At 40.8% G+C, this 144,179-nt stretch overlaps 7 protein-coding genes across 14 annotated transcripts in view; 2 read left to right on the plus strand and 5 right to left on the minus strand.

Moving 5' to 3' along the window:
• The first annotated feature begins 31,644 nt into the window (after positions 1-31,644).
• On the plus strand, positions 31,645-38,025 carry trib1 (tribbles pseudokinase 1). The gene is made up of 3 exons (XM_069696426.1): positions 31,645-32,312; positions 33,103-33,395; positions 36,635-38,025. Exons 1-3 carry the CDS (start codon positions 31,989-31,991, stop codon positions 37,107-37,109), a joined length of 1,092 nt encoding a protein of 363 aa, XP_069552527.1. The 5' UTR covers positions 31,645-31,988; the 3' UTR covers positions 37,110-38,025.
• Positions 38,026-65,635: 27,610 nt separating this feature from the next.
• lratd2a (LRAT domain containing 2a) lies at positions 65,636-67,572 on the minus strand. The gene has a single exon (XM_069696441.1). It carries the CDS (start codon positions 67,077-67,079, stop codon positions 66,255-66,257), a length of 825 nt encoding a protein of 274 aa, XP_069552542.1. The 5' UTR covers positions 67,080-67,572; the 3' UTR covers positions 65,636-66,254.
• Positions 67,573-70,178: 2,606 nt separating this feature from the next.
• Positions 70,179-99,319, minus strand: fam91a1 (family with sequence similarity 91 member A1). Of its 2 annotated transcripts, none has more exons than XM_069696464.1 (24): positions 99,142-99,319; positions 97,889-97,973; positions 97,272-97,423; positions 95,436-95,493; positions 93,008-93,075; positions 92,525-92,638; positions 91,174-91,264; positions 90,571-90,633; positions 88,420-88,526; positions 88,242-88,280; positions 85,832-85,944; positions 85,359-85,468; positions 84,730-84,842; positions 84,513-84,599; positions 84,203-84,332; positions 79,958-80,106; positions 79,179-79,313; positions 78,192-78,305; positions 77,348-77,420; positions 75,855-76,001; positions 75,204-75,305; positions 74,847-74,970; positions 74,654-74,723; positions 70,179-72,645 (listed from the first exon to the last, which is right to left on the minus strand). In XM_069696464.1, the coding sequence occupies exons 1-24, from the start codon at positions 99,211-99,213 to the stop codon at positions 72,460-72,462; spliced, it is 2,502 nt and encodes an 833-aa protein (XP_069552565.1). In that variant the 5' UTR covers positions 99,214-99,319; the 3' UTR covers positions 70,179-72,459. The 2 variants fall into 2 exon arrangements, with proteins under 2 accessions (XP_069552565.1, XP_069552556.1); XM_069696455.1 differs by having other exon boundaries at positions 75,849-76,001.
• Positions 99,320-102,429: 3,110 nt separating this feature from the next.
• klhl38a (kelch-like family member 38a) lies at positions 102,430-107,494 on the plus strand. The gene is made up of 4 exons (XM_069700201.1): positions 102,430-102,575; positions 103,904-105,260; positions 105,452-105,557; positions 105,777-107,494. The coding sequence occupies exons 2-4, from the start codon at positions 103,905-103,907 to the stop codon at positions 106,064-106,066; spliced, it is 1,752 nt and encodes a 583-aa protein (XP_069556302.1). The 5' UTR covers positions 102,430-102,575; position 103,904; the 3' UTR covers positions 106,067-107,494.
• Positions 107,495-109,803: 2,309 nt separating this feature from the next.
• On the minus strand, positions 109,804-138,490 carry spire1a (spire-type actin nucleation factor 1a). Of its 7 annotated transcripts, XM_069696478.1 has the most exons (20): positions 137,871-138,489; positions 133,731-133,756; positions 124,881-125,141; positions 122,716-122,841; positions 120,173-120,247; positions 119,887-120,051; positions 119,602-119,688; positions 118,442-118,571; positions 117,516-117,557; positions 116,582-116,629; positions 116,118-116,272; positions 115,704-115,785; positions 115,402-115,544; positions 114,214-114,237; positions 113,553-113,582; positions 112,592-112,729; positions 112,435-112,505; positions 112,116-112,143; positions 111,795-111,958; positions 109,804-111,705 (listed from the first exon to the last, which is right to left on the minus strand). In XM_069696478.1, exons 1-20 carry the CDS (start codon positions 138,208-138,210, stop codon positions 111,435-111,437), a joined length of 2,406 nt encoding a protein of 801 aa, XP_069552579.1. In that variant the 5' UTR covers positions 138,211-138,489; the 3' UTR covers positions 109,804-111,434. The 7 variants fall into 7 exon arrangements, with proteins under 7 accessions (XP_069552579.1, XP_069552588.1, XP_069552597.1 ...); XM_069696487.1 differs by lacking the exon at positions 113,553-113,582 and having other exon boundaries at positions 137,871-138,490; XM_069696496.1 differs by lacking the exon at positions 117,516-117,557 and having other exon boundaries at positions 137,871-138,488.
• Positions 138,491-139,171: 681 nt separating this feature from the next.
• Positions 139,172-142,194, minus strand: LOC138619805 (brain and acute leukemia cytoplasmic protein). The gene is made up of 3 exons (XM_069696583.1): positions 141,865-142,194; positions 141,519-141,643; positions 139,172-140,653 (listed from the first exon to the last, which is right to left on the minus strand). Exons 1-3 carry the CDS (start codon positions 142,001-142,003, stop codon positions 140,531-140,533), a joined length of 387 nt encoding a protein of 128 aa, XP_069552684.1. The 5' UTR covers positions 142,004-142,194; the 3' UTR covers positions 139,172-140,530.
• Positions 142,195-143,228: 1,034 nt separating this feature from the next.
• atp6v1c1b (ATPase H+ transporting V1 subunit C1b) overlaps positions 143,229-144,179 on the minus strand; it is a 9,373-nt gene continuing 8,422 nt past the window's right edge. Inside the window, exon 13 of the mRNA XM_069696596.1 lies at positions 143,229-144,137. Coding sequence (XP_069552697.1) covers positions 144,039-144,137 — 99 coding nt within the window. The 3' untranslated portion in view covers positions 143,229-144,038. The remainder of the gene's footprint in view (positions 144,138-144,179) is intronic.

The raw sequence follows: 144,179 nt of genomic DNA on the forward strand, positions 1-144,179 counted from the left end.
CATAGCTCAAGGTCCTTATCATTGACTCTGACTCATTGCCCCTCGGCGTCATGCCACTCCTATCAAATCCAACACCCACAGCACACATCAACCACTGCACAGCTTCATACAGCTACTTCAATATGCAGGATCTTTCCCCTTGAGCTTCATGCTGCCGATCTTACTTTGCCAGCAGCTTCCTCATGTGCCTCTTTGAACATCAAACTAAATTGATGCAGTTTCTTCGAGCACAGTTCTGCAAATGTTTTCTATATTATATCATTATGATCATTATATGGCACCTAGAGTCCCGACAATTAATGATCAGGCAAATGAATAATGCTGTCTTTTGAAATGGTGTGACACGGTGACTGAGGTTCTTCACCTCCCCTAAACACCACCAGAGGGGGATGTTTAAAGGCTTTCTTACCTGCACTGTTCGATTTGGGAAACTATGATATGGAGACATTGTGTTCTTTTCAGCCTGTGGTTAACTCCAGTGTATGTTTCACCTCAAGTAGGCTGATTGCAATTTGAAAGCTGCAGAACTGTGGCACAAAAATCTTCCAGTTATGTCAAGTATGTTTTTTTTAGCTTCAAAACCTCAATTTAGGACTGAATCCTTTTGGCTCCACCTTCATAAGAGTGCACTTTTTGACAAAGGTAAACTGACTGATCCTGGGTCTACCGGTGCATTTGCAAAGGGGTTTAGTCCTTTTGATCCAGACCTGGCATCCACCATAACAGTCGGAGCCAATGTTTTATCCACTTTGCCAGTTTAGCACTGTGAAACAGGTGGTGATTCAACTCTCCATCTCAGAGGCTGACACAGATTGACATTTTTGGTGCAGTCCTTCCCATATCTTCCTCCTCCTGAGTGCTTTCACACATTCTCCTGCAGGAATAATATATAGGAGAATAATTCATAGGTCAAATCTAATGGAGTCAGTATCTATGAAGCCTAATATTGCCTCTCCTATAGATCCGGCACATGAAGAGCTAAGGATTCCCTCCTCTCGCCTTCTGACTCATCTGCAGTTATCCCCAATGACGAGTGTGCACCGCTCGGTTTGCGTGTGTGTATTTGAATGAAGGAGGAAAAAGGCAGGGTAGCGTGTGTGTTATTTCTATATGTGCCGATATAACTCCTCAGTCTTAATTTTGCAGAAATATGTGGCCAGAGTAAATAATGTGTGTGCGTGTGTGAATGTCTATGGAAGTTCAGTATCCATCTATGAACACATGTGCATGTGTGCCACAGACTCCTTCAGTACAGTTGTTTGGAATATTAAATACAGTGCCGTGCTGGCGGCTGTTATAAAATCGAGAGGCAGCATAGCCGGAGTGTGACTCACACACTGACTCACTGGCAGCACTGCCATGGCGTGTGTATGTTTCCGTGTGTGTGTGTGTGTGTGTGTGTGTGTGTGTCTGACACTATGGTTTCTCTGGTAGACCTGCTGCGTGTTGCTGGTGTTCTAAGAACTCTGAACCTTGCCACATTCCCTGGATTTCACACCAGCAAAACAAGGTTATGTGTGCATGAGTGAAAGTGTGTCTCTTCCTTCCTATAACGGCTTATGTGTTATGCATGTGGAATGGGCTGCCAAATATCCAGACCCTACTTATAACTCACAGAAAATTCAATTTTAAGAGAGAAAAACTTTAGTCTGCGTCTGGCGTTTCCAAATAATCATCGAGCAGAATAACTCATATAAAGATACAAACACACTGCTCGCTCAGATGTTTTAGATCTGCACGGTTTATAGTCCTTCTGTCCATCTATTCTCAGACTGGACCAATCGGAGCTCAGCTGGACAACACTGTCTAATACTACCATTCAGAACATGCACATATTAAATCTAATCATTGAGTCATGAAGAGTCAGTGAAATGTAACACATGAATCAGGTAAATGATCCAATAATCACTGAAATGACGACATGGAAAAATAGCAAAGTAGAAAATAAAGAGCACATGTTACTTGCCAAAAGGGTTTAAATGAAAACTGCACATACAAACATTGTAATGATACTTCAACAGGTAAATGCATCATCAGATATGAACTCCTAATGTTTGCTCCTATGATAAGCATTTACAAAATGGGTTTAAAATCAAAATACATGTTTAAAGCTTTCAATGAAAGGGTGCTAAGTTAAAATACTGCATATTTACAATTGAAATGTCCTTAAGCATGTTATAAGCCTATTAAATGTTTACATTCTGCTTATGAATGCTAGATAGGGCAACTTAACGCAACGTATTACCTGGAATTGCACAATGTTCCTTCCCCTCCTGGTTTTTTTTTTTTTTTTTTTTTTTCCATGTGTAGCACCCATGCGTGTGTTTGAGAGCAAGATTACAAGTTTTCATGTAACAGAAGCCCTGTGTATGCTTCCAGTCACGTGTTTGCTATTACCAAGAGACGAGACCTCAAGCTGCTCCTGGATATCTCCCTAACGTAAAGTACACACAGCAGGACCTCATCCTCCTATTTCCTTTCTGATTTATGCGCCGACATGAAAGGCAGTGTACTGTACCTGTTTTCAAGGGCAGTAAGTCATAATAGTTATTGTACAGTATCCGCCTCACATTCCACGATCACGGCTACAGAGGTAAATCAAGGGATGTCTGCGCTTTAAACAAGGGCACACTATTGTAAATCTGTATTGGAATGTGTCAATGCCTTGCGCTGTGCACTGCTGCACTACATCAAGTAATGGTGATAAAGTAAAAAGTGACTTATTTACTTTCTTATGTCTGATAGCAGCGTCATTTGGCTAACCCCACTCAGCATAAATCACTGTTTGCAAAGAATAAGAGGGAAGTGAGAAACCTGATACAGTATATATCAGTATGAGAGTGTGTGTGTGTGTGTGTGTGGGGGGGGGGTGTATGATTGTGTGGGTGTGTTTGATGTGGGTATATATCCTTAGAAACATAAAACGCATGTAAAGGGACAGCCATGCATGTAAAAAGGAGGATTGTGTTTGTCTTAAACTGTGATTGGAAGGTTTAAGGTCACATTCATTGTTGAAATTAGACATGGAATAATAACTCTGATAATAAATGTCCGTTGATATCAACTGAAATAGGTGAATGAGCTGATGTAGATTACTGTAAGTGTCTCGATAACAAGTGCATTACACGTTGATAAGTCATGTTTACTGTATGTGCTTGATATTTGTGTGTGTGTGTGTGTGTGTGTGTGGTGTGTGTCTGTTGGAGTTGATATCCAGGTTTGGCCTCATACTCTGCCTGCCAATCTATCCCGCCCCATAGCTGTTGTTAATAATGTCGAAATCACCCACTTTCAAAGGAATGGAAAAGAGAGAGAGAGAACGTGTGTGTGTGTGTGTGTGTGTGTGTGTGTGTGTGTGTGTGTGTGTGTGTGTGTGTGTGTGTGTGTGTGTGTGTGTTTGAGTGCGCTTGCATCTACACTATAAAAATTGCCAGCCACTCTTTACCATAAATAACAATTACAGTCTCTGAAACCTAAATTATCAGCATTTGAGGTCAAAAAAATGAATTGTGCCAACAAATCAAGGTAGTGTGTTGCTTTAGTCGAAGTGAGTCAGCCCTAATAACGATGACTGTTTATTTATAATTTATAATTCACTGCAAATCAAGACAGTAGCTGGTAATTTTAGTTGGGACGTGCAGGAAAACCAATTTTTGCATTGTGATGACTTTGTCCTTTACACTGTAAAATGGCACAATAATTTGTGATGGTCATCCCAGTATCCCCGCAAATTGTGTCCACAGGATACCGCACCAGTGTCGTGTTTTGCCTCACCTAGGTGAGAAAAGGAGGGTGCATTAAGGTTTAGCCAACAAAAACCACGTGGCTAGGTTTAGGAATAAACTATTTGTTCAGGAAAAGATTTATATTTGTCCATATTGCTGTCTCACAGACTAAAACCCTGGTGTAAGTGTTATGGGTTTGATTCCTTCAACCGACCTCAACCGGTCTCCCTTGGATTTGATTACTTTTGCACTTTGCCACATGACACACGTGTATGTGCTTTTCATGCCTAGGCAGGCAAAACATTGACACTGACACTGTATCTTCTAGTAGACTGACAGGTGCATTACGCTTTGGTTTGATATTGAGCTGTTATGTTACATTAAATATAATGTTTGTATTATATAGGAACTCTGTAATTAGATATGTTTGCCCATTTCATGTTCAAATTGTTTAATTATCACTTTCTCAATTTAAAGTCATAAGTTCAGTGGACTAAATGTCCAACGAATTGTTTACTAGACTCATCAATTGAAGCTGTTTGGAAACCTTATTAGTTTCTTTGCATTAAATAATGATACAAAGCATTATAACCACTCACCCATTAAGTGAGTGTGGATTATTTTCTAACGATAGCACAGCTCATGGTCTGGGATATATCAGCTGGTAAGTGGTAAATCTCGTAGTCTAAAGGGTTGAAGCGGGAAACAATGTGAAGGCGTAAAGACATAAGCGACTTTGACAAGGGCCAAACCTTCATGGCCAGTGGTCTTAAGGGGGACAAACCACGTATCATGACAGGGTGTTGGAGGATGTTCTGGAACAAGTCCTACTGCAGCGCTTCCAAATCACAACTGACAGGACTTAAAGGAACTGCTGCTAACGTCTTGGTGCCAGATACCACAGGGCGCCTTCGGAGGTCTCCTAGAGTTGGTGCCTTGGAGGGTCAGAGCTGTTTTTGTGGCAGCCGAGGATCTGCGGCATCTTAGGCAGATGTGACCATTGTTTTTTTAGCCTCTCATTGTGCATTCAGGTTATATTGGCCAGATATTTGTTTTCTCATATCATAATTGTTACATGACGGTGGCCCTTCTGTGGCTTTTGTTATATACGTCTCAGTGGAGATGGATGATTGTCTCTCTGATCAGAGTTTAAAAAATACAAGCCCTGATGACACTTCCTGCATCCTTCGTAAGGCAAGAACAATTTTCTCAGGCTCATTGTATCACTTGGAGATACTACTGTCAGGATGGATAAAGTTCGACATGAATAGATGAAAAGAATTCAAGCTCATTTGTAAACTACACATTTTTGAGGTGAATACATAACACGGACTTCAGCTACTTTAAGTAGATTAACAGGTGTAACAATTCACAGTTGTGATGATGTAAAATAAAATGATACTCTAACTTGGGAGACATTAAATGAAGTAAAAAATAAATAATAATTGAATCTATGACCTTAAAAAATGAATTAAATCAATTCAACATATTGCTGAAGTTTGTTTCCTTGAAGTTTTGAACTCTTATAACCTTTTTTCTTTTTTTTACAGTGTATGAGTTGCACAAGGTGCTTATCAGACAGTGCTGTGATCAGTGAGGGAGGCATTGGCATGGGCCTGTACAGGAGCTTCAGCCTTGATGTTGAACTCTGTGTGTGTGTGTGTGTGTGTGTGTGTGTGTGTGTGTGTGTGTGTGTGTGTGTGTGTGTGTGTGTGTGTGTGTGTGTGTGTGTGTGTGTGTGTGTGTGTGTGTGTGTGTGTGTGTGTGTGTGTGTTTGAGATTCTCAGATATTGAGCAGCATATCGATATAGAGGGGTGTATTTATTTAAAGCAGGTTTGATTGTAGCCACCAGGTACTTGTTGCCCAAACAGGAACAGATCGTCATGTGAGTCAGGGACAGAAGACATGAGGCAAGAAGACAAACTGATAGGCAGAGCACATGGTGATTCTTCTGTTTTACTGTTCATCTTACATTTTATCCAGAGCCAAGACTGAGGTAAGAGGGAAATGAAATACATAAACAGTACTAGACAGATAATATTTAAAACAGAAAGACTAGAGATCTAATTCCAAGAGGCCTCAGCCCTCATGGCACATGTTACGATATCAGTGTCTCAAACAGAAGCAGAAGCAGCTGCAATCTCTGGCTCTCAGGTAAGTTATAATTCATAAGAATGTGTGAATTGGCCGTGTGTGCACACGGGGTCATGAGGAGTGGAAAAAAACATTTGTCTGCCCTCTTGCACAAGAAAGGCAGCATTTTCCTTCCACATTTTGAAAAATCTGAACAGAGCATTTCCCCTTGATGCTGCACCACCTCCACTCACCCTCCTCCTCACTCTCCCCGGGCTGAAAAATAAAGTGAAACCAAAGACAGAATGTGACACGAGAAGCTGTCAGGTCCAGCTCAGGTCAACAGCTCAGGTCAAAGCTATGTCTGGAACCACAGAGTCCCTGAGTGGTGTGTTAAGTGTCTCTCAGGGACACTTTATTACATGGCAGCGTGGTAAAAAAAAAAAAAGAGGGGACGGAGTGTGCGCGCATTTGTGGGTACAGAGGAGTCCATCTAGGCGAGCTCGTCCCTTTGGTACTTCTCATGCACTTGTAGACTTTACTAACCTCGCAGTGCTCCCTTACTGATTATCACACAACATGTCAAAACACAGACAGGAAGCCAGCGAGAAGTGTCTTTTGAAACTCAAACACAAAATATAATTGGAGCTTCACACAATGAGAAAGAGGCAGCAGACTCTCACAAACAGCCACAAGAGGACATTTACTGAAAAATAAATGTGTGAACACATAAACAAAGTATTTCACCTACACCTACACACACACCTACACAGACACACACACACACACACACACACACACACACACACACACACACACACACACACACACACACACACACACACACACACACACACACACACACACACACACACACACACACACACACACACACTGTAGCAGTGGCTACGAGACAGCCTGGGAACAGCTAGTCCACTAATGAGGTCTATCCCATGAGGATTTAGTACTGCACAGAGGAATGCAGGCCCTCCGCTCTCATGACTGACCTGCCTGTCACACAAAGACGCATGTAACACACACACATGGAGCTACTTTACTGTCCGACAGCTACCCTCTTACACATGGATGAGAAGTGATAGAAGGCATCCAAGAATAGGGCACTCGTAATTTGGTAGGTTACTGCATTAGAAACAAACATTACAAGCACACTGGGGAATTTGACACAAATTTGAGACGAGAGCGAGTAGAGGCAGGGAGACGGGGGGGAATGGGCTGAGAAAACAGAATGAGGAGAGGGAATAAATAAACAAGGGCACGGAGGGGTCAGAGAGAGACAGAGGAAGAGGGAGACGGAGTTATGAGGATATGAATCTCCGACTTTTATTTGCACTTAACATTTGTTCTCAGGGCTGGATCGTGATCGAGATGTGAAAGCCATCTCGAGTGACTTTACTAGAACAGATCTGGTGTCTGAGGCGGACAGACCCCAGCACTGGTGGCCTGGTGACGATGCCTGCTGCTATCTGATAGACTGACAGCATGGGTGTCCGTCTCTGTACTCTCGCAGGGAACACACGAATCAGTGAAAGTTTGAGATTAATAACTTCATAGAACAAGTCTGTTTTGAACTGGTATCAATATATGACTCAGAAGTACACTACCGTGTTCAACTCTTAATATAAACAGCACTAAAATGTAGCAGAGATAAAGAGATTTGAATATGTTATTCATGAGAAACAACGATGGACTTTTGTGGTTTTACAAGTTAAAGGTTGAATTCCACATGTTTCTATCACTGCCTTGTAAGATGTTTGAACTATTTACTCAGTCAGTGTAAGTGTATGTGAACCACCAGTCAGTTTCAGCTAGTCTCGGAGTCTACAGTCACAGCAGCTCTGTTAGGTTGTATTGTGGCACATGGTGCTAATGCCACCATGCTAATATGTTAAAATTACAATGGTAACTTCCTAAAAACATATTTAGAAAGGATATTTTATACCACGGTCACTGTCTTAAGTAAAATGTTAGCATGCTAACATTTGCTAGTTAGCCCAAAATTAAAGGACAGTTGCGGCTGATAGGAACAACCTCAATTTCAGAGATATTTGGAAAACTTTTGACCTAAAAACGGTGTTAAGATGAAGTGATCATGAACTTCACAATAACTGTGATAATGTGATGAAAATCCTTTTAATAGTTTTTAAGACGTTTCACTTAAAACCAAAAATGTCAACCTTGTGGTGGTGCATTGGTATGTGCACTATCAATGGTACCATATACTGTAAAAAAAAAGAAAAAAAAGAACATAGTCTCCGGGTCTGAAAACTGAAGCCATTGCAGAACTGCCTTAAAGTGCAATACCACTGATGACCACTGGGGACTGGCAAAAGAAAAGAAAAAAAACTATGACTCCAATAGACTCCCTTTTAAAAAGCACCAATTTCTCGAATGAAATACAAAGTCAATACATTTTTAAACAAGTCATTATTCTGTCATTCACTAAATGCAGTCCTTCACTCCTTTGTGGTGGTCATTCTGAAAAAAAAATTCAATAATTAATTAGATATTAGGCCTCAGAAAGGTATGTTTGGAGGTGTGCATGGTGTCATTGGGAGAGCTGCAATCTGCAAATTGCTGTTTTTCACACTTTCTCGCTGATTTTGAGTGTTTGTTTGGAGGACCGATTATTAAATGTATTCTTTGATTTTGAAACAGCTTTGTTGTTATTCAGCTTTTCTGAGGCTTTTAATGGTTAAATCAGTGAATTTTGTTTTATGCTTTGGTTGTACGGGCACAAGGTCCAAAAAGTTTGGGAAACTCTGCCCTAGAGAAAAGGTCAAAGGGATGGCCAGACTCAGATTTATCGTGGACTATCTGTACAACACTTAAAGGCCATGTGGAGATGTTTTACTGGAGAAGGGATAACTTTTACCAGGTGATGGTGCTTAAATGAAAAGTCAGGTGACCTCTGAATAGATGTAGATACATCCTCTGAGCTAATTTCTTGGCAATCAATCTGATAATTGTTGAGATATTTTGCTAAACACAACCTAATGATGGCATTGGAGGAAATGTCAGGAGATCATCGGACTGTACATGGACTCATTCTCTTTTATCCTCTCACAAAATGTCTTTCAAATCTATCCAAGTATTGTTGGGAAATTTTAGTCAAGTCCAAGGAGGTGGCCCAGTCGACCAATAGTCCAACAATGTTATAGAGTCGCATTGGTATTGTAGCTTTAGAAATGAAAGGTAAGTCTTGAAGTCTCTCTGCTCGGTACAGTGTTCTGGTTATTGTTAATTATTACAGGTTTCATTAATGGTATATAACATGTTCTGTGTGCTGATGACTAGTCTAAAAATGACCGTGTAACCACTCCGCAGTCATCCCTTGAAATAAACACTGGGCCACTGCTAATCGTCCCTGTGTCAGCCGTGCACAACACCATGTCACATCCGCCGTGCATGCTGAATGCCTTCCAGGTCTTTGTTTTGGAAAATGTGGCAGGGGTTGCCGTGGAGAATGTGTTTGATCTTTTGTAATTAAGCGAGCCCATTGATTGCACAATGTTTCGTCCTGGCTCATCTCCGTCAGCGGGCAGCCCTGGACATCCCATCAAACACCACATTAACCACCATTTATGCAGTCGCCTCCCCACAATCATTTGTCCCTACATGGCCTAACAGAGATGAAAGGAGCACAGGAAGTGGAGGGGAGGCAGGGCATTAATCTTTTTAGGATTTAACAAAGCTGAGGTTTACTGTTTGAAATGCCATTTTGATTCTGAGCTCAAGAGATTTATTTAACAAGTGTTAACCGTTTACTGTTGATTATCCTGTTGATTACTGTTGATTACTGTACATTTGGTTACAAACCAAATATGTGGGGCAAAATCAAGCAACACATTTGTAATTGTATTTTGCAGATGAAAATAAATTTGCTTTCTAAAAAAAACTTGTTTTCATTTTTCTTTGATTGATCTGCTGCTACTTGACCTATTTTCTTTAACCACATTTGAAGCAGGGGAAATGGCTAACATTGTTTCTGTTTAGAAGGAAAGACAAATTCGCCTCAAAGCACCTTTAAAAATAATACACATGGAAATAAAACACGTTATTCATCTGTGTTTGTACAATTTAAACAAATGAGATGTGTCAATTAGAGAGCTTTATAATGCTGTGTACCTTTGGACAGCGCCAGGCTAGATGTTTCTCACTGCTTCCAGCTACTTTCTCCTGGCTGTAACTATATGAGTCTCTATTTTTTTTTTTTTTTTTTTTTTTTTTTTTTTTTTTTTTTTTATACACTTTATTAATCCCCGAGGGGAAATTTCTTGATTTGTAACTCTTAGCAAGAAAACAAAAAAGCACATTTTTCAAAATTTCAAACGATTCTTTCAGTTGCATATTCAATTACTGGGATTTCCTGACGATTAAATGTTATATTTCTGTCCTCTTCCAGATGTCTCATTTTACTGAAAGCCACACTTTCTATCCACTTTCATACAAGTTTTACTAGGTGACCACATCCCTCTGTAAATGTGTCCTTTGTCCCTCTGTAATCCAGTCACTGTGTCCTGATGCATGTCACGCAGCCAGCTTTAAAGTCAATTAGCCCTGCCTCCCAACCCCAGAGGTGACAATCTGGGGCTCACATGGCCCGTCAGGGCCGACCTTCACACAAGGGATCGAGCCACAACTCACATATGGCCAAGCCCTGGGGTGGGAAACTGGGTGGCCAAGGACAGGGCTGCATGAAGGGTGGAGGGATGGGTATGAGGGGTGAGTTTGTAATCTCCAGAGAACACACAATTATGGTAGCTTTGTCTTTTCTGTTTTGGCATTGCACAGACAGTATTTTGAAAGAATTCCTGTTTCTGTTTGACTATAAAAATTTGTGAAATTAAAGGTGGGAGGGAAATATAAACGTGTTAAGGGAGTGTTGTGGTACACACATTGTGGTTTTTACTTTATTTGACTGAATTGAAAATGTGGGAGCCTTCTTTTTTTCCTGAACACAAAGAACTATATGACCTGAATCGGATAATTATCTTCAGGGGATTTCCAGTAAGATGAATTTCTAATATTTCTGGGCTTGTTCTTTGAAACCTGCAATAACCATAACCCCCCCATCACCACCCATAACCACCCATCATTAAGCCACAGTGCTGATATGAGGAGAACTAAGTTTTCATAAATGCATATATCAACAAGAGCTGCAGTTTACATGCTGGAAGAGATTTTTAGGACACAAAACCCAAGCAAAGTTAAGATCATAAGCCATTATACAATTTCACAAGCTTTAGGGTTCAGTAAGCACGGGCGTCTCATGAAACTGAGGTCTCCTTGTGTTACAGTTCAATAAAAGCATCGGAATAGGTGTGTGAGATGGCTTGCTGCAGTAAAACAAGGTGTTTCTAATTTGAGGGGCTGTTAAATTGAACTGAATGGAAAAACAATCCTGTAATGCAGCAGATTGCCTCAGCGAGTTTTTCCAAGCAGTGTTTACTGTTGTGTGTGTGTGTGTGTGTGTGTGTGTGTGTGTGTGTGTGTGTGTGTGTGTGTGTGTGTGTGTGTGTGTGTGTGTGTGTGTGTGTGTGTGTGTGTGTGTGTGTGTGTGTGTGTGTGTGTCGTCCCCAAGCGTGAGTGTGTGAAGTTTTGCACCGCTGGTTGCTGCACAGTTGTGCAACTGCGGCCCATTTGCCCAAAGCAAATAGCAACATTCTAAGAAAGAGGAAAAGGGAGGGTGTTTTGCTTTGCGAAGGTTTTTCGCATGTTTTTCATTTTATTTTCTACCAGTGTCATTTGCGTTTAATCTGCAGGGTTTGCACAATTTTCTGTTTCATTTGGTGTTGAGCAACGCATTGATAAAGATCACACAAACAATTGTGGTACTCCGTTCAAAAACACCACCCTGATACACTCTTAAGTGCGGATATGAATCATGTGCAGTGCCATTTTTAATAGTGTCTTAATCATAGTCTACGATGACAGGCTACCAGTGGTTCTTGGGATATTTGAAAAGGTCATCTTGTTTCCACAAATGCCTTGCTAAATAGGTGTTGGCCCAACTTGTAAGAGCCTGCATGTCTGCATGCATTCCTGCATAACCATAACCTCTGGAAGCTACAGGTTGCTGGTGGAAGCCTCAAGCAGCCCACACACAAAATGCAAACTACAGAACAAAAACACATTTAAAAAAAAGTCAGGTCATGACTTTTTTTTTTTAAATGTTTGTACATTTTGTTTGTTTAGTACATTTAAACAAATTTACATTTGTTTAAATGTACTAAATAAAGGGTAATGCAGACATAAAAACCATGAACTTGCTCAAATTAAAAGTTTTACCGACACTCGATTAAATTCAAAAAGATTATGGCAGTTCTAAATAAGCAGGGAAAATTTTTAAAGCAATTCGATGTATCTTAACCTGCAGTAAAACCCTGACTCAAGCACAGCAAACAGGAAAGCAGAACACCTGTGTCGAAAGACAAATATGAAGGATGATGAAACAGATGTTTCAGTAACAAGGTAACCCTGTCAACAATGAACTATGCAATAACACTTGTGCATATATGTGTGTTTGTGTGTGCTTATGGAGGAGTAATATCCTATCTGCCTTCCTGTAAATCTGTGTTCACTGAAAAGGGCCACAGCCAGAGGGATTTTACCAGAAGGCTAGCACCAGAGGATGTGGGTGTGTATATGTGTGTGTGTGTGGGGGGGGGGGGTGTTGGGGAACACCAACCAAGGCTCTGATTTCAGATCACTTTTTCAATTTCCTCTCCTGTTATTAAAAAAACTGAGCAAGCTAACTTTAGATCTTAGATCTTTTCTTTTTTTTGCTCCGAGCTACTGTAAGTAACTGTTTAACAATGGGAATCCTGTGTTTACTGACCACACAATCACCAGTCAATGCCTGGTACAAAGACTGCTTACAGTCACTAAGCATACATATGTCAGCCTTTTAGTCAGTGCACTTCCTCAATGCGGTGACATACGGATGTCTGCTCCTCCCATAATCAGGATGTAAGTCCGTCATCTGTTCAGCGGTTCTCCTCTGTCCAGTCTAATGCTGTTGGAAAGTCATCCTGTTTAATCGTCACGTGTTCATGATTACTGTCCTGTGGCAACAAACACGGGTGGCTTGAAGAGAGAACGAGTGCAGAAACGAGCAATGGTGGTTTTGCAATGTAATTATAGAATCTGAAATGCTGCTGCTTGGTCTGCCTGTTTTGCACGACATCGTCTTTTATCTCCACAGCTGTGACACTTGTAACCGGAGGAATCACATTTTTCTGATTTGTAAACATCACTTGGCCTCAAAGTCAGTCATCAGAGTGAAAAAAAAAAAATGCTAAAGCTGCTCCACAGTATCATTCTCCAGCCACATATGTTTCCTAACGGTGGGTGGTAGCGGATGTTTGCATGTTTACATGTGTGTTTAAAATTGTTTACTTTGTGCCCTCTTCTTGACTTTAATCAACTGCCTCCACTTTCATGATATGCTAATTGCAAGTAGCTCATATGAGCTCTGGGGTCGCACGCCACATTTTCAACATATGATGCAAAATGCCTCGTATGTAACCCATTCCTACACTGAAACCCAAGGTCACATTTTAATTAGCTCTAGTGTCGCTCTGATACTCTCATATTCTCAATAATGATGGGTTTCTGAGCTGAGCAAATTCCTAACCACCCGTTTGTTACTTGAGTCATCGCGCCCTGTGCAATCCTTTGTCTGCCAGCCCTGTGCAAGGCATAACCCACAGACAGACGATCTTTTGAAATGCAGCAAATTTGAAATGTAAAAATGTTCCTTTTTTTGTTGTTTGATTAATGCCCCAGACCACACACTGTGTAGGGGAGCGGTGGAATTTCTTTCGCCATAATAAGCATGTTTCAGGTCAAAACAGGGTGTTTTCCTTTCATACATATTCATGTTCCAGTGTCTGTGAAAACAGGCATGTCTGAATCATCACAAGGCAACTGTGTGTGGATGGTTACTTCAAAGTGAATGTCATCTACTTCCCAACATCGAAAATCACAGAAAATGATATTAATTATCTGACTGTAAGAAGGACTTGGTTTTCCGATGCTTCATTGCACTGCCATGTGAAATCGTTCTTTTGACTTTTTACATACAAGTTTGAACAAATCTGCAGCTCAAAACTTTTCAGAGGAACATTAAAACAAGGTCACATTGCTGTCCACGTAGATAAATTGACACTTCCAAATTCATAATACAAAGGTTCAGTCCTTATCAGTCCTTTCTTAGCTCAAACACAAACATTTCTGCCATGACTCTTGGACAATAAATACACAATCTGTAGAAACAAATATTAACACGGGAATGTATTCTCATCCTCTGAATTATAGATTTCACCTTCACTTTAAGATATCTTATCTTGACGCATGGGTCAGTACAGACATTTTAGTGTCAACTCAAACCTATATTAGGGAAGGAATGCTGCCCTGTTTACAACACATGAGATGGACAGAGACACTGATCTGAAGAGCTGGTATGCCACATTAAACAATAGATTATTTCAGCTCACCAACTCATCTGACTCCACCGAATCCTACGGGGTCCACACTGGCAGGAGAGAGGCTTTCCTTCCAGCAACATTTGTCTCTCCCTTACCATAATCCCTGCTGTACTTGTGTAAACTGTATTTGTCACTTTATTAATAACAGACTTTCTCTTGTTAAAACCTTTTCCTCTGTTTTATTTGTGGGGGGACTGGAGAGGCACATGCAGCACTAAATATAAAACGTCTTCAGTTTGTGTTGATATTCTATCATTGAAAAACTTCGGTTGGAGCTGTTGTTAGGAAATAGGATCCATAGGTAGATCTGGACTAAACACGCTGCCGGGAAAGAAACAGACTACCTGTTGGAATATTTTAATACAGGCCAGAATTACTGAGAAGTAGCAAAATACATAAAAGTGTAGTAATTAATCTTTCAACTATTTGACCAAAACAAATCAGGAAATGTATTGTCTTTCACCTGAGATCAAGAGATTTCACTTTTAGTTTTCGCTTTTTTTTTTTTTCAATTCTTCTTCCACTGACACCTCATATTACAACATACAAACAGAATAGGCACTATCAGCCCAGAGGTACATGAAGATATTACATTCAAGTGGAGGTCTGAAAATTGCACCAACATATTATTGAAACAATATTTTAACAACAATTTTTGTTTCTAACTGGCTTTGGCGAGAAAACGATTTTGAAGGTGAGAACAATGATACACCAAAAGTGGCATAGTCACAGCCATTATAATTGTGTCTAATGTTTGTAATGTACAGTTATAAGTACAGTAGATAGAGCAAAGTATTTTTTAGATTTAAGTTTAATTTTGGATCACTAACTTCAAATTGACTCTCAAGAAAACTGAATTTTAAAATAGTAAATCACCAGGGTCCCCAAAAGAAATTACAGAAAAGTATAATTATTCAATCAATGTAAGAAAATCTGCAGTAAAATATTAGTCACTGCAGTAATAGATCTCCAAACTTTTCCTAGTCCGAGTATTAGACCAGATATTCTTCTTCTTTTAAAGGATAACACAACATTTTTGTTGGTACAGTGTTAAATCGAAATATACCACCTGTAGCTGAATCACCATTCACAGCCACATTTTATTTCATAGTTTACATTCATACATAGCCTATATAAATACATATGTTCAAAGATCTTCACTGTTGTTGTAAAGTTTCTAACCTTGATGTTATTTTAAACAATTTCGGTTAAAGATTTCTGTATATTTTGCTGGTGATGTCTTTGTACGATTGACATGATACTTTCCCTGGGATGAGTTCAGCCATTACGTCATTCTTGCCTGTATTGTCTTCTTAATAATGTAACACTATACTGTGTCGCCAGCTCTAAAGGCAGATGTGTGCGTCTGATCTATGGTTGCTCGGGACATGTTCAGTCTACTCATGGTTAGATTGTTTCATTACTAACCATCAATCATTCAGTGATGTAAACATCCCCTGAGCATAACACGTTTCCAAATGCCCTTCATGGAGCGAGCTAACGGAAGGAGGAGATGAGAGAATACACGCAAGAGGACGAGAGACGACAGATGATAACCAGAGAAAGGTAGAGAGACAGATGAAGTGAGGAAGAGAGATAGAATGAAATATCCTGACTGAGGAGTATGCGGGGATTTGCCGAGTATCCTGAACTCCCTGTGAGAGGATTTGTTTGGGCTGGACAGGATACAGGGGGTAACATCTGGACAGATTCAGCTAAAATGCAGATCTCTCTCTACCCGTGCAGTGCAGGACGGGAAGTCCTTTCCTCCGGGGACGGTTTCTAGAACTTCACCATGAGTTTCTGTATGTGTTTATAAATCTTTGCATTTTGAACTTTCAGTCGTCTTTATTAAATTTTGGCCATCCTTCCTATCATGAATAATAAGATGACGGTGATCTGTCCAACCTGGCATGAGCAGTTGGACGATCATACAGGTTTTACAGTCATACATATGATTATATTTGATCAATACCTGTTGGAGTTGCAGCACACCTCCAGTTTTCTGTGCAATAATGGATAATTACCAACATTTCAGGCAGAATGAGCATCTAAATTTACTGATTAGGACTTTTAAAATCCTTTTTAAATAAGGAATGTGTGAATAAGTAAGCACAGTTTTTGTTATTTCGGGACTTACAATAAAATTAATCAATTCATCATCTATTGGGAAGCAAACTGGCCTCGACAGTATGAACACACTAACTCATCAAAAGCAGCATTTTCCATCTGAAGCCACAACTGCAATGTGCTGTGTATCAAACTGAATTATGACAAACTGACACCAGCCAGACACTTCTATGAAATTCACTGTAAAGTTATACACAAGCTGACGTTTATTGATCGACATAAATCATTAAGCTTGCCAGTCGGATACGTAAAAAAACATAAACACACAGTAAGTCTGTGATTTCTCTTTATCACTGCACGAAAACATATTCCAATTTGTTTAAGTCCGAGAGTTATTCTTTCATTAGTTTGTAAAACTTACAGGGTCAAGCAGTGACAATTGGATGCCATTGTTGTAACTGTCAGAAATAAAACGAGATGCACATTGTATGTATCTCAAATTGTAGCTTAAAACATGCAATATTGTAGTTCTTTATTTGAATGTGTTCAATAAACACTAACAGCCATAATGTTGCTATAAGAACTTCATGATGAAAAATGTGTGCGAGGCTGAACTCACTTGCACAGGACTGGACGTGTCAAAATGCTTGTAAAATTGAGTGTTACATGAGTGAAGACTGTGGAGGTAAGACGAGCGATCCCGGTGGTCTCACTTTACTATCAGCCTCATTCTTTTATCATGAGCAAGCAAATTTATGTACAAAGCACCTGAAATTTACCAGGAGAATGTCGTTTCTCAACTGGTGTTTCGTTCCTTCTTCTCAATCCGGCTGTTTCCAGTTACCTTTCAACCGGTGAATAATATTTACCTCTGGAAATAAAGAGGATAACTTTCCATCTCCGACAATGTTCCAGGAGCATCTGGCTTGTGTTAGAGGAGCTTCAGTGTGTGTGTGTGTGTGTGTGTGTGTGTGTGTGTGTGTGTGTGTGTGTGTGTGTGTGTGTGTGTGTGTGTGTGTGTGTGTGTGTGTGTGTGTGTGTGTGTGTGTGTGTGTGTGTGTGTGTGTGTGTGTGTGTGTGTGTGTGTGTGTGTGTGTGTGTATTACTCATGTTGTGGGGACATAGATCTGTTTACACAGTCACATCCCTTTTGGGGACAAAAGCAAATTCCTCCCGATGGAAATCAATACATTTAAGGTTGTTTAAGGTGAAGTTAGATTTAAGTCAAGGTTAGGCTAAGGGTGAGGATTAGGCGAGGAGTAGTTGTGGTGTGGTTGTGTTAGGGTTACAGTAAATCTCAGGGAAAATAATATAAGTCAATGCAAAGTCCTCTGAGGTGATGGAAACATGAAAGTCAGTGTGTGCGTGTGGTGCAGAATGGTAATCATAAGAGAAGTGCATTGTTTCACTGTCTGTGTGTCTCCCGGAGGGGAAGTAAATCACACACAAGTCACAAAATATCCCAACAAATAACAGAAACACACTCACTTACACGCACACGCGCGCACACACACACACACACACACACACACACACACACACACACACACACACACACACACACACACACACACACACACACGCACAAAAAATGGACCTCACAGTAGTGTGTGTGTGGAGGAGGAGATTTTTGCTATACTTCCCCCTCTCTGTTGTCAGGTAGGTGAGCCTTTTGTTTCACCAAACCCAACCTTCGAACCATGAGCCACCTTTTAGTATCAGCCACATGGTGGAATAACTCATATTGTTGACAGCAATCAAATAAACAGAAAGGTCAGTGCTGTCAGTGATCTGATCATCTTCTCCAAGGATTCACATCATGTGTTTATAATTGTCCTCTGACACAGATGTAGTCTGTTCACTGGTGTTTAAATAGAAGAAATACTAATTGCAAAAAAATGTGGACCTCTATTTAAAGATCACATAATGTATAAATTCAGATATCTCTTAATAAAGATTAAAAAAAAAAATGAAGATAAAACTGTTTATTTTCTCAAACACCGGCTGGACTTTCTTGGAATATATGAATTGTCGGTCAGACTGGGTTGTAGTTCTTCACTATTTCAGCAGTTATTGGTGAAGTGAAAAAGAGAGCCATTGCCTCCTCCTTTTCTCCCTCTATTTCCGGGCAAACCTCCACACAGGTTTTAGCTGTTCTCTCAGATACACAGCCAGGTGCGGTAAAGAATAATAACATGTCAACGGAGCTCACAACACCGCAGACCACAGAAAATGGAACACGCCCCAGGGTGGAAAAACACTTCAAGATTTCTTACAGTCCTTTTGAATTTATGAAGTGCCAAAACCAGAGCCTGCTGCTTAGGATCAGAGGACAACAAGAAGGGGGGGAAAAAAAACCAACACAGGCAGATTTTCATGTTGACCTTGCAATGCTACAAGTTCAATGGAAAGAGTTATATTATCGTAGAATTATTGGATCGCTATTTATTTAAGATTTTTGCACAAAACATTTTTCATTGCTGTCTTAGAGTTGAGTAAAAGCCTAAATGCCATTTATAGTTGTTTTTTTTTATTCTCACACATGAACACTACAAAGACAGGTTTGTACAGAGGGAAAGTTATAGATGATGTATTTGCTACAGGCAATAGCTACATTGCTGAGATTCATTGTAAAATCTAAATTTGACAGTTACAGCCCTGCAAAACTAATACAAATGTTTTTAATTCATGATATTCTTTACTGTACAGTTAATACGTTCCTGCAAGGCCAAGTGCAGACTTTAATCTTGCAGTAATGTGCATGTCACCTTGTAAATGCAACATATGAATGAGCAAAACTTTTATCATCCGTCAGGATAATAAATGTAGATTTAACAGTTTTTGAAGTTGGTACAGTAGATGAAAAGCACTTTTTCTTTTAATTAAATAAAAATTTTAAGATGATTCTTTTAGCATTTTTTTTCTGTGGATTGTGGCTCACTTTCTGATCTGTGAAAACAACTTTCTCAAAGCCTTCACAAGTCTCTTGTTCCATTAGTTCTACCACCGCTCAACCTGGATTTAAAAAGACCGGATCAACCTAACCCCTTTAGAATTTACCCTGAGGGAAAATGACATAACACTAAACACTGAGGGAAAATCAACACTAAACAGTGAGTCACGGCCTGGTAACTTGCCTAACACCTAAGCCCTGTCTCCACACTGTAGCACAAACAAGCATTGCTCCTCTCTAGCTCGCTGAGCCACAAATAGAGGGTTTCTGGCCTAATTCGCGTGATGGCCTTGTCACGACTCCACTCCATGGAGTGTCCCATACAGCCTGTTTGTGTTTGATGCTTTAATGGCAAAAATGAACTAGTGAAGAAAAAGCAGTATCAGAAATGGGACACTTACTGTTCAAAGCACTGCTGAAATAGGTCATACATGTATTTGGTTTTTTTCCTTCTCAGTGAAAGACAACACAAATCAGTACATAAAAAGAAGTACTCTCACAGTGCATGGTGTATTCCTGTGCTTATTTTTGTCAGAGGAACCAGCTTCCATAAAAAAAACACACTAAAACACACTAAAACACACACACACACACACACACACACACACACACACACACACACACACACACACCCCAAGGCTGTTAAAGCGTCCGGGCATGACAGATCACGCTGCCTCTCCATTATTACGTCGTGTTACAATTAATAATGCATGTTTCCTGACACCTTAATTACCTCCGCCCACACCCTATACACACACAAACACATACATACAAACCCTCAGTCAGCACCAGTTCACATCAACACACACACATACACACACACTCTCTTCCTGCGGAGGGATCACATCAGCAGCACCCATAACATTGGATGAGGTATATGAAATAACTGCAGCTGTCTGTCTCTGAACACACACTCCAGGACATGCTGTTCACTCGGCTGTCACGCATCCATAGTGATCCTGTCACACTGAGTCAGCGCTCGCTGAAATGTGCCGCGCTGAAGACAAAACCTGTTTCCTGCAGGTCTGACTGACTTAGTTAAATTTGGTGCAATGAATCACCATTCAACAGAATTCTGCATGAATATAATCTCAACGGAGACTTTTGACCTGAAGGCTGAGATCTGTGGAGAAACTACATGTACTGATGATGTGTATTATGTCTGCCCTGCTTGATACTCATCAGCTTGTACAGTGGTGAGAAAAAAAATCCATAAACCCTCTGGGATTACCTGGATTTATAATAATGACGATAGCTTTGTTCATATTGCACTTTGCTACATGAATGGTGCGTCACAAATTAAGGTAATGAAAGCAATCTGGAAAACAGTCAAGTAAAAACTCACTGTCAAGTAAAATGACACATACTACATTTAAAAGTAGAGATAAGATAATGCATAAATGTAAACACAAAAGAACTAATAAAATAAGTAAGAATAAAAGAATAAGTATAGAAAATTATAAAAAGGCCACACTGTAAAAGTAAGAAGTTTCTCTGATAAGCTGTTTCAGAGAGTTGGAGGCCTACCGACAAAGTCCTTGACACCCTTGGTTGTCAAATTTGATGTGGGAATAGCGAACCTTATCTGAAGATTGAGCTGGGGAGTAAAGATTTAGGAGCTCAGTCAGGTTGCTCGGTGCCACACCATGCATGGTCTTAAGAGTAGAATTTAAAATTCTAAAAACAGACAGACAGTGAAAGGAAGCTGAAACAGGAGAAATATGATCAGACTTTCTGCATTTTTCTGCATTAATTGGTCATAAAATGGGATCTGTTCTTCATCTAAGTCACAAGAAACGCAAAATACAATGTGTTTAAACTAGTAACACACAAAAATTTGAAATCTTTTATGACTTTACTGAAGACACCCATTAAACATTCACAATGCTGGTGAACTCTTGGATTTAATAAGTGGTGGTCAAAGCCCCTTTGGCAGCAATAACATCAAACAAGTGTTTCCAGTGGTTACAGATTCGACCTGAACAACATTAAGGAGGAACTTTGGCTTCACCTCAGCCATATTCTTTCGGTCACATCTCTTTTGTATTTAAGTCTGGACTCAGACTATACACACTATACAAGGTGGATTGTCTTTGTTAGAAGTCATTCTGTGGTAGATTTCCTTTGATGTTTGGGGTCATGGTCCTACTGCAGCACTCATCATCTACAGAGCTTCAGCTGCACAGCCGTTCAGAAATGATCTTATTAAATACCTTGACAAACATGGAAATTGTTGTCTCTCTTGATGATAATGATTTAACGAAACATTTTCCTGGCAGCACTGTGTGTGTGTGTGTGTGTGTGTGTGTGTGTGTGTGTGTGTGTGTGTGTGTGTGTGTGTGTGTGTGTGTGTGTGTGTGTGTGTGTGTGTGTGTGTGTGTGTGTGTGTGTGTGTGTGTGTGTGTGTGTGTGTGTGTGTGTGTGTGTGTGTGAAGGTGCTATTTCTCAAATCTTAGGCATGTTTTTTTCTTCAAGAACAGCAGCTTCTTTCGGTTGCTCCTCAACCACGGATTATGATTAGCAATGTGGCACACTCGCACATGATTTAACCAGCGCCAATGTTTCTACTGTGGGCCTCTTTTTTACCTTGTGTTTTTGAAGTCATCTTAACAGGTTCATTTTTTAGGGGAGAATAACTACAGTACTAAATCATCTACATTTTGTAGACAGTTTGTTTCACTCCAAACTGGTGAATACTTTTTAAAAACTCTTTGAGATGAGTTTGTAACGTTTTTAGTTGTATGTTAATCAAACGATCTGGCTCATGACGCAAGTTTTTTGTGAGGCATGTTTCACATCAACAGTTGCTTCTTGTGAATGACAAACTCAAAAGGTCTGAGTGCTTTTTATGAGTCAATGTACCAACTTACACACACTTCCAATCTTGTTTCATTGACTGGACAATTAGGTTTTGTTGATGTCAATAGCTGAGGGGTTCACATACTATTTAGAACTTACTCTGTGAAAGTTTGAGTGATGTGGACCAGCACAATAAAATGTGTTATTAGTTCAAATAGATAAAAATTTTGCCTGTTTGTATTTAAGACAAAGATCTTACCATTACGGCAAATTTATGCATTAATTCTCATAAATCCAAATGGTTAATTTACTGGAGTAGCTGCTGTATCTAGAGGTCCAGGAATCACCAGGGAACCTAAAGAATCCAGGCTGACGCATACAATGCAGTCCTCATGTACCTTGTCCACCTTATCTGATGTTTAACTGATAGTGCTGCCAAGCAAAAACAGGAAGCACACACTGATTGCCACCGTTGCTGACTACTGTTCAACGGTCACTTCCCATTTTTTCCGCGAAGCCCATATTGGGTATCCTGGTGGTACCAGACTATCGCTCACAACTTCAGTTTTCCTCACATCACTCATTATAGTCTGGAAACCTTGATCAGATGAACGTTCGCTCAGCCACTCACGGTGGTGGAGTTTCGGCACATATGGTGGTCAATGCCTATCGGATAAAGGCTGCTCCGAAAGTTTCAAAATTAACCTGACGTCGACACCCAGTAGGATGTAACGACTGGAAACAAATCTATACAAAGACTGTCCAGACCCATATATCCACACATTGAAACAACAGGCTACTACTTGATATCAATTCATAGTAAATGGATATGAATAGAATTTGGTCCCAAAAATACACGCGAAAACCTGAGCCACATACATACTATGCTCCCTAATATTAGAACTTCCTGTCTGCATCTTTCCTGCCACCTATTAAATAAAGGCAAGAAAGATAGAAGAAAAACAAACAACATTACAACAATGTCTTTCCAGTAGTGCCCTCCTTACGTTTGAGCCCTTTTTTTTTTTTTTTATCAATTTGCCACATGCTCATTCTACCAATCAAAACAAATGTCATACTTACAATCCGTGCATGAACATGAGAGAGCCCTGGAAGACTTGCAATTTTATGCAATTTACAAGTGACAATTGTTTGAGAAAGGTTATGTTGCCACCATTTGTGATCTGCATGTAAGCAGCGCTGATAAATTGCTTTTGTGAAAAGGACCTCAGACTTTACTGTCAACAGTTTTCATTCAAAACGTTCTCTTTGTTTATGTTAGTTTTCACAGTTTTGAACACCACAATTATGTCCCGTCTATATCAACTGTACTGGGGGTATGGGTCTCAGCAACATTATGGCGATGGAGATCTGAAATCCTCAGCAAAAAAAACACTGTGCATGGCTCGATACCATTAGGGGTAACACTAACTGTCTGACTGAGCTGATCCAAGATATCAGGTCTACAGAGCAGCACACAAATACAGGAGGCACTGTGAGGAGTTTTCCAGCCAAAGAATGTGTCTCGTAAAATGTCTTCACATACTGGATCAACAGTTTTTTGCACAGTTGTGGATGTTTTTAGAGATTTAATTTGCCACAGTCTGGTCTACAATCTCCTCTTAATTAGGATGTCGATTCACCAGGGACAAATGCCAATGGATTCATTCCTTTGAAAGATTTTTGTGCCTGTTTCAATAACATCATGTGTACTCCTTTATGATGACATTCTGCTGTTGAAACTCAAACACAAACTTCATGAATGTTAACCCACATTTTCAACATCCTTCAAAACTGATGAAACGCCAAGAAACACGGGGCCTAATTTTCAGCAGCCACACAGTCTGCCGTTAATGGAGCGATGCTCTGCTTTCATCTTTCTCCCGTGAGTTGCGGTGCAATCATATCATTAAAGGCTGTGTGTTAGGTAATTTGTGGAGTGACAGGTTGTTGTTGCTGGCTGAGTAGTGTGTACACACATTTTTTTTTTATTATTTTTTTTTTTTTTATACCTCCTGCTCCTCACTTCCTCTTTCTCCCGTTGGCCTAGCCCTGGTTCAGGCAGTGTGTTCCAATGCATGGGAAATAATTGGCCATCCCTTTCATCACAGGATTATGAGAATAAATCTCCTTTTGGAGCAGAGCAGCGCTAACAGTCATTGAAATCCTGTTACATGGGGTATTATCCTGCAATTAATTGCTTTTTCCAAACGCTAAGCTCCTCTCTCCCTCTCGCATTCTCATACTTTGATAAATTCACTGCTGGTTGACTCACTCTGGAAGGGGGTTGGGGGTTATGGGACTTGTAGAGGGGATTGGAAACAAATAAGATTTTTTTTTTCTGTAAATCTCTCTCAGTCTCTCACTAGAAGTGTCATTAATGATGATCCAGCCTCTTATATTTTGGCTGGAGGATGTACTTTGCGTCCTCAGTGATTGAAATGAAAAGGGACCTGCTCACCTATGAATATAATTCGTTACAGGTATGTTAATAGCAGACAGCCCTTTTGAACAGCAGCCGTGGTTTATCTTTCATCAAGCAGCACAGAGGAGATTAATGTCAGATGACACTTTCATGTGCCATCCTCTAAGGCGTTTGTAAAAGAATATTTCTTAACACCGACGATAAAATAAATCAAAGCAAGTGACACCGGGGGTAAGTGTGTGAGACATTTTTTTTAAAAGAGAACGGACAAGTGAGAAACAAGCAAGAAGTTATGTTAATGCATCGCCAGCAGCATGTCTCTGGTCTGTCAGTCAGTCGGGCCATCCATTTGGTGCTATCTCCACATTTGATGAACTGATATTCACGGTCCCAAGAATTTTAATGACTCTGCTTTTCCTCAAGCACTACAAACAGGTGGAAATTTTTGATTTTAGTGGAATTTATTGACATCTACTGGACGGACTTACATGAAATTAGGTACACATGGTCATGGTCTACTGAGGATTAATTATAAACACTTTGGTGATCCCTTAAAGGAGCACTATGTGGAATTAAGTGGCATCTTGCAGTGAGATTGTGGATTGCAACCAACTGAGGACCCCTTCCCATTTCAAGTGTGAAAACGAACTCCAAACAGCACTCTCTAGAGCCAGTGTCTGGTTTGTCCCTTCTAGGCTACTGTAGAAACATGGCGGGACAACATGGTACACTCTAAGGAAGAGGACCCGCTCTTCATGTAGATATTAAGGACTCATTTATGTAATGAAAACACAACAATTCTTAGCTGCAGGTGATTATACACTAATGAAAAACTAATTATGAACATTATATTCCACTTCTACTTTTAGATCACCCCAAATCCTACACACTTAACCATTAACAGTTTATTTAGCGCTTACAGTAGGGTAAAATTTTAATTGGTGACACATCAGCATGTAAAACTTTGCCACTGTGAGCATAATATCTGATATTAGTATTCAGCTCAAAGCACTAATGTGCCTCCGGGCAGGGTCATACTAGAACAGAGCAGGTTCATACGACATAGTGCGTGATAGTGTTGCCCATTGAAACTGTTTACAGTTGTTCCAAACGACCACACTCGAAGGTGAAGTGAAACGCCAGCTGTCATAGAAACGGAGATGTTACAGCACATTTTCAGACATTCATAGTGTTGACCGATCACAACGTGGGGTGGATGTGAATGTTTGATTGTTGGTTTAGGAAGTTATAGAAATGGGCAGACACAGCCTTTGAATCTCACCCCTCCTGAGGCCACACTGAAGCAGGGAGGCACTTTCACAGCTTCATCCATCAAAGCAACTCCAATCATAATTCACACTTTGATCTACGATCTTTCTCATGTAACTCCCTACCTCTGTAAAAAATAAAATAAATAGATAAATGGTGACCAAAAATAATAAAATGTGCATATTTTCTTTTGCAGCAGAGCATACAAATAATAGACATTTCCTGTTTCCTTTACTCATTCCGGTTTGCCGGTGACATCATGGATTCGGCCTGCCTGACAGAGAAAGCTTGTGTAACCTCAGTGATGGGCTAGTGACACTGTGATGGTGACGTACGTACGTGTGTGTGTGCATGCGTGCGTGCGTGCGTGTGTGTGTGTGTGTGTGGCCACAGCATGCACAGCATGCACAGCGCGCACAGCGCGCACACGCTCACACACCCACACACACACACACACACACGCATGCACGCACGCACACGCACACGTAATTGCCATCCACTTCCCATTAGCAACAGGAAAGCCCTTGAGTCATCCTGGAGTGAAGCTCTGAGTGTAAGGCAAACTATTTTAGTGAAATCATGTGTTGAAGAGTGACTGATGAAGACAGAGTTATGAAATGACGTTTCTGGGACATGAAGGGAAGTGAGCTGACTTTCAAATGAAATACTGCTGATGGAGGATTAAGGGGGATGCCTGGTATTAAAGTGACTTTTCCAATGAAATGCTGTTATTGTACTAAGAAAGGATTTGGTTTCACTTAGAATTTGATGGGTTCCACTGGTTAAATTAAATTCCCTTTTTCTGCTGTATTACAATGAAAAACACTTCACACATGTTCAAAGCTGATGCATCCAGAGTATCTTTAAATGTGGCCTGTTTTAGCTGGTTTTGTATAAATATTAGAACATTTAAGATTAATCACGTCACTTTTGTTCAATTTGTGTTTGTCTGGTGTTATTATTTGTGGAATTATTTGTGGTATTATTTGCGCGATTGATACTGGATTTTTGGGGCCATTGCTGATATTACGAAGTTACAAAAATTCCAATATCGATTTATCAGCCAAAATGTGGTTATCAAACACTTGGACAAAAACTTGTAGTAGAGGCAGGATATTTTACAGTTTAACGATAAGCTTTACTGTCCAAAATGACATCAGTGAACATTGTACCAGTGAACTTAACTGGGAGTGTAATAATTATAAATAACTATGAATAATAACAAAAAAAAACACAAATAGAATGGTTCCTATATTACCCAATCTTTTCTGCATTATATTGTGTAAAAAAAAGTTTTCATAACAGACAACACATAAACCAATACCAATATTTCTGTGATAGGTCAAAATCAGCTGATAAAATCGTCCAACCAGTCCGGCCCTATTGAGGATCACAATGGTAGCAAGTATTTTTAACCATCAATCAATCAGTTAAGTAGTGGCATCAACCATTTCATCTAAAGCATGTCTTTATGGTACCAGTAGGGGCTTGGTTACATAGCTAGTCATAATAACTTTCTGCATGTTCAAACAGCATTCAAAATGACAGCGCATCTAGGTTTGCACTGAAGATCATGAAGTTTGACAGCATTGGTAGTATTAATGGGACCCAATGAGCCTATTAATATCAGAGGAATATTGATTCCACAAATCAGCTATAGGCTCTTATAATAACCAGTTCACGAGAATAGTACATGAAGAATTTCATTTTTCAGCTAAAGCTTTACAGCTTCTCAGAAGACATTTGGGGAAGTCTTTGTGCTGAGTATGTGCAAACATGACAACTCCCCTGTGTGAGAACAAATGTTTTCAATCAGTGGGGAACAATGTGTAGGTGTGTGTTCCAATTCAAAAGCAATTAGTGGTCATGTGGTGTAAAACCTGAGCGCGCAGCATTTTGTACAAATTTAAAGAGTGTATGAAACCTAACTGTGTTTTGAAATATACACATATCTGTGCTGCCAAGAAGACAGGCAGTGTAATCTAACCAAACCTGTCTCAACCTAACAGATCAAAGAAACAGTGATGGACAGATTTGGATAACGAGGAAGGCAAGAAATTTTGGCCAGACTACAGTCTGGAGTCCTTCCACATGAAACAATCTCCATCTCAGCTCCTGGTTTGATTGATTGTCCTTGAGGTCAGTGTAGGTTGTAAAAACATAAGAGTGCATTCAGTAGAGATGGTTATTGTGAGCTGATGACTAATTTTGGACGAGATCTCAACACTTGAGTTGAGTTCATACAGTTCACAGCGTCTAGGAGCTTATGTCAAGATAAACAGTATAAGAGGGGAGTACTGTACACTTCTTAGACTTACTTTTATGTTCTACAGGCAGAATTTACACTGACAGACCAGAAATGTAAAAATTTTTATGGTAAGCATATAGCTGAATATCCACTGGCCCACTTCTATCTCCCACACTACAATTGAACATTCACAGCAAAACTGTCAGCTGGCCAGAGACACAATGGTAATGGCAGACAACCAGACATTTGGAGAAAACAAGCTCTTCTTTACAAAATATATAAAAGAAAGCGTGGCAGCAGGCTGTGGGTTACCAACACAGGAACATGGTGGACTTGTAATAAGCCTCCTGTTGCATAGAGCCTTCCTTCATTATACTATCCTCAGGTGACCTTTTTTCAGATGCTCGAGAATGTGGTCAAAGTTCAGCAGTAATTATAATACTTTACATATTTGACAGTTTTGCACACCAGTTGCTTTGTCAAAGAAATGCTGATCTGATGTCCTCAGCTGCTATAGAAATGTTTGAGGTACAGTGCAACTTCAGAGCAGAATTAATAAGAAGAATTAGAGATGAGGATGACTATTACAGTGAAAATAAACTTAACAAGCATGGTTGACAGAAGAAAGAAATATATAATAATGTCTGAGCTCCATTTAGCTGCTCCATTTAGGAGGTTCTGGTGCTGTGCATTCTGCTTCATGGTCACATTGTCATGGATGAGGCCATGTTCATGTCGTATTGTTCAGACTGTACTGACTAGTAAAAGAAAATCGTACATATCAGCCTCATATCAGAAATTTCTGACAGCCACTGTAAGAAGAGCTACAGAAGAACAGCAGACTAAAATGATGACATCTAAATAATATATCAGCAGTATTGCAACTGATTTCTTTAATTAAAAACAAGCTATGCACCATGCCTTGTCTGTTTGTTTTTTTTAATCAGCAAATCTTACAAATATGTAACACAATAAAAGTGGGTAAACTATGTAATTCATCTGCTGTGAATACCAAGTTAGGAGTACGGGACCACTGACTTTGAGTGATGCATGAAATTCCCAATTCAGAAGATTTGGAAGTTTTAATTTCTCTATTTAGCCTGTGAATGCAGCTTCCTAGGAGACATCAACACTAGAAAAGAGCCATTATTTATGTTGGTAACACGTGCCAACTGGAGGACCTAGTAGCATGGTTTTGTGTAAAACATTGGTTATTTATTATTTGCTTGGTTCACTATACTGTAAGGAATCTACAGACAACAAAAAGTTGTCTGTGCACAAACACTTGATTATGTGTTGTGTTTAGGATCATTTTAGAAAAGATATTTCACTGAGGTTTAGATTTAAGGGGGTCAAGTTGCGAGTCCGGAATTTTGTAATCATAACTCGAGTTGCAGTCTCAATTTACTGCTCTGCATCTGCATGTGTGTCAGATTAGTTTAAATGAAGAATAATTCACATTGAAAACTGGCTGTCAGCCAGATCAGACATGAACTATTCTCAGAGCAGATCAATTCCCAGCCTCTCTTTACTGCTGCCAGTGGTGAGTGACTCAGCTAATTATAACAAGGGAGAGCATGCCCTGAATACTGTTTTCTTTTCTAGCACACTGGCATTGGGATTCAGCCACACTCCTACACAGGCACCATATACACACACACACATACCCACATACTGCATGAGGTGCACACTGGCTGGCCAGCTATAGAACGTACAACCTGCTGTTGAGCAACATAATCTATGTTGTGTAAGAGTAATGCACAGCCCTGGTGCGACCTTGTGGGATGATTCCAACATAAACTCTGAGTTACAAACTGTCATGTCATACACACATTCAAACACTTTTTTCAATCGCAGCCAACAAAAACAAGTCAGCTTTTAAAGTGTACACAAAATACTGCGTCACACACAAACAAGCTGCAAACACACATCACCACTTTGATGTCAGGTAACAATGAACCTTTCGGTTTTTGGTACCTCTGCCTCCCATTCCCACAGTGACGGCTCATCCTGTTTTTGAACTTCATAAACAGACAACAACGGACCACGGTGAGAGAAGAAACCTGTTCCTGTGCCTGCTCGGCAGCATGACAAACACGCTTGCTCACAGAGACACACACACATCAATCAGTTGGTGAGTCACCTTTTTCGTAGGACGACCACCGCACAAAGAAAGAATGCGAGGCCTAAAAATAACAGCCATCATTCCTATGGAATCTGTGGCTCATCCATGTTTGGACCGCGTGCAGAAACAGGTTTGCATGACCTTTTTGAGTAAAGCTGAGCCCAACTTCTGTGACCTGCTTAAGAGTGCGACCTGTTGTGGAAGGAACTGCACTGGAAACGGGAAAAATAAATGGTTTGGAAACGGCATGCTTCTGTTTGGCAGGAAGGATTGTACAAGAGAGAGGTGATGGTGCGCGCACACACACACAGACACACACACACACACACACACACACACACACACACACTCACGCACACACAAACAAACAAACACACACAAAGGCCAGCTGGTGCTGTGTTTTACTGAGCCTCTACTGCAGCCACTGTGCTTGTTCGACATAAAGCAGCAGAAAAAAAAGAGAACTCTTGCACAACACGCATATTGTCAACACCAACACAAACACACACAAACATGCACATTTATAATTACCTCATAGTGTCAGAAATGTCTTGACTTTATACTAGTTCACCCTTCAATTTCTAAGTCTCCTGAAGTAGCGGTCCACAGTCCACTGATAATATTTTCAGAATATTGCATAATTCTCACAGATTGCACAGTATTGGCTCGCTTGATAGTGTTATTTGGTCTACAAGTAGCTTTAACTGGTGTCTCTGGGAGCCCAGCTGCTATGATGTTGTTTACGGAGCTACACTAGCATATTTTATGTGGATGCTTATAGCCCAGCACCATCTTTATGGGGGTGAGTCATATCCACATAACAGACAGGCCCAACATGGGAAAATATCACGGTGATGTTAAAGCCAGCGTTAAGGTTCATACACTGGAGCTTTGTTCCGGTCATGTTCACACTTGGTTGCATGTTGCATTTGGAAAGCAAACAGCTCAGGTGCCATACAGGAGGTCTGTGGCGAAATTGTTACAACTGGTAATAAATGGCAATAAGAGCTGAGGGTTGAGGAACAACTGAGTCAGACAGCCAGTTTTAAAGGTTGTTAATTATTGTCTAAAACATGTGCATGCTTGATGGGGCAGCCATGATAAGTAACAGATGGTTTCTTCATTCCTCTCAGGTTCTTGCGTATCAGCAAAATCTCGGAGCTGAGAGTAGGAATGTGGAGATTCATGACACCCTGACGAACAAGAAGAAAAAATACACTAATGTTTGAACCATATGCTCACGTATTCTGTGAAAGGTAATACAGAGGGCAGTGTCATCAGAGCCGAGCCGAGCTGAGCTGGAGTCGGTGCCGTTACAGGATTGCTCAATGGTTGTGTCACCAGGAGGCTGGACTGGTCGGGCGGAGTGTTTGAGCTCAGAGCTCAACATCACTGGAGCTTACTCACTCTCAGCCTCTCGTTGTTTGAGGCGGTCTCTCTCTCTCTCTCTCTCTCTCTCTCTCTCTCTCTCACACACACACACACACACACACACACACACACACACACACACACACACACACACACACACACACAGGGCTCTGAGGGATCGGAATTCTCTCACCAAAAGTACACAGACCTCAGAGCCACGAGCGTTCACTCTCCAGCAGGACGTGAGTTGGATTATTACCAAAACGCGCCGCCGGTGAATCCGCTGAAGTTTCATTTATATGTCTACCAAGGATAAATGGAGCGCACAGTTTGTAATTTATTTTAACCATCTAAGGACACATCCTTAACAAGACACTGTCTACGGTGGGATTTTTTTTTGTTTGAGTTTTTTTGCTTTTATGGTGAATCGGCCCATCAGGATGAACTTGCAGTGGAGCAGCCTGGCGCCCTGCATCCGCACCGGGAGAGTCGCGCACAAGCGGCTGGACTCAGACGACCAGCCGCCGGCCAAATGCGTCAGGCTGAGTGCCGAGGCGGGGGACAACACGCAGGGACTCCTCGGCACCTCTCCCGGTTCCCCGATCAGCCCCGTCTCCAACCCCGTCCCGCCGACCCACCAGGGACCGTCCAGGATAGGACCGTTTCTGCTTCTACCTCTGGCGGACCGGGAAAGCATGCACAGCGCGATGAACACTGATACTGGCGATGAGCTACTGTGTAAGGTATGCGCAATCCAGTCATTGTGCAATTTCTTTGAATGAATGATGTTTCGAGACATGGCGTTGCTCAATAGCCTGTCTGACATGTCAGCCGTATTTAGCTGACTTTTGTCAAATGTCATTCTCACGCGAAATGTGGCACACTGCGTAATAGCCCAAGTGTTGCGTCATGATTTGTAAATACTGATCTGGCTCTATTATTTTTTATTCTGCTTACAAAAACATGAAAGCCCCAGGCAACCCCATGTAGCCTGTGCTGTGTTGTGGAAACACAGTCATACCTATTGAAGTCCACCTATCCGTAGCACTATGGCTTCACACCGTCTGTAAACTCGGCTCATTTGCATGCACGTCACTGCAATACGCCACGCTGTGACACAAAAATGCAAACATGTGAGGCAAAATAGGGACTCGTCGTGATAAGGATCTGTCCCTATAAAGACGAGGCCCTCCACTGTTCCAGATCTTTGTGTTTACTTTGCATGAGAGACCTGCAGGCGTTTGGCTTTGTTGATTAATAAAGTTAATCGCTTTATGCTTTGGTGATTCATTTGTCATGCTCTTGCAAAAGCAGTGTATTGAGCTGGAATCAAAGCATATCCTACGCCTTTTTTATCTCACTGCCAAATTTGCATGGCTGTTTCCTCAGATGATCATTAAGAACACACTGACCCATTGCCTCCTCCCCCTCACACTCACTCACTCTCTCCCTCTTCCCCTCCCTCCCTGTCTTCCCAATTTCCATCCTGCATCGGCGTCCCTCCTCCTCCCCCGACTCTCATGTCTCTTCCAGGTCTTTGATATGGGGGTATACCAGGAAAAGATCCGAGCCTACGGGATCCTACCACCCCACAAGAACGTGGCCAGCGTGAGGGACATCATCCTCGGCGAACGCAAGGCCTACGTGTTCCTGGACAAGGACCTTGGGGACATGCACACCTTGGTGAAGAGCTGTCGCCGGCTGGATGAGGAGCATGCCTGCGGGCTCTTCCGTCAGGTTGCTCTGGCCGTGGCACACTGCCACCAGGCAGGCATCGTGCTAGGTGACCTCAAGCTGCGCAAGTTTGTCTTCGTTGATGAGAAAAGGTGAGACGAGCAGAACGTTTAAGGGCAAAAACTTGAAATCTCTGTGCTGTGCTGCTGAACCTCCACCTGTTCACATTCGTTGAAACAGATTCTCAGCGTAATCAAACGATCAATTGACGCTCTCAAATCTAAATAATTGCATTGTAGTGGCACATGCCAGTGATACACGGAGCAAGCATGGCAGCAGCTGATACACACAGAGGCCATGTGTGCAGCTAGCAATGTGGGCACAGATAGAGTAGGAGGTTCTGTACTTGTGGAGGCAGACTGCTTAGCTTCCCAGATTTTCGCCCTCTGTCTGTCTCCCTTTCTCATTCTCGATGTGTCTCTTTGTATGCATGTTGTGTGTTTGTTTTGCATGTGTGTGTGTGTGTGTGTGTGTGTGTGTGTGTGTGTGTGTGTGTGTGTGTGTGTGTGTGTGTGTGTGTGTGTGTGTGTGTGTGTGAATGCAGTGGGTGGTAGTTTGGCAAAGCTGCGAGACGAGGCTGCTGAATGAGACAATCATACCCTTCTGCGGTCTATATCTTCGAATATATTTATTACTCATTATTTATTAATAAATTACATCATATCTATGCTGCAGAATAACTGATGCTTCCAACAAGGTTTCATTCAGATACACTTTCATCCATGAAAGAGTAGTTCAAAGCACTATCCTTTGAACTGGCTCCCCCACGCACACACTCCCCCACACACTCCCCCCCCCACACACACACACACACACACACACACACACACACACACACACACACACACACACACACACACACACACACACACACACACATATGCCTTAATGCCTGCATCTCGGAGTGCTACATTCTGTTCAGGAAGACACACAAAATCCCTGCTTACAAAACTATTTGTCGCCTCTTTGCCCTTGCGTCACTGTCTTTCCTGTAAGCGCCCGCTGATCCCACACACCCCCCCCCACCAACCCTCCTTGGCTTTCCAAAGGCCCTTTTTCATGGAGACTTTTACACAGTAACATTCTCCAGCCGTGACCTGTGGGTTTGCAGGGTCACAGTGCATGAATGAGAGCAGACAGACCATGAGAGAAGTTGAAGTTGGTTGTGTCTCTCTGATAGCTATACGGCTGCAGAACGATGAGTCACAGTGTATATGTGCAGAGGGGAAGAGCAGGGGAGGGGGGCCCTGCATAGCTCATTTTCTCTGTGTGTGTGTGTGTGTGTGTGTGTGTGTGTGTGTGTGTGTGTGTGTGTGTGTGTGTGTGTGTGTGTGTGTGTGTGTGTGTGTGTGTGTGTGTGTGTGTGTGTCTATACATGCATGTTTATCTTTCAGACTTGTAAAACTACGATCCTTTGATCAAAGCTCGGTGCCTGCAATTCAGTATTTTGTTAGCAGGGTGACGGCATTGCAACATTAATGTTGGTAGATTCACCCACTTGACCCTTGAAGTTGTGGGATGACAGCTTCTTTTTTCAATTTGGCGGGCGCCACACTGCAGCACCACTTAAAAAGATCCTACCGTGACGTGACTTTGAAAACAAACCTGCAGATTTTGCTGATAACATTAAAGAGTTATATGACATCATGAAATTTGGCCGTGTTTCCAGCTTGGTGCACCCTGAGATCACAGGTGGTCATAAACATAAGTGTCCTTGAACTGTTACATTTCTGTATGACCTCATTTAGTCCTTCATATGATCTGCCAAATTCAATCAGACATCTTTCAAACCCCAACACAAGCTGTGATGTAATGTCCTGGCCAACAATGCAGCACTCGAGCCAGAGACAGAGAAAGTCACAACAATTTGACAAATGCCATCTTCACATGCACACACACACACACACACACACACACACACACACACACACACACACACACACACACACACACACACACACACACACACACACACACACATGCGACACACCGCAACACAACGCAAAGCACAGCACAGCACAGCACAGTTGGAAAAGCCAGTTTAGGAAAGGTGACTAGCACTGTGAAGCATGCAGAGCTTCACTGTCAGGCCAGCCTTCCCGTGCGTCACTGATGTGGCAACAGCCATTTGAGGGTAATTATGGGATGGCTGGCGCCGCAAGTGTGGGACCCAGGTGCAGATAGCCTCGACTCGAGAAAGAGAGAGAGAGGAGAGAAGATATGTACTCTCAACAGAAGGATGAGTCACTCTCTCCACCCCTCCAACTCTCTCTGTACCGTTTCCTTTTCTGTCTCCTTCTTTCTCTCTCCCCTCCTGACTTATCTCCTCCACTATCTTGGTGTTTAAATATCATTTGCTTTCTGTCTCGCTCCTCCTCGCTGTCACTCCTTTTATCCTCTCTCAGGCTATCTATTTCTTGCTCCAGCCACTCTGTCTGACGACTGAAGTGTCTCGCAGAGTCGACCCCCTGAATGCGAGATAAAACAGAACACTTCTTCTGTGCATTTGTGTTTAACTTGATAAAACTTCAATCAATGTGCATAAACACATTTTTAATTAGATACATTGAATAACTGTTGCTGTAGAAAACTGATCACTCAAACTGCAATGTTTTTTTTCACCCTTGGAAATGGCAAATTTTTCCCATCACATCCTCTATCATTTTGTCATCATTTCATTGGTAAATATCTCATTCAACAAACATGCTCTCACACTCTTAGTTGCTCTGGTGTAGGACTAAATGTACATCCTGTCATTTACATGGCTAAATATAGCATTGTGTGTGTGCAAGTATGGGAGGAGGAGGAGGGGAGTGTTGGAGGCGTATATTTATATGTGTTTACGTGACCATGTGAGTGCCAGGCAGTCATTGGAAATTTGCTACGACAGCTCTGTTTCTTAAACGGGACTCACTGTGGTTCACTTAGGTCAAAGTTCGTGTGTGTGTGTGTGTGTGTGTGTGTGTGTGTGTGTGTGTGTGTGTGTGTGTGTGTGTGTGTGTGTGTGTGTGTGTGTGTGTGTGTGTGTGTGTGTGTGTGTGTGTGTGTGTGTGTGTGTGTGTGTGTGTTGTATTTATCTACACTATGTGTGTGACTGTCCATCTGTCTGCTGGGCAGATTAAGGCTAGAGAAAGGATGCTCTCAGCACTCGTCCTAATTTCCAGCACAGCTAAAGCCCTCTCGTAGTTGCAGTTGTGGGTTAGCTGTTTTGAGTAAACACACAACTAACAGAACAGATGCTCATGCGTACTAAACAAAACATTTTCAACATTAGGTGCTGTTGAACGTCATGCCAAATGTCCTGAATCTTGTTTTGTTTCTGTCTTCACAGAACACAGGTGAGACTAGAAAGCCTTGAGGACTGCCGCGTCCTGGAAGACCCCAATGATGATTCCATGTCAGACACCCACGGCTGCCCCGCCTACGTCAGCCCAGAGATCCTCAGCGGCTCCACACCTTACTCCGGCAAGATGGCCGACATGTGGAGCCTTGGGGTCATGCTGTACACCATGCTGGTTGGCCGCTACCCCTTCCATGACCCGGACCCGGCCACGCTGTTTTCCAAAATTCGCAGAGGCCAGTGCTGTTTGCCAGAGGGCTTGTCGCCCAAGGCCAAATGTCTGCTCCAGAGCCTGCTGAGGAAAGAGCCCTCGGAGAGACTCACAGCGACTGAGCTGCTCGCTCACCCGTGGTTCCACCTGCCGCCACCGTCACAGGAAGTGGCGCTGGGTGAACAGGAAGTGAGCTCAGCGGAACAAATGGTGCCGTCCTTTGACGTGGAAGAGGACGACGATCTGTTCTGTTGACGGACTCAAATCCGCCGAGTCTGACTGAGGGGCCAAAACAAAACTTGCTATGAGGGATTCATTGTAGTTTTTTTTACATTGGCACTTTTTAGAAACCCATTTGTGTACTGTTGTGTGTACATACACCCTCGAGCTTTCTACAAAAAAAGACTGTACTGTATTTTGTTGTCGTATACATGTTACTTGCTAAGGGCATTGTCACAATGATCAGTCATTGTGTTTCGTTATGTGCATTTTTGAAATGATTTGGTGCTAAAAGAAGTAACAGTGACTCAGAATTTGTCAGATTACGTTAAAAATAAATAATCTTTCAGGCTTCTGTGAGTGTCACAGGAATTTAACCCCAAACGGTAGTCATCGATATTCGCTCTCGGCCTGAACTCACAAGGCTTCATGAGGCATTAGACGAGTGTTGAACGGGAGGCGAGGAGACCGCAATGTTGTTCCTCTCACTCTCTGACCAGGCTGCAGGCTTCACCGGCTGACTCACCGATCAACTCGAGGAAGGCTGAGCGCGAGCTTGATGTCTTGAAGCGGTGAAACAGAGCGGCAAAGATGGTTAGCAGAGGACTGATGTGTCATAGTCAGCGGGACACTACGAAGGTGTCTCGCTGCCAATCTGGCAGCGTCTCAACAAGTGGATAGCATTTACAAATCTCACACCATGCGCAGAAGGTTGAGAGAGGCAGGGTGTTACTGGTGGAAGACGTGCAGAGAAATGGCAAAGCTTGTCACACTTACTCAACAGTGACACTCGGCTAACACATTTCCTTGTAAATGGCTAACAGAGAAAGGTGCATTGCAATTATGTTCTTATTTGTTACTTTTAAAACTGAACTATCGACCATTTATTAAAACATGCTCAAAGCTGAATATTCCACATTAAGGGTTGCAGCCGAACAGGAAGTATCTAATCGGACCCATATATATATATATATATATATATATATATATATATATATATATATATATATATATAAATATATAGACAGATTGATCACCCTTATATACATAAGGGTGATCAATCTGTTCAGCTTGTCTGAAAACCTGCCCGTGTGCAATTAGCCACAGCATGACCTAACACTAATGCTTCTAGTTTAAGACAAAACACTGGGAGCAACTCTGGTTTTAAAGACTCGGTCGCATGTCTCAGCAGCAACAGGATAATTATTTCGCCTGAAGGCATCGGTGGAATTTCAGCAGGAAAAGTAAAAAGTACACAGAGAATTCAAACAGTACTTCCTACTGATGCAATAGCAATTTTTTTCTCAGTCTAACAGTGTTTGTATTTTTTTAAGAAATGTTGCATATATCCATTTATGGAACCATCGGATCAGAGAGACAGAAAAATGAAGACTTTCTCAGCTGAGCAGTTGAACATGTTTTGTTCATTTTTGTTTGGAACATCGTGTCGAGCTGTTTTGCTTTAACAAAGCCGAGCTGTGCTGTGCCCGTATCACTGTGTTTCATAAACTGAATGACTCTGAATCAGTCGCAGTCAGGTGATATTTGATGTTGGTTGTCTGTTGATGACTCAACACTTGAGCGTGTCTGCAGAGAAGGGTCCTGACCTTGGCTGGAAGAATCTGTGCAGAATGTTTCACCTCTCTAATGGTACTATCTTTTTTCCTTTCCTTTTAAATTTGTTGTCTGTTGAAAGCTGTGGATCCATGGAGACTAGTCCTTATAGTTGATGACATGATGTACCACATCAAAAAATTTGCTTTTTTTTTTTTTTTTTTTTTTTTTTTTTTGTAATTATTATTTGTGACAAGCGCATGGAGAGTTTCAGTGCCATTCAGAGTTACAAGCTGTTTCACTCTGGTACAATAATGTTGATGACGGTACTAATTTTTGATATATCCGAGAAGTGCTGCGCATCTAATTTCTGGGCCACGCAGCTGGCTATTAAAACACTTCTTTCATTATTTTGTCTCATCTGCTTGAGATACCACATAGGAAGAGACTTGTGACAATCTGAACTGTTCCTCATAGAGAAGTAATTTAAGAGATTTATGATTTTGTTTCTGGTTCATACATGTAAAAGTGAGTCACGCATTCATGTGACGTGTACAGTAAACTGACACGGGTGCACAATCGTCATATTGCACTGTGAATTATGTATTTGTGACACAACCTAGAGGCTATTATTAGTCCGAACAGGTTACACACAAGAGTTATATTCATTGTACAAAAAAATGTAAATATGTATATTTGAAATATGTGTGGAGTTGTTGAATAAAGATCACGTTTTTTCATATTCACACGGCTTGTTTAAATTTTTTGTCTTCATTACTGCTGCTGGTCTTTCACAAACACACCCATGCGAACACCTGCGTGGCTCGATGGCGTGCCTCAAAGGTTTTCCTGCAAGAATTCTCTCCACATGGCTCTTCATCACAGAGAGAGCGAACAAAACATTTTCTCATTTCCCTCAGCACTTTCAATTTCATCCATGCAAGAGAAAATAAACACTCTCTCTGTCTCTCTCCATCTCTGCCTCCAACCGTTTACTCTTGTCTGACCTTTGCGTAATGTAACATTTAACTCCTCAAACACACAAATGTCAATAGTGGGTCAGTGTCTTTTCCTGGAATACACAAGGGGGAGCAGAAGTGCTGCTCTTTCTTTTTTTCCCTTCAGCTTCAACAATAACCAGCAGAACTCGAGGTCAACTCATCAAACCCTGAACAGCAGCACGATTTAAACTCAAATATACTGTATATATTCTTTCAGACTTCACTTTGGCTTGTGAATCATCTATTTGACCTATAAAAGCTTGGCATGTCTCCACCCTCTGTGTGCTATGACTACCCTAGGCACGGCTGGCCGGGGCTTGCGTAAGCACTGTGCGTGTGTGTGTGTGTGTGTGTGTGTGTGTGTGTGTGTGTGTGTGTGTGTGTGTGTGTGTGTGTGTGTGTGTGTGTGTGTGTGTGTGTGTGTGTGTGTGTGTGTGTGTGTGTGTGTGAGTGAGAGAGTGAGAGAGAGAGCTAGCACAAGAGTCAGATTAGGTATCAACAGGGTAGCTGGAGTGTCTCAGCTGCTGGGAAGCTGCCAAACAAGCGATTGCCTAACACGTCAGAGCTGAGCTCCTCCAGGGATGACAATAGGGCCCCCTAAAAAGTAGGCTAGTATTAGGTCAAGTCATGAATATCTGGAGATGTGTGTGTGGGGATGGGTTTATGTGAAGGTGTGTGAGGAAGCTGTAATTTTGGTCTTTCATTCTGAGGTTAGAAGGTTTAAGCTTAATTAGAGTAGTTCATCACTGGACTAGTTTTTTTTTTTTCACGTTTTTGCTGACAGTTTGATAAGAAGATTGATACATGGGCTCAATATGAAGCTGGCAGCTTTGCTAAACGGGCATAAAAACATGAAGCAAGGGGAACAGAAAACCTAAAGGTAACAAAATCCACTAAACAGCTTTTTTTTAAAGCCAAGAGTGAGGCACGTAGCTACTACTCTACCTGCCCCTACAGGAACCACAGTTTTTTGAAAGTAAAAAAAAAAAACAAGAGGACGTTTAGTTTATTGAGCTTTGGTCTTGCTATTTGTTACCTTAGGACAACTGTCTTTTTGTCAGGCTAAGCTAACCCACTAGCTTCACCTTGAACATACAGACATATCAATCTTGTCATGTAACTCTTGGCAAGAAAGTCAGTTTGTGTATTTCCTGAAAGAAAAGTTGTTGGTTTTGTGGTAAACAGAGAGTTGAGGTGCGGTGTTGAGAAATGTGCTCAGGTATTAAGCACTCTGTGGCTGTGTGAGTTCATCCTGTCCTCTGACCGAAAGTGTAAACTTTACCCTTCCCTGTCATCTGGGATCATTAAAAGTTTCCCCACCACGTAATACTTCAAACAACAGACTTCACAAACTTCCTCATGATGTGTTCGCTCTCTTGGTTGGATGTCACACACACACCAGGACATCAACAGATACTTCTCTGATCCTCCATGAGCTCATTTAATAGAATAAACTTACAGAACACATTGTTTACTAGTAATTCAGGGGATGTTTAAGGAAGATAAAAATACATTAATGCCACAATAAACTTTTAAATATATTACTGTGTAGTTTTAACACTTCAGGTGAAAACTAAGAGGGCCGTTTCAGATTTCCATGTGATATTACAGAAAAAGGTTGTAATGTAGGTGCCACCCTGCCCTGTTTATCACAGACAGGCCAAACAAGGAGGTGAAGAAGCAGATCTGATATTTGACAGGAAAGCACCTGCTCGGGTTTGTGCACCGAGCTGAGATACAATAAGTATAATGACTCTGACTGGAAGTGGTTGGCTCAGGTGATCGTTCCACTGATGTAATGGAAACAAACTCTTCTTTCTAAACGGCTCTTTGAACTTATTTATTTGATGATGCAAATCCCTGAAGGAATGTGAAGTATTGTGTTGATCATAGTTCAGCGATGAGAATGAATGGTTACAGTAAGGATGATATTTCTACCTTTCATCTTGAATCACAAAGGCATACCTGGAATTCATGTAAGAAAATCAAGTTATGATCTCTGCTGCCATCTTGTGGACGTACGGTAAACTACAGCTTTCTGTCAGGTAACACATGCTAAAAATAACTTGCTTTATTTCATCTAATTTTTGGCTATAATATTGTAACAATCCTCAATATTTTATAAAAGGAGACATGCTTGCACTTTATATAATAAGACATCCGAGAATAACAACTTATTAACATTACCATTACAAACTATAGAACCCTTTAATAATATTGTGTGACTCTTTAATGATGGATTCACTTAGCTGCTTAGACATTCCCTAATGTTATTAGTAATACTGTTTATAATGAAATAACGGAGGGACTTGTTGAAATAAAAAGCATTCATGAAAAAAAGATACATGAACTCAACCAAAAGGATTTTGCACAAGCTGGCCCTACATATGTTAACTTTAATAATTGTTCATTACTTATCTATAAAGCATTGATAGGGATTTTAAATGGGTATTAATCAAGCTGTTAGTTACAAAATCATTTATACAAACAAAAGTGTACCTTTTTAAAAGTGCTAAAGGTCATTTCAAATGTATGTGAATTATTTCTCTGGGTTGAAATCAGGCCTTGAAAATGTAGAGCTAATAAGAATTTTTTAAAAATCAACTGTTTTGGTCACTGATTAATCTCAAAAGATGTTTTCCAAAACATTTGAAATTCTGAAGTGTGTGATTTTGCTGCTTTTTTCTGTTTTTGATCATTGAATCTTTCGGTTTTTAAGTGTGTTTTTGTTCCATCCAACCCAATGACCTCCTCTCAACGTGAACTTTGTCACATGACCCCCATCACAAGATCTCCTTCTTGGACCCTGGTCATACATGCTGTACTTGTCATGCCGAAGCAAGGTGAAATGTGACCGACACGGTATCCTCTAGTGGACAGGCGGGAGTATTACATGCTTTAGTGTGATACCGGGCTGACTATTCAGGGCAAACCAGGGCAGTATTCCTCTCTGATAAAAAAAAAATATGAAAAGAACCCTGTTTTGTTTATATCCATGTTTACTTGCAATGAGTCTTTTTCTTCTTCATTCCCTTTTTTGGGGACATTGCTGCTCATCTTTGATGATAACAAGAAACCGCCAGAACGAATGTCGGATGTCCACAGCCACGGACAGACTGACGACCTCTCATAAAATCACTGATCCATCGGTACTAGTGGTCAAAAGCTACACAGGGTGCTTCTAATCGCTAAAATAATCTGCCAATTGATCAGTAATGACAACAATCGCTATCCATGCAGCTCTAGTAAAATACACTTTCCGAGAAAACATGGAAAAGCTGAATCTTCAGCTTTCTCTGACAGCTTGAGCCTCCATTGGAGGTAAATGAGAGTCTTGGGTGTTGTCTGGGTCAACAGTCTCTTAATCACAGAGAGGAGCTGTGATGAGGAGTATTTGTCTGATGAGGTTATTTCAAGCAAAGTGGCACCCGGGGACTTTGTGTTATCATCCTGATTGTTCTCTATTCAGACGAATAAAGGGAAACAGAAAAACATTAAAATATGCTGATGACATGGCCCTGGGTGGCCTGGTTTACAAGGTTTGTTTTTTATGACTTCATGACTGATTTCCATCTGCGTGTTCACCAAAACTAAATTCAAGTTTATCTGCCAACTGTTGTCTTCCGTTCTGCTGAGCTTATGCTGAATCATTTAAACCAAGAATCCTCATTTAGACTGAAAGAAACGTCCGCACCATGACGTTGATCAGTTTGGCGTTAGCATTAAGTCCTTCCAAAGCTATAACTCAAAACTTTAAGACAACCGATGAACTGAGTAACCATCACTAATGTAAAACCTCTGCTTCAGCGCTTGGCAAGGTCAGCTGTTTCTGAGCGCTAAAGACCTTGAAATAAAAATGACCACACATGCTATTTAGAGTTTGTGTTTCCTTAATTAAAAAACGTATATAAACATAAGAATATAAAGTGTTTGCTGATGAGGTTTTGTTGTATGTATTTGAAATACTGTCTTGCCATCCTGAAATCTCAGGTTATAAAATTAATTTGGAGAAACCAGAGCTTATGTCTATCAATGATTTTTCTCAAAATGTACAGATGTGTGCATCACAAAGTAATAAATATTGAGGCTGCAACATTAGTCTAAAAGAAATGTGCTAGATTAAGTAACTATGACTGACACTGGTGGTTTACCCTGCCTAATATTGTTGATGGGATAAATCTAAATATTGTTGGTTTTCTTTGTTTTTGTTTTTTTTTAATCATTATCCCTTCCCAAAAACATGTTTAAGAATATTGGAGATTAGAATTGGATAATAATTTCTCATATCCACTCACGGGACTTATTTTGGAGAATGTTCATTAACAAAAAGTAAATGTTAATAATTTTGTCATTAGATTTACAATATATGGATAGCATTAAAATGAAATCAGTACCAGGTACACATTTAAGCAATAACTCATTGATTAGACTACAGGAAAGTGTATTGTTTTAGAAAAGATGGGACTTTTTCCTGTTGTATCATTACAGTAGGAAAGCACATTAAAATGTTTTTTAATACATTTTTGTAAATCATGTTTAATGCTAGACTATGTTTAATTTATTTTATGTTTTACTAGCAGGAACGCTTCATATCAGACCTCTAACTGTAGACTGTATGTCCTGTATACCTTTTACAACATATTAATGACAACAAAAGTCCAGGAGAGGGCAATGTTTCCATTTACCTGGACAGGTCATTCTTTATTTTTGTTTTCTTTCATTCAAGAATTAAAATAATTATACATTGTATACTATATATTGTCAGGAGGATTAGAGCATGGGTTAAGGTAAATAGCAATGTACATGTCAGTGCAAAGACATGCATTTAGCAGATTTAAGAGGAATGTTTACTTAATTACAGATTAAAATAAGTTATGAAGAAGAAACAGTGCTTCATGGGAAATCTACAAAAATAATGTCTACCTGATCACTAAGGTTTTTTATCCCATTGGTCATTGTTGCTCAGACAATATACAGCACCATGTTCATTTATTCACACCCATATTTTTATTTGAAGGAAATAACATGAAGCAACCTCAGATTTGGGTTTTACAAGGTCTTAAACTGCAGCAGACCAAAACTGTTTGGTTGTAAAACCATCCATCTGTCTGTGGAACCAATCAGCCTCTCCTGGCCTCGGCTCAGACTGTTAAAGACGCTGCCAAAATCAGCCAAACAGAATAAAAACACTGTTGAATTACTCTCGATGGCACCTACGGTGGTGCGTGAAATTTGGTTAAAGCTTTAGAATTCTTTTGAATTGTTTCATAAATATGACATAAAACATGATTTTCACAAAAGTAACACGAAACAAAAGTTAACTAAACACATAAACCCAGAACATGTCAGAGTTGAAACTGTTCAGTCCGAAGTAGTGGGCTAAGATCCCTCCAAGCCAATGTGCAGGGCTGATGAAGACTTTCTGGGAAGGTTTTGTCAGTTATAATGACCAAGTATGATATTTTGTCAAACGGGTTCTATTTATCTAATTTAAGGACTGATTATGTTTTCTGTAATTTTTATGCAGAAATATTTTACAAAGAAACTTTTAAGGGTTCACAAACTTTTAGGCACCACTGTTAAAGTATTCTGATTCTGCACATTTCCCCAGAGTGTAAGTTATTAATTATCTTAAGGACATATTTTATTAAATCTATTCATTGCCAGTTTTATTAGCAGCTCCTCAACTTACCCAATAAGAACATGACTAAATATCAGATAAAAGTAAGTTATTTTACGAGGTGGAATGGCATATACATTTTGCATGCACAGATATATTTAATCTTCTTCTAATCCAGCATTTTGTTTGGACTTACTTAACTCATTCCCACTTCTTTGTCAACATACTCATATAGTTTCCTCTCTGATATAAAACCATAACTGGTCTTGCACTTTGACTGCTATAAATACTATATGTCTAAACTAATAAAAGACCTTTCAATCACACCCGTTTCCCTCCTTCGCTGTCTGTACTATTCTGTTATCGTCCGAATATCACAGGACGTTGGGGAACTGATTGTGAGGGGTCAGTATAAATGTCTCTCATGCAGATAAAGGAGTCCAAACAAGAGAAGGAACTGATTCAAAATACCAATCATACACTACATATTCTGCATCCCGCATATAATCTCATCATTACATCCATTTATCTCTAAAAGCTGCCGCAGAATAGAAAATAGGCTGCGTGGCATTTTAGCCACGAGTTCCACTGTGTTTCACTGCAGTTTCCTGGGGATGTATTATTCCGCCACATGCTCTGTGCAGTCAGGCTGCAGTGTTGAAATTGACATCACCGACTTATAGCTGCTCCTATGGAGACAACGGGGTGTGCAGAGCTTTTCCCGAGAGCTTTGTTTCATTCATAAAACCACGTTAACAGATAGAAGTGAAAAATCGATATTTCTATGCCTCCACACAGCCACGTTTTCAGGTGGTCCGTCCCCCTTTTCGTGAACAACATATGTCAGGAACAGCTTGAGAGAATTTCTTTAAATTTGGTGCAAACGTTCACTTGGATGAACTGATAAGATTTTGATCGTCAAAAGTCAAAGGTTACCGTGATCTCACAAAAAAAAAACCTTTGGGGACATAACTCAAGAATTCATATGTTAATTACAACAACATTTTACACGAATGTCTAATAAAGATTAAATGATGAAGTGATAACTTTTAATACCTACACTGTGACATTATAATGTTATGCAAATACACCTTTCTGTCCATGATTAAGTACCATAACTCCGAACAGAACAGATGGGGAGATTGTGACCATATTTCACATTTTGTCCAATACTGTATTAGTGACACTAATCTTGGGTTGTATTGATTGTATAGATCTTCTGTGTCGTCGTGTTGAAGATGTGCGTGAGGCATCCACGTTTTAGAATTTGTAGCTTCTTTGCAGCAACATCTATATCTGAACAATTGTTTCCTGGAATCTTCCCGGTTGGCCAGTGTTTTTCTCCCAACCCCGGCATTATGCAGCCCGTATACAGATGTTCAATGGATAATCGTAGCTGTAGCGGCACTTGGAAGCTTTGGGCAAACACAGATGAAACAAAATTGGAAAGTTTACAGCTAACAGTGAAGATTAAAGCTACGACGCTCCCTCGAATTTATTATATTTTTCAAAAGGAAATAATTTCAGAAACTCTGCTCTGTCTAAACTGCAGAGGTTGAATAAAGAGTGAAATTAAGACACAAAACAAAAACAAAACATTCCATTGCTCTTCTCTCCTCGAGTACAGTCATATTTTTGTCTTCTGTGAGATATTGAAATGAAGCAGTACTCTGCTGTCATCCTATGGAGTGTTTTCACTCCAACATACCCACTCATGCATGTCACTCATGCTTCAAGGGGCGCCTGGTATCTTGAGCTTTCAGGGCTGCCTTGTTCAAAAGGCACGGTGTCAACCTACCTAATACTTGACTTCTTAGTTTCCCCCAAAAGACCCGAGAGCTTGAACACAATCACCCCAATTTCTCTGCAATAGACCCAAGTCTGTGAGGAGAATTGAAATTAGGTGACTGTGATTTTACTCATGAATTGGAATATGGCCCTGCAAGAAGTTTATTATTTCTCGTACTAAGGTAAAAAATATCATCCAAAATATGAAAGTCATACAAAGGAAACCCAAATACTTAAGCGTTTGAAACTTCACGATTCAAGATAAGATAATCTAAATACTAAACCAGCTACAGGAAGTCCTGAAATTCATATGTATTTGTTTGTTTGCTACATGAAGGGGGTGTATATAAACTGCTTAATTCGTAACCCCTCAAAAAATTATAAATCAGCAGTTTCCCAAACTGATTGTAGAGAGAAAAAAAGAATGCACTGGTCAAAGAGATTAACTCAAAATTAAACAAAGAGCACAGTATAAGGGGATTTGCGCTGCCACAGTCCTGTGTTGAGTAAAGGGGTATACAGTGGCCATAGCTGCAGCCTTTCATGCCACTGAGCTTTGTAATGATTCTCATTCTCTAAAAATGCCCATTAGCCAACGTGCTGTTCATTTCCAGGCCATAGATTAGCAGTTGAACACATAGGTCCCATTGTACTTCACAGAAAACACACAGCTCAGTTGTACTCTTCAGTAGCATTAAACCTTGTCCGGCTTGTGTACTCAGGTCCAAAACTGCACGCTTGAGAGGAAGCTGTGCATATCTTCATTAGCTAATTCCAGGGTGGGAAGTACATGTACTAAAAGGCTGTAGAGTTTGCCGTTGCTTGAGTATATGCAGTTTATACAATTACACTTGTGTGCACCTACATTTCAGAGGATTACATATCCTATATAAGGATTAGTTATGATTTTGACATTTTCAAATAGTCATAAAAAAAAATTAAATAAATGGAACAGTTTATATTATTATATTAATGCATTGCTGCTGCCACAATGGGCCGGTATGCACCTTCAATCTGTTTGCCAACCGCTATTAAACAACAAAGGGAGGGGAAGAAGAACATGTTACTAGCAGGCTCGGGTAAAACCATTGACTGTATATAAAACTGGTTCTGAAAAATGAGGCCGATGCGGAAGTGTCTTAGGCTGCAACACCACTGAGTCCCACTAGAAGCTGTCAATAGAGTTATCTCGGTGTTGCTAGCTAAAGTCGCTCCTTGTTATTATTTTTCTGGCTGTCCATCTAGAGATAATCCCGTCTTTACCTAGAAAATAAGCCTAAAAAAAAAAGCCATCTTTTTGGGGGCGTGTCTGTTTGATTGACAGGCCGATGGCCCAGCCAGGTTATGGCTATTGGTGGGCGGACATAGAACTGCCGGGTTTCCAATCAGATTAAGTCATTTCAGGCTATTTCTGATATTTTAAACCTGCAATAACTGGTTGGTTTGTGGGCCACTTGGGGGCGGTGGCAAAGTTGAGAACAGAACATGCCCATTCAGTATCATCACCTTTTAGGTTTATATGCTGCTAATAGCTTCTAATTTACGCATCCAGCAGATACAGGGAAACATTAAACCTTCATTTGGAGTCACTTTAAGAATATTAAGTCTAATATTGACTCTCTTCAGTTCTGTTTATTTGTTTCTTCCAATTCCTGTAGAAAATGTCTCTTTAGCTGCTAAATGCTGCTCTATGTTGAACATTTTGCTGTTAGCTGAACAGTTTCCTGTTGCTGCTGAAAGCTACGAGTGGTAAAAGTGAACCAAATAAGTAAAACTGAGAAGTGGACAGCTAAATAAGGAGCAAGATCCATAAATTTAGTGCGCAGAATTTTTATTTGCAGTGGACATAAAATCAATCAAAAATGTGCTTCAAAAACAAGCACACACACACACACGTAAACTTTATGATTTTGAACTTTATTGATCCTCAGGAGAGGGATTACATGTTCCCTTAACCTTCAGTCTACTCATTTAATCCACTAGTGATACTTGTTCTATTGGTTCATCCCCATCTCATGTCCATGTTCACTGGCGAGTTAGCTTCTCCCTAAATTGGAGAAACTGTGAGCACTTAACAGAGTAAGTATTAAACTTCTGTGATTAGCTCCAGTTGCAAGGTAGACACTGGGCTGCATACGGTGCCTGAACTGTGCCAACTATGAAAAGTTGAAGAAGGGATTAAGTCACCAATCCACATACTTGCAGAATGCCACCGCCCCTTCTCCATTTACTCTGAGCTCCCCATGGGCGAGCCAGGAGGTTCAGAACAGAAGTGCAGTGAAAGGAGTTCACTTTCACTCCTTTGCATAGCACAAAGGCTTAGCTGGCAATAGGCTCACACATAACAAACAGACACCACTCGCTTTAAAAGAAAAGTTGGTCACACATCTGAAAGATTTTAGAAAATGGACACAGGCAATAAGTTATGCATGCGGAAATACAGGATTACACATGCACACGTCAAAAACAAATATGTATGAATAATATAGCAACATCATGATGCACAAAATGTAGATTGTAAAATAAAAGCTTCAGCTAAGATCCATTTCGGAAAGTTTGTGTGTGCTTGGTGCAAGATTGAGGGATCCTGTTGTTCATTTATGCACTGCTTTTGTACATCACAGGTAGCAACTACATTCATTTACATGCATCAGCAGGTGTCGAACAGAAAGAGAAAAATTTCACTCGGAGCCTGGAGGAATGATGGACAGATGGAGAGAAAGGCAAGGCGGGATATAACCGAGGGTTAGGAGGGAGGCAACGGGAAGAAATGGAGCAGCAACATGTGAGAAAATGAAACAAGAACAAGGATAGAAAAGGAAAGAGAGAGAGAGAGAAAGAACAGTGAGAAGTCAAGGAGGAGTGTTGTACCAAGCTGGGAATGCAGTTTGCATGGCTCTACTCTACGGGTGACTTTAATTACTTTTCGGCGTCACTGCTTCTCCTGGTCATGAGCTGCATGCGCCGATCAGCCTTTGATTATCAAGCCTTTGTGAGGGCCTCTGCCTGCTGTCAGGCCGTAATTACGTTTGCGCTGGAGAGCAACTCAGCACGTCAGAAAGCTTACAAAGCCATTATCCAAGCCCTCTTCTATTCAACGGGCTTGAACGGCTTGGTGCGCAGGAACTCAAAAGGTTAAGGCCAGTACAGACATAAGTTATATTACACAATACTATTTATGGATTTTATGTGGGATTTCTTGAGTTTCTACCTGTTCTCACAATGTTAGGGTTAAAACCAGTTTTCAAGGCTAACTTGCAAACAAAGGGGTTAAAAAAAAGAAAAAAGAAAGGGGAACTGATGGCATAAATAAGTGAGAGGATTCAGAATGAGACTCTCCAATAAAGTACCAAATCACTCAATCATTGTGAAACACTTAACTACATTTCATGCTTCTACTAACAAAGGGAAGCACTGTGTCAGCAGTGCGGTGGTGATGAATGAAAAACTGCCATGAAGGTGAGAATGAAGCCTTCTTCCTGTTAAACACAGCTCTCCCTATGTACGCAAGGTCTCCCTGGCACTGAACTGTGGTTCCTCAACCTACCTCACCTGTTACAGTCATCTTTAGCTTCTTTTTAAGTTGACTTAGAAGATTTTCTCTTTTCCATTCTCATTCAAGAATGCCATTATTCAACCTCCAACTGAACCAAAAAAATTGTTATCTAAGCTCCAACAGGAAAGTCTTCAAACATTAGATCACCACTAACTTGTGCGATTCTTGTCAGATTTGGTTGCACCACTGTACTGATTCAGCTCTTGTAAGGATACCAACAACTTAGTGCTGCCTTTAGACTCTAAATTTATGCCGCTTTGATTGCTTTGCACTTTTGTACTGTGTTTTGGGTAATCTTAAACATGAAGTGGGCATTCAGTGCCATAAAAGCGGTATATTTTCAAGTCAAAGTCATAACATTTATCTCTTTGCACTCCTCCCTCCTACGGTGTACCCCAAGGTTCAATCGTAGGCCCTAATTTATTGGCATTAAATAAACACTTAATGTGATCTATTTTTCTTCTTAAAACGGGGTGAAGCACACAGTCTCTTTTTTCCCCAAAGCCTAATGAGAGTGAAAACATGGTCCTCATTACTTGACTAGTGGTGTAGACCAAGTGGCTGCTTGGGATTTTTGACTCCCATAAACAAATAAACTTTGTTTTTGGAAGTGGAGTTTCCCACACTAGAACAATAGCCAGAAAAATATGTTCTCCTTTTAGAGGTCTGGCAACAGTTTAACATGCTTTTATCTCTACACATCTCAACATCATCAACTATCTTTACTGATTACCATTGAAATATAGAACACTGCATGCACAGCCAGCAGTTTATGGTACATCTCTATCTCCTTAGTCATTAGTTTATATGTCGACCCCGTTCAGTTACTTATAACCAAACAAGTCTTAAAATCACTTGTTTTCCAATGCTGCTCCTCGACTGCATTACAATTTACTATACTATACGGGATACATATTTCATAGTATCCTTTGTTGGCACGTCTAAATCTTACCTCAAGACCCGTCTTTTTACAGTAACATTGGTTATTTTTTCCCCGTTCTTCCTCCTGTTTAACTTACCTTCCTTTATACCTACTTTTGTCCCTCTCCCTACATTGTCTGTCGCTGATTTCCTCCTTCCTGTCATCCTCTCCCCTGGAGTCACTCGCGATTGAACCAAAAAAGAGGGTATGATATGACATAAAAAGAAAGCCACAGAGTTCGATTTAAGTGTTGTCCACCCATGCAGCTCGCCTCCAAGCAGATCCCATAAGCGCGCTATTGCCTTCATTTGTCTGAAGGTCGCACCTCTCGGAGCCATCTCACACAGCTGCTTAGCGCCTCAGAGCTACGTCCTCACCTTGAAGTCCAGCGCCTGCCTGCAGAGCGAAATCAAGAGAGGGAAAACTGATTTTTAACCACATGAAAGTACATTTTTGTGTTGTTCTATCTGTCAGGAACAGGATATCCACAAGGTATGGACAAGCCAGATATCTGCCTGTGTCGTTTGCATTTTTGTGTCCTTTTTCACCACATACATGTCAAGTCAAAAGGAAAAAAGATAATAGAGTAATGACAAGCAAAGAAAAATGGAATAACCAGGCACAATCTTGAAGAGTCCAGTAGAGTCCATGGGAACTTAACATTATTAGCAAGGTTGCATGACACTTTTTTAATTCTGTTGGTTACCTTTCATATGTTTAAATTTATACACAATTTCCTCACATAAAGCCCTGCATAGTGTGATTTTGTCAGATTTACAGTAGCTGACTGTAACTTTAAGGCAGGCTGCAGATGAATTGGCTTATTCTGAGACAGCAGGGATGTGATGATGGACATTGACCAGACCTTCATTCCATACTGCGGGCCAAAAGCCCCTGCTATGAAACAAAGATGAGGCCTAACTTGAATTAATAGAGTTATGACTTTGACAAGGTTTTGTACCATTTAGGAGAGCAAGTCTTTGGAGGTCAGTCACTGCCACATTATAAAAGTCCCCCTGTGCAACTTGAAGCCAACTTACAACCGAGAAAGCACCAACTGTGACGATTAAAAGTTGGAGGTCAAACACAAAGTGAGCCATACAGGGAAGGTTAGTATTGAAGTACAAAACCTGTCCAAATCAAGACCAAAACAATTGAAGAGGTGAGGCATGCCTCCGAGGCTCAATATAAAATGTATTGACAGCACTGTCCTCATCAACTACTAATTGTTTCTACCTTGCCCAGTAGTAGTAAAGCAGAACGAGATGGTTAAATAGCTTCAAAATCTTCACTACTTGGCTCAGCTGTCTTTTCACAAAGACTGACTGCAACTACTCCTTATATAAATGTCTGTATCCTGGCAACCATAGTATGGCCTGGATATATGGTTGTAAGTTATCCCTGGCCTTAACCTAAAACATCTCCAGGGGAGATTTCTAAGACACAAATATGCCACATTTCAAACCACCTCTTCAGTCAGACACATCCATTGTTAACGTGAGTAAAACTCTGGCCCTGGACTTCCTTTTAACTCATTTAATCCTTTAATTCATTACAACCACAACATCCATTGCTCATTGCCACGACATTTCTGGGCACTTGGGTATCGGATAAAGTAAAAGCTTCTTATATGTAGTGTTTTTTTTTTTTATCTGGGGCAAAACTAAATTGTCAACTGCTTGTCTTTGATTGCTTCCATGTGTGTCTCTTGCATGTACTGTCACATTCAGCATGTGTTTAGTTCTCATATGCTGAGAAGCCATCAGAGGAGCAAGAGCCTGTGCTACTCGAACCTACTTCCCTGACATATGGCAAGTTTTTGTCAGGCTTCTCCTAGAAGGCAGCAATGCTACCAATTACTTTCGTGGAGCCAGCCAGCCGTCTCGTCGATTTGACAGATGACTTTGACCTCAGCAAACATAGGGACCTTCTCGTAGTTGACACGTATACCTGCTGTTGAAGAGAGAGGTTGATGGGTTGCAGTGGGGGTATGGATGATGTGAGGGTAATTCTCATACTGCATTCAGTACAGTACAAGCCTCAGGCAGCCAAGGACGGGTAAGTTACCTTGATGGCATAGTTTTGTAAGACCCCCCCAAGAACGCAACCCCATGTAGTCTTTTCACAAACACACACAGTGACATCTTTTCCCTAATGATAGGGTTCATAACTTGCTTCATGCTGGGCCCGAGAGCTTGGCCATACTCAGCTGTGACTCATGAATGCAGCCTCCTGTGGTAAGAGGCAAGGACTGGCTTGAGGTAGATGGGTCAGTGTCAAGGACAATATTAATGTAATATTGAAGTTTGTGTATAGGCTGGCACTTCCCAAAACAAACACTGCTAGCTGCTTCACGTGAAACTGAAATAAAAACCAATTTAAAGGAGAAAAATGCAGCAAGCAACAATATCAACAAAGCCAACAACAGCAAGACATTTCCTTTTCCTTCCGAACAATACCGATGGCTGACTGTATAACTCTGGAAACCTTGCAGGCTCCCTTGTGTTTTTTGATGAAGTAGATAGTATTGTGTTTCTATGAGGTGGAGAGCGATTATTAAAAGCTGCATAGCGTTTACGTCACAGCCTCCACTATAACCTACAGCTTCAATAATGTTTCAGATCTACAATGTGGCTAAATGGTGGACAAATTAAATAAAAGGCGTTGCAACCCCTGTGAAATGACTCAGAATGACTTTGGAAAGTCTAGACAAGCCGCATAATTGAACTATTTTAGCCCCATTCAAGTTAGCATAGGGAAAAAGTTAGCTGCTCCGGTCGGTGAAAGTGTCTCGCTTGCATGCTCTAGTCAGAAACCATCTGCATTCATAACCAGCGCGGCAACGTCTTACCAGACAATAGTTTAAAAAAAACTTTGGATACTGTGAAATACAGAAAGATTTATCTGGCAATGGAAAGTTTAATCAGGGCCTTGAATGTAACGGACATTCATTTATATGTAAAACTCACACCACACTATTAACAATAATGAAGAGCTAGTGGCAGAAACAGGACATTACATCTCAACAAACTTACATGAAATATATGCACTCTGCAGTAGAGTTGGACTCCTTAACGGTTTGTTTTTTTTAAATCGTAGCACTGCGTGACTCTTCATATTGTTATTAACATTCTCTCTGATATTGCATGCTGCTAAATCACCATTGTGTTAATCAGACTAAGGCTATCAAGCCATAGACCCCCACACACAAATGACTTCATTCTTTCTTTTCTGTGCTGCCGTTATTATTGTAATCAAGCCTCTTGTAGCAGTGGAATTTCCTTTTCTTGGGCTGACCTACCAGGCAGAGAGTGATGAAAATGTACCTCAAGAGTGCGAGCTCATTATTCTCAGCTTTACCCTCACTGTGAATACAAATACCGAGCGAACTCACCTGGGTAGTACACAATACTCCCAATAAATACCAAAGTAAATTAAAGTTGATTTTTTTTTTTGGGCCGCAGGGGTTCTTTGGTTTTTTTTTCGAGTTCATTCCAGTTGCTGACTATTATAGTGCACCGAAGGATTTATCAAATAAAGGCTACTACCCTATAACGTGAGACGTAGAGCATCAGATCGTCCCTCACTGATATTTCAGACTTTCTTTGAATCGCTCTAAATTTGAGTTTTAGCTCCCTTTGTCCTTTCATCAAATATGTTATTATTTCACTGTGGCCTGCAGATATTGATTGTATTTTTCTCCAGGTAAAGCCTGATTTTCATGCAAATTTTCTCCATCACACCAGCCTTGGTGTGGTATTGTTTCAAGGTTAGGATTTGAAAAGGGCTTCGCCTGGCAACAACTGCAGTGAAGGAGCGGGACCACACGGTGAGCACCGGAGGCATAGATATTAAATAGTGTCAGTATCCGTTTATTCTTTAGTCTCTCTTCTTACACATTTGGAAAAGTGAGGTTATCCTCATATTTCATACTTAGATTTTTACAGCGCTTTAACCTGTGATAAAAAAAATAAGTTGTTTTTTTACCACTGGTGAACCTATGAGCACATGCGTCTATTCACACTTAGGTTACAGTCCAAGTTTTAGCTTGGTTTTTGGTCACTATCAGCTCCAGAACAAAATATCTGTCTTTTTATCTGTTAATTGCTTCATTATGTTTACCAGATAGTCAACAAATTTGTCTGCCTGCTGTTTGGTGCTGAGCAGGTAGTGTAAAGAAGGTTTTTAGATCTTGAAAACAGCTGCCTTCTACAGCCAAAACCAGCACACTTAAGAGTAGTGAGAGTGAGCCAAAACAATCAAATTGGAGGCCATAAAATCAGAACAATGATCTAAAAGAAGCCATAAAGCTCCACAGATCTGAGGAATCCTGAAGAGTCTGGTGATAAATCGGGGAGTTTATCATGACAAGCTTCCATATTATAAATACTTTGAAATTTAATCGTATATTAAGAAAAGTATTGATCATATCCGCTTTAAAGTAAAGAATTTTATTAAATGGCCTAAAAGTCAGAGTTCACTCACATTGATGGAGAAGTGACCCAGCCAGCTGTTAGCCCTATTTGTCACACTCCTGACATCTGGAAGCCACAAATCTATGCAAATGAGTAGAAATTAGTGCGTGGACGCTCATTTGGCCTAATGCGCTCCCCAGACATGACTAGAAATCATGGAGGAGAGATTCAACGGGTTTACAGGAGAGGGTAAAATTTCATGAATACTGATATGTCATGTAACATCCTGCCTGACCTCCCCGCAGACAGAATTACGTTACATACCAGAGGAGTCAATTCTCTCTCTTGGCAAAGCTGTTAGTGACAGAAACTCAACCGCCCGTGGAATCATTTGCACAGGAAGCTCGGCACACTGGCACTCTCTGAACAAATGGCCTGTCTGAAGAGACAGGTAAGGCAAAACCCTCAACTCTGTGGAGAGAAATGAGACTGACCAGTTCCTGACGCTAATTAAGTTACAGTGGGGGGATTCAAGTCCAAGCTGATTGTTAACCCGAAAATTCAGATCTACTTTTCCATCGACAGTCTTCAGCCTCAGTTTCCCTGAACCCTGATCTCAACCGCCGAAGTGAAAAATGAACAACAACCCAAGATCAGCCTCAGAGTGATCGATGGCCAGCCCACTCCCATTTCACCATGAAGCTGACAGTGGCACGCATGTGGAGCAACACCTTGATCCCCAGACCTCCAGACAGATGGCATGTGCCAGTCAGAGCACGCCCTCAGCTGCCTGCAGCAGCCCGGCAGAGGGAGGCTGTCGCTCAACAAGCTAAACGTGCCCTACACTCCGTCGACCAATATGCCGTGTTTCAAAGGGGGGCTCAGGAGAGTGTGCCATTATGGCCTGTTTGCATGCTCCAAACCAATAAAACAGAAAGTGAGAAGAGCCGGGTAATATTTAGGCAACAACCTTGAAAAACACTGGATTAAATTTGGAGAGGAAGAATTTCGTTTACAAGGGTGTACTTTTCTTCTCCAGTTCACGTCCGTCATCACTTTTGCACAAGGCCAAATGTCAGCTGATGTAACTTGAAAGATGGGGTGACCGCTGAAAATTACCTTTTGTTTGAAAAATAACTGCAAGCGGATGACAGTCATTACGAAGACGCACAAGCGTTCATAATTACTGTGAAAATTGGCATTGTGGTGCAGCACAATCTTCTGTGCTTTCCAATCGTATTTTGAACAAGTAATTACTCAGGCAGCCTCATGAAAGTTGCTGCTAATTTATTTGTTGAGGGGGAAACTGTAGATGCACGACGAGGAGAGACAGAATGCAAATTGATTTTTGGAGTTACCCTTTTTTGTAAACTTGCCTTTACTGCAACCTCTGAAGACTCTCAAATAGGCAGATTATTTCAGACAGTGGAACCGGCTGTGGCCGGGAGGGATCCAAACCGAAAGTCTGTGCAGAGGCTGTCACATAATGAGGATGTAAATGCAGAGACGCAGCCAGAGGACTGTAGTTGAGCTGTAATTTGTCCCCAAGATCTGGCAGACTCATAAACACATTGCATATTTATATATGATTCACACGCTGATAAATGCATTAAGTGCACCCTGTTCACATTTTAAGAGGTTTTTTTCTGTGGAAGCAAGAAAGCCCTTTAAAGGCACCTTTACTTTGTATTGTCTGCAATTTATGTAAAAACATCAGTAAATGACTCAGAGCTTTGATTCATCTTCTGTGTTATTCAGCATCAGCAGCATGAACATTTCTCAGTTCAGAGTTGAAGTTTATACTTACATGTAAGTGAATTAACAATTAATCCTAGTCTGGCACGAGTTTATACATGGTTTGACAGAATTAAGGAGACATTTTGAATTTATTTACTCTGCACACAAGGGTAATTAGGAATAAGGCAAATAGAAGACGCCCACATTGAATAATGTGATACAACTGTAAAGTAATTCAATCTTAGATATTAAATTATTGCCAAATGAAATTAGATAGCCATCCAGCTGTTTGGATGGGAGTTTATAACGTTGCATTTTTAACACACAAATGTACAGAATACATAATGAGATTCATTTGTACTAAAGAGTTTAATGTTTTGTGGCACGTTTGTCCTTTTCTTTCGCAGCTGATCGCTGCCTCCACGTCCAGCTGTGTAAACAGATAAAGGAGAGATAAGGAAGAAACTGTTGAGACTACCTCGTCCTCGCCCTCGTGTCCTCCAATCTAGCAGCTAAATGGTGCGTTAACACTGAGGAGACTTTGCTGTTGGGTTAGAGTATGCAAATTTGCTTTTGATTTCCCAGCCTCACATTACGCAGCAAAGCGACTTTTCACTTCCATAAATGTAAATAAATATACTGGTGTACAGCAAACTGCTGTGATAGCGATGCATCAGATTATTAAACATGACGGATTAGGGGTGTGCCACATTATATTGTTTAAGATAATAACAGAAAAATGTATAAATAATTATTATAATGTATAAATATGAAAAAAAATATTATTGTAATGGCAATACTTTGATTTGTAACTGTATTAGCCTGTCACAATTACTACATAATCACCTGATCGCACTTATTCGAGCTGATCGCAATCATTCTGCATCATCGTTAGAAGTGTCTCCACTCAGCTGGATGAAACTGTCATATTTCATATGAAATGTCATATTTCCATCGATATTTGTTTGACTAGCACTCTTTTCATAATATCACCTCACTGCACCCCTCCTCTTCTGCTATGTTTTTTGGGTACATAGCCAGAGAATTAGTACCACCAACTGTTTATCACATCAAGACGATAGTTATCTTTAGTAAACTATTCAACTTTTTATGATTCAACATCATGACCCCACACCTAATTAGTATGTTCTCAATCAATGATAAAATATTTTGGAGTATTTTGTTACATTGTCAACAACATCGTTATTCCAGTACCATGACATATTGTGATAATCTTTATATCCCTCGGCCCTACAGCTCATGTTAAATGTCGAAGGAGAACCGCCTCAACAAACCTGTTTGCCAAAAGATTTCTATTAACATGACTTTAATTGCCCGTGTTGACTTAGCTCATGCAAATTACTCCGAGGCCGGGTGGGATCATTTAAAACAACTCAATTAATGTGACTTGGGCGCCCTCGAGTAAACACAAAGCCCTGTCATCTCAAAATGACCAGTACAAAGAAGCAGTGCCAGCGAGGGCTGCTGCCATGGGAGAGACCGGTGCAGCAGCGGAAATAAACAAAGCCCTCGCAGACAATGAAGCCACCTGTCTCTTCTGCGTCTCAAGCCACTCAGCTGGGCCACTTGACTGTGAACCTCAAATGACAGACCACGGCTTCAGGCAGCGTTTGAGGGGGGAGGGGGGACTCTGGCAGCCTTCCCTGTGATGGGATATGGACGAATTTAATGCAATAAACACAAACTGAATCCGACAAAGTTTTTTTTTCCGGTTAAGTATTTATAGACAGCTGTAAAATAAATTTGCATTTTCATTCTAATTTTGATGAATTTTAAAGAGAAGCTTTACGTTTTTAGATAAGAATTAATGCAATCATCCTCTTACAAATAAAAGCTTGTACCTATTGATAATCAATACGCAGCACTCTGTTGCTCCGTTCAGTACAGTCAGTAGTTTTGCTGCTATTTGGAGACTCACTTAGTTTAGTCTGACGAGTAGCTCGCGTGAGCTAACAATAATGTTAGCAGAAATTGAGATAACTATTGCTGTTAATCCGACATTACAGAGTTATTAAACCCTTGACTTTACCGCTCTTCTATATTTGTGCTCGTATCAGCTCCTACCTGCATTGCCTTGCAGTGAATTTGTATCTAATGTGTGCCTTGTCAGTCATGTTTGTCTTTCTCCCAATACTCTTTCAGGTGTGACATCACGCACTATTATAAATGTCCTCGAGGCACTAGAGAGTTTTCCTGGCATGACTGGAGTACACAAAGAGTGGCTGTGTTTCCATTGTTGGCGGTTATTACTCACTCTCAGCACAGCAGGTGTAATCAACCAACCTTTTCCCAACATCCTCTCTGTTTGTCCAGATAAGTCACGCCACAAAGAAAGCATGACATCCTAAAACATTTACGACCGTTTTAGTGTTCATATGCACATTTAACATCTGAATGAGCCTATTCACACTCGATTACTTGTTGGGAACAAAATCCTGGTGGGTTTAACTGCGACTTTTTTTTTTGTGTGTGTGTATTTTCTTTTAGCTGTACAAGTTTGGGTTTTTGTATGTGCACTTGTTGTTGTCTTGCATTTGGAAAAGAATCTGTCTTTATGTAGAAGAATTGATCAACACAATTTTGTATTTCTATAAAGTACCTGCTTTTGTTATCTGGCTAAACTGGGCCAAATAAACGTAATCATACTAAGCGCTCATACAAAGATGCTCGTCAACCCCCCCAAGTCAACACCGAGTTTTCAAATCCAGCTGTGTGCGTTCACATAAAAGGGTCGGAGTGTGTAAGCAAGTAACCAATCAAAAACATAGACAAGTGTACTGGCAGCAGAGCGGCATGTTTTACTAATGAAAAACAAATTATAACATGAGACAAAGACAAAGAAGTTAAACATATAATCCAGGCTAAAAATCAACACAGCAACAGCAGCCAAAAGGCAGGAAGGACAACTGGCAAAAAAATAAAATCACCGACTGTGTGAATGGGTAAAAATGTGTCTTTTGACATCACTCCAACACCATAAAGGTAAGAGTAGATCTGACTATGATTACATTCTATTAAATGCATGTATTGTCAAACAGACTAGGGCTCAAACAAAGAATAACGTGTAAACGTGATTTCTAGGAGACAAGTCAGGTCCTTGTGTTGAAAGCTTTTTTGGGCTATTTGCGCAGAAAATAAATTGTAACCAAACAGTTTCTTTTTTTTCAAATACAAAACCCTGTGGTGACAAGTGAGAGAAGGACAACCTCAACATGAGCGTGCTGAACAAGGATTTAAACTTCTGCTATTGTGTTAATGTGAATCAGCACGTATGATAGATGTGCGAGGACAGTAAATAGATGGAAAGCACGTGAAAGACGGCTCGTTAAAATTCTGCTATATATTCCTCATCCAGTATAAACCAACAAACAACATCTCTCATTTTTGTTTTACATTGCAGCTGCATTGGGGCACAAACTCCATTTGTTGCTCTCATAATACTAATCTCATTAATTTATCAGCATCCTATGGAAACACAGTACAGCAGAAGTGGGAAGAGGTACTTGTAGGCGAGCACTGACAGCTGATTATAATTGGGTTGCCTCTGCTATGTCCAAGCTTTCACATCCCATCAAGACAAGGGCCAAGGAGACGGTTAATACTGGATGACTGCTGCTTCACAGTAAGAGCAGTCGGACTGTAATACATCCTTCCCATCTAGGGAAGGGTCCGTATAAAAATAAAATACGCTCAGTGATATCAATTTAGACGTTGTGCAGTCTGTACCAGCAGCATATAGCAGCACCACAAGGACACAATTCATACGTAGACATAATTTAGTCTCCTACATGTCCACAGTTTAATTAAGTATATATCTATAAAAACATAAGAAGACCCACAAATTACAGTAAGACAACATACACAACATCAGGAAGGAAAAAAAACCTGCCTCTGCAAGGTTTTCAGATGACATTTGAAACTGTTCACACTGACGTTATGTCTGCAGAGGCCAAAACGGCAAAACCCAGTTTGAGTGTTGACTGATCTACAGTGAACACTAGCAAAGAGCAGATGACTTCAGAGTCATGCTCCTGGAGTCAGGTGGTTCTCAACCTATTGGTAATAATAGTCCAGATAATCAAGTAAGGAAACACACACACACAAGGCCACACACATCCAACAGCGAGAGCCAGATTTACACAATAAAGTTGATAATAGAGCAGCAGCTACTGACATTAAGAAAGTAACAAAGCAGGCAATGACCCATGATCTGATATCTGATAGCCAGCATACGCAAAGTATAACAGCAGCTGCGCACTAGCTGTTATGATTTACAAAATATCCATAAGAGCATCAGCCACTGAGGAGAGTTAGTATTCACAGGCAAAGCGAGATCTTCACACTAACAGTTAACAATAGGCTAGTGTGCACTTAGGTCTACTGTACAGTGGCAACCTGCGCATACTCTTATTTATATATTCTACATATTTTATTTGTTGTATTTTACGCCTTCAGAATATTGATTTTAATTGCAGCTCATCTCTGTGTGTCCAAGTTATTCAGCGCCCTTTTACCTACCAATTAGCAGGAGCTGATTGATACCAATAGACGGCTCTAGTTTCTGGATAAAAGGACCGAGGGTAAAATGTCCTTTCATGCCTTATGTGAAGCAATTTTAATCGCAGCTGTGTATGACATTTACTTACCTTGTTAACGATTTTATTTGCACTCAGGTGTAAGCCGCTGGCCTCCTTCCGTCCTCCGGCTCCATAAACGGATAGCTCCGTGCCGCGGTGCTGACGTGTCACCGTGTGTGCCGACAGTCATGCTGTTAGTTGTTGATTTTTGGGGTTTTACTCTTCTTGATGGCTTTGTAAAAAAAATTTTTTTTTTAAAAATCCGCCTCGGTGGCGCCATGTATTTGTGCCAAATACGCCTGTTTGGGGTCACGTTACGTCACAACTCCGACCGGCGTGATTGACCTCAAACGTCATTTCCTATCGGACTGAAAACTTTGACCCAATATCTACAACTTGCTGAAATTTAAAGCATCATTAGAATATGAATAGAACCAACAACATTTTTATATATTTATTTATTTATACTTTTATTGTTTATAGTTGCGGTCGTGCAGGTCCTTCACCATCCGCTAGGAGGTGCTGCAGCAACTGCACTTCCTACTGCCTTGCCTCAGACCTTTAACATAAGCAAAAAGGGAAATCTGCTTATTGCTGATGTACACACCATAAACTGTATAGAAAAGGTAAACACTGAGGCCACAATCTATTTTTAATTTTAATAAATCACCAAAAACGTTGATTAACTTTGCTTCAATGTTTCCAGGAGCTTTAAAACCAAGCCGAGGGGGAAAAAACGGAAACAGAAAAAAAGAAAACAAAGCTCATCTTCTGTTAAACTGAGCCAAACATTTGAAGAATCAACACCTGTAATTTTGAGCTGAACTATCTGCATTGCAACTCACATGAAGGCTGTTCCATCATTTGTACACAAGAAGATATTACTGCTTTGCAGCTACAGCTGGAACATCTGCACCGCTGCACTCCTGTCTTGTTAAATGACTCTTGGTTCAATATAAAAGTCTCAAACACACTTAGGAAAGGCTGAGCTAGCCGAGACCCTAAGGATGGTTTTACCAAGTCCTAATTTGATTACATTGCTGCAAGGAACATGAAAGCAACTTCGTGGAAAATGCAGCACGTGGTGGAACACAACCCACATATCTACCAGTGTGGTTATGATATGTGTCATACCACTTCAGTCTGTTTGTTCCCTGGGGTCATTATGAAGGCATAATAATAGATATGACAGACTCTCACATTTGATTACATGTGAAAAAAAAGCCTGATGTATTTGACAGTGTAGATTAGACAGCTACAAGTTTTAAGCTTTACGTTTACTTCATCCTCAACGGGTCAGTGAAAAATTTCAGAGGCATAAAGAAGTGGACGAAAGACAAGAAGTGAGTCTACCGCACCAAGGTTGTTGAGTTAAAGGTCGAGATTCTCCTCCAGTGTGGCACTCATTTGAACTCATTAACTTGTATTCTTTGTGAGTGGGGTGAAAATGTTTGCATGATATTTCCCTCCATCTCATTTCAAGCAACATTATAAGCTTTGTGCTGGAAATCAATGTTTGTCTTGGAGCGACATTTCAGTTCTCTTGGGAATAATAAACTATAAGAATAAATTAATATGCAAAACAATAAAGAGTAACAGCTTCTGGTGTGAAGGGTTTGAGAGAATTACTGACAGACAACTGCACAGTACAGGCTCCTACAACTAAATAAGCCGTCTACTACTGCCGTCATTGTGACACAATGACTGGTCTTTCCATTGTTGTATCATCATACTGAAGCTGTTAAAACTCTAACTATGTTCCATCATGTTCTTCAGGGCTGCAGTGAAAACAGTTTACTGCCTGGAACCCTACAATAATTATGTAGTGGATTTTTATGCAAAAACAAGTTTAGTTTTTTATATATTATGGTCAACTTGCCACCTGCTATTTGTTTGGAGTCCTGGTTTTATACCAAAGTGGGCAGATGGTCTAAAACTGCAGAAAACATTTGTTGTAGTTTGATTCAAACAGTTATTGAGCTGTGTAAAAAGTTTTTCATCCAAACATTCCCGTTTTTTCAGCACAACCGATTCTTCACTTTGTCACTGGTTGCTCTCCGGTGAATGCAGTAATGCTGCTGATGGCTGGACTCTATGGGCAGGGCCACAAGTCAGACTTTTGTGTCCCCTGACAGAATATTGCTTTGGGCACCTTTTGTTAATAATCAATCCAAATGCACTTTTTGTGCTGCCTCTCCAGCTGTTGGCTCCTGGAATCATCACAAATTGTGGCACCGTTTTTGCAGAGTTGATTAATGAGGAAGATCCCTGCAGTTTAGGTTACCATGGTGACACCTCTATTAAAAGTGAGCCAAAACACGCCTAGATGATATACAAAACTAGCCCTTGACAACTCAAGAATCAAGCAAATTTTCAGAAATATATAAATAGTAAAAATTTCTGCGTGTACCTTAAAGGGTTTGTAAGTTTAAAATGATTTTTGTTTTATGTTAACAACTCCTTATATGCCATCAAAAAAATGCACATTTTGGGTTGCCAGGTTTGAAAGAAACTTGTGACCTTTTCCATTTGGTAACAATAAAGTGCAGCTGACTTATTTAATAATGCCATGATCTCAATAATTCATTAATAAATGCATTAAAAGTTGTTATATTTTGGTCCAGATTTTTAAAACAAGATAAATGGTGATATGGTTCAATCAGTCAAAAAGATTCTTCACTATCTGATGACCCCAAATTGTTCTTATTACTGGCCAATTACAAACATTATTCAAGTATTTATTAACCATTCAAAACATTAATCATGATTTCTAAACCCTTGTTTAAAATTTGACCGGGCACAATCTATCTCAGCAACTTCCATTGATCTTCAGCCTGGTCATATACAAACTAAACTGCAAACACTGGTTTGTTTTCTTGGCGACAGACAAATAAATACTTTAGCAACTATTCACTTTTGAGTAACAGGCACTTTTCTGAAATTAGGTTTTGGGTAAAGTTGTACGCCTTTGAGCAAGAAATATGAAAAATATAAATAAAAACAAACAAAAAATATACACTTTCTGCAAATTTCTTTGCTTTAAAAAAAATGACTTTTTGCTCTGATTTCCAAATGTCTGTCTATAAAATATATATATATATTTTTTTTATTATTATTATTATTTATTTTTTTTTTAATTCTGTTTTTGATAACAATTAGGAAGATACTTCCTCATCTGCAACTCAAACTATTAAACTGTTTCAATTCAGTAAATTACACTTATTCAGGACACACTGTGATAGAGATGACACAAGGAGCCCTTGAAATATGTAGCACACATACTCAGTATTAACTGAAAAACAAAAATGGTAAATTCCAGGAGCTTCTCTTACTCTAATAATTCAACATAAGTGTATAAAGAACAAGACTCATTTCAGAAAAGAGACCACAGCTGATGGTTTACTAAAACTTTGGGTAAAGTTAACACAGACTTTGATCAGTGTATAACACAGACAATCTTCTTCAGATGTGCTGGTGTGAGAATTATCCTTCAGGGCAGAGACTCCTGCTCACAGCTCAGATTTTGCTGTCTGGGTGAATTGAGAGATTAAAACACACAATGATCAGGTAAGGAGACACACATTCATACAGAATCATGACCGTCTGAAACAGATGTGTAAAGCGTTTATAAAACTATACATTCTGTGGGTGGAGGTTTTTTTTTTTTTTTTGGAGCTACAAAAAGATAATCCAATCAATTCAATGTATCTCAGAATTGAATTCAGAATTGCTAAGGCCAATAACCAACAGGGGATGGTGAGGATTATGGCTTTAAGGCAATAACATCATTATAAACTCATGAAAACATGGAGCAAAAATCCATAATTGAAATGACAATATTCAAGTTGAAATAATGACAAATGAGGTCTTGTTCAAACTTAAATAAAGGAGTGAAGGCCTGCTGTAGATTAAGGACGACAGTGTGACAGATTATGTTCTGTAAAGGCTACTCTATCAGTAATTAATTTGAAGAGCATGAAAAGGCAGACATCATTCAGCTCCTGGGTCACTTTTAATCTCCTCCACGCAGCGGAAATGAGTGGCCAGCTCCTGCAACACGGCTCTCCTGCCCAGATGATCGCTCCTCCTCCTCTCCATGATTATGTCTTCCAAACTCTGAGACTCCAAAACGTGACAGTGCTTGTCCGACATGAAAATTTTCAGCCTGTAGGGTTGTTTGCCTATCCGTATCTCCCCACCCTTTTTCAGCTCTCTCTTGCCAAACCTGCACCAGACTGCGAAGCACTCGGAGTTTCTCCAGCACAGCTCTCGGGCCTTTAAACCCACCTGCTCCATCGCGTTTTGCACCACCATGTCCGTCTCGAGCGCTTTGAATTTGTACAACTCGTTCACAATCCGACACCTCCTCCCTTGACTCGCATCTGTCAGAAAGCTGTTTTTAACCTCTGATCTATGCATGTGCACCACCTGGAAGTTCCCCACATACACAGCCCAGTGCGGGTACAGACCCGTCGCCACAAACTCCACCAAGTCCCCTGCTTTGCATTTGTTAAGTAGATTCTCTGGAGAGTAAACCTCCAGGTTGGCCGACTTTACGCTCTTCTCGTAAATGCATTCATCTCTGTTGTAGACGGCGCACTGCACCTCGTCGCGCTGGTCGTATTGTTTCTCCTCCTGATTCGGGTCTATTACTGTGCCATCGATCGCACAGCCTTCCTCCTGCTCGTCGTCGTCGTTAGAAAATATGTAAGAGACGCCGATCCGCGGGCCGTCCTCCGTGTCCACTCCGTTCGGGTCCACTGTGGGAACTTCTGCGTAACTTAAATGTGACAACCTGTCCATCTGGTTCCCCATGCCGCTGCCCACCTGGTAGAAGCCAGCGTAATACGATCTGATGCCGAGTGCCGTTACCAGTCGCCAAATATCAACACCATCTGCCACAAAACCCCAAAGCTCAAAACTTTCTTCGCCCTGCAGTCCGAAAGGCTTTTATCAGATTTTACGCATATGAATACCTCCGTTTTGTGAAAGCTTCGATCTCCTCTTGGTGCCCCATCAACAAGTGGAGTTGGAAGGAGAATACAAACTGGTTTCAGATCCAGCGACCAGAAATATCCCGCAGGTGTAGTCTCGTAGACTCACCTGCTGTTTCCCTGCGTAAAGTTCCGCTCGCTGACTGTCACACACGGAACAGTGACAGTTTAAATCCAAATGGTGGAGACACGGAGCTGCTGAAGTGTCTGCCGAAACGGCAGATAAACTAGTCCACCATGCGGTGTAGCAGAGTTCCGGCAAGCAGGCAGATCTGTGGCTCGACGTCGACGCGACTCTCTCCCGCAACACACAGCTCCGCTTCTAAAGCGGAAGTGCGCGTAATTTTCTCCACTGCGCCTTTAATATCGCTGTTCATCTCTAGAGCGAGAAAATGCTCTTTGAAATATTTGTTTGTTTGTTTGTTTGTTTGAACAGTTTGCTGTTAATACGGGGTTTCTTATTGCATGCTTATAGCCTGACTTTTACTGAAGTAAAATATAAACTAAAACAAATGGTTAGTTATTTTGTTTATTAGCCGATAGTTATATATTTTATTTATTATTTCATTTATTTTTATTATTTTATTTTTAATGAGTTATCCTAACGTAATTCAAGTCATTCAATTTTGGCATTTCATCTATTTATTTTTAGTTTTGTTTATTTATTTATTCAGTTATGCAGCTATTGTGTTGTTTAATTAAATGTAATTAAATTTTATTTATTTTATTTTATTCCCTTTGTTATTGGATCATTGTAATCTGATCAAAACCAAACGGGGTAGAAAAAATAACTTCTCCATACAGTCTTGGATGGACGTGTCTATAAATAGGTAAGTGTTGCCCTATTACAAATTACAAATTCACACTGTGAGGTGTCCTTGGATGAACTGAAGCAGCACTGTCATTTGCTCGCTCTGTGTCTCCTGGTGCGACCATAATGTCTCCATTACGTTTCTGGTGGCCTGCCTCAACTCGCTCTCTGTTACGGGCTATTTTCTCCATACTGTATCCTGCAGGCGAGGAGAATGTGCTCAGTAAGCCCCAAAATGGCACACACTGCAGCAGCCTTTGTGTGAACACACCTGTCCTGGAAGTGGTACGGCTGTGATGTGACAGTGCGAGAGATCCTGAGGGGTGTGAGTATGACGGGCTGTGAAAGGAAACTAAGTGAAGAGGAGAGATAGACAAGAGAAACTAACTTTGCGGGGTTGGTGAGCCCGAGTTTGACCCTGGTGCTGAGCCAGGTGCCCACTGGAAGGACCGATTACAACTGCAGAATCATCCAGTACAGTAGTTTAAACAGGTTTAAAGACCTCAGTTAACATAACTGACTCAACAGATTAGCAAGGAGGCCTTTTGGCAGCACTCCTTAAGACTATCAGGTTAATTAGAAGACTGAGCTTTCTCAGACTTGCACAGGGTCGAACTGTTATTTAATTTCCTGCAACCCTGTACCCCCTTTAGTAAGCCAGAGCCTGGGTCACAAAGTTCAGATAAGAGATCTTTAAACTGAGCTTCCAGATCAAGAGGACCAGTGACGATCAAATGACTGGAAGCTCAGTTTAAAGATCTCTTGTCTGAGCTCCACTGGCAGAGTGGCACTAAGGATGACAACAAATATCGTACTTTTCCACCAGCACTTTACATTTTTACTTATCCAATTAAATATGTTATTCATCTCATCAGGCACAAAAGAACATTTGTGGTTCCCAGATTAGAAATACCAATCAGTTTGATGGTCAACAGATTTTCCTCTTGCCACACCATGCGCTTCACACTTGTGGCCTTGATTGACCGATTTTGAATAACAGGACATTCATGACCTCCTCAGAATATCACAGCTAATAAGTACACTTTTAGTCTTGCTCACAAAGATTTGTTTTTCCCTTTTCCTCTCTCTGCCAGTGCAGATAAAACGATGTGCAAGTCGTCTACGAGTCTAGGTGAGCGTTATACAAAAGTAGGCATAAGACAACCAGCACAGAGAGATCAAGTGGAGTGATATCAACTGATCTGATAATGATGCAACGCGATTCAAAGGAAGATTATCTACTTATAGTTTCACTTGAAATTATGTAAAGGTGATAAGGGGGCAGAATGCAATGTGCAAGAGGCTGGTATAATTTCACCACTGACTGTCCTTTCATCAGCTTTGGCTCAAGTTTGTGCACATACTGTCAATGTGCACAATGTTTTTTCTCTTTCTTTCCTCTCTTCCCAGCTTTCCTCCTATTTCAGCATGAAGCCCTGTTGCCTCCCCAGTTTGACAAAGCATTTGATGGGAGACAAAACTAAGAAATGGACAGAGTGTATTAAGCAGATGTATTACACCTTTCCAGAGCAGGAGGTTTAATATCAGTGCGGCCCGAAGGTGTCGGGAAAGAAATAAACTATTAGAGTGGTGACATGCAGTCCGTTTGACTGCTTCCTGGAGCTTCTTATCCTCACGTGGCATGACCCACTTTACGCCCCTGGTGCCCCCTGGTTACACACTGTAATTTGTGGTGCTGGGAAATTACTGGAGCAGGGAGGCCTGGGAGACATAGTCAATTAGACAGGGCTCCACCTGTCCGGTGGGGACACAGCCAGCCACAGACTGACACCTTAATCTTCCACCCAAAACTGTGGGATTTTCAAAAATTTTCAAAGCTTTCACAACCATGTATTATACATTACGTTTTTCAGCTCACCATCCATTTATATCTACATGGATAGTTGAACAAGCGTGTACTGGAGGCAGATGGACAGGGCATCCGGGCCACTGCGCCTTGCTTACCATCTGTTCCACCTGGCTTGGAGAACATCTAGCGGCCTACTGTTGTGTAATGCGATTGGCTGCGAGTCAGAGCCGGAACGGGGCGGGATGACTAACTCCAAACCTTCAAATGTACAGATCAGATAAAAATTACACTGCACCACATTTTCAGGGAGGAAAAAGAGTTTTTCTCTCATTATTTATTTATACTTTCATATACTTTTTACATTTTTATTTGGAATAATATGTATCCGGAGGAGAGGAATGATGGAGCAGGGATGGGGGAAGGGCATATAGTGAAGGAATGTCACTTTCTTCTTCTTTTTTTTGAACCCATTTAATTACAAGAGCATCATCATTTTTAACTCAGTCAATGATATTCACAGTCCCATTAAACAAGCTACAACAAAGATTTCCTAAAATAGAGGCTGACATATAAAACTAGCATCTTAAACACTGTGGTGGATGTATAGTATCTGGGGGGAGGATGGGGGATGTATGGGATGATTGAGTAAGTGCAGTAAGATAAGAGACAGGCAGGATTGGGAGGGAACTCTTATTGTGAAAGGAATGTGTGTATTAAAACACACCCGTGAAGTGTACAATACACACGCATACACAACATACACACAACAGTTTCTACACAATCATCATGCTTCAACAGGACCTCATGTTTTTTTTTATTTATTTTTTTTTTTTTTATTTCAGCATCACGGTATTAGAAACACTAACCACAAGTGGGTCAAAAAGTGAAGAAGGTAGAGTCCTTCAAAGACAAAAAAAAAAACTGGGTTTCCATTTTAAATGCAATAAAAAGCACTCTATATTCTTGGAGCCACACTGAAAATTCATTACAGGCTTCAGACTTTTTTTTTTTCCTTGGGGGGTGTGGGGGGCATCACATCTCTGAGAAGCTGGGCAAAGCATTAGCATTTCCATCCACCTGGGCCACAATAGCCTTCACAGCAAAGTTGCCTTCTCTCTAGACTACAAACCCTATTTGTTTCCCTCCAAAACATGGTGTAAACAGAAACTCTTGAAGAGTGTGGCGGACGAGCCGAGAGTGCACTGCACACAAGCTGGAGACAATCCAGAGAGAGATACTGGCAGGCAACAGGCCTGGGTGAAACACACAAGATTGAACTGTTCCGTTCTTTGCGGCTCGAAACACTCGGTTGGATCTCGTCAAATTCTTGAACAGGGATGATGGTTTGTAGTTTGCGACCCATTACTAATTATATTAATTATCCACACTCAAGCAAATCCACATAAATCATGAAAAACTAAACTGAAGAGCAGAAAATGAAATAAAAGCAAATCAAGTCGTCAGATTTGATCGCAGGCCTGCTAGTTTTTGATTGGCTGATAATATTAAGGCAGCAAAGTAAAAGCATGGACAGTAAAATGAAGTTAAAAAAAAAAAAAAGAAGAAAAAATGGTCTTTGGTGTTCTCTACTGAGAAAGAATGACAACAAAGGATAAAAACAGCATTTTCACAGATGCCCCGTCAATTTCTAACCTGTCTGAGTTTCCATGAGGAAACACTTTCTTCTGGTAAACGTGAGCTCTAAAATCAGGTGCGCACTTAATTGATCCCACATTTAAAAAGAAAAAAAAAGAAGATTATATGACATTACTTCATCCGCAGGTACATAAAAACCCTGCACAGTGCAAAATAATAAATGCCCCCTGATATTGATTACAAGTAAAGAGGAAAGTATTTTTTCATGGTACGAGGTGTGCAACAGCATCATGCATTAGATCACTTATTGTTACATGAGACAACGCGGGGAGGCAGCGGGGTCTGAATTCAACCTGGTAAAGTCCAAAGACTTGGTCCTAAGAATATGCATATTGTTGAATGATTCCTGAAGAAGTCTGTTCAACACTTCAATGTTTATTTTGAGGGTCATTTTTTAGAACATCTATACAATATCAACCACTTTTACACTCTGCTCTCAAGGATCACAAAACATCCATGGACTGGCGGGTGAGGGTGGGGTTGGGATGGAGGTGGAGGGGGGGGGGGGGGTCTGTGGAAAACAGCGCTCGTGTTTCCAGTTAAACGCTCTTTCGGGTTTTAAAAGCGGTTTACCTGCATCACTGTTATATACTGTGATAATAGCACCACTCCAACAGATAACACGGCCTTGCTACGAATACGAGGAATCACGAGGAAACGGCGAAAAGGGGACAGGTACTAGTGCTGGCCAGGATGATTCCTCATACAGTAGGTGAATGACAAAGTGCTGATTTTCCCATGACTGGATACTGATGGGCAAGAAGGTGGGCGTACGACTGAGGGCATTTCCTTGTGATTCAAATGTGAAGATGCAGGATTGGAGCGCAAATAAGGTATTTCCTCAGTCACGCTGCAAAAGAAGGTGGTTCTTTTCACTGAGACGCCGTTTCCTCGAGAACCAAATCTGGAAGTTTTGGTGCTGGTTTATGTGGGCTGGTCTTTCTGCAGGGCTGAGATGTCCAGAGGAGGAGGGGCCCGCCCGCTCCATTCCTTCAGCTGTCCGTCCTTGAAGAGGATGTTGAGGGCGGGCAGGGGGACGCCGGACTCCGCCGGCGGCTGGCTGAGAGGATTTGACACGCCGCTGTCGAGGTCGGAGGGCTGGTTGCCGTCCTGCCAACACAGGACAAAAGGTCACAGATCAGAACACCAGGCACAGAGGATGATATGTGAGGCAAAGGGACGTTTCTCTGGGAGGAAAAAGTTGGGAAGGGCTAAGTATAATGATTCCTGTGTGTTTGTGGCCTCTTCAAAAACAAAACAAAACAAAAAAACATCCAGCCATTCAAACACCGAATTTGTGTTACTGAAAGTTAGTGGACCAAACATGCAGAAGGCACGAAGAGGCTCAATTACTGTATGAATCAACTAATTCAGGAAGATGTGTGACGGAGCAAACAACACACGGGAGAGATGTTTACATACATACTGTGCATGTCCTTCCCTTCTCTCTTTTATTTATTGACTACCGTTTTTGCTTCCTGCTTCTCATTGTCTTGTTTTTTCTCCTCTCTCGATCCTCACACACCCTCACAGATTGACTGAATCACACTCGCATACGCAGAGACATCTGCAAATCAATACCCTCATTTTCATATCAACCTTACTCTCACATAACCCCCCCCCCCCCCCCCCCCCCCCCCCCCGCCCGAGTTACTGCACTCGGATTCAACCGTGATGACTGTCTTTCTCTGCTGCTTTGTTTGACACCACATGCTCAACACCCACTTCATGTTTTCTAAGCAAATGTTTTATCTTTCATTTTTTAAATAAATAAATAGCACATTATATTTACCTACAATGAGAAGTCTATTCTTAAAGTGGGTCATCTCACGATAACGGTATATTCCAAAGTTTAGATATTCATCACGATACTTATTAAATAAAAAGGAAATGTATAATAATAGTGTACTGTATTAGTCAACAAATGCCGATTCAAAACGAAAGGTTAAACGATAAATGGTTTAAGTTTGGAATGTCAAAATCATGCCATATTTCTAAGATAAAAAATATACTTTAATGCCGCTCATAAAGGATGTCATGTCCTCATTTTTCAAATTCACAGCTTAAAGGTTCAGTGTGTAGGATATAGGGGCCTTCATTGGCAGAAAATATATATGATATTCATAATTTGGTTTTCATTTGTGTTAAATCAGCTGAAACTAAGAATTGTCGTGTTTTTGTTACCTTACAATGAGACCTTCATAGCAACATAACGAGCGGGTCCTCTTCCACGGAGCACATCATTTTGCACCGCCATGTTTCGTCATTTCAATTTATGAAACGTCGTATCATAAATTGAATCCTAGAGAACGACTCAAATCAAGTCTAATTGTATTCATTTTTATGCTTTTTATCAGTTTCTTATGCTTTTTATCTGTTTTTATCTCATTTCTTTTCTATATTTTGAAATATTTCTTTAAATCTGTTTTAAAGTGAAACACTGCATGTAATTATCTTGCTGTGAAGCACTTTGAGCTGTATTCCTTGCATGAAAGGTGCTATACAAATAAAGTTTATTATTGTTATTATCATTATTATTATTATTATTATTATTATTATTTCCTGTTACGGGTATATTACTTGCTTTTACCCACTTAGTCATTATATGCTGAATTACTCATGATTATTGATCAAAAATCTAATATTAATAAATATTCTGTGAAAGCACCGACAGTCATCTCTATGGTATTGTAGCGATATTGATTTTGAGTTCTTTGGTCAAAGTATTGTGATGTTTGATTTTGTCCAAACCTCGCAGCACTAATCCTACAATAACATATTTATGGTTTTCTCCACATTGTACTTCCAAGCGCGACAGACGCTTCTCTCCTAAAAGCGCAGCCTCACGTGGTTTGTTGCCTGGTTGGAAACCTGAGCGCATGACCATGTCACACAACACGACACCGTAGCGATCAAGAACCACATTGAATGAACAAGTCTTCTCAATAGATTTGTAAATGACTATCCATCCTTCAATCCTGATGAATTCCAACAAACTTCAACTCTAAAATTAAACTCGCGACTTGGCGCTATTTTGATATTTTCACTGGGACACAATGTTTTCTTTTCAGATTGAATTCTCAAGTGGCGACCTGAAGATGCAGCAGAGTGCTTTTACCTGGTACGACTGAACGAAGCTCAGCACCTTGAGCGACAGCTTTCGGCTCGAGTGAAGGAGCTCTTGGAGGCTGAAATAACAACAAAGCCCAAGTTTAGCACGGTTACACTCTTCTCAACGTCACAAACAACAAATTACACTTTTGAGGATGTCGTGCATTCTTTCTTTCTTTTTTTTTTTTCTTTTTTTAAACCTTTCGTTGCTGAAGAGTTTGTGCGAGGCGATCTTTCGACACACTTTGCGGTTGAGCTCAGAGCTGAAGAGGGGCATGCCAAAGCACAGCTCAAGAGGGACCCACTCATCTTCAGATGAAAGGGCTGAAAGAAAAGAGATTGGCAAGGGAGAAGAGGAATGGGCATTACATAAATTATGAGATTATGAGACATTGACAAGGACATCCTGGGGTTGAATTCAGCATGGAGTTCGTCACACTTTAGACTTACCCCTCTGACATCTTTACCATCTCTTCCAACTCACAAAGATATTCTAGTAAAAAACACAAACCTTAGCTAAAAAATATATATATTTTTTTTTTTTTAAATACACCTACTGTCTGTCTTTCCTTTGCTTTCCCCATTGTTTTCTTCTGTCACGAGTTCAAAAGACTCCGTGCTGCCGTTGGTGTCCAGACCTCCACCTAGATGGGTGTCTCCTTGAAGACAAGCAAACAAATTTACATCAGCATTACATGCTGTTTCTGGGAAACTGATCAGACCTAGATTAGAGCTTGAATGACCTTCAGTTAAGAAGCAGAACTTTTTGTCTTTTGCTGTGTAAACACTGGAGGATTCCCTGTTCAAATTAACTGCGCGGTGTTCTATGTATAAATAGACGCTAAATAAAATCTGTAAATCTCGGGGCAAAGGCTACGACTGGTCGATCCGCCTCCATTAGCAAAGGCTACCACAATTAAAGCAACAATTATGCAGACAAACAACATAATGAAAGTGGACTGTGAGCAATATTTATCTTATTTGCACCGTTAGTGCCATTAGCCATCACAGAAAAGGACATTGTTCCTAATTCAACTATCTGTCTCGTCTGTCAAATGCTAACATAAGAGACATCAGCGCACGCGCGCGCGCACACACACACACACACACACACACACACACACACACACACACACACACACACACACACACACACACACACACACACACACACACACACACACACACACACACGCAGTCACCTGTACCTCTGCACTCAGTGCTGTCGCTGGGCCTGCGACGGTGCCTGTTGTTGGAGTTGAGCATGGTGATGTAGCCGCACTGGTGCTCCAGATCCACCTGCTCCTTCAACTGCTGCAGCGCCTTGTGCACACACATGTTGGAGTAGGAGAACTCTGTGCGGGAAGCAGACAACACATCCAAATGGGAGTGAAGTGTCACCTTGAACTCCAGACAGGCCAAAAGCACTCATTCCCAATGATGAATAAAGCTCCAATAGTTCTATTAATAATATCTGCCGCGCATGACCTTCAGGAATCGTGTCTTTCCCAAGGTTGTTCTATTCTGAAAGCAGGCATATTAAGAGACTTACACGTTACTCTTCAGCTCGACACAAAAATGTACAAAGAAAAGGATTTTAGAGGATTCAAATCCTTATTACAAAGTTTGACGAGTTAAAACCCTCAAAGCAAATAACTGAATATCTGAGTCAGCAGGGGAAGGACCAAAGCACCTCTGTCAAAACCATTTACACACAACATGACACTGACATAATTCTAATGTTGATATTAGCAGCATATAATCACAAAATTATCAGATAATAAGCTATTACATACCCAAAACCAGCAGGTAACACTTTACCTTAACTTTTATCATTTATAATAAAAGCACCATATAAACATGTAGTTGCAGTTTTAATAAACAGTTTTAAGTGCCTTTTCATGTATTATTTAAATGTGTATTTGCAACAGCTATACAGTTATAATCAACTATATTTGGAGAGGGTACTATCAGGAATAGGGCCCCTACTCCTTTGTGTCTAAAGGAACCAGTTGAGGTTGTTTGGGCAGATTCCTCCTGAGCACCTTACGCTGGGGGTTTTCTGGACGTATCTGACGGGTGGGAGATCCTGAATTAGACCCAGAACATGCTGGAGAGTTTATACATCTCATCTGGTTTGGGAAGGATGTGGCGTGATGCTGGGAGAGGGCGTCTGGACTACCTGGCTTACCCTGCTACCACTAAGACCCAACTTCAGATAGGCAGCAGAAAATGAGTTAATGGACGATTTCATATTTAACAACTACATTAATAAATGCTTAAAACTCCCTCATTTCTGGGGTCTGGTTTATATGTTTATATACTATCTAAAAATGCTAAAGGAGGGTTGTGGCTCTATTCACCATGAAGTTTTCAAGTTCGGGTTGGAGCTGAAAAAACCTGGTAGAACTTGACAGTTTCACATTCTCTTTTGTCTCCAATGGATTTTACAATCGCCTCTCATTCAATGCTAGGTACATAAACATCCATTATAAGGGGTCATATTTAATTTTCAGCAGGTTTTTTTTATTCTTTTTTTTGTTGTTGCAGGAATCAGTAAAAGAGGATTTTTGATTTGGGTTTGTTGGGGGGGAAAAAAGTGTTTAATTGACAGTATTATTGTTTATTTCAAGGTTAACACCATAAAACATGTAATAGCATCACATACTGTATATATGTAAGTTACTCAAGGCTTTCTTACCTCCCTTCAGATCCTCCTCATCAAAAGGGAATGGGATGTGAACCGTTTCTCCGTGACCATGCATACCATGACCCTGAAGGTTACACACACACACACACATACAGTTTATATTATACTGTATAAACACGCCATGGTTTACACATAACTACAGTGACACTTGGTTCAAAATACGCAACACGTGACATCAAAGGCACCCTCCTCACTCCTTTTACCACCACTCCACTCTCATTCAGGTGTCAAACACCTCCACCCATCAGAATCAGGAGCCCCCCCATAAAATAACGTTGCACTGTTCATTTCATAGCACCTGATACTTTCTATTCATCACAAGCTGTATTTGTTTTTTGTGTGTATATAGTTTGTGTGTGTGTGTGTGTGTGTGTGTGTGTGTGTGTGTGTGTGTGTGTGTGTGTGTGTGTGTGTGTGTGTGTGTGTGTGTGTGTGTGTGTGTGTGTGTGTGTGTGTGTGTGTGTGTGTGTGTGTGTTCATTGGTCTTATTTTATTGAATACGTATTTGTCATTTTTTCTTATTGTCACCTTTGTTTTCCTAACTTTGTTTCTATGCTGCTACAACAAAATTTCCCCACTGTGGGATTAATAAAGTCTAAAGTCTGAAGTCTATTCAGTTGATCCTGAAAATGAAAATTGTCCATTACTATATCTCCATGTCTACATTTTCATAAAACATCTACTGCAGAATATATTCCCCATCCAGAATAATATGTTAAATTACCAGGCTCCACAGGGAATATTTTATCTGCCAACTCCACTTGTCATGTTAATCCCTTCCAAATGGGGTTTAAAATAACCTGAAAACCCTCACAGGGAAATGCAGCTAATTTACCTGGATTAGAACAGCAGAGTGTGTGAGGGCGTCATTCAGCATCGTCAGCACGTTGGACGTAGGGACGACTCCGGGGTCGTGACCCCAAGAGGTGATCAACAACCTGTCGTAACCCTGAAGACAGAAAAACGGTTAAACGATGGAAATGAACAGCAAAATAAACATTAGTAAAGACACAGGTACAAAGAAATGTTTAATAGCTCCTTTAGTAACACTTGTCATGTTTTCTACACGTAGGCAGTGTAAAATGGTTTAACCAAAGGGAGCAAAAAAACAGTATTTCTCTTCTCTAATTGACACGTAATCTTGTCAGCCTCCCACCATGCTAACAACCAATTAAAATAATTAAAGTTCCACCCTGCCGCTGATTTTACATGCCAAGCTTTTAGCGTGGCTCTCGCTGACTGAGTCAGAGCTTTAAGATGAAATCATTAAGGTGTTATTCTTTTCTGTTAGTTTAATTAATTTCAGCCCTGAAAGTGGGGAGAGAGTAAATAGTCTGTTTGTTACTTTGGTTAGGTTTCTCGGGGAGAAAAAAAACATTTTAAATAAATAAATTGTCGATGTAAATTGATGTAGATAACGAGCAGGAAAATACATGTTCGAATGTTCTCATAAAGTTATCTATTTCTATGATGTTACCGGCATTCGCCTGAGAATTTAGTGCATCTATTTATCTTCCGTTGCCTGTCTCGCATTCCCAGGATAGTTAGGAAAATTCCTAGAGAGCTGGAAATGCAGGTGCACGGTGAAGTACGACTGCAATGCACCAGGTGCTTTGTTAAGAGATGATGGTTAACGGGGACAAAGGAGGCAGCCAGTGCTCTGATTACGAGTCCCTCTTACCGACCGCAAGGTCAGATCTGTGAAAGGTTAAGTGTCAAAAGAGAATACTGATGATACTGCTGAGACCAGGTATTGTTATTAATATGAGCCTTTGTTTTTGGTTTAACTTACACACCTGATTAATCATTAGTTTGGGCTAACCTGGAAAATGTCCGGCAGTTTGCGGAGCCTGGAGCCTTTGGAGAGCAGCAGAGATGGCGGGCCTTGGCCAGTCACATGGTACAGGTACAGCTTGAACCAGATGGAGCTCACCTCAGGGATGGCGGGGCCAATGTGCTGCAGGGAGAGCCAAATACACACATGCACACATGCATAAGTGTCCAGGAGCAGAACAAATGCAGGCACAGGCTTACATACTTGGGCACTTTTCCATCTCATTTCTCACAAACACACACTTCTAAGTAGCAACAAAACAACAGAGACAAACGAGAATAATTGGGTCTGTGTTGTTTTTCTGAGAGGAATAAATGTAGGCTTTTATTAGAGATGTGAGCAGAAAACAAAGACAGGAATTCAACGAATTCCACTTCGCCGAGTCGCAGCAGTGTGAGAATAAGCAGCAGCGTGAATGGCACAAGAAGAGTTTAACTTCTTTCCCTCTGCCTTTCTGAGCTCAGCTAGAAGGCTGGAGTGTGGCCAGGCGGGGGGATTACTCATGAGCCTCTCCTCCCTTCCTCCCTCTCTCTTTGTGTAGTCTTGTTGTTGGGGCAACTGCAGGCTGAGCGCTCACAAAGCATACACACAGTTGCAAATCACGCCGGGCACACAAAGTGTGTCCGCGAGGATGGAGGGCAAACACAACCCATCCGAACACAAACACACAGAATGCTTTCATATCCTAATACACAATCAATATGTGACCAAACATCCCAGCATGGCACACGGTATCCCCTCTGGTCTCCCTCCCTCCAGCGTCATACCTGAGGCGTGCAGCTGCTGATGGGTCTGATCTCATTGCTGAGCGGTGCCATTGAGACCAGCAGCTTGTAGTTCTTGTTGAGGACGCGGCTGCAGGTGGCCTGGTCCAGACCCAGCAGGCTCTCACAGCGCAACATGTCCAAAGGGAAACCTGTTGAGGGGGGAAAAAAAGAAAAGAAAAGGAAAAGTCACAACCTCTTCACAAAACAGGCTTGGAACCGAATACAAATGAGATGAAGAGATTCATGCAGTTTGCATTGTCATGTCTTCGTTAACGTGATTGTAACCATTTGGATAAAGTGCATTTCGTAAAGCAACAGTGCAACATTTTGGCAACCTGTAGTCTCCTGTTTACTGTGTTTTGTGTCCTTGACTTGGAGGACATGAATCCCACGCAGCACCGCCGCTACGTACATGCACATCATGTGCTGTGTGTAACCCATCTGATCTTCGTGCATTCAAACAAATGCAACAATGAAAGGTTTTAACTCGCACTCTCAAAAGATTTTGGTCGTAGTCTGGAGCTTCTACCTTCTTTGACTGTTTCTTTTCTTTTAAAACAAGTTTGACAATTTGGGAAACAGACTTATCGCTTCCTTGCTGAAAGTTAGATTAATATAATTAGAATGTTGATCAGCTGCCAGTTAGTTTAGCTGAGCAGAAAGACTAGTGTTACACTATAAAAAACATTTTTTACTTTCATCTGAATACTGTGGTGGCAGCGCCTTTGGCAATGACTGTCAAAATCATGTATGGGATAAAAAAAATTATCAAATTTTTTACAGTGGCATTGTAGTTAAAACTTCCTAATCAGGTCACAGAATCTGATGGGTGACAGAAAATGATGATGACACATCAGGTGATGACTCCTGATAAACACATTTTCAGCTTGAAACTTTGAAGTTGCACAGTCACAGTACGACAAACAAAACCTGCAGACTGACACATGACCTGAAACAATGAGCCCCTCCAGAATCGTTTTTTCAGTGGTGACTTTAGAATAATCGCTCAACGGAAGAGATGATTTGGTTGATTAATACCATGTTTTATTGTCCTCAAAAAAAGAGTGAGACCAACTGAGAAAGTTGGTAGCATCATTGCTACGAGTGGAAAAGTTTGTCTTGAGCCAAGCAAGGGCAAATAAAGATCCTGGATGAGCAACTTGTTATTATCAAATACTGTCAAAGCCCATTGGCGTCTCAGAGATACGCCTACAATCCTTCTGTTGAGGAAAGATCCTGATTTGGGTTAAAAGAAGTAATTTCACGTAAGTAGCGTGACGCACATGACGGAAGACTCTTTATGCATGTTACCAAAGTTAAACATGTTGCTTTACACAAATAACTCACTTATGTTACTTAAAATAAATCCACGCTGACCTCTGCTTTCTTACGCACTCTGACATTAGTCTTCATGTTGAAAGTCCTGGCTTTGTCCCACACAATCACCCCCGACCTCCTTCTTACGCAGATTTTGTCACTCTTTTTACTTCGCCACATTAATTCCTTCTTTGACCCTGGTCGTCATGGTGCTGACACCAAATAGTACTTTGTGCGTAACTCTGACGCCAACAGCTTTGACTAAAAGCCAGTACTCGACACCCTGGCAATGAGAACGGGCTACGATGAGAGTGGATGCATCAGACTGTAACTTGGCTGATGAGCTAAACGCACAGTAAATATTCTCTCTTTTTTTTCTAGATGTGGTGATAAGAGGAACATGCTCTCCAGACTGACTTGTGAAGGGGAGCTTCTCAATGGACACAAGTGTCAACTCTGCATTCTTGGATTTAATAGTCACTTCTTACCTCCTGCAGTAGAATGCAGTAAATCTAAGAGATGAGCGTGTCGGTGACCCGCTGACAGTAACGATTAACTAATAAACAATTTCACGGATGTATGATGCAAGAGCTGACAACATTTATTCCATGATGTGGATACGAATAGGGACTATTCAGAAGCCAGTTTTGCAAATAGATTGTTTCACAGACAGAGTTATCACGCTCTGTATTTTTTTATTAACCCCAAGTAAACTTTAAGCCAAGTGAAGAACGCATATTTTTAATTGCGACTACCGGTAATTGAGTTTAATTATCGCCCGCAACCGACAATGCCATTGTTTTATTCATTCTCTCCATTTCTCTCTATTCAAAAATAACTATTTTTTTTATAATCTAGTAAGGATAAATCCAGTCATCTCTCAACCCGGACAAAGCTCAGAAGATCTTTTTTGACAAAGCAGACAGTTGTTGCATCACTGCACCCTGGTCGTCGATCCTAAACAAGACCCAACGGGACCAGCAGAAAAAGCCTGGAAGGGACGCCAGCTGCTGGAGTGAACACCTACATCACGACGCCAAACTCCAGGCCCTCAACATCTGCACGGAGGTCCGCAGGAAAGGGGGTTGTCTGGGACCACCCTCCAGTAGGCAGAATTTATCCGAGTACGCTGATCCATTGGGTTGATGTCTGATAGCTGATTTATCCAATTCTAAATTCATAATCTCTCATTCATGTTAGGAACTAGCTCCGTTTTTAATAACCGAACTATTATTCTTCCCGCAATCACTCAGAAAGGATCAGAAATCCTGTTCATGACATCCATGATCTACACACTACAATATATATTCATAGTTTATTCTTGGTGTAAATGTTGTTCAATAAATGTCCTTATAGACTAAGTGCTTGTTTTTCTGTGTTTCCTGGAATATATTGAAAGAAATCCCTGAATGCAGAAGTCACGGTTCAGACTACGTTGACCGATCACTTGTATACAAGTCTATACAGCCTATTCAAATTTAATCCGGATTCTTTCTGATAGACAGAAAGTGGTGCCCCGAATATGATTCTAATCCGCTACAGTTATCATGAACTCTACGCCTCCATGTTAGATAATGTCAATCACAATTCAGTTTTCTATCACATCTTTTCTAATGCAGTGATTACAAGCTGTTAGCTTGAGTGCACAAATGTATTTTTGTTGGCAAGAAATGTTTTCTTCACTTCCTAAATGAACAGTCATCATTAGACTCTTGTATCATTAGGGGCTTATTTTAGCTTAAGCCAGCAGCTCCCACTGGGCTCACTCCTCAGCACAGCAGCAGCTTGAGGAGGACTGAGAGATAAGACAATCAGAAGTGAGGCACGCAGCCAAACCAAACAAACAGCATCTGGTGGCACAATGGTAGCTACGTGGAAACTCAGAGATTTGCTTTGTCAGTGTTGGGGAGGGGGGATTTCTCCGCTGCTCCCTCTAGAGACACAACTGTATTCATGGAGTGTTGCTGTGTTGAGTAATTTATATGAGCCTATTTAAAAAGAGCCACAGCAGACACCAGGAGATAGTCAGCCAACCTCTTTGTGGTTGTTCACTGCTTTATTTAGGAACCATCACATAAGAAAATAACATTAAAAACACTGTATTTAGTATTGATTTTCTACAACCACAGATGTGGCTGAAGTGGTTGAATAGTCATTTAAAGTAGTTGTTCGCCTCGACTGTGGTATTGACAGCTCAGAATATCTTCTCAGTGACACAGTGAAGATAGAAATTTAGATAAAGCGTCAAAGAGCTGCTGATTTGCTGAAATTTAGCTGCAGATACATCAGATATTTATCTTGATTTTTTTTTTTCACATGCATAAGTATATAGGCTTTTCACTGAAAATACTGCAATTAATATTACATGCATTAAAACAATGAATATACTTTATTAAAGTTATACTCAATGTATTATGTTACAAAATAAAGGTGTGTTATATGAAGAGCTTTTGTCTGGATGCCTGTGTGTGTTAAAGCTCTCTTATCTCATACACACTTTTATTCCACTTCCTTTGCTCTGCGCCGGCACTTCACAGCTCCAAACTTAAGTTTGGCTCTGACTGCTATCGTGTGCAGATTGGAGCATGATTTTGATACAACCATCACAAAATGTTACCTCCATTTAATCCTACTTGATGTCAACTGCTGTCAGAAAACTAACTACAAAAAACAAAGTTACAGCACAAAGGGAAATAAGTGCAGACAGCAGACAACAATATGATGCAAGTTTCTATTTTGTTAGCTGGCTGTGGAGGTAAGAAAGGAAGTGACAACTATAACCAAAATCAGCACATCAGAAAACCCAATCTGGCCTTCAAGCTGCCTATTTGCCACGTGTATAGACATGTATGGGGTATATGGTGTCTTGAGTTTTAAATGTAGCGACACAAAGTGAGAACGACAAACAGGGTGTGACTGCACAATTACCTATATTTGGGATATCAGGTCCCTGGTCCTGAGTGAGTTCTTTGTTGTAGCGCAGGAAGAGAATGGTGTTTTTCAGGGTCAGAGCGTGGTCAAAGTAACGCTGGGCTTCGCCCTCTGCTGTGCTCTCCACCTGAGGGAAACAAGTAGTTACAGGTAGGAGTTAGTGTGACCGTGTGTGATGTTCATGCGAGTATGTAGACGTGTCTGTTAAAATGCAAATGACATTTTCAGCTGGGGTTCTGCTGAACGCATCACTCAGGAAAGACACAAACAAATCTTTGTGTTTTTTGGTTTATATTGCTGGTCTCACCTTCTCCAACTCAGCCAGGAAGCTGTCGAGAGTCTCGTCGGACAGCTTTCCCACCTCAAACATGGTCACTGCATGACTCTTCAGGTTCTGATAGGACGACAACACAGAGGAATTTAGATCTACAGATCATGTTTTAATAATAATTCTGTTTCTATTAAGCTTTTCAACACTGCAAATCTTTGTGTTTGTTTGATCATGTTCACATGCATGCCCTAACCGGAGACAGGTTGCCCATCATGAGGAAGGCTGTGAGGGTTGAGTCAAAGAGGAAGGCGATCCTCTTGGTGGGTGCAACAGGAATGCTCAGGCTGCTAACGCTGGCTGTGTCGGCTGCAGAGACATAAAACGAAAATACATAGAAGAAGAGAAACACTGATTACAGCAAATTGAATAGCACAACTAAATGTCAGTTGTTTATCTTAAATTGAGGGATATTAGCTTGTCTTTTTCAAATGGATTATCTGTAACTAATTTACATGTAAATTTTGTCGCTCAACGGTCACTTTTATTATATCCAATTTGTGGGCAACTGAACGCTGCCAGCTTAATGTCCATAACAAAATTACCATCAGAACAAAAGTAAAACCCATTTTAGACAAACACCTATTAATGTGAGAATGACTTTCAGAAGCATGTGTGAGCTTACTCAGGGATTAGTTAGCGCTTCTGCTTTGAACTCCTGAAGTAGAATTCATTGTTTTTGTGTGTGTGTGTGTGTGTGTGTGTGTGTGTGTGTGTGTGTGTGTGTGTGTGTGTGTGTGTGTGTGTGTGTGTGTGTGTGTGTGTGTGTGTGTGTGTGTGTGTGTGTGTGTGTGTGTGCGTGCGCGTGCGTGCGTGCAGACAGACCTTGGTCTTCCAGGCTCGTGGTGTCTGTGTCGGTGGCTGAGGAGCCTCCCTCCATGACCGGACTGCCCTGCTCCCAGGACAGCAGCATCTTCTGGGGGTCCATGGTGCTCCTACAACAGAGCACAGGTCCACAGTGACTGAGAGAAAAGGCACCATCAACACAACCAAACAATTCAACCCAGTGTAGCAGTTTATAACATTTTGAGGAACGGCTAATTTAAACTCGTTGAACATTCATAGGATTTTATTTTTCTTTGAGGAGAGAATAACGATTTACAAGACTGATGTCAGTGGATGAATGTTTGTTCCGGTGACAACTATATTTAGGAATCATCAGGATTTTTGTTTATTTATCTAAATGTAAAGAAGATCTTATGCAGATCTGCAGCTCTTTAAAAAGCGCAAAAATAAAATGTAAATGTAAATGCCAGTTGAACTGGGATGTACTTGAATAATGAACATGCAACACATACTTGAGTCTGTTGACAGAGGGGGCATTCTTCCAGGTGGGGTGGAGCTGGTCTGAGTTGAACACCTGACCTTTCTTCACGGCGAAGCCGAGGCGACAGTACATGGACACGGCGTTCTGATAAAACACAGGAGAAACACAATGACATCATTAGCCAGGTTCTCGGATACTAAATATAATCCTAGCATTCACTTGAGTCATACTTCAGGTAGACGATAAGAGAGAGCAATGAAAAGGGAATGAAGGCGGGTAAAAGTGGGTTGCTGCATTTACTCTGTGAATTATCTTGAGACTGTCACAAGAATATTGATATTTTTATCTCTGTTTTGTGGTACATTTCTTTCTGCATGAATTGGAGCACTGGACTTTTAGAGCTGATACACAATAGGAAGTTAAATAAATTCTGAAATCTATATATTAAATGAAATGTGTTTTTAAAAAAACTTGCGACAAAGATGTGTAATGAAGGCAGGACATTTTACAGTTACTGTTTCATTGCACTGATGTAATTTTGGACGATAAAGTTAATTCTTTAAATTAACTTAAAAAAAATGACATTAGTGCAATGAAACAGTGAACTTCATTTTCATAAAAAAATAACTATTAATTCAAAAAAGAAAGAAAAACATTAGCAGAGCATTACAGAGCATTATGTTCTGTAAAATACTTTTATAGATCAGCCAAACAACAAATGGGTTCGACTGTAGTTTGAATGCTGGAGTAACATCGACTCAAAATGGTGTTCTTGCAGTCAGAGAAGACGACATCACCTTTTTCCAGTTCACAGCTGACTGAGCTTTGGTTTCAACTACAGAGCTTCCTCCTGCTGTAGTTGACTCAACTCACGCTACACTGTCGATGTTTAGGCAGGTATCCACACAATGTTTTTAGAATTCTGGGTTGGATAGCGTACTTAACGGATTTACTCTTTCAAATCACAGCATAATAAACAGGCAGCTTAACAAGTATTCTGTTTGCTTACAAGACTAAAAAGCCCTTCTATTTACAAAACGCTGTGTTGTGAAAAGTGTTGACTATTTCAGTGCTTTCGACTAAATGTGAAAGATGGATGAATGTTGTAACAGTCTAGTCCGATAAAATGTAAGCAATTGGATTGACAAAGATAGTTTGTTATAGGAAGGCAACTTTGAAAATATACAATTAGACATCAGTGTTTCATTGTACGGGTCTAAAGTGTTTCGAAACTGCCTGATCACTCTGATTTATGCCCAACAGGATCTACAATAAAAAGTCATCGACCAGTTTAAAAAAAACACAAGATAAAAAGGCAATACTGTCTGGCCATTATTTCCTTCATTTATACATCGTCATCATTTACCATCGTGTTAAATCTTTTGTTCACACTGAACAGGTGACCTCGGTCAAGTACAGTGGACTTAATTGCTTTCTCCACCTTAACATTGTGGAGGGGCAAGCTGAGGTCAACCAGCCATCCTCTTATCACATCAAAAGAAGCACTGTGAGGAAATTTCTTTCCATTGACTCAGGTCATTACACAAGTTTGACTCAAGTCCCGATGCTGAAAGTTTTGAACAAAGGAGACCTTTCAGACATCTCAAACATCTCTGCAGTTACAGGGTCTCTGCCGGAGAATTGCTGCCTTCAACCACTTCTCTTAAGTGCAGTTTTTGCTGGAATGAGATGGGACTGTGGGACAGGCGGAAATTCAGCTCTTCACACCGGAGGTCCAAACACTGGGAGAGAGTTTGTCTCTGTGTCTGATAGAGAGTGAATAGGAAACTGTGGGGAAACTGGGTCAAACTCGAGCACCAATTCAACTGGAATGGTGCCGCTGGTAAGAGTCATGGGGGCATGATGGATTTAATCTGAAACAATGCGTGTGTGTGTGTGTGTGTGTGTGTGTGTGTGTGTGTGTGTGTGTGTGTGTGTGTGTGTGTGTGTGTGTGTGTGTGTGTGTGTGTGTGTGTGTGTGTGTGTGTGTGTGTGTGTGTGTGTGTGTGTGTGTGTGTGTGTGCACCCAAAATGAAACAGAAAAATTGTCCGGAAACATCATCTTTCATAGTGCTACTTTTATAAAATGACAGAATAGCTATTCATGCCAGTATCTAACTGTAATAATATCATGCCCTTGGAAAGTAAATGCCTATTTTCCAAAACACCAAGCAGCAAAAAAAAAAAAAAAAAAAAGAAAAAAAAAAGGTTGCCCCCTTTCTTTGATTCATACCGTGTGCCTATAAAAACACAGAAAGGACAGAAGGATGACTAAAACTCTCCTCAAAAGTCAGTGGAACCAGAGAAAATTACATCCCCATTTTGTCGGTGTCAATTTTGAAACCCATATTTCCCAGATCTACCGTTTTTCCATCCTCCTTCAAAAACCAGCAATTCAGTTTACACATTAAAATCCGATCCTCGTATTGGTGGATACCCACCTTCACCAGGTCCAAGTCGATCTCCAACACATTTGCCAGCTGAGAGCCACAGAGAGGAGGAGGATCAGGAGAGGAAAGAAACAAAAGTTCATCAATAAACACACACAGACACACACTGTGTTTTTACGTTCAAGGAGCACAGCAGCTGAGTATAATGAAAGATATTTCTAAAGCCCACCTCCGCCACGTTTGTCTGCTCATCAATGGACACAAAGATTTTGTAGAGAAGCGTCTCAAAGTAATCACCCTGGACGCGGTTCATGACAAAGCCTTCCAGCGGGGGCACTGAGAGACACAAACGGTGACCAACAACTGAGCAAACATTTCCACAGATTTTCCTTCTTTTTTTTTTTTTTACACTGAAATGTCTCTATTGCACTATTAGGCATTGTTTCAGATCAGTGCAAGGCCATTACCCATAATCCTTGTATATGTTCCCACAGCTAATGTACGTTGAATGTTTAGTCAACATAATTACATGAAGGTTGGTGTACAGATGTCACAGTGTTACAGGAACCATGCAGTCCTCACTTAGAGACCCTGAAAAACAGCTTTTCAGCCAATGACCCAGCGTCAGTGTGGAAAATCCTGAAAACCCTGATGAATCCTGAACATTGAGCGCCAAGAACACCGGGAACAAGAACAGTTTTTATCCGCAGGCCATCACTCTGCTCGACACATAACATCTTCAACATCACTGGAGGTTTTGCACTAAACCCAACCGCATCAGCAGCATTTGCCCCATTATTGAGGTGTATATATTTGTTTCTTAGCTATATATATATATGTCAATTTACAGTACCAGTCAAAAGCTTGGACACACCTTCTCGTTCAATGGTTTTTCTTTATTTGTATTTTTTTCTACATTGCAGATTAATATTGAAGACATCAAAACTATGAAGGAACACATATGGAATTATGTGGTCAACAAAAAAAGTGTTAAACAAACCAAAATATGTTTTATATTTTAGATTCTTCAAAATAGCCACCTTTTGCTTTGATGACAGCTTTGCACACACTTGGCATTCTTTCAATCAGCTTCACAAGGTCGTCACCTGGAATGGTTTTCAATTAACAGGTGTGCCTTGTCAAGAGTTAATTTGTGGAATTTCTTGCCTTCTTAATGTGTTTGAGACCATCAGTTGTGTTGTGCAGAGGCAGGGTTGGTGCACAGTTCTATACAGTGAATAGGCCTATTCGACTACAGTTCTCATCCATATTATGGCAAGAACCACTCAACTAAGTAAAGAGAAACGACAGTCCATCATTACTTTAAGACAGGAAAGTCAGTCAATCTGGAAAATTTCAAGAACTTTGAATATATCCTCAAGTGCAGTCGTAAAAACCATCAAGCGCTATGATGAAACTGGCTCTCTCGAGGACCGCCCCAGGACAGGAAGACCAAGAGTTACCTCTGCTGCCGAGGATAAATTCATTGGAGTTACCAGCCTCCGAAACCACAAATTCACAGCACCTCAGATTAGAGCCCACATAAATGCTTTGCAGAGTTCAAGTAGCAGACACATCTCAACATCAACTGTTCAGAGGAGGCTACGTGAATCAGGCCTTAATGGTCGAATTGCTGCAAAGAAGCCACTACTGAAGAAGAACAACAAGAAGAAGAGACTTGCTTGGGTCAAGAAACACAAGGAATGGACATTAAACCAGTGGAAATCTATACTTTGGTCTGATGAGTCCAAATTTGTATTTCAACAAGACAACGACCCCAAACACACCTCCAGGCTATGGAAGGGCTATTTGACCAAAATGGAGAGTGATGGAGTGCTGCGTCAGATGACCTGGCCTCCACAATCACCCGACCTAAACCCAACTGAGATGGTCTGGGATGAGTTGGACCGCAGAGTGAAGGCAAAGCAGCCAACAAGTGCTCAGCACCTCTGGGAACTCCTTCAAGACTGTTGGAAAACCATTCCAGGTGACGACCTCGTGAAGCTGATTGAAAGAATGCCAAGAGTGTGCAAAGCTGTCATCAAAGCAAACGGTGGCTACTTTGAAGAATCTAAAATATAAAACATATTCTGGTTTGTTGAGCATTTTTTTGTTTACCACATAATTCCATATGTGTTCCTTCATAGTTTTGACGTCTTCAATATTAATCTACAATGTAGGAAAAAAACCATACAAATAAAGAAAAACCATTGAATGAGAAGGTGTGTCCAAACTTTTGACTGGTACTGTATGTTCGTCTGTTTTTTTTTGCACACAGAGAGAGAGAAGCTACAACTGGAGTCAAATTCCTTATATGTGTAAACATACCTGGCCAATAAAGCACAGACAGACACACAGACACACAGACAGAGCGATGTACCTGAGATGCAGCTGTCATCAGATATGGGAACATCCAAGTAGATGAAGCCCCGGTTGTACAAGCCTGCAGTAAAAGAACAATAACACTCTGTTAGCGTAATGGCCACTGCTGTTGCCATGTGCAGACAGACAAATCTCAGTACACGAACTAAGTTATCGAACTCTCTGTGAGCAGAGGAAGAACCTCTCATTTAAACAGCTACTCGTATGCAGATCGCCCTGCGTCTCCAGTATTTGAATTCTATTTGCTCCCACTCAGTCACCAGCACTACAGAGCAGAAGTTCATCACTGTCAAACCCTTCTCTAATTAACATTTAAACTGCGTGGACACAGCTTCAATCACCGAGCTTCACCTTTGCAATTAAAGTGAACTTTCGTTAAGTTTACAACAATGCCGTTTTTTAAAATGATGAATTTACGTGCTGACGCTCACTTTTCTGAGTGCATAGATGCATTCACAAAGTATGGAAACATGCAGTGTACTACAAGTACCTGCATGATGCACTAAAAACAGTCCAAAAAAAGCTGGACAGTTTCCACACGGTTGCCGACTTGACTACGTGCGATACTGTATGTGCAAAGAAGACCAGATATGATACTCACTTAAGACCACATTGTACTCCGTTGACCCAGCCAGCTGAGGACCAGAATCTATCATCTTATCAATGGCTTTCTTCTCTGCTGGAGAACAAATCTGCAATGTAACCCAGTTAAGAGACAACATTAGAGCAACCTACCAATATGCAAGAGTTTGTTTGAAAAAAAAAAAAAAAAAAACACCTTCAGTGAACAACAGTGTTCCTGCAGTCTCTGGAAGAATGAACGCATCGTTGCACCCGAGTGGAGTCCTTTTCTTTTTTATTCTTGTGAAAGGGAGAGGAGCTGTTGGGAATTTGACCGGTTTATAATTTTCAGTCGGGTGAGAACTACACTTGCAGTGCAAGGGCTCATGAGATGAACAGCTGTAGCATGCTGGGTAATGTGTACAAATTTGAATGAAAGCTCAGAATAAAAATCCACCAGCATAGTTCATTCACTCGTTCAGTTTGCAGGTCACCAATACGTGCAGTTAAAAGTTAGGAAAAATTACAACAATAAACCAGTCCTTGCTTAAGTGATACAGGAAATTAAATAACTCCACTTCAATGAACCCTTAATTATTTCAATATTTCATGTGGTTCTCTCTCGTCCTTCCACTACATTACATTCATGTCTAAATAATAAAATATCGAAATACACCTACCGGTATAATTCATGTCGTCGTGCTCACAAGATTACTCTAAACTTCCCTCAAACCTCTGCAGCTCTCCCTAACCCTGTTTGTTTGTTGACCGTCAAGTACATCAGCATCCAAGCCATGTGCCTTTCTCTCTCTCTCTCTCTCCTACCCTCCCTGTCCTCTTTTCACTCAGGTTTCTTTGGCCCATCAATCATCCTCTGACTTCCTCTCCCCTGGCTGTCAGTGCCTCATGCCAGATTATTTGGATTTTTTTTTTCCACCCCACCCCCCCCAGAGGATCAGCTTTCATCTCGTCTCTCCCCTTGTGAGTGTTTGTGTAATATTTTCGGGGTCTTCATGGCAGTGAGCACGTCGTGCCGCTCAGGTCTGCTCAATTCTGCGATGCCTAGAAGTTGCTTCATGTCCTGCAGGATCATATTTGTCATTTGTTTACAGTTTGTCATCTCAATTGTGAAATTAATCTACTGCACGTCCATTGGTCCCCCTCGGTTGTTCTTCCTGGCATTTCTTTTGTGTTTTGGAGGGAGGGAGAGTTTCGCCTTTTCCCAACTGACCGGACAGATGGTCTTGTATGTTGCACAGACTGGAAAGGCCCTTGGAGGCAAATGAGTGATTTGTGACGTTGGACCAAGTAAATATAATTGACTTGACCTGACATGCATTATCAAATTAGACAGAACAATGGAAAACAAAAGAGTGAGTGTTCAGTCGCACCCTTATGTCGTCCTCAGTGATGTAGCCCGTCTGTGCCATCCACCACGGCTCCACAGAGATTTCCACTGGTTTGGCCGGCAGCAGGTCTCGCGCTGATTTCCTGCGGAAGAATTTCTGAAGGAGGAAACAAACGGGGAGGCGATTAAAAAAAAGCTTTGCCCACCGGCAGGTGAATTGAGGTTGAGAACCGTGAAGTATTCATATTTGTATTACAGTGTCATGGAAACGGATATAAAAAATATCCATGTCTTTGCAAACAGTTTGAGTATGATAAATATCACAGCAATTTTAGTTGCATTTATGAGGATGTTTTTAGATTTTATATTGGAATGACAATCAGGGAAAATATTACTGGATTTAATAATCAGTCCTCCCTCATGAATTTTACACTAAATGTGCATAAACAGACATGAAATCTATATTCATTGCATGGTTTGCTTTCAATTAATTATTATTTTATCTTAAATCTGAAACACATCTTACTTTGGAGGACCTGCACTGGTTCATCAGGTCAATGTACTGGTTCCTCCCGATGCCTAGCAGCCTCAGACCTGAGGGATGAAGGGAAAATGAGCAAGTCTGTGAAACTCAGCAATTGCTCAGCAACTGGTCGTGAACTTTTAATGGCCACACGTGAACACCAGAGCAAATAAATCTGTCTGCAGTGTAACTGCAAAGGTATCTCTGGCATTTTGCAGTTACAACCTTGGTTGAAAATTACAGCAAGAAGCAGAGTTCAATAATTCGTTTTTTTGGATGGTTCCAACTTCATATTGGAGTTATTTCAACAAGCGAAACAGCTTCACAAGTTTTGCAATGTAACAATGACTCATCAAAACAAAGGCAGTACGTCCGCACAAATGCCTGCACGCCTCCCCTGAGACGATCCCCTGATTTACGCACACACACAGTGAAGGACTACTAATCCTTCTACCAACATACGAGGAGGGATCTATACAAGATAATACAATGTACATTCATTTTTACCTGTAATTAAATGAAAACATATTTTCGGAGAAAATTCAGGCCTGTATGGCAAATTTGGCTCCAAATGTACCGTGTACTGCACAGGCTCAGACGGGGCCGAGCAAAATGTGCTGGAACGACTGCCAGCGCAAACAGGAACAAGTAAAGGGTAGTTCGCAGTTCGACCTCCTAACGTCACAGAATCTTGCACGCGCATCGTGCTGCTTCGCCGAGACACAGACACAACACACAAACATCCACCCACGTAAAAACGCTTTCACACACACACTCTCGCTGCCTCTCCATCCGCCCACTTTCTGCATGACACACTTCCACAGCTCCTCCAGGGAGATTAGAGGAGAGAGGCCCCCTCGGAGGACGGCTTCGACGGCGTGCTGGCAGCCTTCTGTCTCCACAGCATGAAGGTCCATACTGCCAGGACTCTGTCGCTCACTGAAGCCAATGCCAAAGCCTGTTTCACTTGACAACAGAAAGTCAAAGAATACAACAACTGCCCGTGGACCAGACTTTCAGCTCATCTCATTCAAATTACGCAATAATTGCTGAGGAACACAGGCCCTCCCCCTTAGTGATGCAGCGACACAGAAACTGCTTATTTTAAGGCAGGAATTGCCATTCATCGTGAAATGGGATATCAGCTAATCAAAAACCTTTTGCAATTGCTCTTGTTTGATTATGGAAACACAAAGCCTTCCTTTATGTTTGTAAAGTATGTAATGTTAGTGAATGGGTTTGAAAACCATTTCTCTTAAAGCAACAACGTCCCTCTGCAATTTGTTTGCTATGTGATAAGCCATAGTTTGCTTTCTAAGAAGAGTCAAACCTCCAACATTCAAAAAGAAAATCACAGCCAAATAAAACACACTTGGAAAACAACAGATGCATCTGTCAATAAACTTGTACACCAGCAAACAACATATGCTACTCCTGCCTAAAATCTGGAATTCAGGTGCTAATCTTCATCTTCATCAAAATACAAATGGCCACATTCCCTAATCGTGGGAGGCTGTAGCTCAGACGGTAGAGTCGGTTGAACACTAATTGGAAGGTTGGGGGTTCGATCCCCAGCTCCTCCTGTCCACATGCCTAAGTGTCCTTGAGCAAGACACTGAACCCTAAGTTGCTCCCAATGGTATACCATCAGTGTGTGAATGTGCTCCTGATGGCAGCACCTTGCATGGTGATCTGTCTCATTAGTGGGTGAATGGGGAAAACCATGTTAAAGCGCTTTGAGACCGAAAGGTGATAAAGCGCTATACAAGTACAGACCATTTAATAAAACCACGTTGGTTTAATTTATCTTTCAAATGTGACGTGTTGGAAAATCAGTTTCCTAATAATAGAAAAAAGAAACAAGGCACAAACTGAATAAATCAAACTGCCAATTGTTTTTCTAATTAATTGGTTGGGCTGAAAAATATCAGAAAAAAATGTCCTCGCTTTGTAAAACAAAAAAAACAAAGAAAAGCAGAATACGCTCACAACACAGATGCTGAAACAAATGAATGTTTGACAATTTTCCTGGGAGAGATAACTCACAATTAACTAATTATCAGAATAGCTGCTGATTAATTTTCTGTCAATCAAATGATCCTTCAATTAAGCGCTAGTTTAATTATAGGTTGTAACAGCGAGAACTGAAGAACCGATACACACTTTGAATGCTAACGCAAAATCATGAAACCCTGAGGGATCTGACGTGGCCCTCCAACGACCTCCTGACCCTCGCATTTATAAAAGCTTTGCATCTCTTCATAGTGATTGCGCTACCACTCTGAACATTGAAAACCAAACACAAAGTGGGGAAAGATGTGGAAAAAAGACCAGAGACACGGAGACAGCAAGTGGAAGGTGAACGAAAGCTCAGCAGAGTCATTTCAACAGTGTGCGAGAGAAGTGGGATAGTGAGGAGAAAAAGACTCACAGTCAGCAGCAGTGAAGTTGGGCAAGGAGTCGTAACTCTTCTCACTGTTCATTATATCCTGGAGGAGCAAGGAAAAAGAAATGAGACAGGAAAATGAAGAATTAAACTAATTTTTTTCTTTCATTGCTGTGTGCCATGCCTCTGATTAATAACAGGATTAGCAGATATGGGCAACCGTGCTAATTTCTACAACCCATTCTCATTAAGTGCTTAAGACGGATTATCGGTATATGACATAGCCCTGGGCAATTTAGTGGTCACGAGCAAAGCTCAGTCACGTCCAGTTTAGCACGCATAGGAAGGCGGGTGAAGCCCTTTAAAATGAGCTGAATACTCAAAGGGTTTGTCTTTATTCGTGTTTTGCGAGTAAAGTGAGAGAACACGTCAGTCACATCTGTCCTAACGATAAGGGAAGTACGCTAAATGTGGAACCATCGAATGTGGCAGCCAGCACCTGCACGCAGTGTGTAAACACAGAGCTGTGAAGTAGTGGAGATACATCTGTCAGCATTATGAAAAGAAATAACGCAATAAACGTCTCGGTAATGAGCAGAGAGGTAACTATATTTCGTGAACAAGTCATAAAAGTAATAGCTAGTGTAGACATTCTGTGCGTCTTTACAAGAGCAACACTTCCGTCGGTGTGAACACATGGGCTCAGTCATTGTAATCTAATTGAAAATGTCAGAAGTCAAGGAGAACCCGGCTGCTCCGACAGACTGGTTCTCTGTGAGCCCGGCTGTGCCAGCCTCAAACAACAGACTGCGCTTTATCAGTGAGTGTGAGCCGTCATGCAGACAATGCCCAAACTGACTGCAGAGCAAACAGCAAAGATTTTCTCTGGGTGTTGTTTGCCCTGGGATCAACTGCGTCTCCCTGAGCTGGCATATGAGGTTTTGCTTGACGCTGACTGACACCTAGTGCCCGATTGGAGCCAAATCTATCAACGTGGCAAACACATTATATTCTGCACTGAGGGTGCCTTCCCACCTCTGTTTGGGCTCCGACTTTGGAGTTTTGTGTTTGGCCCAAACCAAAATAGAAGGCGTGAAAGGTCCTTGAACCATGTTCAGGACCAAAGGACCAAAGTTTGGTTGGATCAAACTGAACCATGGTTTGGTCTTGGGACTTTAGGACCAATTGCAGGAAGTTGACACAAGCTATTATTGCCCATTGAACAACAGAAGAAGAAAAAGAATCAGAAGAGAAGTAAACATGAGCTGCAGTAACATATGAGGAGACTATGACTAGCGTGAGACTAAAACTAACTGGATCAAATGTATACAAAACATAAACCTTCGGCCCTTGTTCTGGACTTTCAGGTCAAGAAAACGCCGGAAATCTACAGAATATTTTAGAGATTTCATCCATTTTTCCTGTTGTCAAATACTCTAAATCTAAAGCAAGGTTATGTTGACCACATTTTCTTAATTGACACCATTTTTTAAGTCATGATTCAATCCTTCTAGGAAATGACACGCCAATCTATCCTCCAAACAAACAGCAGGGAGTCGTAAAAAGCTCAGGTTGTTCTAATTGCCACGTTTACTTTGGGTTCTTTGTTTCCACTATAACTGTCATTTCTGAAGTTGTCTCCAGGGACACGAAAACTGACATTTAAATTGACAGAGACTGGATGTTTCCAAACCAATTAGAAAATCTTTGCTGCTGCACAATAAGGATTCCTGCTCTGTTCCTCCGAGTTTATCCGGGCCATTGTTCAGAAGTTGATTTAGCGGTAGATGTTCAGGCGTATGGAAAGCTGCTGACAGAGATCATGATGACAGGAAAGTGTTTGATGCCACATTCAAATGAAAAGTTTAAAAGTTTTCTCACCTCCATGATGCCTATGTAGTATGAGAAGGGAGTGACTCGTAGCCCTTTGACCATGATGTCAGACAGGTGGTAGGGGTACAGCATCAGGTGGTCCCGGCTGTACTTAAGGAGCTCCTCGTAATACTTGCGCTCATCCTTCCGCACGTGGCGCACTGCTCGTAAACACACACACACACACACACACACACACACACACACACACACACACACACACACACACACACACACACACACACACAGGGCGGTCGGGAATGCTCATATACTAACAGTTTCAGTCAATCTATAGTTGATCAATACAGGTTTAAAAAAAAAAAAAAATAAGGCACATTGATCCAAGGCAAAGTCCAGAAGGTCACAAGGGAAGTGATACAATTGATTGCATACAGTGGATAATATTACACCCATTTTCTGTGACATATTGCTGAACTGCTAAAACTGTAATCAATTTCACAAAGTCTGCTTAAGGATATTACGATAATAAATCTAAATCAATGCCACACTCGGTCTGCAGTCTCAACTCGCACACATACAAGTGTAACAAGAGAAGATTCAGGTATTACTGTGACTCCTGTCAGGATGTCTTTTGGTCTCACAGTGGAAGCTGCTCACTTGCTCACCTAGGTTATTGCGGAATCGCAGCTGGTTGCGGATGCTGTACAGAAGCACATGCTTCTCATACTCGCGTTGAGAGTTCCCCAAACTCTGCAGAGGAGACAAAGCACACAGGTGACGACCAAGTTCAGATTACCGTGCTGCGGGGCAAAAGAAATGGACAAGGACTCCATAACCTCCCGCCCCTCTTCCTCACACTGGCTGTGTAATGTGTGACGCGTTTCCCTGCTGAATCAGTTTCCACTAAAATACTCCCAATGTACGTTAACATTAAAAACTACTACGTTAACATTTAAAAACGATGCAATACATAAGGACACAAGTGCAACATTTGACACGGGCTGAAAGTCAGGAAATCAAGTGAGTCTTGTTTTGCGTGATATTGTTGTTTTCGTAGTGTATAGTAGTGTACAGTGTGCGTAGTGTTTCAGCAATGACATGACCGATCCTCATTAAATACAGTTTCTTTGCCATCGTCAATAGAAAATGCAGCGTTTCTCCTTCAGTTCCTTTCATTCAATCGGTGTTTTTGTACCACAGAAACTTCTGGCTGCACATTGAGGTCTTTTGACAAAGTGAAGCACGCCCATTTTAAATTCAGTGAAGCCCCTCTGATATCCAACAGGTGCTCGGTGTTGGCGGGATACAGTGGATTGAAGTATTAAAACTAATATTTTCAGCTGTATTTCCAGAAACAAGTTGATACACAATTAGCATGAAGCCCCCCCCCCCCCCCCCCCCCCCCTGGAGCTCCACTGTTGGTTGGTAATGCAACTTTCCTGAGGATGCACAGGGACGCGGGAACTCAAAAACAGCAGTACTGATGTATGCATGCGTCTGCTTCCTCTTTAATACGACATGCGTGTGTAATGTCACCAACAGCAGGAGAACCTGAGAGTAAAAACATCCTTCATCTTTTTTTTTTTTTTTTTTTTTGCAGGCACAGTACCACATCGCGCCGAGGAGGTGCGACTGCAGTATTTGCAGGTGACTTCCACGCGCTAAAAAAAAAAAAAAAAAAAAAAATCATGTGGTTGCCACCTATGAAACAATCTGTCATGTGACGCCAGTGCAGTGGATGGTCAGCTGAGGCTGGATGGTGAGGAGGAGGAGGGGGGGACACTGACAGCAGCCTTGCGAGACAGCGACCACCGCGGTTGACATTGACGGGGGGGGGGAGGGGGCTTACCCCCCCCGGGACACCGCGGTGCTCCCCTCTCACGGTGCCCCGAGGAAACGTAATAAAAACACACGGTACCTGTTTGACGTTCGCCGGGAGCTTGTTCCACGGATAATTCTGCCTGATGTGAAATTCCACGTCCGTGTTCATCGCAAGCTAGCTAAAGCCGGCTAAAAGCAGAATTTCCTCGAGACGATCGGAAACGGGCTCACGGGCGAGTCCACGGCGACTTCACCCCCAAACCCCCCACCCCCACCCCTCCGACGACCCAGCGACCGAGCGAAGCGACAACCCCCCCCTCCACTCCTCCGTTTCGCGGAGGCGTTTTATCCGCTGATTAATTTTGTTTTCCTTTACAAATAAACGCTCACTTCCTTGTTGTATTTTCGAACGAGCCGTTCGTCACGCTCGTGGCTACACTCGTCACTTCCTGTTGAGGCGTGACCGCGGACCGAGTGGAGCTGGAGAGCGGAGGGACAAATGAAAGATGATGCGAGGGGGTTATGAAACCTCCTTTGAGTCACATTAAATAACATTTCATTTTAAGTAATGTGTTTACTGTTCGGACGTACAGAGGTGTTGGTGAGTAACATGTCAGTCGGTGCAGAGGAGATCATGCTTGAGGGCCCCTGGGCTAAAAAAACAACAACAACAAAGGGACCCAGTTAAAGGATAAGGCGGGCGATTATCTATCATTCCTATTATATACTTAAAATCATCTTATTAAAAGACTAACAAAGCGTTAGTCCCTCTCTCAATACCTTCCTACCCACGCCATCCTATCTGTGACTCTCAGCAGCAGCCCTGTTCGTTCCAATTGAAGACATACACCCTAATAACAGATCGTATGAACAGTAGATTTACTCAACATTAATTATACCTCCACTCCACTTTATTCAGGAAATATCACGTTCTACACTACATTTATTTAACAGCTTTAGCTACTTTTCAAATGAAGATTTACCTCAATGGATAAATTAACAAGCTTGTAAAATACATCACATTGTTAAAGATTAAACCAGTGGTTTCCAATCTGTTTGGTGTCTGACATTTTTCAAAAATCAGTGCGTAGTTTGTGTTACAATTCATATGTCTGAGTTGTTTACAGATCTACCAAATTGGGATTTTTTTTTTCTATAAATGTTCAAATGAACTGATGTCTCACCAAAAATCTAATTCATATCACATCTGGTTTTAAAACAGTAGAGATTACCCACTGCATCCATGTCAGTGAATTCAAAAAAGAGTCATCGTTATTCAGCCGCAGGAACAAACAGTTGATAAAGAAAATTAGGTTTTAATCCAGTAAGAAGAAGTATGAGTGGAAAGTCATAATTTTCCTCCTGCAGATTTTAGGAAGTGCTTTTTGTCACATTTCTCAGCTTCATCCTTGCAGGAGTTTGAAGCTCACACTTTGACCTATTAGCATGTGGCTGTCACTTACTAACTGCTATCAGTGTAAGATTTCACTTTGTGACAAAGTCCACCGACGCTGCGTGTGCGTCCATGTCACAATGTCTGACTTGCTGACAGCTGGCTTTCTTGCAGCTATGTCATTCAATCTGCCCACACACAACTCCAGTTCCCCTGTCATATGCCGCTACACAAACATGACAAGAATTCATCCGGCAGCTCCGCCAGCTGGGTGCACGGCAGAGTGACAACTTACAGATAACTGCAAGGAGAAGGAGGTTGAAATGTCTCTGGAGAGTGGAGAGAGGAAACTTTAAACATAATCCAAGACATAAAAGGAGAATATATTTCATTTCTCTTATAATCTAACCTTCAAGAACTGTTACAAGAGGTTTTATCCAGAGTCATTCTATTCGCTAATGTTTGAGAGCACTTATTCCTCTCTATCAGTGTCTCCCACTTGTTTTGGCTTCTGACCCCTTAAAATTAAGTGATTACATTTGAAACAAGTATAAATATAGTCACTGCATTGGTAGGCTGTTTTAAGAATAGAATAATTTAAAGTTATAATCCTTTGATGATTTAACTGAAATTGTTTCTGACTCTATCAAACTATTTTTAACCTCTCTACTTTCCACTCGATTTAAGATTAGTCTTGAAACTTTCCTATTTAATACGTCTTACAGTTAAAGAAGGTTCAGGTGACTCTATACCACCCCTTTGTCATGCTGTATTGGTCTGGGTTGCCACTTTTTTTAACGTAAATGTTTTTTGGTTTAGACTTTGTCCTTGCTGTGTGTTATTTTGTGATTGTAAAGTGTTCTAAGACTATGCTGCATGGTTATTTTACACTTTAAATAAAACTGAATTGAAATAAATTTACAAAAGTCATTCACTGTATTCTGATTCTGTCATTACTTTCCATGCAGTAATTGTAATTGTGAGGGTCATTCCCTTGCTGGATCCACATATTAAGACGAGTATCAAACAGTTAATGTAATCCACCACGACTGTATTGTACTGTAATTTAATGTTTAACAATTGTTCTTATTGCTATCAGCCTCACTGTGCAGAAGCAGCTGTCAGTAAAAACTACCTGCAAAACACTGGCTTACCACCAGAAACCAGGCATCTTTGAATGAACCGTGACTGAGCATAAATGGCTTGTATGTAGGAATTTATAGCTCCTCAGATTTGTCTTGGGCTTGGAACCACTACTCTGTATCAACCAAAGAGTTCTCTATAATGGGGTAAAAAGAAATTCCATTAAAACCTCTGGATTATTAAACTGTACAGATTTATAGACAATCAGAAACCAGAAATATGCCACTGTAGAGCCCACAGTGTGTCTACACCACATGCAGGACTGAGGAAAGTGGATGTTACTTGGCTATGTGACACTCACATAACTGACTGTCACTCATGTGAGGAGTAGTAGTAGTAGTAGTAGTCATCTCCAGTTGTGAACATTTATGAACCAGCACACAGAAACACCATCACACCTTGAGGAGAACCGAGCCCAGTTCTTACAGCTGTTTCTCCTGATCAAGCCGGCCCATCAGCGCTGTTCTATATTTACTGACATCCTGGGTTACACACATGAGGAAGGAAGAGGAGGAGGAGATTTGAGACGGAGGCGGGGAGGATTTAAACGGCAGAGGAGGATGGACATGGGTTAGCCGCTCAGGGACACTTTGATTAAACACCGGCCTGGGTGGGCACCATGGCTGAGTCAGGACGACCCTACGATGATTGTCCCTCCTGAGGCTATTGTAAACACTCCCTCCGCTGGACTCTGGCAGAGCTGTTAAGCCGGCAACTGGGTACCAAACAGCTCTGTGTCACATGAGAGGCCTGGCTGGAGTCGCAGTGGCCCAGGATACTATTCTTAGCTGCAGGAATGTACACAGTGGCCTCATGGCAATCTCCATAGCGCCTAACTGGAAAGCCTGGTCGTTTCTCTGTCATGCTCCTTCCCTGACTACGCTACACATTTTCTCTCTGGATTATGTTTTAAGTCGCTTTCCTTTGTAATTGATCATTTTTTACTGATCAGACTGACAAGACACTGGATATTATTGACTCTCCGAGGGCAGGAGGTAAGGATTCACCTCGTCACTGATGTTGTGATGAACGGGTTCATCAAACAGTTTGTTTAAAACTCACCACTGTGACTCAAATCGTATTACTTAATGCTTCAATGTAAACAGGACTATTCTTGGATTTCTTCAGAGAGGTAGTGTCTGTTTCAATGGTTTCTTCTTTTATTATTGATAATGATAGATCATTCTCTTAAAGTCAGACAGCAAGTGTGGGGCTACATGTTATTTATTTATTCATTAATTTGTTTTGGCATCCTGACAGAATTATTGTAACATGAATTATAATGTCACTGAAAAGTGTACAAACTTGAATTACTTACATGATTAATATAGATACATCACTGATGACAAACTGAGAAAGTATAGGTGCTTAAATTGAATTCATACATGAATGTTGGATTTAATTTTTTAATTCCAATGTAGTTTATCAAGACGTTTTGGGTCTGTAGTTGGAGATCTAAGGTAAAACTGCCAGTTGTGAAATGTCACTCAGCCAAAGGCATTTAATAATACACAATAATGATTAACGGTCTAAATATATCGGACAGGCTGGGCCTGTAAGTGGGAGTAAATCAGTAGCTGACGGGGGATGATTAGAAGACTTAATGTTGCTAATAGCTCAATGAAATTCATGCTCTTTGAACAGCTGGCTCATCCCAAACCCTCCAACCAGGGAGAAACAGACTGAGGCTATAAAACAGGAGGGATATGAGATGAAAAACATATAGAAAATAGCTGCTGAGAGAGAGAGAGAGAGAGAGGTCCAGATGGATGCATCAAGACAGTTTAGAGGGGGTTTAAAATATAAATTTGTGTATCAGTAATTCACAATAAGGACAGCTGTACTGCAGGAGTTTCCAGAGTTTTAAAACAGGCCTAATAAAAATAAAGGATTTGCTATAAACTAAAACAGAAGTTAAATTACAGAGAGATAAAGTCAAACTGTTTTACTACAGTACCTGATTAAGACACTTAAAATCATCACTAAAATTTGAAATAACTTTTCTTGGAGGTTTGAGTTTGATACTAGAAGACTGTTTTTCAAATTCACCTGCTCAAACTGGAGTGTTTCTCAGAGTTGACCTAAAATCTAAGTTCAAAGTGTTGCACCTGCAGGCAGCATTTGTGACGTCACAACATGTTTTGGGACAACAAGTGTAACACTTGAAGTCTGAATTGTCCATTGAGAATGGCACATTTAGTATACCACAGGATCTTTAATATGATCGTCCTTGGTTTAGTTTACTACCTCTTCCCACAAGATCATCGAAATACTCAAAAACTAATGTCAAAAAATTATTCTTCCTTTTTTCCCTTTTCTGCAGAATGGCCGGTACACCACGAGACGTTTTCTCTTTCAAAGACTCCGAACTTCCCTCCCACCTACTTGCCCAGCTCAACATCCTCAGGCAGGAGCGCATCCTGACAGACGTCCTCCTCTGTACTGAACACCGGGAGATCCCCTGCCACAGGAACGTCCTGGTGTCCAGCAGCCCGTACTTCCGCGCCATGTTCTGCAGCAACTTCCTGGAGAGCAGCCAGGCCCGTGTGAACCTGAAAGGAATCTCTTCGAATGTGCTCACTGGTATTGTGGACTATGTCTACACAGGCTGCATCACCATCACCATGGAGATTGTGCTCCCACTCATGCAGGCAGCATCCATGCTTCATTACGGAGGCCTCTTTGAGGCCTGCTCAAGGTTCCTCCAGGAACAGTTGAGTCCAGAAAACTGCCTGAGCATGATCCGGCTGTCTGAGATCCTTCACTGTGAGAGTTTGAAGGAGAGGGCGAAGGAGATGGCTGTGAGGTGTTTCTCTGATGTAGCTGCTACAGAAGATTTCTGTGAGTTGTCTCTTCCTGAGCTCATGTGTTACCTAGAAGATGACCGACTTTGTGCCGAGGAAGAGCAAGTGTTTGAGACCCTCCTGGCCTGGATCCACCATGATCCATTCTCACGACAGGGTGCCATTCATGACCTCTTCAAGAAAGTCCGTCTGCGCTACATTCATCCAACTTACCTCTTCCAGTTTATTGCCAATGACCCACTAGTGCAGTCCTCCACCCTCTGCACCGAGATAATCGAGTCAGTTCGCCGCCTCATGCTTACAGTTAGCACCAAGTGTAGCCGAGAGCTGAAGCCACTTTGGACCACACCGAGACGGTACACCTGCAGTGAAACACTGGTGGTGGTTGGAGGACGTAAGAACAATGAACAGACTTCACGAGAAGCATTGTTGTATGACGAAAGGACTCATCGTTGGCAATGGTTGGCCAAGCTACCTCTGCGCCTCTACAAAGCTGCCTATGTGTGTATTCACAGCATCCTCTACGTGCTTGGAGGACTCAGCCTCTGCATGACATCAGGCGACAGCGCAGTCAGTGCCACAGTTTACACACTCTCCCTTAAAACGAACCAGTGGAGGACTGCTGAGCCCATGTTAGAGCCACGATACGCCCACCAAAGCGTTTCCTATCTGCACTTTATCTTTGTGTTAGGCGGCATTGGGGTGGATAAGCGAATCTCTCAGTCAGTAGAGAGGTATAACAGTATGTTTAATCAATGGGATGCAATGGATCCAATGCCCACAGCAGTGCTTCATCCAGCTGTTGCAGCTAGTGATCAGAGGATCTATGTTTTCGGCGGGGAGGATGCCATGCAGAACCCAGTCAGGCTGATTCAGGTAGAGAAGACTCCTCATATTTCATTTGATCAGCAATAAAGTACAACCACTCGTGGTCATTCAAAAGTCTGCACAGTCTTTTCAGAGTATCAGTGTGTGAAGGTAGAAAGTTAAGAATGAAAAGTTCTTAATTCCAGAATACCACACAAGGATCTGTTGAATTGACTGTTGATGTTTGTGTTGTAAAACAGGTGTATCACATCTCTCGCAACTTGTGGTCCAGGCTAGAGACAAGGACAGTGAAAAATGTTTGTGCTCCTGCTGCGGTCATAGAGGACAAGATCTACATTATAGGAGGTGAGAACACACTTTTATCAGGAAAAAAGATCAGTTGTTATATACAGCCTTTATTTCTATATGAAACTATTTTCTGCAATGGATTAATTAACTTTTTTTGCGCTAGTGATTATTGTGACCGACAATATTTGATTAGTTGGTTTTGGCCTTTTTTTGGGTCTTGTTAACAATAAGAAATATTTGGAATATAACCAGACATGTCCTTCGTTTCATTCCCAGGCTACACCAGACGAATGATTGCCTATGACACCAAAGCCAACAAGTTCGTCAAGTGTGAGAATCTAAAGGAGCGAAGAATGCATCACAGTGCCACAGTGATCAACAACAAGCTCTATGTCACCGGTGGACGCATCCTTAATGGCCACGATGTCATCGAGGACTCGGACTGCTTCGAGTGTTATGACCCAAAAACAGATGTTTGGACGTCAAAGGGCTCTCTACCATACAAGCTCTTTGACCACGGCTCTCTGCCGCTGGTCTGTGTCTCCAACAGATCCAACCCACCTTGACCCAGCACCATCCAGCCAGCCACTTTGGGCGAATGCTTCACTGCGAATTCTTCACCTCCCCTTTGCCATGATTTATTGGCCTCTACTTGCACCAATGGGAAAGCATTTCAGACTGACTGCATTCCTTTACGCAGCTCAGTCTCTACCACAACTTAGCGGCATGTTAGGCCAGGCTAACTTTCATCCGAATCAAAGAAAAGCTCAGCTGACGCGCAGAGGTGGAACTGAATGGAGGACCCCAGAGATGACGGGAGGCAGTCATACTTACACAACAAGCAGCTGTTCAGACACGTGCGTAATCCAAAAAGCTCTTTCCGCTGATGGCTGCACTTGTTGGCGGTTAACTAAAAGTGTTAATGCTTTAATTTCCCAGACATTTAAACACAGCATATCACTCTGAGTGGCAGCTGCAGTTAACTTCTTTGTAACAGTGAAACACATGAGCAGGTGTCCGGCTGAGAGTTGACTCTGTGAGCTCCGCTTGTCTTGAACCACTGAAAATTACGCATGGCTGATAATTTGCACTTTATAGATAATAAAGAATACATTCCTCCTCGACCCACGTGTTTATCAGAGTGCACTTGTTGATGAGAGCAATTGTGACAGAACATGAACATGCTCCTGCGGCAAAGTTAAAGCAGCCGCAGCTTCTGTCATGTTTGGTAATATGTTGCAAAGAAGAACAGTTTAATTCAGATGAAATGACCTGGGGAAAAACATAATTCCAGTTCAGGGCCTCGATTCATGACTGTGAATTATTCCTGCAAAACCAAAACAAAGCATGTTCTCTATATCGTTTCATGGATGTTTCACTTACAACATACCAGAAGTAGAATAAATACAGCAGATGTGATCGTTTAGATTAAATACAACTCTCTAAACAAAGATATGAGTGTTTCAGTGGTGGTTTACTTTTAATTCTTACTACGCATGCGAGAAAATATCTTCACTGCTACTACTGTATGTTGATGTGAGGAGGTGTGACAATGCTGCTGCCTTTGAGAATGCCTGCGTGAGATGCAGTGATGTTGACGGAGATTTTCAGTGTTTGCGCCCCACATCAGGCGATATGGGTAACCTGCAGGTGGTTAGTCACAAGCATGACCACTGATCTGAAATCAATATTTCAATTATCTGAGGGAGAAAAAAAAAATGCTATCATGTGGCTTCAAAACAATCTCTACTACAACTGTGGGGACTCCTTATTGCGTGACATCCATTTTTGTCCTTCTCAGAGCATACGTTCACTACTGTGCTCCAGCCCCTGATAACCATTGCCGTGGCAACCTTATTGTAACCCTACACCATAATTTGCGGCATGCATCCATCCTTGTATTGACTCTATTTGTGCATCACTCACTGTATGATGCATCGCCGTTTCTTGCACAATTTAAAGACTTTCGCCTTAATTTTTTTCATGAATATTTCTTGTACAACGTGTTTATATTTTGGATACTGAATTCTCTGTGTGACTTCATTTTATTAAGAGAATTGTTATTAATGTGTTTGTACCAAAATACAAAAAAAAAAAAAAATCCAATTCCTAATTTATGGCTGTGAATCTCCTGTGTGTGACTATAAGTGACTGAATGCTGTTTGTGCGGGTAGAAATGTTGTCTATAGACGAGTAAGCAGGTCTATACTTGAACTTGGTGCAGATTCAACTGGTTCTCCATTTCCCTACAAACTAGCTGAATCATGTTTCCTTCATACACAAGGGATCGTTGCTAATTCTGACATCAGGCGACACACTTGCTCACTCAGATCGGTAAGTACCAGGGCAACGTCCACTAAATGCTGCACTATATTTACAATTGTTGGGCTGTTATTGAATTGAATGAATACATTGCTTCATGTTACAACGTGACTGACATGTGCCGACCTCTTCACCCTTCAGGTCACATTCCCTTCATACACAGATCGTGGTATGAGGAGCTCGACATGTAGGCTATATATCCAGTTACCATCGCGGCCCCTGTTGTCCTGAGGGGAAAGAGATCTTGGATCAGATTTCACTCTTAAACGTTTTAATCCCTGTCCATTAGTGTGGGAAACATGGAAACTGGCTGATGTGCAGCAACCAAAAGGGAATTTCATCACAGTCCACATTAGCAGGCTCGGGCTGTCACTGGGTTAAATGGCTCCTTGTTAGCCTGGTCACTCTAAATGCCTCACACTAACCCTCTGTCTATGTATCTGTGAGTACATTCAATATCTGACGCCTGACCAAAATGTTATCAAGACACAGACACTGCAGAATAATATAACACCCAGCAGAGCGTCTGACCGAAAACGCTGAACCTATAACCTCAAGAATTTAACTGTGTTGACACACACAGCAACTATTCAGAATAATTTGTCAATGCTCGTCATATGCTCGGCTCATTCATCCAGGGCAGCAGTTAAGAACAACACCCGGTGAAACCTTTTATCAGTGCGCTGCTGCTGCTGAATACACAGCCTATTCAGATTGTTTACTGACTGTGTGTTTGCTTGCTACCTTCCCATAGAAACCAGTGTGTGAGGGTCACCCTTTAGGGAGGCTGTGGCCTGGCGGGTTATTTTCAGTGTCTGTTACTAGCCCATCAAGGATAGCATTTCATCGCCTATTCTGACTGCACACATAACGTAATTGTGGTTAGAAGGACCATATGCACATATAGGAGCAGCAATGCAGGCTCCCACCAATATATAAACCTTATACCCCATCAAATCTTTGGGTTACTTGTCTAATAAGCCACAAGCAAATGGTGTACTGTATTTAATTTGAGACTTATTTAGCTATACGTGAAAACAGACATTCAGTACTCTGTAGCCTATGGCTGAAGAAAATAAATATAAATCACAATCTAAAATCAATCACTAAAATGTCATTCTTATTTTGAACCGCATTTTCAAGACCTGCAAATTCATGAATATAAACTCTGGTCACAACAACAAAGGAAAATATATAAAAGTAAATTTCCTGGTTTGAAGAAAAGAAACGCCACAATGAGCAGACGCACCTGTTTGGAGTAATTTTAAACACTAACTGAGGGGTTTCCCTGCTGTGTCACGCTTTTGGCAGTCTGAAACTTTACCGTCTGTGTTAATGTGATGGACGGGGGGGATTAACAAGGTTTACACCAACGCAGCCCGAGAGCCTGCAAGATTTTGTCATCTGTGTGGAATTTTTTTTTTTTTTTTTTTTTTTTTTACAGTAAAATTAAGCAGATCAACACTCATGTTGTGTTATGTGAAAATTAAATTAAGATGCAAGCTGCAACTAGCTTTGATGGACTTTGGAGCAATGATTTGAACATCTCCTCTTTTACTTAATTATATACTTAAAAAAATACAAATAGAAACTTACTTCAGAAAAAATATGCAAACATTTTCACAACTTTCATTTAAAGTTGTTACTGTTATGCAGCACAACTTACATGATTCCCACTTGCAGAAAATCTATTGCACAGACAGTGCTGCTATAACACTACTACGTCTCATTATTCAGTCTGCATCAGTGGACGCATCCATCCTGAATCAGGCGGTGCTAGAAAATGATTGCAATACACATCCTCTGCCACCTGATGTCCCCAAGTGTGCGGGGGCAATGTGACGCCAACGGGAAGATTTTCATTGTTATTGTGCCTCTATCGCCCTCTGCTGTCTACTTCTACTTTGTACACAAGTGCTCTGTAATGCAGATCTGTGAAAACAAATCTTTAAATTCTGTAATAGGATACCCGAGTCAAACATAAGAATCATGATGATTTTATTATAATTTCCTTGATAAAAACAAACTGAACACAGTACAGCATGCACACATTCCTTACAGCGGTCTAAAAGAAAACTTGTCAGATGGACTATTTTGTCAGAATATGGCATCCATATTTAACAGGCTGGTTAGGCTTTGTGTTCGTTTGGTAACAACTGTCACAAAACACACTGAGAGAGTCTATTGAAAGGGATCAAATGTTCATAAAGCATCTTCAATGAGTTATATGCTTAAAATGCCTACATTCAACTCAGTGGGGTCTTTTGTTTTTATTTATCATTCCTTTTTTGGAAACAACCAGCAGCCCCTCACACATTTTCATTCATGAGGAACCCTGGGAAATGGCACTGAAAAACAAACATTTTTAATAATTATTATTAATTAAGACAGAAACCCAACCTAAACATTAAATTGGTCTGATAAAAGTGCTATTTGCAATTTAGAGGGATATTTTAACACTTGAGGAGTTTATAAACTATACAGCAGAAATAAAATATTAATATTAAATCGACAGAAACTTAATAACAATAATAATAAATGAACCTTTTCATATAAAGAAACTTTAGAGGCAGAAATCTTAAAACAGGTTAAAATTATACTTTGACTTTGTCCAGTTTTTTTATATTAAATTTCATTTTGGAACAATTAAGATATACAGCATGTACACATTCACAAACTCTACGCGTCTGCGCTTCTACTGCCCAGTTTGGAACACGGACGGGCAAGAAACCAAACCTTGGATTACCCTAAAATTCCCCGTTTAGTTTATCACACTTATGTACAATGGGTCCGTAAATACAAAGGCATTCAGAGAAGGAAATTACATTTTGGCACCAGGCACAGAATTGAATATACATTTTAGCTAAAAACTAAAATCCATCCAGAAAAATAATCAGACTATTCTCACCCCTCGACATGTTATCTCAGCAACATGACATAATCCTAAATATGCATTTAAACTGGCAAAACAAAGAAGAAAAGAAAGACGTAACATTTGGCATAATTGTTGCTGGAAGAATAAGAGAGGGGCGGGGGACTGGCAGAGATCTACCCCAGCAGACCAGACAGGAGGATCTACAGTGCATTTCTGTCAAAAATGACAATCGGTTGTTCTTCCTGAGTGCTACAAGTAAACGGGGACTGGAAAACCTACTGAGAGCTAAGACTAAGATTGGGCCTTTGTGTTATTTACATGATGTTACTCTCTGAGACTTTTGGCTTTCTGTATTGTTTGTTCTGACTTGAGTGTCAAACATACATCCTTACCTGGTTCACAATGGTGACATGAGCAGCTCATTTCATCCAACACGCCCTGAATTGTCAATGCCACTTACAGAAACATGGCTGTCCTTTGTTATCTGGCAGCTACTGCAGAGTCCTGACTAGTTATGACTGACGATCGCAACCTTTCCTGAGAGGGAATAAGGTATAAGAACCTTTACTAACCTTAGGGAGGGATGGACTGGCTTCATGGTCACTTCTGACTTTTTTGGAAATCCTCACACATATACATTGCAGTGAACCAGTCCGGGTCAATACTACACCAAGGGGTGGATTTTTTTTTTTCTTTTTTCATTGAACAAATAAAAGTTCGGAGGAAGGTCCTTCGTTTTACACCTCATTGATGGTGCGCTCCGAGGGCCTGAAGTTGACCGAGGTGGACGATGATATGTAGAAGGACTGGGTTTTGCGATTGATACGGGCCCGCTTGGTGGCCACACAGAGGCTGCGCTTGCTGGAGGAGATGATCTCCGTGATGAACTTTTTACAGTCTACACAGACTTCCATGACGACCCAGTCCTCGGTTAGCTCCTTGGGCAGCTCTAGCTCGTCCAGTGACCGTCCGTCTTTGCTGCTGCTACTGCTGCCGTGCTTGGACAACCTGAACAGAGACAAATAGTCAGTGTCTATCTAGACACAGCATGGCATTCACAGTATACAATGAGACATGGTAATCCTGCGGCAACCTACTTGTAAACACTTCTGCGTAGGCTGTGTCGGCTGTGTCCAGAACCAGACGAGGCCTTTTCTGGCTCTGCTGGGGAAGAAGCTGCACCAGCCTCTTCTGTAGTCATTGCACTGGGACCCAGAGAGTAGATGGGCAAGGTGGAGTAGGGCTTGGACGGTAGCCGCATCTGAAGTAAAAAGACATCCCAAAATAATGAACACTGCTCATATAGTTGATCAAGCATCTGTTGGTGTTCATGTAACAGCCAACGGGTGTCAAGAGCGTCAATACATTTCAAAGTGAGCTTCCAAAAGTGTGTTGAATAAAAGTCAACAGCCTCCTACCTTTCTAGAGCACTGGGAGCACACAGGCCTGGAGGAGAGAAAAATGAACTGTTCAGTTGATTGAACAGATGCTGCCCATAAATACAGTTTGAAACAAAAATGGGAGCCAAATTGAAGCAGCACAGCCAAACACACCATCTTTGTTTATTCCAGACATTCTTCCTCCTTGCCAAATCTTGATGCCCGCATACAGGCTTCATACAACTTTTTCACACATGCAGCAATACTCCCTAAGTTATGTACACATATTTTGAAGTATAAAATTGGCACAGTCCCCCTTTAAATTGAGTGGTTCTCGAGTGGTGGTGATTTAATTTACCTTTTGCAGAACTGGCAGGTGTAGGACCAGGTGAAAAAGGAGAACCTTTTGATCCGACAGGAAAAGCAAAGCTAGAGAGGAAACAACGAGGTGAGAGATGTATGTGGTATCTGATGCATTTAACTGAATGTGACAAAACGTGACACGTGGTTTCTACCTTTCCTTTCTTGAGAGCATTGTAGATGTCTTTGTATTGCTGAAACTTCTCCAGCTCGGCCTTGACGAGTACCTGTCTGATGTGCATCACCTCCTCCACCGTCAGAGCCAAACACTCCACTGGATAACGGAACTCCTCCTGCACGAAAACACACATCATCCACACGTGAGTAAACTCATAATCCAGGAATGTGCAACAGCAATATGTGATGGAATCTGTTGCCAGTGAGACCAACACCATGTGAAAGTATCTACGTGCAAAATAAAATAAATTTTAAAAAAAAAAGCAGTCATTGCACACCAGTTCACCAAAAGACCAAACATGCCATGAGATGATAAAGGTGGAACCACAAGCCTTCTATAGAAGAGATACTTCCAATGAAAAGAAGAACAAAACATCCAGGTGATGTAACATCTTCCACATTAGTGGACCGACAATTTGGCAATCAATTTTACTATTTTCTATTTGCTTTATTCTTGGCCAAAGGCCTGTATCAAAAGACACATGCAATCTGTGAGTCAGCCAGCATAATTTGATGATTTTTCTTCCATGTTTATGGCTAATATTATTCAATGGACCAATAATCATACAATGTCTGTTTTCCATTCTAATTATTGTGTACCAAACTTTATTTTCAAGTTACAAATGAGTAAATTGACCAATTGACAAGCTGAAATCATACCGGGTGATCTGCCTGTAAATCTCCACAAAAGTGAAAATTTTTCAGGGAGTTTGTTTACTGATTTACACTCAGCTGCTGCTGTGAATGTTAACAGATGATTTTTCTTCTTGTTTGTTTTTTCTTAGCCGTCCCCGAGTTATTTTCAGTACACCGCAGATACTGCATTCACACAAGGTCCCATTCATCTAAAACAAGTCTATTGAATTATATTTTATTCTGGACGGTTTCCCCACACGGCGTTATGTGATGATTTAATGATGTGCAGTGACGGTGACATACCGGGCCCTGAGCACCACTGGCAGCTTCCACCTGACCACCAGACAGATGGAATAGGAAATTTAAACAGAGACAGGGCCTCATAATCCAACAAGCTAATCACATACAGTATGCTTGGTCAAATTTAATACTAGAGCTCCATAAACCCATAAAATAATATAATCCATTAGAGTCTGTCAGTTATTTATAGATAACTTTGTTGACGAGGTTCTAACAACAAATCTAATGAAACTCTTTTAAAGATACTATGTTAAGTGTCTTTTATGTGTATTCAAATTTATACATTGCTTCATAAATTCTCTTTCTTGCGTGAGCTCCCCCCATTAATTAAGCGGAATTTCTATTGATGTGGCGTGATGTTTCATTTCATAACAACAAGTGATTCCCATGATTGAAAAGTCATCTGACAGTATCCATTTCCAGAAAAAGAGTTCACTTAGAAGCCAGCTGTCATCGAACAATTGCTTTCTTCCTGCTCCATCATGCACACCAAGAACCCACAGCTGCTGTCTGATGATCGAGCATTCCCCCCCAAATGTTCTCTCCCGTGTCTCCTTTAACTTGTGTCCATCGTATTTTACTACTTTTCTGATACTGAAAACACAAAACTACAAAAATCAATAAAAAGAATGGTGATGGATAAACAACACATTTATCATGTTACCTTGCCACTGGGATCCGTCATCAGCTGCAGCATTTATACAAAATAGGAAACGACTTCAAGTAAGTGTTTGGGACATGATGGCTAACCAGAGTAAACATTTTAATGATATATAATAAGAGTATCAGAGAGTGGAGGGAACTACAACAAAGATCTGAGTGTTTTACATCGACGACAGAAGCTCAACTCTGAGTGTCGACGTGAAAGGCAAAGCATGTTTGAGCATGTGCTTCTTTCAAAGGCAGAGCATAAAAAACACAAATTTAAGTGACAAAGGTGCTTTTAGCTTCTTTCTTTCTTTTTTTTTTGTATAAACTGAACATCGAGTTGTTTGTACTGACGACTGGATCGTTTTTAAGACCGTAACATAACAGCAATAGTTTCCAATTTTAAAATATACTGTGAAAGGTATGCTGTAAAAAGTAAAATCAAAATGACTGCCTATTAGAACCGTTTACTCTCGTATTTAATGTCTATTTCTTCTAATTCTGGTTGAAACCAGGGGCTCTGGTTTGGCGCCAGAGGTCTGCCATTAAAAAGGAAGAAGTGGTGAGAATAAACCAATTCCGTTTAAATCCCCTTCGTACGGCAGCTGTCCTGTGGTTTCAATTACAGCCATCAACTTCACTAGAATCATACGACCAGCGCCGAGTTATTTAGAAAACCAGTAACCTCATTGCAGACAAATGACCAGTCACAGGATGCGAGTAAATTCAACAGAAATATTGTACATCCAGTTTTGTTAGCAGATGTAAAATCTGTAATGGGCTCCATTTATTCAGAATATATATCCAAGTTTAAAGGCATTGTGTGATGTAATTATACAGTTTATGAATTATAATCATAAATGCTTTTGAAAAACTACTTTTTACTCTTTCCGGATATTTCGCATTTCAGTCATTTATACTCCATGAAGACTTTGATTTAATTTGACCAATTAGAGATTCTAATCCTAATAACATTTTAAGTATGAATAATTTTTTTTTTTTTAAATTTTTTTTTTTAACCATGTTAGTTTTATCATGCAGTGCCAATATATTTGCAAATATTGCCGTAAAATCAGTTTTTCAATGTAATTTAATGTTTTCAAAACTAGCTGGAACATTACAGATCTGTTATCAGACTCGGAGGATTGATTCCCTCAGTCATTAATAATCAGATTAATAGAAAGAAGTCCCAAAGTTTACACACCAAAGACTTGGAGCTCTGTCTGGATGGAGGTACGAACGAACGGACGCTGGTGGGGGCCTCCTTCTCCATAGTGTGCCGCCTCTGTGGAGACTGGCGCTTATCTGGCTGTGGGGTGGCGGAGACAGGCAGGAACTTTGGAGGAGCTATAGACATGGGAAACAAAAAGGGAAATGCATGTAAAGACTGCAAGAGAGGGAACAATGATGAATGGGGCACTTGAGGTTTTGTAATAACTTGGATGTCTCAAAGTGGGCAGAAAATAAGATGTAAAACATTACAATATGTTCAAGGTAAGTTTATACCTTTATTCCCCACGACAGACTCAGGAGATGTGTCCTCCAACAACGACGTGGACATACTGGAGCTGCTCCGCGTGGGCTCTTCCTGTCGACCAGAAAATTAAAAATTTTAAGTCTTGTGATGAGTAACTTTAAATTACTTTGAGTATCATACAGCAAAACCAAACCCAGACAATTTTCCTTTCAAATATTAAACAAACTGATTGTCTTTGAGATTACTTCAGCCATACTCAAGTCAAACCTTAGCTATTAAATCAGAATGTGACCTTAACCATAGTGTGGGCAAAAGCTAGGATGTCCAATTAAATACATTTATATCTATAAATAAATTCATATCTAATTGGAATCTCAACACAAAAAGCTGCCACATTTAGTAGATGATCATATTGCACGAGCAACAACAGTCAGACATCTTACATCAGATTCGGAGTCGTCGAGCTCGGCCAGCGTTGGCGCTCTGAGCAGCCTCTTCCTCTGGCTCAGCGGTTGCGCTCCACCTTGATTGGGTCCCGTGGTGCCGCTGGCCAGAGACTGAGTACTGACAGTCAACTTTCTCTTTGCATCAGGAGTGTCTGTGGGTCAAAGATGGATCCATCGGTGAAGTGGTGAGGAGGAGGAATAGTTTTGGTTATGAACAATATTATACTACAAGTGAACCATAAATCATCAAGAATTGTCTCCTTATCTTCAAAGCTGGCTATCAAACCTCCTTTTAAACTATAGTAGTCTTTATATTGTTACTGTAGGACTTCACAGTTACTGTGAGAAACACCAACCACACACTAATTATTGTGCAAATTTTTTGACTAAATGAAGTCGAGCTAACCGACAATCCTTAATTTTATTTTGTCACCATGAGACAATGCTTCATGTGACGTTACCTGAGCTGCGGAACAAGTCCTGAGGGGTGCTGATGCTTTTCCCTGCACCTGCAGATGAATTAAGGGAATACAGCCTTCAATCGGAGCTCACACAGTCATATGTTTTGTTCTAACACAAGACTAGTACCACAGTGGGGACTTGACAGCAACAAGCATCTTTCAGACCAGGTGTGAATTAACAGGATACTCTGTAATATTGGTCTGATTTCAGGCATAAACATGTTGTGCGTAGCTAGAAAGCACAGAGGGAGAGGTTCGTGAAGGGAAGTGATATGGAAACAGAGACAGACGATGATTGCAGGAACAGTGCAAAAGGTTACTCTCTTACATCCATTTGGATCTTGGTCATCCTGTGAACCGTATTGCTACATCTGCCATTCAACTGTTTAGCTATCCGAGGTAGGCTGCTGACACCAGTGTTATGTAATATTTCACTGTCCACAGTGAAAGCGGATTAGGGTGACAAGCAGGGCAGACTGGCTGTAAAGGCAGAGTGAGGATTCTTAATCTTATATTACTGGCTCTGGCTCAGTGACTATCCCTCCCCAGCTAGCTCACAGACTGGCAGTAACCACCATATCTGGGGCATCACCTGTCCTAAAACATATGCTCTTCTCATTTTGTGTGTTTACTTTACCTTCAGGCTTTCACTAAAATTACCACAACCATGCACAAGTAGCATCAATAAAATTTCACACATCCTGTGATTAAGTTACACTGTGCTGACTCATCTTTCCGTCAGGCATAGAAGGTGTGTTTATCTTAACAGCCAGTAAGTGACAGTAGTGTGTCATACATACACAACACAAGCATGACATAAAAAACAAAACAAAGGTGTGTGTGTGTGTTTAAATCAGGAAGAATGCAGGAGCTAACCCTAAAAATAGCCAAGAACAAAACACAATGGAGATGCAATAGGTGACATGAACTTTACCTGTGGAGTCAAAACTGTAAGACATGCTAAGAGGTCGCATGACTGGCAGATATGCCCATGTTTGGAAGAAAAGAAAATGGAAGCAAATAGGAGAAAAAGTTAAAATGGATGATAAAGTCAGGGAATCATCCATGTTCATAAAGCATATTGCTGATTAAAATAGTCTGCTCTAACTGGCAACCATAATAGTCAGATTTGCAAAACAGTTTCAGAGAACTGTACAATGTCCCATATGTGTGATTACGCAACAACCGCTCCACGTCAGCCTCCTAAAGCCACTAACAAAGGACTCTTGTGTGAACTGCATAGATCACTGTATAGTATAAAGTGAACATTTATGTGCTGGTTTTTATCTGCTTTTAATGGTTTGAAACTCGATCCCCAATTGACCAGTTATATGACATACCAGAAGGATTATCCACTTCCTATTCACTGCTCATTTCAAAAGGCAGCATTTCATACTGCAATTATATGAACAGGGATGTCAGGACGTTGATCAATAACTGCATTAACAGCTACTTTAGCAGCTAGAAAACAACTGATGGCTCACAGCTGCAGCCAAAGTGATCCTTGTGTAAACACTACGACACTTCGGATTAAGTGAACAGATCAGTGTAGGAAGAGGGCTGTTAGAAGCAATCATGATGAATGCAGTAACGAATGATTAAGTCATGGTTAATGGTTTTTGTCCTGAGTGGATGGGTTAGGCTCATAAAGAGCAGCCATGCAGTGAGCCAACAGCAACGCTCGCCCTGAGAGACGAGGTGAAGACATTTCTTCACTTGATCAACAAAAACAAAAAAAAGACCAATGACTTGTATGCGAGTTGTGTCCAGGAGAGTGTTGCACACAAATTCTTGTTAAATGTTCATTAGTGCTTGTATACCAGGCTGTAAATATTGTGTCCGAGTGTGTCGGTGTCTCACCCAGGCGGCTTCTGCGGATCATGTCGGGTGAAACTGGCCTGAGCTTCCTTTCAGCTTTGATGCCCTCTAACAGTCGCTCGTGGAGACTCCGGGGACGCGGAGGGTGGGGTTTCAGTTTACGGGCCGACGCCTGTCATGACAATCACAGGAATGAGCACTCGATTGCCATGGAGACCGGAGTGAGATTTTACCTCACATTACGCCTCTGAAAGAGCGCAAGGTTTGTAACTGAATGAAGTCATCTACCTACTCTTTTAGTCAAAGTTCATCACTTTGCTGACACCTTGTTATGGGATGATGAACATGCATGTGTTATTATGTTTTCTATCGATCACACCCAGTCATCTACAGGACTGAGTATACCAGTGTATTTAGTCAGTGACATCAAAATTTGGTTCGTCACTTGTTATAAAAAGTATTGCTACAGCTGTGTTAAAAAAAAAAAAAAAAAAAAGGATGCCAATTATTGTATCAGTCTCTAAATACTGTATTGGCAAACAGAAATGTTTCTCAAGTGGAAATACACGAGATATCAGCATTGAATGAAGTGGAGACTAAAGGAGCATTCACACCTACGTTGCTCAGACCTTTAGATATTTCAGTTTGGTCCGAACCAAAATTGCAGTTGTGAAAGGTGCCTCTGACCACAGTCCGCACCAAAAGACCAAAATGTGATCCGACCGAAAGAAGTGATCTCGGATTTGTACGGATTTTGGGACCTATTACAAGAAGTTGAGGCAAGCCATCTTATCCCATTGAACATTAGGAGAACAAAAAAAAATGAAAGAAAGGTCAAAATAATTTGTTCAGAAGAACAAATCCAAATTCAACTAGAAAAAAATGCATCAAATTCCAAACTTCTTTTCTGAGAGGAAAATAAGTGTGGGTAGTAATGCCATATTAATAATTATATTATAGTAGCAACAAAATAAGTCTGTTCATTCATTTTTTACCATTCAAAATAAAATGCTACCATCCAGATAACGGCAGGACGCAAGTATGCAATTGAATATGGTAACAGAAACATGACCCTTGGTTTGGACTTTCTGGTGTTAAAATATCCTAAAAGTTTAAAGTTACTTCACTACAAATTTTCAAAATGGAAGACAACAATGAGTAAAGTATCACAGATTTCTGGCACCATGTTTTGTACTACTTACAGGGTTGAGAGGAGGTCGCGACCTGATGAATTCAAGAATGATCTCATGAGCGCTCTTCTTTAACTTTGGAGGGATGTCTCCATTCACCTGGAATTACATGATTCAATTTGATGATTTAAAAAGAAAAAAAGAAAAAAAAAACAGACATTAGGGATCTCAAGTTTACAGAAAATGAGGGAATATGACTGTTAACAAAAGAATAATCTCATTGTAGTGGTTTGCTTAGCTTATGATAAGCACACAGAGAAAACGGCTAAACATAAATAAATGCTGCTGTTGACTCACCATGACTTTTCGCAGCTTGTAACGTTTGGAGCGGATGTCATCCATCAACATTTCATAAGGTGTGAGCTGGTATTCAATGGGTAGTGGGTTGTACTGACGCTCCTGGACCTTCTTCAACTTCACACCATCGCGTAGATCTCGCATGACCTGCACCCAAAACCGTGCCTGTTCGGCAAGTGATGTGATCAGTGTTGCAGTCATGCTATGAAAATATGTATGCAGCAGTAATGTAATTAACAACACGTGGCCACAAGTTTAATGTCACGGTACTCGTTGGACTTCTTACCCAATCTGCATTTTGCAGCTCATCGAGGTCTTTAACTGGTTCCTCCCGAGTCCCACCTTCCATCCTCCGAAGATTCTATCCAAAAAAGTGGAAGGGAAAAATAGGTGAGGGGCAGGAAAAAAAACTGAGACAGAAAATTTGCTCTGTCATGGTATTCAATATGTGCACCATGGCAGTCACAGTAGATGGGCAAACTGCCCACAATGTCACAGCAGGCTGGTTAATTAATTGAGCTGATTCACAAGAACATGTCGATACCCTTCTCATCCTGTATCGACAGTGTAGCAGAAGAAAAAGTAAGTCAATAGTCAACTAATGCCTGCAATTAATGTGGCGCTTTACAACAGATACAGAAAGCTCGGGGTGACTGGTTCAGATGTCAGATTGGTAAATGGAAGGCCCTGCTTGTTGACAGGTTCAATATATGTTTTCCTTTCCTTTTTTGCAACTAAAAATTGCACAGTTTCAGTTATGACATAACTTACATGGCCTATTACTAAAATATACAAAGAAATAACTGACAATGTCAGGTGTCACTAATCAAAATCGACAATGTCCCACTAATTCTCCACTCCTGTGCCATTAAATCACAGCAGAAGAAGGAGCGCAACGAGACGACGTCATTAAAGGAGCACCAGTCAAACCTCAAATGGGGGAAAAACAACATGAAAATATGGATGTAAATCTGTCATTTCTATTACTTTCATCCTGCTGTTTTTATACTGATGAGTGTAAACAATTTTAAAGATTATGCAAAATGATTGCTGTCAGCTCAAATAATCGTGATCAGGCGATTATGTAATTATGGTGACAGGCTTAGTTAGGATCCTTTGAATTGCTTTGTCCTAGTCTCAAGTTCAGCTCAGGTTTATCACAAACTGAATGAAACATCGTCTATAATATAACTCAATGCCAAAGATTTAGATCAAAGAAGGAAAGTCGGAGGGGTCTCTGCTTTCAGCAGCAGCTGCTTCCCCCTCTCCCCCCCAACATTAATCACGTAAACATCTTTTCATCCACATCCATGTTCACTGCTGAAACACATTGCTTATTTCTAAGCATCTTTTTTCTGCTGATCTATCTCTCTTCTAATATTCAAATGCATTTTTGCAACAATTTTTTCTTCCGTCTGTTTTCAAGGAGTCATTACTAATTTGAACCACTAACATTGAACAAGTCTCTCATTACAAAAAAAAAAAAAATCACCCAACAGATATAAAACTGACAGTAAAGACAGGGGTTGTCAATAGTAGTGGCTGGTACAAAAAAGAGAAAAATAGTAAGAGAAACTAAAAGAAAAACTCACTAACTAACCTCCTAATTTGTAAGCATGCGTGATGTGTGGTAACATGTATGGTTTCTTATTAGTAATCGTCTAGTCGAGTCCCCCTATGTTCCTGTAAGCTCCTTAAATTGCTGTAATAAGGTTAAAGTTGATTCTATAACCACCTATTACAAAAGATTGTTTGCATGAATTAGGCCTGCTACAGAAGCATCAGTGAGTGTGTACATACCGTACAGTGAAGCTATGTTGTCGGACAAGGAGGTCTCTGCCGTAATTCAATAAGGGCAAACAACAACACAATAGTAAAAGTGCAATAATTTAATGTGATGTCTATTTTTGAAAGCTTGAGTGAGCTCAGGCAAATGCTTTCTGTCCAGCTCCATGATGCACTTTTATGAGGCTTTTTTTTTTTTATATAAATACTGTTCTTTAAAATGGATAGTTAGCTTGATTATGTTCGGGATGTTCAAAAATACCTCAACTGTCATTACACTCTGTGAACAATACATTATTGGTTGAACTTGCTTATAGCATCAGCCACTGTATATTTCTTTAATGGTGTTTTTTTTCATGCAAGTTTTAATTTGTAATGATACTTAAAAGGAGAAAAATCAAAGCAAATCTTGGTCAACAGTTGTCTAAAACATTCTGTCAATAGGAAGCAGGAACGGGAGTTCTTCTCTAATCCTTCCCAGTTACTCCAGTAACACAGACACAGACGCAAGGGATACAGAATGCCAGATCACATCCATGAAGGATTAAGTCACGCAGAGTAGCTGAGCTCTCAGACAGGGTCAGACAGGGACACCCAGACAGTCTCAATCATTCGGTCCCATTGACACTTTGAGGGCCGCTTGTTGTTATTGTGCCGTTTCTGGGCACCACTCTGGTATTTGCTTTTCACAGCAATAGAAAGTCTGTCGGCCTAACAGATCCTAATACAACCAGTTCAGTCCTACACAGTAAATCCACATACCAAAGCAGAATGATAAACACCAGTGACAAGAGAGTTTGGTACTTTCTCACGTCCTGTTATCTGTTCCATGCCACTAAGCACATTTTTCTCTTGCACTTTTTCCTTCACTTTCACATGTAAACAGTTTTGTGATGTGCAAATCAATTAAATGTTCTGAGTATGACTCAAGGCCAAAATGACCTGAATTTGGGAATGTAGAGATGAGTAAGAGTTATTAAAAGTGAGTGCTATATAGTGACACTTATCTGCGCTGGATTTATCAATAACGCCAAAATGTCTTACCTCCTTAGCACTCTTGATCTTCTCCAGAAAGGTACGTAGCTCCTTGCTCTCAGCATAAAGGGCCCGACACACAGCTTGGTAATGGTTGGGGGCGTCTGATGGGCTGGGCAGGTGAGAAGAACAAAACTGTAGAGGCGAAAAAGAGACGTGATGGGTTAGAACGGTGCTCATGGAATAATCGTTAAATAAATACGGCCAACATATATTGGCAGAAATCTGCGTCACTACAAACTGAGTTTTAATCATTTGTATTTGAATTGCTCAAATTGAAGATCATCAACATCAGCATGTGACCATTCTCACAGTGACAATACTGACATGTCTGATGTTAAGCAGTCATAATATTTAACATTCTCACTATCTTAGATCAGCATGAAACTCAAAGTACAGCTCCTGCTGAAAACATTGACATTAGATTTACAGGAATTTGGTCATGAATAAAAGTACTGGGCAAATTAAAATGTTGACTCATAGATTGCACTAGATGGACAGTGAGGGTAACAAGAACATTATTACAATTTATGCTGAAAGGGATATGAATGTGTGTACAAAATGTAATGACAATCCATCCAATTATTTCCCTACAAAAAGAAAAATGACATCTCATGGTGGGTTAGAGGAAAACTCAGGGCATCACTAGAGTCTGTGGAATTCACTCTTTGGGAACTATAACTGTCTGTACAAAATCTTATGGCAATCCAACCATATTTTAATGTGATGGTCCGACAGGTGGACATTTTCCATCCATAAAGCTGATGCAGTTAACGTGGCTAAAAACATTAAACCGTGTGAAGAACTTTCAACACTGTGAACCGGATTGTCCAGTTAAAGCAACACTGCCAGACTACTGTCGGCCATGCACAATTCAAAGCTCCGACCTGTGTGGTATTCTAGTGTGATTGTGATGATAATAAAAAGCTGCCTGCCAGAGTAAGGAATGTGCTGTCAAATTATCCCCAGTGAAACAAAGAAGGTAACCAGAAGAACGGCATATTTTTACGTTCGGCTGTTGGGCTTGGCTAGGCACAGGAATTACTTGGTAAATAGTGTCTTCATTCTGATGCACTGAAGGAAACTCGCAGGTGAAATGACACCTGCGAGGTGAGAGCATTTACAGACATGCTTGAATTATTGCTCCATCGGTGGTTTCCACTGTCATTATCAAAAGCAATTATCTGTAGCAAACATGACAACTTATTCAGCACAAAACAAAAAACTGCAGGTCAACTGAAAAAAAGACAACATGTGCCAGTGTCACAGTTTGGAGATTTGACGATAAACGATTTCAGACAAAAGAGGCCATCAGTTTAAGTAATTGATGAGACATGATTAACATGAAAATGGGTGGGCTACGATCTAAACCCCCAGACTGACAGCTTCGGTAAGAGGATGACAACTCATGTAGTCATTCTTCAGTTCACTCCATTTCACTAAAGCAATGAGAAAAGCAATTGAGCATGTTCAACATCCAGCCATCCCTGTCCAAGTGGGACGATTAACTAGCAATTCTAGTCTTGTGTTGTCAACTTCATGTCTCGCTGAACCTTCACTAACCCGACCTTTTATGGAGATAACAAGCTGTGACAATTTCTAAGCTTATTCCCCAAATACCAGTGTGTTTACACAGCTATGATTACCAGTCTCATATTCAAAAGCTACTCGGGGAATTTACAGTGTGACAGTTCCCCATCAGGGAAATAGTTTGGTGTTGACTGATGTAAAAATGTACAGGGGGAAACGCCAGAAGAAGATATTCAAAGAGGAGCTGCACATAATAACTTTGCTTTATAATAATTTGCTATGTCATTTCAATCAGTCACGGATTGAGAGATCACACTGAAGGAAATGCTGCAGTAAATTAATCGAGATATTATGAGAGTATTACAGAGTGTGAGGATTCTATGTTTGCTTTGAACATATTGTACCCATGGAAACTGTCAAGCAAACTAAGCTCTCATTTCAAATCAAATACAAACACTTTATCATGACTCACAATTGATGCAATAAATATCAGTTCAAGGAATTCCGATTGCGCAGATTGTTTTCATGTCTACATGTGCATTTCCCATTTTGCTGCACACTTAACACCAATCACTCATTGCTTTGTTACCTGTTGTTATAAAGCCTCAAGTTCAGATTCAAGTACAGACATCCCTACAATTTACCGTGATGATGTCTCGATAGCTCTGGATGCTGCTGACTGTGCCCGTGGAGGTGTCCTCCTCCTCCTCCTCCTCTTCCTCGCACTCATCCTCTTCCTCTGTGGCCTCATAGCCCTCGTCGGGACAGGGGTCGCACTCTTTTTCTTCTGTGTTGGTCATCATATCGATGAGGCACTCCAGTGGCGGGCTGAGTTCACGCTCCTCGTTCTCCTTGAGCCCATAATCCAGAGCTTTGTAGATCATGACACCCAGCGAGTCAATAACCTGCAGAGAATGTTGTAGATTATTATTGTGGAAGATAAAACGAAAAAGGATACTTTCAAATATTTTTAAACAGATGAAAAGAGCAGTGCGGGGTTCGGTTTATCTTTTGCAGTTGTAGTCAGAGCCTTTGATCACAGCTATATTCTCAAAGGGATTGATGTATCCATATACATCCATACAAAAAGTTAAGATTGACATCCACTGCCTTCCACAAAATGTTTTCATATAGAAAGACAAAAGAACAAACAGAATAAATATACATCACTGTAAATGTGGATTTTTCAAATGTAGCTTGATTAGTAAAATAAAAAACTAATATTTTTTTCTGTCCACTGAAATTTTTACAAGCTGTTTAGTATGCCAATATTATGTCCTTTCCAGCTGACAAACTACACTCAGTCTTAAAATGTCTCTGCATGATTATTACCATAATCTCGGGATGATTTCATTTCATTTCTGCTTCCCCTCATTAATAAGCAGGGTATGACCCACGTCTTTCCAGTTCGTTCAAACTCATCCTCATGTCTCCAACTATCGTCAGGGCATTCGATGGCACAAGGCTGTTCTTTCACTGCAGCATGTCCCGTTGCCACGTGCGCTCCAGAAAACTTCATCTAACCACTGCTCCCAAATCAACAAGCGTTCGGAAGGAAGATCAGCTAAAACTTCTACAGGGGACATTGGACCTGAAACATCATTTAGAAACATCAGGTTAAGTACTAAATTGAAATTCTGCATTGTGCCTGGCTGGGCAGCTGTGTTCAGTTTAATTACTAATAAAGCAATGAAACGTAGGAAAAGTCTTTTTTAGTTTGTACAAAAGAATGAGCACTCATTTCTTTTAACTCGGCACCAACGTGTAAACTGACACTACTTCAAAACATACTTCAAATTCTCAACACAATCAAACTGCCTTTTCAACTTCAGCTTCTTTCAGTGTTTCAGCTCCTTCAAACGTTTCAAAAGTAAATTTTCAACAGCAAGCGAATACATTTTCGTTAGAAGATGGTTCCCTTTCAAGTTAGTCAATTTTAATGTTTTCCTATGTCCATGTTGTCATGTTGAATTTTTTTATTTTTTTTACAAGGATTAACTCTTAATTGTGTTGCATGTTCTTTTTCAGAGCCACATTGTTGACAAAGGGAGGTGCCCAAACGAAACAGTGTTGATGTGGGTGAAGCTCATGCTGATGGGCATGACTGGCTGTGTTTGGGTGGGGTGCCTGGGACAGCCCAGCAGCTGTATGTGGAGTCTGGAAGTGTATTCTGTGGAAGAGAAGGGTGTTGACTGAGCATGTTTGAGTACATTAACTTCACCAGCTGAGAAAAAACCAATTATTACATAATTCACATGGCATATAGAGTTGAAGCGCCACCCCTCGTGTTTGGATTAGTTCACTAAGTTTCTTATATATTGCTTTTCCAACTGATCTCTCTGAAGCTTGGCTCTCTCTCTGACAATGATTTAATGTCAAACTGTCCTCTTTTGAATAGTAAATCCAAACAGCCCCCATTTTCAGGTTTCCAACACTTTTTTTTTTAAGCAATCTAACAGGTTTTTAAATGTTTTATTTACCTTCAGAAGCATGAGTATTTTCTCAGCCGCCTTATAAGGAACAGTTGATCCCTCTGTTTATCAAACAAAATTCATCAGCAAAAGCACATTGTTTTCACTGATGAGTGAAGATGCCATGCTGCTATCCCATTCAGATTTTGAGGCAAATTGGTACCCACTACTGGACTTGTCAATAATTACATATTATACATCATAATCATAACAAGTATCCGTTTCTCTGCATTAATATACAGACGCAGTCCTACAGTGGCTGACTTAAAAGGGTCTTTGCCTGGGTCTACATCTTTGTCTATAAAAATGTGAGAAGCTATAATAACACTTCATGTCCAACCCAGATGAGTCGATTGTTCTCAGAGCCTTGAAATTCTGGAAAATTAATGTATATCAATAAGAATAAAAACTAGAATGAACAAGAATGTAGATATTTGTTTATTATTTTCAGACTGTCAAAGAAGTAAATTGCTTAAAACTATTAAGCAATACAACAAGTCTTCACACCAGTTGTTTCTGAATTTGGGTCATTAGAAACTGCCATGCAACACTTTTTCTTTGAGATAACTATTGCGACTGACAGTTTTCTTTGGCTCTCTATTCATCGTCTTCTTAAAAAAAAAAAAAAAAAAAAAGTACTTAACACTACTTAAAATACCCTGAAAGTAGCGGCAGGCTCTCTGAATTTCCCAACACTAACCGATTGATTGTGTTCTTTGTGGGCAAAGATCAGCTTTGTGGTGCTACGCTGTTATCATTTAGCAACTATTTCCGTGTGTGGCTGATAATCCTGTTCCAGGGCCAAAATGAATATCCTCTTCCTTAGTGTCTTATTATGTAACCTTATAATCCATCTGTAGTAAAACACGCACTGTAGTGGACGGGGAGAGACCAGGGAATGCCAGAGTGACAGACCGTCCCGGGGGTCTCATTCATGGGTCACAATGATGCAAAGGTTTATGTTGGACCACGTGGAGTAAACTGAAGATGTGCGTAAAATCCTCTTGTATCACAGTAGACTAGATTTCCAATTAAGGAGCATTTGCTATACCAGCAGGTCATGAGAAGAGCGAGAAAACAGTTAGTTTAAACCCAGTTTCCCAGCCAACACAGAAATGGGTTCTGATAATTAACTCCCACATGGCTCACTGTTTAATACATCATAATTTAGTACATTATTAATTAAAGCCCTCAGTCATCTGTTTTACGTTGTCCGTGGTTCTAACACTCCAAAGCATGAATAATGACAGCTTGGACTCTTTTTGCCAAATAAAGTCCTGACATAAATGGCTAACAAAACACAAGTTGAGGCTGGGTAACTCCACCAGCATGTCAGTGTTGTAACAGCGACATGTCAGTGTTGTAACAGCTTCAGAATTCCCTTTTGTCAGGAGGAATGGGGAAGAAGCATCTTAAGTACTGAGAACCAGCACTCAGGCTGACTGAGGGGCAGAACAGGAAAAAAACCAAACATTTCAGCTTGGTCTTTTTCAATTGCACATCCCAAATCTCATTTGAAGACTTGTGACTCAGAGTAATGAGGCAGGGAGGCAAAGCAGAGGAGGAGCAGCAGTAGGAGGAGGGGGAACAAGTATGTGGATACACAGTTGGGTAATACAAGCCAGAAAATCCCCTGCTGGGTTTTAAAGCATGGGCTGAGACGATTGATAGAAAACCACGAACTAAAACCTGGCTCCATCCAGCAGAGGTGGATGTAACAAACATATGTTCCCATCAGTGAGGTCTTAGCCAACGATAGGTAACACAGGACGTCGCCTACATGCTCATATGCGTTTTAGGTGATGTAGCGGGATGAGTCATCTGGGTGTTACAGCAAAAAATAGTATCGCAGGATGTAAATTCAGCTTCAATTCTAAAACAGGCTTCGCAGTTTACTAAACACACGCATACATGAATCACCAGTCAATTAAGGGTGTATTGCAGCTTCTCTCAGACGCAACTTTTCTCACGCTTCACAAACAAAAAGGCATGACAACATTGCCTCCAGAAGGAAATGCTTCAGGTTTTCTAACAATGAGATGTTTTAGAGTAGAGAATCTTCTTCTCCCGTGTCTCGGACATCGTCTTGAGAATCAGTGACGAACAGGAAGAGAATTTTTTACTCATGACTAACCTTTGTCTCCTGAAAAAACGGATGTGGCCAATACTCACAGATGTCATCTTAACTCCTGAACTGTTTTTTTCAGAGCGAGTTCACAAAACTTCATGGCTAACACTATGTATATTCAAGAAAATATTTAAATTAAAAATGACATGCCTAAAGTGGCTTTGACTCTTCCCACACAAACATGTTAAAACTTTAAGCCAAGCCTAAATTAAAACTGTTTTTTTTTCCACTTAATCAGTTGAAAAGGGTCATGTTGTACACTTAGGAAACTCTCGCCATTTGATGACCAAACACAGTAATAAAGGACCCATAATTAAGAACATACTGTGGTCAAACAGGTCAGTTACGCAAGTGAGTTTGGTCGCTAATGAGTGTAAATGTTGTCTGCGACCCATGGAGCCCCATGGCTGTGTGCTAACACTTAGTGGGGTGCTTTATTGTGTGTGCTGCTTACTTGGCCAGAACTCAGAAGTCAATAATTTGCAAAATCACTAAACCTGCCAAGGTGGAGGTTAAAATAAGGAAGTAAAATTAGTCTTTTGTCCTGTGCACTGCATGTTTATAACAAATGGAATTTTTTTGAATCGGTGAGCCTTTGATAAATAGAAGAATGAATAGGTTAGGGGCAAACTGCATGAACAAATAATCGTAAAAAAAAAAAAAAAAAAAAAAAACAGGACGATGAGAAAACGTATATATTCTCAGTTATATAAGCTGACAAGCAGCACAAGAGGAGCAACCGTGGTCGGGGAAGCATCAGTGAGTCAACTCGTACGCAGATGGGCAAAGAATGAGTTGTTTGTGTTAAAGAGCAGCATGGACACGCACACAAGCTCATGAGAAAGAAAAAAAAAAAAGCCATGCTTATGAGCTGTTGAGTCCTGCAGCTAGTTTATACACAATCTTAAAACTATAATGTAAATATCCATCCCTCGATTGTCATTATTTAACTGTACAATCTGCTAAATTGTAAAGCAGAAGAATTTGCGTGTGCCAATGTGTGATACAACTGATACATCGCAACATTTCAGTCTCCATTATTACAGGCAACTTGAATGTATGTATGAAGTGTCAGTGTAAACAATGTGTATGAGGTGTAAAAAATACATTAACCTTATAAATACACCATATTAATTCTGTTCTTACAGACTAGAGCAGCTGGCTTGATATCATATCTGGATCACAGTTACCATGGTCATACTCTTGCCTTTGCGGTTGCAACTAAAGGCATCATTGAGGCCGTCCGAGTTCACGAACTGTCAGATGAGCGGCCTGCAGCATTTGCAGTAGTAGAAGACCGAAGCCATCATAACACAGACAGTTACATAACCAGAGCTAAATCTAGAGGTGTTGCGCTGCAGGAGCAGATGCTCAGTCTCCTCCCGTCTGCAGCATCACTATGATACTTCATATTGGGACAGAACTCGATGCTGCTCTTTCGTATCTGATGGTCAAAAACTGCTGAGTTTGCATTCATCTATAAAATCAACTGAAAATCACTGAGGCCTGAAAATGTGTCTCTCTGCATCAAACTCTCATTTCAACCCATCACAAGCATGAAAGCAGATGTTCTAGATGCAGGTAAGATAGAGAAAATCCTTTCAAAGAAAAAGCACCTGAAGATAAAACTAAGCATAGACTGCCACACAAACACTGAAAACACATGTGATATGAAGAATCCTTGTTTCAAGGTTAAATAGCCTCATGCACACCGTAGGGCGGTTATAATTGTATGCGTCATAAACATCCTCCCATCAGAACAAACCTACAGAGTCTAGTTTATTTCAGCCATCAGTTATAAGCTGAAAAATAACCAACTTCCTTTGACAGAGTTTGACATCAATTGTTGTCAGAACCTAAACCTACAGTGACTCTAAACACCACATAGATCTGACAGGCAGCTTCTGTGACAGAAGAAAGAAGATTGACTCGCACACAAACCAATTTGTCTTATTCCAAAAACCACAAAGGACACCCTAGCAACATCTGATAACTGTATAGCTTTTTAAGTGAGGATGCCAGGGTCACAAAAATCTATTGATCAATTTGGATAATAGCGGGCAGTAATGTAATAAGGTCACTGGTACATTTAGGCCATACAGGGATCAAACCAAGTGTCACTCCAGGGGACTCTGTCTGAATTCACAAACAAGCATGCAGACGACTGACCCAAAAAACACATTCAACCATACAAACATGTTTCATCCACTCAAAATGTGGAGTCTGACGTCAAAGCTGACAGGAGTGAGAGACCGTCTTTGTGGAGAAGGAGCCGGTGACTGGTATAAGGATGGGAGGGAGGGACACTTGCAGCCCCTGTTCAACCAGCAGCAGTGTGGAGACTGTAAACCGTCTACATGCAAACATATGGAGTCTCCACTCAATTTGAGGCTAACAATCAAATATATGTGCAAAAAATGGGTTTGAAGGACGACATTGGTCACATTGTCACACAGATCAGGAATATTACTTAAAAAAAAAAATTGGAGTGAGAGCAAATAAACCTAAAGACAACTTGCATTAAGTTTCTTCCTGAGTGACACAGTAAAAACTGATACTCAGGCTATTAGGATCCATTTCAAAGCCCAATTCTTTACTCCGAGTATGATGCAGGCGATATAATTATCTTGGCCCCAAAATGAGCTACAGGGACGAGAGCAGTTCTGGCAAACTGGAAAACCTGTAATAGGATACTACAAGCTCACCTTAATCTAGAACAACTAGGTCAAGCTTATCCTATAGGCTACAACAGGAGGTGCACAGAAACTCCTACACAGTTTTTCCTTTATGAAATATTCTCTAGTGACGATAAAGATGACGACAGAGCACCGCCGCGAAAGCCAAACTTATGACTGGTTTTAATGTTAGTGAAAATGTTGTTTGGCATTACCGATGATTATCACAGGTCCTACAGTGTACATGAGGGAAGAGTGTGGCCAGTGATTATCACCGAAGACCAGAAGCAGGGGTATGAGAGAGTGGTACTGACAGGCTGGCTGGACAGATGAATGACTCACTTTCACAAGGGACTGAGACACAACAAACACACGAGGCTAAAAATGAGGGACATCGGACTGCAGCCAAAATCGTGAGAGCAGTGCTATGTATTATCAATTAAAAGGGTCGTACCGTGTGTGAGACCGTGACTGCTAAATCAGTTGTCACAAATGATCTGAATGCAGGTAGGTCGAGGAAAACCACCGGGGTGAATTTATAGTTCCAGTTCATGATAACAGCCTAGAACATTGAATTACATTAATCAATAAAACATATTTATACGAATTAAATATGACAACTGAAATAAGACGGCGTTTGATGCTATGCTAGCAGTGACTTTTAGCTGACATGCCAGTATGGTCACAATGCTATGAAGGTTTAGTTTATCAGATATAATTCTTGCCTTCAAAACAATTTTAAAGCATGGTGTGTCGTGTTGTTTTAACCACACAGCTGATTCTGTGCGACTGTCACGATGCACTCAAACAAAAACATTGTGCAAGATATTATTCCGAAGAAACAACCACAGCCATGGCGAACACACCCTGTTCTCAGCTTATTTGTATCAATACAGTTTGAAGCAAAGCTAATCATGCAAGGGGCGACCCTGCGTGGCTAGTGTTATGAAACCAAGTAAAAGAATTGGAAGGTTGCCGCTTGAGGTTGAAGAACAAATATGCCTAGCATTTTCTCATCAGTGATTCAGTGGCGAGCACCATCACGCTGGGAGGCCACAGTTCAGCCATGAGATTTCATCCATGTCAACTGTCAGCTGAGGAAGAGGAATTCCATCTCCAACCCAGCCGTGTAAAAACACGCACATACTGTGCATGCCGGGCATCACATGCACTACAAGACAAACATGAAGGACAACACGACGACTCGGAGTTGATAGAGGACTCTCTGTTTAATTAGTCTGTGTACACATGATGAAGCTCAGAGATACTTCTCCTCCCAACATTATACAGCGTACCTCGCCTGGCCAAACAGACACCGGCCACATGTCCTTTTCAGGTGGTTTTGGTGATAATGTTTGATGGTACAATAATAATGCATTCGCGAACAAAGAGTGAAGACGCTCCGTTTTAAGTGCTCCTCTGCATTAAAGTGCAGTAGACACAATAACCACATAACAAAGTAAAGAGTGCTATTTGTACAGAGCGCCCGCCCACTCACTCGTGTTTAGTGCATCACAGGTCAGGACTCAATCGCTGACAATAACACGCGAAAGGATGTCATGCGTTTTGTTCTATTCAGATAAGCAACAAGTCCTTTTTTGATACAACTTTATGAGGTTGCTGTTATGATATATGGTAAGTGAGTTTATTTTGTGTGTGCCAAGGTCTTCACACAAGCAGGGAAGAAAATCCAAGAAAGCAGATCCCATCTGTGCCTGCTGTGCAGAGCCATATTTATTTGTTCACAGCACTGATATGACAGATCGAGCAGATTTTAACAAGCTCCTAAAAAGAAAATGGTACCTACACACAAGAAAATACCGCTTCTCACCAACATTGATGATCCGTTAATGTTCACGGTTTTCTTGCACTGGTTTGATAGAGAGGAAATGTTTTTCTCAAAGCTGGAGTCAACAGTATTGCAACACAGCAGCCACAGCAGCCTGTTTGTGGCATAAATACTCACTAATCAGATGGTGGGCAAGCTATAAAAACAGATTCTGTAATTGTTTCGCCTGCGTTAACACGATAAGTGAAGTAAATTACAGATGTGAAGTGAAAAGACTCAAACATTCCAGGAAAAATCTCATATTCTCTCCAGAGGGTAACACATAAAACTGCTGGATAGAAAGCCTGAAAACTGTTCTACCAGCACTCAGTGACAAGAAAAACTCATTATCTGAACTTTGAGTGACTCCAGAGAGTCTGACGTGAACTCACCTCAAATGACGTGGGGGACGATTTATCTGTAATGACAGAGCAGAGAGGAGAGTTATTCATAAACAATGAGGATGGTTATTCACTGTGCAAGTAGATGCTTGTAACAATCAGAAAGACAAACAACGCCCTCTTAATTATTCATATTGATGTAATGTAGTTAGGCAAGACATTTTTAAGCGAACACACTCGTCACATTGTGTTACAGAAGATAAAATATTTACATGAATGTGTTAGGAGTGAGAATGGAGACTACATGTTGCCACACAGGAGGAGCTGAAGAGAATGATTGCTGCAAAGCAAATGAGTGACTAAATGAGTGTTTTCTCTGCAGTTACTGCACATTGCCTGAATACTGCCTGAGGCACAATGAGGTGTCTAAACATGCCACCGGGGGCTGGTGGTAGTAATGGGGTTGTTCTTTCATACTCCGAAGACAGACACCCAACCATTGCCCTCTCATCGTTTCCATGGAAACCCATCTCAAACTGTGAAGTCAAAATAAAGCAAACGGTACCTCAGCCCTGACTGTGACCTTGCCATTAAGTCCATGCCATTAATTTCTGCCTTGGCTGCCACTAACAATGACTCTGATTTATGATTAGTCTGCTGATTATTGTTTTTTATTAATTCATCTTTGGGAGTACTACAGCCCCACATGACATCTTTCAATGTTTTGTCTCAGTAACAGTCAAAACATCAAAGACTTTGCACTTGTGCGAATATAAGACAAGGAAAATTAGCACGTTTAAATGAAAATTTCTCATGTTTGGTAGTTTTTACTTAAATTTATCAAATTTAGCCATAAATGAATTATTAAAACATTTAATTTTCTGTCAGTCTAATAACTGATTACCAGGCTAATCATTACAGCTCTAATTTCAACATTTCACAGCCAATCACTGGAGCTAGTGATCTAAATAAAGGATACTATAAATGCTGGTAAGAGTGAGGTCAGGGATTAAAGTACAAATAGAGTGATAGAGCAGCAAACTTTAACATCTGTCCACAGTGTAAAATTAGGTCGGTGCACGTTAGCCGTCTTTCCGATTACTAACACTGGTCCTATTTTCATCCACAGTTCATCAACTGACAAAATAATTATGTAATTTAAAAATACTGGTTTACCCACTTTAAGAGGCATCCATGGAAAATACTTGTTTCATATGGCTGCACAACTCTATGCAGGTCACTATAAATTGCAGCAAACAGACTGAAGAGAAAAAAAACATTCATGGGGGAAACACTAGGTCCTCTATTTGCCCCAGCCAAGGAGAGGTGACTTGGCCGGGGCCCTTTTCTCTCCCATGGTAAGTAAATCTCAGTGAACATATTTAAAGCAGTGCGTAGTGTCACCCTGACGCTATGCACTAGTGAAAAAAATATCTACCTCTGGGCTGCTGAAAGGGTTTTCAGACTGGAACATGGCAAGATATTTTCTCTGATTGAATTTGAAAAGTTTTACCCTGCAATTCAATAGAAATAAAATACAAAAATACTTCTGTACTGTAGGTATGAATCCCTGAAAATCTTGGATTAAACAAGTATCTCATCTGGATTCAGTATTCAGGCTCAGCCCTTCTGGAAGTGGAAGTGTATAGTCCACCATCCTCCCTGTGAGTTGATCTGACTGCAACAGGAGTGCATCTCGAATCAATTCACCCTAAAATAAGACTTGACTTTGTGCTGCTTATTAGTCTGATTGTTTTTGCTATGTAGTACAAAAATAAACACCTCCTCCCTGGCTGTGATTGCTTGAGGGTTGGCACCAGCAGCCGTCCCACATCTTTATGCAGGGCGATATCACAGCCGGAGAGGTTTCAGAGCTGACACGCTGTTTGCCGGCCAAATCATGCCACCTTGTCGCTGACTCAGGTTTAGGCCATATTGCAGCTTGCAAAGGCATTGATTTTCTGCTGGGGTGGTCACCTCTTACACTAGCTGCTGAGCTACTGGAAGCTTAATATGTCTCATGTCTCTCTCATCACCAGGCCTAATAAGAATCAGGACAGGGCCTAGCTGTCTCAAAATACCTCAGCCACTAGCCAGAGGAACAGCAAGGGACTCTGCCCATAATCTCCAAATTCATCTGTACCCAGACTACTAAAGTCTACTCATCTAATCATCACATTCGTTTTATTTTTGGTGGCGTAAAGACGCTCGGCAGCCGTGACTGAATCCGTTTAGTCTGCGAGTGTCACATCTTCAAACAGTAAATTTTACCAGTGAAGATGAAGCAAAGCTGGACTGAGGGGCTAATTCAAGAGAGCCAACAGGGGAGGGGGGAAATGAAGAAGGGTGGCTAACAGGTTCCCAGGAGAGACTGAACATAACCTCAGTACCCGGGGCTGTGCTGACAAACACACCTCCTCCTCCCACACCCAACTTCATGTCACATATTAATGGAATGCAGCTAAAGGCCACAAGGCTTTCAGACATTGTGAACACATTTTTTTTTTTAGGCACCTAAATTGGTGTACTGGAACAAGCTTTGCCAGCCACCCCTTTGAATAGAAAATTTGCTTTAAAGTATTTTACAGAGGCTCACTTATAATTCTCACTCATTACACTGAGTGATCTGACACTGGAGGTACCAGGTGGTCTTGGAGAGACAGTGTAATAGTAGCTTTTTCCAGTAGTTGACCGTTTTCAGTTTCATCCCAGGTAAATTGATACCCAACTATATTTAGAAAAAGCACAGTCCAAATCAATAAGACTGAAACTCTGTGATACAGTTCATTAGCTGCCTATTTCTGTGCATGTAGCCAGACAGGTAATCAGTTTTCAGGTAAATTAAGGCTGCAAATTAATATTATTTTGATTACACAGTTATTCCAAAAGGAGTCGAAAAATCGTGAAAACCCCATGGTGGCATCTTTACCATACTCGTTTAATCCAAAACAAAAAGGATTTCAACTTGTTGTTACAGACGACTAGGAAAACAGGCACGTAGTCAAAATTCATCAGAACCAGTAAAATTGGGGCATGTTTGTTAAATAATTATTTTGAGGATTATCTAAATTGCAGCCAACTGGGTCGGGGGAGAAAAAAAAATCGGGCACGAATGCCAAATATCAATATTTTATGATATAAATATATACATTTGTCAGGTCAACTTTTATGACAGTGTTGGTCAGTCTATCTACGTGACAGCCCTGCTGCAATAAAAAATGAATTGAAATGAGATAAACAGACTGAAAACTTTGAGATAAAGCAGAGGCTGACACAGTTTCCCTTGTAATTTGCAGCTGAAAAAAAGGTGATGAATCGCAGTTTGTATTATTGCAGTAGATGTTTAAAATCGCAACATCATATCTTGACCTACGTATTGTGATAATATGGTGTCATCAATCTAATCAAGCTCTTAATCATTTTAGCTCGAGTCACAGTGGAACACAAACCTGCAGGAAACCAAAACTGAACGGATTTACTTTATGCAGCCCATGTATCCTGTATACGTTTATCCAACTAGATTTCCCTTGGGTTAACATGTCCCTCAGGTGAGTGCAGCCAATCGCAAGCACCTGCTCTGAAGAGGATTACTGGCCACTGACCCCAAAATCTGTGCCTTTATCTAAATGTCACAACACAGATAATTGGGCAGTTAGCTGCTCTATGAGTCAGCTGTCTTTGTTTTGGGGGGTTTTTTTTGCCAGATTTTTAGGCTGGCTAAATTGTTGTGCTCTGGCCCAGGGTCCTGTGCAATTTCAATACATGACATGTTTACTTCGACTGCTTGAGGGAGTATTTCACACATAAACACAGCAGCCTATCTAAATCAAGCACTAATATGAACCATGTCTGTACTGCAAATATCAGTGTCGGGAGATGAAACCCTGACGGTAAATAATTGATACTACAGCTTTCTTGGTCTGTGTGATCCCCAGCAGCTATGCAGTGATCTATGATGTATTATTAACAAGCGCATCGGACGCCTGTAAACAAATTCACCACATGGCTGGAAGCAGGCAGCCACAACAATATGGCCTCTTTGTAGGGATGCTCCATTCGTTTGGCCTGGGAGTGATGTGTGATGGAGAAAATGCTGAGTTGCTGGTAGCCTGAACACATTGCAGTGAGAGCTACGTAGTTATTTAAACCAGCAAAAATACATTTCGACAGCTTTGTGGTCTTGGTGGTTACCTGAACTGTCTTCAAAGTGCAGTTTGACAGTCCCGTCCCTCCCGATCCTCACATCCCCAGGTCCCTCAATCTTCCTCGGATAGACGACCGCTGAGGCCCCGCCGGCAGTCTTGGAGCTTTTTCTCCGGTGTTTCTGCGCTAAAGTCCGACAACACTGATAACACACCGCCCATGCCTGCTCCTCGTTTATCGGCTGGCTGTACAGAGTCAGTATTTCTTCCAAGGAAACCTCATCGGTTCCGTCGCCGCAGCAGTCCATATTCACGTCTACGGGGGCGAAATCCCGGAGAATGGTCGGCGAAGTTAACATGCCGTCGTCAGTCCCCGGTCGTTTGGCCATCCTCACACCATCATAACCGCATGCGATGAAGAAGAAAAAAAGAAAAAGAAAAGGTTAAATGTGAGTTAGTGCTTCAGAGTTACAGTTATAGTCCGCTTGTCTGCCAGCTGCTGTCGGTACAGTCTCTGTTGTCGGGCTGAAGAGCACCAACGACTCTGATCGACAGCCAAACGACGGCACGTTCCGCGTGGTCTCTGCGCCTGTCGAGTTAAATTCAGTTGTCAAATTCAACTGCGCCAGGCGGAAATTCAAAGTTTTTAAATCAAAGAGCTTCCGGTTTGTAACCTAAAGTTTAGATGGAAAAAAAAAAAAAAATCACAAAAAGCTCTCAAATGTTCTAAAATTATTGGCCAAGTTGAGAGGAGACACTTACAGTAGATTTATGGTAGGCCTACTCTATTTTATGTGACTTCGTACTTCTACCCCACTACATCTCAGATTCAAATAGCCTATTGTACATTTAACATTTGTCTACCAAAAAGTTACTTTTAAGATAACAATTATTCACAACCTTCTTGTCTATTGAAACCATGTTTCTCTACATTTGGTGATTTGGAAATTGAAGAAATTTAGAAAGTTCCTTTATGGGTTGAGGGAATTCTCCTACTTCTTAAGATAAATAAACTATTTAAAAACCCTCTTGGATTAGCTTAATTTGTCACAGTGCAGAGTTGTTTTTCAAAGCGCATGAAATGATAACTTTTTAGAGATAGGCCTAAAAAGATTTTTAAAATCTAAAAATAATAGAATAAAAAAAAAAGATTTTGTGGAACTACTTAGAAACAAATACTGCAATCAGCTCTTCTTACTGTGGACTTGGTAAATGAAGATGAGAGAACTGTAAATCTAAATGTGCTTAACTACATATTTAAGGTAGCTATAGAGGCACTTCAGTGGATTAATACAAAATAAGACAATGCAAAATATCTGTCTGCTGAATAAAATGTGCTTTGGCCTTGAGAAATAACAGCACATATCACTTATTTAAGGGTTTCACAACTTAAATCAACAATTTTAATGCAAAGATGAAAACAAACATGGTAAATCCCATGTGCTGAACTTTAAAGTTAATTTCCGCATGTCATCATTACCAGAGAGTCTCAGTAAATCATTAAAAACTCTTGACAAACAGCAATCACAAGCATACAATCGTAAGACAGACTCTGACTTTACCGCAAGATATGACCAAAAGATTGTCCATCATTTACTCTCAAGCAAAGCTGAACCAAACATCCTTCATTTGATCAATGTTATTCTTAAAGTGGTTATTGTCGATAGCAAACTTCTTGGTTTACAGTCTGTTAGACCTCAGCTGGTCAATACCGCCATCTGCTGGTCAGGGATCATCAACTCAATTACCTCCTGAGTGTACTTGTATATTCATGTGTAGAATAGGTAAAACGTTTTATTTTAAAATGGCTTGCTTTTGATCCTGTTTGGCCAGAAAATTCTGTTACCAATGCTGAATCCATATGAGACTGATATACATGCAGATCAGTGTAAGCCACAAAAATGACATGATGCTACACACATCGTGGTAAATAATATAGTGTACCGTTACACAACATAACAGGAAATTAAAAAAAACAACAACTGTAGAACACATAATACTGAACAAAGTTAAAAAAAAAAAAAAAAAAAAAAAAAAATCTGTCAAAGTTAACGCAAGAGCAGTTCAGATCAAGATGAATCGTAGGCACATGCGGGTGTGTTTTTTTGTTTTGTTTGTGTTTTATCTTGCAAAGGCTGGAAAAGACAGTCTTTAGCCTTCAAGCTTCAAACCTCCAAATCTCAGCTACTAAACAGCACTTCAGGTTCTCTTGATGAAAATCACCTCTAGCATTGACTGAGGTTTTACAGCATCATTATTGTTTCCCATATTATTGTTTTCATTCATAACAAAAGGAGTATAGTTGCACAAAGTACCAAAAGCAAATTGTTTAGGAAGGCCCCACATAGAACACATTTAATGTGCAGATTGTGATTATCATGTTTTTTCTTAAAGTTGGCTTAACACAGTGACACATTCCCTGACTGGCACCATAAGCATGGGACAAAAGCATGGTGGAGAGTGTGAACATTGTTTGTTAACCACTCTAATTCTTCACACATGCAATGGCACAACAAAGATGCAGCATCCGGAGGTCTTTGGGTGGAGACATATGGAGGTGCTTATGTTGTAAATCACTGCGATCAACAGCCAGGTTCTTGCAAAGTCACTAGCAGACAGCAACCACACATCTGCAAATCACCATCCCACTGGCTGGTGAACTGCTCGCAGCTCCGGCCGTCTCCCTTTTCACAGAGGCTTGGCTTTCCTTCATCTTCCATCACACACGTTTCCAGGTTCAGCGTCTCCACTGCTGTTAATACTGACGGGCTGCCCATCCTTAGACAAAGTGCTCGCCTCCTTTGATGCCTTCCTTTTACAGTCACGGGTAGCCTGCAGTGGAAAAAGTATGATTTTTAATGTCACATCATTTAAATGTCACCTGGAAAAAATTGGCCGATTGAGACCTGAGTCATTGAAGCGGCACCATAAGTGGAGAGTTAAAGGAATAAAAAACAAGTCTTTGTTTCTGAGCTACTGAAAATGTAAATTGTCACATGTATTTATTTTTCAGATGTTTTTACATTGTCATTGACATTTGGCTAAAAACAAAAGCAGCAAATTGTCACAAGAGGAAGTTAAATCAGATATTTTGTCATTTCAGCTTGTAAATAACTCAGTTGCTTTATCAATTATGAGAGTAGTCAGTTGGCAATTAGATAATTCAGCTAATCATCTTTTATTTGCGCCTTTTTTGGACTCCTCTTCACTCTGGGACGACTTGTGTCTAATTTAACATTTTGTAAATGACTCCTATCCTTGGCTTAAATCTGCCCTCATTGTATTGTTAGCAGTATTGATAGTATTGTTTTATCTGTTGCCTGACGTTTTATGCAACTTTTCATACTTCAGTGGGATATACCTAGTGAAATACAGATGATGTAAAATGATTAAAAAAAAATTGGCTGCACTCTGTGTATTAAAAGGTACTGACAACAGGAGTCCAATTACTTATGAAGTTCATCATAATTCTGCAGGATATCCCTTTAAAAGCTGCAAATAACAATAAATAATTTAAAAAAAAATAATAACAATAACAATAACAAGCAAATAACAATAAAGAAGTAATGTAAGAAGACAGGTGCAGTATGTAATGCCGCTGCATCTGAAATCCTGAGCATCACTGTGTGTGACAGGATAGACAAAGGCTGTTTGCATATTTAGGAGTCAGACAGTAGCTGCTACCAGTGGCACCTACATCACTCAAGGAGCGTTTGGGTCTCCTCTGGTGGTTGGAGCAGGCGGTGGTGAGGGCCTGCTTCCCACACTGGGTGCCTGTGTTCACCATCCTCTTCTCCCTCAGACTGGCCTCCAGGCCTTTATCTTAGGGCAACAGTTAAAGGCTTCGGTTATTGCTTGAAACACAAGATTTCAAAACACAGAAGCGAGATAATAGAGATGGGACCAAACTGCTCTGTCAGCTGGGTATAGTTGTGATTTGAACAGATCCCTGTTTTATCACATTTCAGATATAATGTGGCCTATGATGAATGTGATCTTTCATTTTTTCAGAGAAAACATATAAAAGATGATGGTGTTCTTACTGTTTGCTACTGGTAGAGGGGCCTCTACGTCCGTATTGGTCAGCCACGTCGATTCTGTTTCTCTGGTCCAGCTTTCGTGGTACCTCGGCTCGATGATCGCATCCGCCCGACTCCCTCCACAACCCATCGAGAAAATCATCCACGGCAGGTGTAGCTGAAGCTGACACGGCCTGAAAAAAAAAAAAAAAAAAAAAAAAAAACGACTCGGTTTGTCTCACAACAGCTGCAGCATCTTCCCCGGAAATTTACTGCAACTCCTTCCGTGTTTCCATCAGCAGTGGCAGGTGCTGCTGCTCCTCTCCCACAGCAGCTGACCAGCAATGAACACACGGGAGCTCTCTGCGTCATCCCGAGAGGAGGGAGCTATTGCTGCACGCAGTCTGACCCCTGATTGGCTGCGATTGAAATCAACTCCAGCTACATCATCATTATCATAATGCACATATGCACTAATACCAATCAAAACAATTGATGTTTTTCTTTTTTCTTGAAACGTGCTATTTTCAGACTCAAATTGAGCGAAATCTTTATAATCAGGCATAGATGTGGCGACAAGTGACTTTCTTGATGATTGATAAGTAATTAATGTTTTATAAATCAGTTAGAAACAATAAGTTAGAACCAGACTTGTGTTGCCTGGCTGTTACCGATCCTTCTGGGGGCTGTTCATAGCATTTATGCTATTTGCGTAATGATGCAGCCATAAATGTTGGTAAAACAATTAATAGATACTGAATTAAAGTGTCATGAGTTTTCTCCTTTATAATAGGCCATCAAATCTCCATGTTCAAAGGCAAAAAATGGTGAATTATATAATTAACTTGTGATTTTTGTAAAAGTGCCTTTGTATGCACATCTGGATGGATAGCATTATGTCGTGCATACTAATATGAATACACATACATAAACAGTACATTTTGAGACAATGAGCTCCTGGGTAGTAGTATATAAAAGGACTTCATATTTGTGCATCTTTCCTTTTTCTGTCTGCGAGTAGTTATTTGACTCCTATTTCATCCATACTGACACTCCTCTGCAAAAATATTGTTCCAAACACAGCACAAAATATGACCACAGGACCAGAGCCTTGAAGTGATCTACAAAGCATTTTCAAGTGATTTACAAACTATTAATAAAAACAGTAAGTACGCTTTTTGTAAATTGCTCCTTTTCAGAAAGTTGCACCTAAAAGTCAGTTTAATCTACTCCAGAAACACTGATTAATACAGCATATAAAAAGAAGAATAGTTGTATCTTTACACACATTATAACGAGCCAGAGTTAAGTGTTGTTGTCCGAGAGGGGTTATAAACTTTATTCTGTAGCTATAAATGAAAAAAAAAAAAAAGCCAAAGTCAAGTATACAAGTTTCACATAGAGTATTTATTTTCACATTTATCTTAAATATGTAATTCAATTCTCAGTTATACTGACAATACAGTATTTGCACATATAGCTATTATTAATATTTCTCAAACTGCTTAATATACAGAAATCATAGGCGCATATAATCAGCAAACATATTTCGTCTTTGTAAAATGACCAGTTTCAGTGTTTCACAGGATTACAGCTCAAGAAGGGGAAACAATGGTCAACATCTACTTGTAAACAGGCAGTCCTTACGTGGAGCTAAAAACACATCACCTTCAAAAACTGAACAAACAAAAATATTCATTGATTTTAGAGACTTAAAATAAATACTATATTTAACAAACATTTATTTGTCTCACTTCCCACACATGTGTACCTTTCATGTTACTTTAAACAAAGTAGGATGAGGGGGGAGGGAAGGGGGGGGGGGGCAATTAAAACACAGTATTTTACATCGCTTTGATGCCATGAGGGAATGTCAACCATTCTGATGGGTGTAAACTGAGAAGCCGTTTGCTTACAGTGTGGTACAAACAGGAAATTACAAAAAAATAAGGTCCATATTTAAGTATTTTACAACAGAAGACCAGTTTACCTGCAAATTGTCACTTTGATTCCTCACAATGTTTTCAGTGTAGACATGAATGTACCAGGAGCAGAATGAGGGGTAAAAGAAAAGAGGATGAAAACACAGGCGGAAAAACAGGAAAAAAATCAGGGCAGGAGCGTAACGAAATTAAAGCGTAGAGAAGTGAACATGTCACATGAGGACACTACTACACATGATGATAATAGGAATGTTTTTAGACTTTGAATTCCAGCAGGTTGCAGTCGATCTTGTAGTAAACATATGGGTAATACTCCTGCTGGCTCAGGTTCAAGCCTGGGATGTCCATGGAGGCCTGGAGGAAGACATCACAGTTATACACACAACATCATTGTTT

Source organism: Brachyistius frenatus, unplaced genomic scaffold (assembly GCF_029030835.1).
Source record: "Brachyistius frenatus isolate BFR_SWC_R1_liver_20210118 unplaced genomic scaffold, ASM2903083v1 Contig_2, whole genome shotgun sequence".
Classification (NCBI taxonomy): domain Eukaryota; kingdom Metazoa; phylum Chordata; class Actinopteri; family Embiotocidae; genus Brachyistius; species Brachyistius frenatus.

Coding starts and splice junctions, on each gene's coding strand:
- trib1 (XM_069696426.1), top strand. CDS start 31,989: ATGGTGAATCGGCCCATCAGGATGAACTTGCAGTGGAGCAGCCTGGCG. Junction 32,313..33,102: donor GCGATGAGCTACTGTGTAAG/GTATGCGCAATC, acceptor TGTCTCTTCCAG/GTCTTTGATATGGGGGTATA. Junction 33,396..36,634: donor GTCTTCGTTGATGAGAAAAG/GTGAGACGAGCA, acceptor CTGTCTTCACAG/AACACAGGTGAGACTAGAAA.
- lratd2a (XM_069696441.1), bottom strand. CDS start 67,079: ATGGGGAACCAGATGGACAGGTTGTCACATTTAAGTTACGCAGAAGTT.
- fam91a1 (XM_069696455.1), bottom strand. CDS start 99,213: ATGAACACGGACGTGGAATTTCACATCAGGCAGAATTATCCGTGGAAC. Junction 95,494..97,271: donor ACTACATAGGCATCATGGAG/GTGAGAAAACTT, acceptor TTGCTCCTCCAG/GATATAATGAACAGTGAGAA. Junction 79,314..79,957: donor TCAGCAGCTGCACGCCTCAG/GTATGACGCTGG, acceptor CTCTCCCTGCAG/CACATTGGCCCCGCCATCCC.
- klhl38a (XM_069700201.1), top strand. CDS start 103,905: ATGGCCGGTACACCACGAGACGTTTTCTCTTTCAAAGACTCCGAACTT. Junction 105,261..105,451: donor ACCCAGTCAGGCTGATTCAG/GTAGAGAAGACT, acceptor GTTGTAAAACAG/GTGTATCACATCTCTCGCAA. Junction 105,558..105,776: donor CAAGATCTACATTATAGGAG/GTGAGAACACAC, acceptor TTTCATTCCCAG/GCTACACCAGACGAATGATT.
- spire1a (XM_069696478.1), bottom strand. CDS start 138,210: ATGGCCAAACGACCGGGGACTGACGACGGCATGTTAACTTCGCCGACC. Junction 125,142..133,730: donor CGTCCCCCACGTCATTTGAG/GTGAGTTCACGT, acceptor CATTCTCTGCAG/GTTATTGACTCGCTGGGTGT. Junction 112,506..112,591: donor ATGCTCTCAAGAAAGGAAAG/GTAGAAACCACG, acceptor TTTCCTCTCTAG/CTTTGCTTTTCCTGTCGGAT.
- LOC138619805 (XM_069696583.1), bottom strand. CDS start 142,003: ATGATTTTCTCGATGGGTTGTGGAGGGAGTCGGGCGGATGCGATCATC. Junction 141,644..141,864: donor CCCTCTACCAGTAGCAAACA/GTAAGAACACCA, acceptor TGTTGCCCTAAG/ATAAAGGCCTGGAGGCCAGT. Junction 140,654..141,518: donor CCAAACGCTCCTTGAGTGAT/GTAGGTGCCACT, acceptor TTTCCACTGCAG/GCTACCCGTGACTGTAAAAG.